We start from the raw sequence: 144,179 nt of genomic DNA on the forward strand, positions 1-144,179 counted from the left end.
GACTGTCCGATGGTCCGACGGGCTCCTTGAGCCAGTCTGACCTTTGGCAGTCGATCTCTCCGACCACCCATTATCCGCCCGCCATTGTAATGCGGTGGGGGACCTCCACGGTCTGATGGCGGTGGGACTGCCACCGACAGCCTGATGGTGGCAACCCCACCGACATCGTTATGAGGCCCCATGTGTCTGTATGGCCATTAGTTCTGCATGAGGGCCTAGGGCCCTAAACATTACACTAGTGTCTTTACTTGGAGGCCTCTTTAACACTCTGCTGTCTACTCCTTGCGTGTCATAGTGTGTAACAAAATGTTGCTCTCTGTGCTTCTCTTAGCTTGCACCCTGCACAAGGCCCCTTTGCCTTGCACTCCACTGTGGGCTGCGTCTGTCTTTTTTGCTGGTTCTGCTTCCATTTGCATACTGCATTGCTCCTCAGCCATCCTTTCCTGCCCCTCCTACTCCACCGTACACTGCCCCTCCACTATGCATTGGACTGATAGTGCAGATTTATTTGCATTTTACATAGTGAAAAGGTTCACTGAGCTTCACTTACATACAACATGGGCACAAGCTTCCTTAACCCCTTCGACGCTCATGACGAGCCCAGCTCGTCATGGAGTTTCCATTGGTTTCAATGGAAAGTCAATGGACCTACTCGCACACCCCTTAGCATCCAAGTGGTTAATACAAAGCACGGGTCCAGTATTTTGCCAGTATTTGATCCTGACTCTACTACATGCATGCCTTTCTCGATTGGGAGAGGATGTGGCATTACAACCAGAGCTGCCTACTTTGGAACTTGGTAACCAGCTTCCAGTCTCAGCATCGGCTAAAAATCCTGTAATTTTGGCCAAATCACTTAATATCCCCATGCACCAAAAACAATATGACCTTGTTTATTGTTACTGTCTCTGTGGGTTTACAAAAATCACTACACAAACAGTTGCAATAACAAAATTGTTCATACATTTAATTGTACAGTTAGGGCTCAAGATTTGTAATATGGAATGTGTCCAGTTCTCACCAAATGCTCAATAAACTAGTAACATTCATTGTTATGACTATTTTGCCTAGGTATCTATCCTTCTATTTCTATATTAACCCTCTGTAACTATCCTACCCATGCATCACATACCATATTTTCATTCATCTGATAACCAACACAGCCAACCATGTACTCATACAGGTATCTATCCACTCAAGCATTCATACAAAAATCTATCAGTCCACCAACCGATCCATCCTAACTACACCTCTGCTTCTTAAATGCTCACATTATCAGGACGGTTACCACATAATTCCACCACACACCACATATATCCGCTCCATAACACATAAGTAAAAAATCTTTACATTTATAACACCAATAATTCGAACTCTCGTTTTCTAAATAATCACTCCACCGCAAACAAAAAAACGTAAGTAACAAATGTTGTAATATACAACGCCAATAGCTCTAACTTTCACAAATGTGAGACCGATTGCATTGCAAATGCTTATGTTTGTTTTAAAGTTGACAGTGGCTCCCAGGACCACGGCCCACACCTTAGTAAACGTGTGTTTTTTAACAGTTACAAATGGAACGGAGTTACACGGGAGCTTTTTCCCTTTTGCAATGGGTTACCACTCAGACTCAGGAGTCTGTAACTTATTAATGTTTTGCAACTGGATTTATTTTGCAAAATATTGATACATTGCAAATCAAATCATTATTTTCATGGGATGCCTACATAATGCCCCTTCCAAATATCAAATCTGTGAGATGTCACAAATCCCATTTTAGAGTTTGTAAAAGTTTACTGATTCCTAAAATGAGACTAGTAAATTTAAAAACAAGCATTTACAATGCAATGGTTTTGCCTTTGTTAAAGTTAGAGCTATTGGCATTGCTCTTGACATTATTTTTATTTATGTTTTTTTTTAACATAAATAAATGGCATTGTCATTTACAATGCCACTAGCTTTATCTCTCGCAAATGACACACACAAACACACACAGAGCCCCCCCACACACACCCACACAGAGCCCCCACACACACAGCCACACAGAGCCCCCCACACACACAGCCACACAAAGCTCCCCACACAGAGCCCTCCACACACCCACACAGAGCCTTCCACACACACCCACACAGCACAAGCAGGCAACAGGGGCACGAAAACGGAGGCACAAGCAGGCAACAGGGGCACACGGAGGCACAAGCAGGCAATATGGGGCACACGGAGGCACAAGCAGGCAACAGGGTCACGAAAACAAGCACAAGCAGGCAAAAGGGTCACAAGCAGGAATTGTAATTTAGACGGGGCTGAAGTGGAGAACGGTCAGTAGGGAAGTAGTGCGGCTGGTGCAGTGGTACCAGGCTGAAAGGTGAGAGGGGCTGTCTGCACCCCAGTTTGGACAGTTTCCACTACCTAACAGGGATTGGTGGGAGGGGGGTGTACTTCTTGCTTTCTTTAGGGCTGTTACTTCGGGGACGCAGTGCACGCTCTTGCCTGCTGCCTGCTGCCGCCGGGACACGACAACAGGCAGGGAGAGGACAGGCTGGGAGAGGGCAGGGAGGGGACAGGCTGGGAGAGGGCAGGCTGGGAGAGGGCAGGGAGGGGACAGGCTGGGAGAGGGCAGGTTGGGAGAGGGCAGGCTGGAAGTGGACAAGCTGGGAGAGGACAGGCTGGGAAAGGTCATGGAGGGGACAGGCTGGAATAGGGCAGGCTGGAAGTGGACAGGCTGGAAGAGGACAGACTGGGAAAGGGCAGGGAGGGGACAGGCTGGGAGTGGGCAGGCCGGGAGAGGACAGGCCGCGAGAGGACAGGCTGGGAGTGGGCAGGCTGGGAGTGGGCAGGCTGGGAGTGGGCAGGCTGGGAGTGGGCAGGCTGGGAGTGGGCAGGCTGGGAGAGGACAGGCTGGGAGAGGGCAGGCTGGGAGAGGGCAGGGAGGGGACAGGTTGGGAGAGGGCAGGCTGGAAGTGGACAAGCTGGGAGAGGACAGGCTGGGAAAGGTCATGGAGGGGACAGGCTGGGAGAGGGCAGGCTGGAAGTGGACAGGCTGGAAGAGGACAGGCTGGGAAAGGGCAGGGAGGGGACAGGCTGGGAGAGGGCAGGCTGGGAGTGGGCAGGCTGGGAGAGGGCAGGCTGGGAGTGGGCAGGCTGGGAGTGGGCAGGCTGGGAGTGGACAGGCTGCGAGAGGACAGGCTGCAAGAGGGCAGGCTGCGAGAGGGCAGGCTGCGAGAGGGCAGGCTGCGAGAGGGCAGGCTGGGAGAGGGCAGGCTGGGAGAGGGCAGGCTGGGAGAGGGCAGGCTGGGAGAGGGCAGGCTGGGAGAGGGCAGGCTGGGAGAGGGCAGGCTGGGAGAGGGCAGGCTGGGAGAAGGCAGGCTGCGAGAGGGCAGGCTGGGAGAGGACAGGCTGGGAGAGGACAGGCTGGGAGAGGACAGGCTGGGAGAGGGCAGGCTGGGAGAGGACAGGCTGGGAGAGGGCAGGCTGGGAGAGGGCAGGCTGGGAGAGGGCAGGCTGGGTGACGACAGGCTGGGAAGCAGAGAGGGTCTTAACTGAGAAGTCTGCCAGTGCGGAGCTCTCCGGGGCGCAGAGCAGCAGCAGGGCCCAGCAGAGCAGGGCGGGGGGCGGTAGGGGCTCGCAGAGGTGTCTCCTGGGGCAGCCGACCAGGTCCACCATGGTTTGGCTCCGAGCCCCAAGCTCACATGGTGCCAGCCCTCCTCCGGGGCAGGCGCTTCACACCTTTGTGACACTTCACACCCCTTCACTGGCCTCTTTTTAACAGAAGGCGATGGTTGTCAAGCTACGCTCCTTGCTAATAAACTAGCGGGTCAAAAAGGGACATTTGCACCTAAAGTATCGGAGAAACCGATACTGGAAACGCACACAAGGGCTGAAGTAATGTGCTTAATTAATTTTATTCAACGCACTCCAATTTAACATATATGAGATATGATCACATTTACAGGAGCACATTATGCATTTTACGGACCTTCATTTGAAAACATGGACACATAAAACGTAGACACAACCATGCATACTAAGGCCGAGGGAGACAGCCTGGCATCTGATATATTGGGTATCACCAGTTCTTGTCCTTGTGTCTCGTCCATGCAACGAAAGTACTGACGTTCTCAGATGGGTGTGCGTTTACCTATGAGCAGGGCATATAGGATCTGAATGAGGGGCTCGTGTTTCAGCCCCCTAAAGGCAGTACTGGGGATCCGTTCCAGAATCCCCTCGTAGATGCGCCGTGCCACCTCCTGGTCCGAGGGCTGAAATTCCCGAATGTAAACCCGGTCCTTGGTCCTGGCATCCTCCTCTTCAGCGGCGACAAAGGACGAGGAGACCGGGGCAGCTGCTGGCATCAAGGGCCACATCTGGGAGGAGGACACGATCTGGGCATCTTTCTGTGTGCTCCCCGGTATGGAATTGTGATCTTCAGCCACTATTTTAGTCTCGCAAACCATTTTGGAAGACGAATACATCCTAAGTCATTCCGATCCTTATGACTCGTGGGGGGGGGGCTCGCGCGGGGTGAGGGGGGGGGGAGACTTGGGGGTGCGGGGGACGACAGGACTTGGGGGTGCGGGCGGGGGGTGGGGGGGGAGGGGGACTCGCGCGGGGGTTGAAAAGTAAATTTTTTTAAAATAAGAAAACTTACCTGACTGCCCGTTTCCGCGTCAGAGCAGAGGAAGCAGCTCTAGTGATGACGCGACTCTTTGCACCTGCCCTCCTCACCACATCTGTTGCCTACAGCCACCGGAAGCCCCTCTTTTTCGTCCACTTCTCACCACATCCAGTTTAGATTACAATTTACAAGTCAAGCGCCTCGAGGCCAGGCTTCCCTCCTCTGCTTGCTAACACCCTTCACAGTTTGCTACACTATTGGTTAAAGCTTTGCTGATGCATTGCACTCACGCAAGCAGGAAGGCGGGTGCCGGTCAATGCCGGACCAGATTCGGGGGCGTTCCCGGCTTTCGGCTGACGTCGCGTGACGTCGGCAAAAGCCAAAGAATCTCGGGAACGCCCCCGAATCTGGTCCGGCATTGACGGACAGGCCCCTCGTCCAATGGCTAGGCTCCATTTATGGAGCCAGCCAATGAATGACGAGGGCCGACCCAAAGCCACACTACAGTTCTCATCAGGTTTTCGCCTGCGCGAAAAAGATGCGCAGAGCGCATCTTTTCGCCAGGCAAAACCTAACAAGTAGGGGCTAGAACTAAGCATTTTAAGGTCGCAAACACCCCACATTCTTTGTTTGCTTTTTAGGTTTTGTAACCATATTTCACTGAAATCAGGATGCAGAGGCTATTGCAATTTGTTCAGCACTGTACAACCACACCGAAGGGATATCTGTGACTATTAGGGGAGTTGTTTCCCTGTGTAGAGTAATAGTTGAATGCAATCTGTGAAGCAACATAGGTGTTTTTCTCCTGCTTCTTTTGCTGAATTGTGATAATAACATCTAATTTGATCTTTGCACCGAAGTAGTAACGTGTGAATGTGTGCTTATTAGTACGGTTAATCTAAATAACATGTTATGTGTTAATGGGCCACATTTATTTTCAAAGCCATGGCATAAACATGGGTGTAACTATGTAAATGATTAACCAAGGGAGCAACTAAACTGGCACTGGCAGCAACTTGAGAGCAGCAATGCATCAGCAAAGCTTTAACCAATAGTGTAGCAAACTGTGAAGGGTGTTAGCAAGCAGAGGAGGGAAGCCTGGCCTCGAGGCGCTTGACTTGTAAATTGTAATCTAAACTGGATGTGGTGAGAAGTGGACGAAAAAGAGGGGCTTCCGGTGGCTGTAGGCAACAGATGTGGTGAGGAGGGCAGGTGCAAAGAGTCGCGTCATCACTAGAGCTGCTTCCTCTGCTCTGACGCGGAAACGGCCAGTCAGGTAAGTTTTCTTATTTTAAAAAAATTTACTTTTTAACCCCCGCGCGAGTCCCCCTCACCCCCCACCCCCCGCCCGCACCCCCAAGTCCCGTCGTCCCCCGCACCCCCAAGTCCCCCCCCCCCTCACCCCGCGCGAGCCCCCCCCCACGAGTCATAAGGATCGGAATGACTTAGGATGTATTCGTCTTCCAAAATGGTTTGCGAGACTAAAATAGTGGCTGAAGATCACAATTCCATACCGGGGAGCACACAGAAAGATGCCCAGATCGTGTCCTCCTCCCAGATGTGGCCCTTGATGCCAGCAGCTGCCCCGGTCTCCTCGTCCTTTGTCGCCGCTGAAGAGGAGGATGCCAGGACCAAGGACCGGGTTTACATTCGGGAATTTCAGCCCTCGGGCCAGGAGGTGGCACGGCGCATCTACGAGGGGATTCTGGAACGGATCCCCAGTACTGCCTTTAGGGGGCTGAAACACGAGCCCCTCATTCAGATCCTATATGCCCTGCTCATAGGTAAACGCACACCCATCTGAGAACGTCAGTACTTTCGTTGCATGGACGAGACACAAGGACAAGAACTGGTGATACCCAATATATCAGATGCCAGGCTGTCTCCCTCGGCCTTAGTATGCATGGTTGTGTCTACGTTTTATGTGTCCATGTTTTCAAATGAAGGTCCGTAAAATGCATAATGTGCTCCTGTAAATGTGATCATATCTCATATATGTTAAATTGGAGTGCGTTGAATAAAATTAATTAAGCACATTACTTCAGCCCTTGTGTGCGTTTCCAGTATCGGTTTCTCCGATACTTTAGGTGCAAATGTCCCTTTTTGACCCGCTAGTTTATTAGCAAGGAGCGTAGCTTGACAACCATCGCCTTCTGTTAAAAAGAGGCCAGTGAAGGGGTGTGAAGTGTCACAAAGGTGTGAAGCGCCTGCCCCGGAGGAGGGCTGGCACCATGTGAGCTTGGGGCTCGGAGCCAAACCATGGTGGACCTGGTCGGCTGCCCCAGGAGACACCTCTGCGAGCCCCTACCGCCCCCCGCCCTGCTCTGCTGGGCCCTGCTGCTGCTCTGCGCCCCGGAGAGCTCCGCACTGGCAGACTTCTCAGTTAAGACCCTCTCTGCTTCCCAGCCTGTCGTCACCCAGCCTGCCCTCTCCCAGCCTGCCCTCTCCCAGCCTGCCCTCTCCCAGCCTGTCCTCTCCCAGCCTGCCCTCTCCCAGCCTGTCCTCTCCCAGCCTGTCCTCTCCCAGCCTGTCCTCTCCCAGCCTGCCCTCTCGCAGCCTGCCTTCTCCCAGCCTGCCCTCTCCCAGCCTGCCCTCTCCCAGCCTGCCCTCTCCCAGCCTGCCCTCTCCCAGCCTGCCCTCTCTCAGCCTGCCCTCTCCCAGCCTGCCCTCTCGCAGCCTGCCCTCTCGCAGCCTGCCCTCTCGCAGCCTGCCCTCTTGCAGCCTGTCCTCTCGCAGCCTGTCCACTCCCAGCCTGCCCACTCCCAGCCTGCCCACTCCCAGCCTGCCCTCTCCCAGCCTGTTCACTTCCAGCCTGCCCTCTCCCAGCCTGTCCCCTCCATGACCTTTCCCAGCCTGTCCTCTCCCAGCTTGTCCACTTCCAGCCTGCCCTCTCCCAACCTGTCCCCTCCCTGCCCTCTCCCAGCCTGCCCTCTCCCAGCCTGTCCTCTCCCAGCCTGCCCACTCCCAGCCTGCCCACTCCCAGCCTGCCCACTCCCAGCCTGCCCACTCCCAGCCTGTCCTCTCGCGGCCTGTCCTCTCCCGGCCTGCCCACTCCCAGCCTGTCCCCTCCCTGCCCTTTCCCAGTCTGTCCTCTTCCAGCCTGTCCACTTCCAGCCTGCCCTATCCCAGCCTGTCCCCTCCATGACCTTTCCCAGCCTGTCCTCTCCCAGCTTGTCCACTTCCAGCCTGCCCTCTCCCAACCTGCCCTCTCCCAGCCTGTCCCCTCCCTGCCCTCTCCCAGCCTGCCCTCTCCCAGCCTGTCCCCTCCCTGCCCTCTCCCAGCCTGTCCTCTCCCTGCCTGTTGTCGTGTCCCGGCGGCAGCAGGCAGCAGGCAAGAGCGTGCACTGCGTCCCCGAAGTAACAGCCCTAAAGAAAGCAAGAAGTACACCCCCCTCCCACCAATCCCTGTTAGGTAGTGGAAACTGTCCAAACTGGGGTGCAGACAGCCCCTCTCACCTTTCAGCCTGGTACCACTGCACCAGCCGCACTACTTCCCTACTGACCGTTCTCCACTTCAGCCCCGTCTAAATTACAATTCCTGCTTGTGACCCTTTTGCCTGCTTGTGCTTGTTTTCGTGACCCTGTTGCCTGCTTGTGCCTCCGTGTGCCCCATATTGCCTGCTTGTGCCTCCGTGTGCCCCTGTTGCCTGCTTGTGCCTCCGTTTTCGTGCCCCTGTTGCCTGCTTGTGCTGTGTGGGTGTGTGTGGAAGGCTCTGTGTGGGTGTGTGGAGGGCTCTGTGTGGGGAGCTTTGTGTGGCTGTGTGTGTGGGGGGCTCTGTGTGGCTGTGTGTGTGGGGGGCTCTGTGTGGGTGTGTGTGGGGGGGCTCTGTGTGTGTTTGTGTGTGTCATTTGCGAGAGATAAAGCTAGTGGCATTGTAAATGACAATGCCATTTATTTATGTAAAAAAAAAACATAAATAAAAATAATGTCAAGAGCAATGCCAATAGCTCTAACTTTAACAAAGGCAAAACCATTGCATTGTAAATGCTTGTTTCTTGTGCGGGTGGATGGGGGATAAGTTGGTGGTCCTGTGCAGCTTTGGTGCTGAGAAGCAATTCTCCTTTAATTGCAATGTTTTCAGTGCTTTCGTAATTACTGTCAGCATGGGTTAATCTAGTCATTCCAGGTTAAAGGAGGTTTGTAGATTGACCTGCAGTTAAATATGCTTTGAATGTTCAGTTAGACATTCCCCCATATAGAAATACATGTCTCAACATAGAAATTTAGAAAGTCTGCAATATTTGTGATTTAATTCACAATAACATCTCATATCATGAGGATAAGGTCATTAAAACTCACAATAAAAAGGGGCCCAGATTCACAAGAACTTTACATCGGGTTTGAGTAACTTTTTTAACACAGACCTGTAACACACTCTACTGGTGGCATTGCGATCCAGCCTAAAGCAAGGCAGTGCACTGCACTACCTTAAGTTAGTCTGCGTCAAGTGGCGTTCTGATGCAAATCCCTATGTACAAAGAATCTTAGACAGGGATTTGTGCAGAAATCCTGCGTCTCTCTGAGGGAGGCATAATTAGGCGAAATGCTTTAATTTCTCCTCGTTTTTTTCCTCTTTGCATGTGTGCTGCATTCTACAGCACACATAAAAAAGAGGAAAATACCTTGAACCATAGGTTTTATAGAGGGAAGAACCCTTTTCTTCACAAACGATGCTCACCACAATGTAGAACTCATTGCACTACGATGCTACGGTTCTTGCATTGGCACATGGCAGCCAAAAGTGCACCACCACAGGAAGAGAGCAGAACTGTGGCACTTCTTAGTAGATACAGCGCAGTTCTGCGTTCTCGTTCAACACATCAAAGTGCCGCAACTTTACTTGCTGCACTGTGTTGCATGAACTCTTTGTCAGTCTGGCCCAGGAACTTGATGCTTGAGTGCTTTTGAACCCAGGAGAACATTTAGTGAACAGCCATCTTGGGTTGTATCGTTCAAGCGCCTCCTAGGCTCAGACATAATATATCAGGTTGTTTTACAGAACCACATAAACAGAGGCTAAGTCACAACATTCCCCCCGAGCAATGGAAGGCCCACTTTGAGGCAGTCTATAACCACGGTCATAGCTAGTCAACTTCACAAGACCCAAATCCCCTCCATTGATCTGAACCCATTACTTTTACCATGGATGAGGACAGATTGGGAATTGAAGGATTGTTCCAGAATAAAGCATGGTGACCCAATGGGATTCCCCCCTGACCTTTTCTGTTACAACAGAGAGATATGAGCACCACTCCTTGTCAGGGTTTTAAATGCGGCAGTAGCAACAGTTATGCCCACATCATGGTCTACTGCCACTATTGTGCCGATTTTTAAGAAGCGAGTTAGGAACAGCCCGCATTGTTACTGCCCCATATCTCTCATTGATGCCACAGTGAAAGCCTTTGGTCAGGTCCTACTCAACAAGCTGTCCGATTGGGCGGACTCCAACCAAATAATCTCGGAGGTGCAATATGGGTTTTGTGTTGGAAAATCTGCCACAGTCCAGTGCCTTAATCTCTACCTTTTAATCATGGATTACACAATAGCTAAATAAGGCTTCATGGATCTCACCTCAGCCTTAGACTGGGTGAACCGCAGTAAACTTTGGAAACTGCTCAGGGGCCAGCGATAACTAATGTTTTAATGACCCTACATTCTAATACTACTGCTGTAATTAGATATACCCAGGAAGGGAACATTACCTATCATTTTAAATATTCAAGTGGGGTCAGACAAGGATGTATATTAACTCCTTTTTTATTCACATTATATATTTATGGCCTGATTCATCTCTGACGGCCGTACAGGCCGACACCCCTAGGATAGGGATGAAACCGGTCTCTATCTTGCTGTATGCGGATGACGCAGTACTCCTTGCACGTACGCAGAGGGGCTTGCAGGTTTTACTTGACGGGTTTGTGTCTTTCATGAATGAGATGGATCTGTCACCGAACCTATCCAAATCATATATTATGGAAATCGGTAAGCAGGGCAGTAGACGCAACGCCTATAAAGTATGGACACACAGTTTAGCAAAAGACCCGGCCTTCTCTTACCTGGGTATTTTATTTGACGACAAACTCAATTTTAAACACTTACCGGAGGGGAAGCTTTTAGAAATAACCAGATCAATGGAAGCAATTGCAAACTATGCTCACAAACTGGGCACTTGGTCACCGGGGACAATTTTAAAGTTATATAATTATATTTTCTATTTCTAAAGCCATATATGGCAGCGAGGTGTGGGGGTATATGGCGGCCAATAAACTACAAACTGCAGAAAACAAATATTTTGGCTGCTACAATAGGTCTCCACAGGATACCCTTCACTTCGTCTTTCTCTGTAAATATTTTTCGCACCCCAGACAAGTGTTCCTTAAAGGGCTTTTAAAAGATCTGAGATTCAGGCAGGCCCGTGTTGGCCTATTGTTTTTACAGCTTTTACCCAATGCTTACACACTTTTCTGAGTCACTAATTTTTTAAGATCTGCTTTAACATCAAGAAACACCAGAGGTGATTGAAGGCCACAAGACTTGTTGCAAGTTTGCACATTGCTCTGCTGCTACAAATGTGATGAACTGTTGGTGATCATTGCCGACTGTCTGTGCCATTACTTCTTGTTTAGTAACCCCTGACCATGGCTTGCCAATTCTGTTATAATGCTATAAATGTTTTTAGGTAGTCTAGTAAAGTTAAGAACTCAGCCGCGATCAAAGACATAGTGGACACCTTGCAAATCTGCACATTTGGTCGTTATGTAATCAACAAATGAATTTGATGTTGTGTTTTATTTTTTAACCTGTCACTTATGACTGTATTTAATGTTGAATAAAGATTATTATTATAATATATCAGGTTGGTACCTTCATGTAAACTATACCTGACATGTAATTTCACTCCTTTGAGCCTTTAATAAGACTGTTTTCAAGAACTCTTGAAAGTGAGAAAGTTGGACAATGTTCACCTGCAGGAGTTTAAGGATGTTCCACAGGTGGAGTCGTGTGCCATGATTGTTTTTACCATCCTCCAATTCAGTGGGTTAATCTCCCGTCTGCAAGTAGCTATGTTTGAGCAAAGAGTTGCAGATTCGATTCTTGACAGGGTAAGCAAGTTAATGTATCTTTTTATAAGTCATAAAGCATTTTATTCAGCCCCTCATTCTAAACTTCACGGAATTAAATGTGGTAAAATTCCCCTCAGGTAAGTCCTCTACAAGAGCTTAGAGGTTTCACCTCGTGACAATTGTTTGTACTGCCTTATTCTGAGTTTCCAAAGTAAGATTGCGGGATCCTACGTGAAAATGCTGTTACTGCTCTGAATTATGCATATTTCCCCTTGTTTCGACCTAGAGGAACTTCGGAGTGCAGGTGGTGGCTGAAATGGGGTACCACCCGGTGAGGTACTGCTGCACAACCGACAGTGCCAAGCTCGGGTCAAAACGGCCTTTGCTCCGGATCCGGAAGTTTCTCGGTACTCACAATGAGGCCTAGGACGGGTAATGGTACACTTGTCATTTCTGCAGTCGGTGTGTAGCGTGCATTATTGTGGGCGATACATTTTGTTAGCATTACTTTTATTTTGTACCGTCAGACAAGGACAAGAAACTATTGCGATACAGTCTATAAAAAAATGAAATCTTACATCGAGTCTGCTGAAAAGTAAGGAAACAAAATCAAATACCAGATCAAACCTACACATCTGGAAAGAATTGCTTTTTGCATTTATTTCTTCTTCGAGGCTACATAAATCCCTTTTTTCCTCTTTCTTGAAGCCAAGGGGATTTTTTTCTTAATAGGACAAACATTCCTGTGTCTGATCTTCAAATGCTATAAAATCCGACGGGCACTTAAGCCGACAGGCTGAAATGTGGGATTGTTTAGGAGACACGTAGACACTGGAAATAATGCCGCCTGTCCATCTCCAGCAGGGAAAGGTGCTTGAAAGTCTGGGAAAGAAACACTATCGAATATCTTAATCTCTGGATTATTATTACAGCAATATTCCCCGTTTATAATGCTGGCGATGCGGAAGACCCTCTCATATGACCATTTCCGTTTTAGGGTTCCCTGGAAGGGTGACAGGCTCAGTTAAATAGCATCTAGGGTGGAGGCGGGATTAGGTTGGCAGATCAATAGTGTGACACCAGGGCCAGCAGAGGGATCATTCTATTTAGGGCAGATGGGTCAGTTTTAAGTTTAATTGCTCTTGAAATCAGATGTTTTAAGGGTCAAGGAGGCATTTCGCGCCAATGTGCATGAAAAAAGGATTACGTACCCATCTACAAGTTCGTGTAGCCATATCCCATGGTGAAATCTTCATGTAAAATAGAATTGTATTTAATGCTTGATATGTCAGTTTTGCACATGCGACATTTTTCTTATTTTCACCTGAATGTGTTTCCCCCGTTTATGGGTGGTTGGCACAAACCATCGGACCCCCCCAATTTGCACATGTGAAACGGCTGCTGCACAGGACACTTTACATAATGTTTTTATCTGCCCTAGATTTGCTAATTTACGCCATAAATACATACGTCCCCTCCTTCTGCTAATACATTGTATGCAATTAAGGCCTTCTCTATTATATTCTCACTTTTAAGCTCGTCATAGTGTCTGTTTTTATTTATCGTGGTATTCATTAGGGGCGTGTTACTCTTCTTCATGAAATGTGATGTACTGTTTTAGGTGATTTTATTGAATTGTTAACTTTTACGCAATTTTATGATTTACTGTGTTAAATCGAATTAAGTAATCCTCAATTAATTAATTATCCATCTATCTATCCATCTATCTATCTATCTATCTATCTATCTATCTATCTATCTATCTATCTATCTATCTATCTATCTATCTGTCTATCTATCCATCTATCTGTTTATTAATTTGAGACAGAAGTTTAGGGCAGGCAAGGGTCTCAATTACGTTTTATGTCTCATCTAGAGGCTACTTTTAGCTGTCTGTAGTCAAAGACTGATTTTCTACATTGGTACATACAGTGGAACCTTGGGTTAGCCCATTAATTTCCATTTCATTGTATTGTACTGCAGCATTTATAGAGCTTAATACACCTACATGGGGCGCTGAAGCACGTGCCTGCATGAGTAGCATGCTACGCCATGTAGAGTGTGTGGATGGAAGGATGTTGTTTGTTTTGATCCTGTGTGGGAAGTTTTTCCATGGTGTTTGTCATGACCACCGAGGTGTGGTTTCGTGTCATGGGAGGCATCGCTTAGCAGTAGGTGGGATGAAGAAGTGTAAGAGACACTCATGCATTTTATGCTTTTCAGTATGCTGTTAGCTTTAAACAGCTCTGCTTGTCCCTTTATGTGGATTTTCATATGATGTAGACTGCTGAGCTGGTTACTGCAATGAGCTGTTTATTCTGAGATTTTGTGTATTGTGGTCCTGAGCTGCCATGGCTGGGGGAAGGGAGAAGTGGAGACTGTTGTGATGGCCATTTTCATTATCACCTCATATCTGAGTGTCTATGTGAGATGCAAATAAGTGGTCAAATCGTATAGATATTTGGGACTTCCAGCAATTGGACTACATTAAAGTCTTTGAAAACTGTCCAGTAATGTGTAGCAGATCTCTTCAGCTATCTCTGTGGACAATGCAGAGTGTCTTGAACATTGCGAGTGATTGGAGGACTGGGGACAACCATTCTCGTGGGTGAAGGTTGGGGAATAAGTCTTGCGGCAGCATTTTGGATGAGTTGTACTTTGTCTACAAGGAATACGGGTGCCCCAAGGTATAGGCTATGGGTACAGTCAAGCTTGGAGATTACGAGCGTGAGGGTAGCTTGCAGTTTATGTTGGTATGCATGGTATAGAAAGATGAAACATTGTGTTTTCACTGTGTAGAATACACTCTTTGTGAAGTTAATAGCATGTGGTATCAAGGATAAGTCTAAATCCATGGTTACTCCTAGTTTTCTGACTTCTCTTAATGGTGTCGGAGGTGCTTCAGGTTCCTTAGTCCTTATTTTAGGCTTGTAGTTCTGCCGTTGTCCGATTGTCATAATCACTGTCTTTGTTGTCTTGAGCATTAGATGGTTATTCATCATCCATCTGTTCATGGCACAAAGGAAGTCAATGAATTTTGAATTGGAGAGGTCTTTGGCACTATCCATTTTTAAATGATTTGAGTGTCATCTACATAGTTGTAAAAGGCGAGGGTGCAAGATTTAATTCGATTGGTTGGTTTTCTAGTCAATTTTATTAATGTGCAACGTATTCAATTACTTCCTTTCTCTACGTGTGTTTGTCCCTCCAATGTAGTTTAGATTTTTTCCATCCTTTTGACAGAAGGATCTGTATCCTTCCACAGCTCCACATCAGGGAACTGCTTTTTTTCCCTTCCAGCATGCCATGGAAGGGCATGTATTTTCTTGCTTCCCCTGTGTGCTTTATGTCCCCTCACATCCATGCCCTCCCATGTTTTCCATGGGGCTTCCTCCTGAAGCTTTGTGTTGTTTCCTCTGCCACCCGTACCGCTTGGCATTTTTAGTTTTTGTCTTTTTTGTTAATTAAACAAACTCCACCAGATAATATGCTCTCTGCCTTGCAGTTTTTGCGGCATGTCAGAGTGACTTTCTTTTACTGCCCACCACCTGCTTCAAAGTTGTGCTTCCCGCTCATTTTCTTTCTCATTTTGTAGAGCCTAGATACTGCAATTTGCTGTCGGACTGCTCCCTAGCATCGCTACTTTGGCATACTTTAAATATTTTTTTAAGTTATTGCTCTAAGATGACCGTCCACCATTACTAAATTAAAACAAAACTTAATGGCAGCCATGTTATGATGTACATATACTCAGGTATAATGACACATGCTCACACATACACCATCAAGCTGGAGCTGCTGTAGTAACATGTATACTCGCGGGTGAGTGAAATCGCATGTCATCATCATCCATTAGTTTTTGTTGCCATAGCTGTTTCATATCAGAAAACAAATATATTTAACATTTAGGGGCCCATTATGATGTTGGGCAGACTTGCGTCCGCCTGACATTCTCTCGGAACTGGGACCGACCGACCTCCGGTCAGCTTCCCGACCTCCTGATTAGAATGCGACGAACACTGTTCGGTCACATTCTGACATTTTCATATGGGAGCATGTACTACGGCCGTAAACCGGCCATAGTACATGCTCCAATAGGGAAATAGGAGGCCGGTTTAGTTTCCCAGCGTTGAAATGCGGCGGTCGGAAAATAAAACAAGATGCGGCCCAGAAAGGCACTGATCACTGGTCGGAGCCTTTCCGGCCCACATCACAAATGGCACCTGAGTGTATGGAGAACGACATCGGACAGTAACAATGGCAAAGCCAGAAGGTTGGGTAAAACCACAGAAAGGCAATACATATTGGCTTTGCCAATGTTTGTTTCAGTTATTAGCACATGAGCAGTTGCTTCCCATGTAACAATGATTGACAAAAAGCAAATGATGAATTTGGGAGTACAAACCCTGCCATTAACCATATGCCTTCTTTTTTGCTCTGGGAAGGTGGCAGTATGAGAACTGTGTAGGAATCACAGCCACAGTGTCCTAAAACATGCATTCCCTCATCATATTCCCCTGTTTCTCTTCAGACCTGGCAAGAGCTACTTCATTCCATTGCCAACTGGATAGACGCTGGTCTACTCTCGTTATTTGGCATAGTTGGATGCAACACGACCCCTAGTCTATCATTGTGACCATTTGGCAACTGACCAGGGCATTTTTTACCCCATCTAAACAAATGCTGGCCTCAGTGCTGCCTATTAGATTTTTGCAGCCCTCCTGGTCCTTGGCATATTTGCTCCCACCAGATATAAACCAGTTCCTAATTTCGCTCCACTCTGGGACAACCTGGTTGTTTTTACTCGGGTCTCCCTCATACCTATGTGGGAATGGGTGTCCTTCTCTGTTTGATTCCGGTGACCCTCTCTATTTCAGGACCCTCCATTCCTTTGAGCACAGCTTTGCAATGCATTGCCTCAGATCGCCACTCTGAGTGCAACCCTCCTATTGTTTGTGCATCCTTTGTCAGAATTCACTGTGCCACTTTGTCTTCAGCTCCTCAGGCATTCCAATCCTTGGAACTGGTTTCTATTGGCTGGTTGTCCCTTCCTTTGGCCGAAAAGTTCCATCATGTTCCTTAGTAACTCTTTGTATTTATTAACTATGTACAGACTCTAAGTAACATAGAATTCTCTTTGGGGTAAGTCAATTTACATGGTCCTATTGATGACATGTTAAAATGACCTGGGGTTGTAATGCTGTTGACACCATACAGCCATAAAGGGATTTGTGAAAATTGAATGAGGTATACTATTCCAGAAACTATATGAACTTTACTATTAATAAGTGCCCTACGGATGTATGACGGTACAACGCGTACCGTTACAACGTGTACCTTTACGACGCAGGTTTAACAAAGCAAGTCGTTACAACGACTTGCGTTGGGAGGCGCTGGATAGTGAATAGTTTAATTTACTATTCCAACTCCAGTCCCCGTGGATAGTAGGGAAGGTGTTGGATAGTAATTAAACTATTCCCTATCCTAGAGCACTCTCCAGCGAAAGTCGTTGTAACGACTTTCGTTGTAAATCCTGCGTCGTAACGGTACCGCGTTGTAACGGTTCCGTTGTAAAGGATGTTTCCTGTGCCCTACATACCAAGATAGATTTATCTGTTGCAGTAACCTTGTTTGAACACATTTTCAGGCTGCTTATTTCACCGCTAATATGGTCTGTTGCACCCTAGGCACATACAAATGCATTTCATATATATGTTATGTTTGTCTATCTCCTTCAATATAAGTTGTATGAATGTTTTTTACAAGGAAGTGGCTATTTACCCATCCGCCGGCCAAATGCTACATAATCTCTGCTGTTTACCTAGGGACCAGCAAAATAGTACATAATGTCTGCTGTTTAGCCAGCTAGACTAAATGGTAGAGATGATGTACAATTTGACCAGCAGCCAGATAAATAGTATGAAGGAGGTTTTTATTTAGCCAGCTATGAAGAAAAAAGGTACTCTAGGCAATGGCAGGGTAGTGGCCATCTTATAATGGGGATTCAACATGTATGAAGCATTTGAAAGTAAGTGCATATACAGATGTACACTATTTTGTACAAAGGTAAGTGCGTGAATTAGGCTAAGCTATTCACAGATGAAAAAAAAGTACAATCAATTTAGAACAAAAACATTTATGTTATTTAAATATTCAAGTTAAGAAATGTAGGAATCAAACAGAAGCTTAAGGGTATTGCACACAAAACATTTGCACTGCAGTCTAGGAGTATTTGACAGTCTCAAGAATAATGAGTACGGTTTTAAAGCATATTATATAAATGTTTTCATTAGTCATGAGAATACAATGTTTTCTTTAATGTTCATGATCGTCCTTTTAATGATTTTTAAGAGGTGTGCTCTTTTTGGGCTTCATATTGAAGGTCTTGTGCTAGCTTTAGGATAGTTTTTAAGGGGGATTGTGCTTGTTTAGTATTTCAAACCTAGTAACATAGCACCAGTCAACAAGCAACAGCAAACAGGCAATGCAGACAGACAGGTGGTATCTGGGCCCTAGACAGCCCTGTGCATAGTTGCCAACTGTTGCGCTTTTGCAGGGAAATTCACGGCAAGTTGGAGACTGTCCCGGGTAATTTTGTTGCAAAACTGTTCCTCTTTATTACGCACAGGTACTCAAACAAGAACGTTCTATCTGCAGAAGCCCTGTGCTGCAAAATGTCCCGGGAATTTTTTTCCAAATGTTGGCAACTATGTTCTGTCAAGTACCACGCATCAGGCATTAGACTAACGCATTTCAGTGTGATCGTCTGCATCACTGCACTGAAATACAAAGTCATGAATTTGTATGGCCTGAGCTGTCAAGTTGGAACGTGTGCCATCAAATGATGGAGGGAGTCACTCTTGAAAATGGCCAATGGCTGTTGCCGAGAGAACAGCCAGGAGAGGACAGGCTCACTCCCTGAGCCACTGACTCACACAATGGCAGGCAGGTCCTTGGTGCAAGTGGGCTGCGTTGCAGACTTAAAGTTTGACAGCGGTGAACGCACTTGCCTGCCGCTGCTCGCACAGCGCATCTCTTGACTCAGTCAGACGGTGCTATATTCGGCACACAAATCTGTGCACCCATGGGTCCTGACCTGGACTGCCGCCACCGAAGTGTGGTGCCTCACTCGAAGACTGCTGCAGGGCAGTCAGGCAGCATGGAGCTGCGTAGCCAGGCACCAGTTCAGAATGCAGTCTGCTGGGACCCGGCTGGCTAGGAGTCATCAACTCGACTCCTGGAGGACCACAGCCAAGCCCGTATAGGGCCGAGAGTCATTGCTGCGGCCTGATCCTCCGTCAGACTAGCACTACGCGCTAACAGTAAGTGTCCACACTAGTACCTGCTTCCCTTCAATCCTCACTTCTGGGCTTGTGCAAATAACGTAGTGGCTGGTTTAGGTTACTGCCTCAGAGGTCTGGGCAACCCTCATAGTTCCACATTTCTTACACACTTGATCAGGTTACAAGGGCACTAGAGTTCCCTTTCATTCTTGGTGCTTTGCAGCAGTTTTAAGATCTTCTTACAGTTTCTCATTACTCAAATGCATCTATATTTATGTGTTTCCCTCATCTTCATTGCTTGATTTAGCTCACAAAAAAGCATGACTCATGGTTGTTCAATGTCACTCTTAATTCCACTGAAAGTATGAAAATGTCACACATAAACAAACCGAAACCTTGACAGCTATGCCCAGAGGGAGGGACAAGCTCAGTCGGCAATTGGTACTTTGATCCACTGTGCTTTGGGACACTTAAAGGAGGTCAATTGAGTGAGACAAAGTAATGGGGCATCTGTGGAAAGGGGAAGTGAAAGCAGGAGACAGGTAAGCAATGTATCTGGGTAATTCACTGGAGGAGTTCACTTTGCTGCCTGTGAAAAAACAGATTTTTTTTATACTATTCACCGAACAGAGTTTGTTTCAGGCATAGATACTTGTTGGCCCCACGCCATGAGTGGCCCCTTATGCCACACTGACATTGTACTAATAAACAACAAGTTTGCCTATACCACAATAGTCTTTTAAGCCCTCACTATTCTTGCTTATTGGTCAAACACGAATAATTTTTGTTTGCACCGGTATTTTATTTATGCCTTTTGGTTTAAAATGTTCTGTTTTCATTTACCACGTTTTATGTTTGTAAAGAAGGTAGAAATACATTTTCTGTACAAGATTTACAAACACATATACAAATATTTACAAAAATCATTTGGAATCCACATTTTGATTAAGACATATTAAACATACCACATCAAAAGTACAACATTTTACACCACAAGACAATACAAACATTTATACCCTTCTTAGATTACAACTGAATAGATCAATATCCATATGTAAAACCAAATATTTATAGTCCACAGGAGTAATAAACCAGAAAATAGCAAATTTTGTAAATAGCAGAAATTAATTCAAGCTATCTAAGAACAACAGTTTCGGTTCCTTATATTTCTTATGCTCCTTTGCTTTGCACACTGACATTGTAGTCACCAGCATAATACATCTTGGGAATGGTAGTTTTGATTTATTTTAACATGCTAAGCATTAAGTGGCCAAGGTCCTGTCCGTAATGCTCCCTCATTTCTATTCTTGGCAGTGTTCTCTCACCAAAAGAAACCATGGGCCGTATTACAGAAGGTGCCCCGGGGGTGCAATGGCCGTTTACGCCCCTTTGCGCGCCCACTGGGCACTTTGGTATTACTGTAATGCCTGTAGCGCAGGTGCACATAAAGGGCCAGCGCTATCTTTAGTGGGCGTTCCCTTATTTGCAAGGGGGTGTGCCCCAGCAAATTAGGGAATCCCTTTGCCTCAGCGCCCTCGCCGTATTACAGATACGGGCGCAGAGGCAAAGAAGCTCTCAAGAGGCACACTGACCCTGCGCCATCTAAAAGGTGTCGCACTGCCATTGTGTCCCCTGAGAGCAGCCCTCTGGAGGGGGCAAGGGGATCCTATTGTCCTCCTAGACACCCCCTTGCAGGCGGTTAAAGTCACTGACAGCACCCACCTGCAAGGAGTTCTTTAATCCCCCTTCAAAGTGCAGGCAGGTTGCTGCCTGCACTGTGAAACACGGAGAGGCTTTAAAGCAGCCACTCCGTAATTCACATGAATGTGCTGCCTCCAGGGCAGTGCGAGTTCGCGGTTACCCTGGGGTCAGCGCATTCTATGTAATAAGACACAATTTCCCTGTTTGCTTCCAGTGCACCTGTTTTAAGGTGCGCCGGTCCCAAACAGGGAAAGTGAGCCTTTTACATAATTGGGCGCCTGGAAGCCCAAAAAAAGTAAAATCTCTGTGACAGGCTTGGAGGCTGTACCTGGCTAATATCATTGTGGATGGGGCTGGGCAGAAGGAGTAGGATCAGTAGGAGGGGGATTATAATAAGTAGGAGAATATGGTCTAGGAGGAAGATGACCATGAGGGCTAGTATGACCAAAGCCACGAGGACCAGGATAAGTAGAACTAGTCCCAGGGATACCTAATCTTCGAGCACTAGGGTTCCAATGCCAGAGGGGATTAGGAACAAATGGACAATGAGGAGCAGGACAAGAAAAAACAGGACTAGCGGTACCGGGACCAGGGTGAGAAGGATGAGAAGAACTAGGAGGATGTGGAACAGGTGGATGTGGACCCAGTGAACAAGAGCCAGAAGGAACAGAAGGACCAAGGGTAGTAGGAACAGAAGATCCTGGACTATTAAGACGAGGAGGGCTAGGAGGGCCTGAGCCCACATACCAGGACCAGAGGGATGTGGGCGACCAAGGCCAGAGTAGCAGACCGAGGTAGAGAGATCAAAGAGGACCAGTACCATGCGACCAATGGAAAGAAGGACCAGAGCAGAAAAGCCAACACCACAGAGATCAGATTAAGGAGGACCAACGGGTCAGGAAAGAATTGGTCAGGACAACGACCAGAAAAGACCAGCACCTGGAGACCCTAGATTAGAATTATCTGGGGGATATAAAGGACCAAAATGTCTATGCACAGTTGGACCAGGATAAGGAAATTCATGAGGGCCAGACTCAGAGAGATCTTAAGCCATGGTGACAAGGACTACATGAACCTGTGTAATCTACACCATGGTGTATCAGTGCCAGAGGGATGTGGAAGACTAGACCCAGGAGGAGCATTACTAGGAACAACTGGGAACAAACCAAGGTGGAACAGACAAACCAGAAGAATAGAAGGACTAACAGGACTAGGATGGGGCAGGAGGCCAGTGGGACTAGGGAAACCAAGGAGTACCAGAACTAAGACTAGGACTAGATGGACCAAAAGGGCCAAGAGGATCATGACAGAGGGGACCAGGGTTTGGTTTACCAAAGTGTGCAGAGCAGTCATTACAGGTAGCAGGATCAGAGTGAGGAAGATCAGATGTAAGAAGGCCAACCAGAATCTGGGAAACCAACGGAACAGGAAATTGGTGGGCATGAGTACCTGGACCACAAGAGGACCCGACCAAGGAGAACATGTATCAAGAGGGCCACAACCAGTGGTTGCAGTACCAGTAGAACTAAAAGGACAAGGAACAGATCCAGGGGGACTAAGACAGCTCAAACCAGGAGGACAAAGACTAAGATGGTCAGAACACGAGAGACCATTTTGACCAGGACCTGCAGTACCATGGCTAGGAGGGTTAGGGTGAGGAGAATCATGACAAGGTGACCAGGGTCAAGAGGATCAGAAAGGAACAGAACCAGGTAGGCCAAGACTGGGAGAACCAAGAAGGGGCAGGATGATCAAATGGTAAGGTTTTTGATAACAAGTACAATAGGATGATAAGGACCAGGACAACCAGGTCTAAAGATACCAAGATTAGGATGGGTGGGGAACCAGGTCCATGAGAACTAGGCCCATGAGATACCAATCTATAAAGACCAGGACCCTGAGGATCAGGGCCAGTGGGTTCATAATATTGAGAGGGACATGGACTAAGAAAAACAGGAATAGCAGAACCATGGTCATGAGTGACAGGGAGGACTAGGGGGGTAGGCAACCGGGGCCAGAAGGGAAAGTTCTAAGAGGACCAGGGAACAAAAGACTGGGGGGGCCAGGAAGATCAGGGCAAGGAGGATTAGGACCAGGAGGACTAGGGTAAGGAGGCAAAGAAAAATCAGGACCAGGGACATCAGTACCAGGATGACCACACCCTGGAGGTCCAGACAACAGGGCTAGAAACAAGATGGCCAGGAAGATGAGGAACCAGGGGGCCAGGCCCAGGATGATAAGAGCAAGGAAGATCATGATCAGATGGTGTAGATCACTAGGGCAAAGAGAAGGAGGATCAGGACGACATCCTGTAAGACTAGGAAGATTAGGAACATGATTATCGCCAATAGGACAATGGGACCAGAATATGCAAGGGAAATGATGGGGCCAAAACCAAGGATACAAGAGGAAGCAGAACCTGGAGGACCAAGCCCAAAGCAAGAAGGATCAGCACTAAGAAGACAAGGAACAGGCCTAGGAGTTCCAGGGGGACCATGGCCATAGGACCAGGCCCAGAATACAACTTGGAGCAGAAAGACCAGAACATGGAGGTAGCAGGACCAGGGTGAGAAAGATCAGAAGGGCCACAACAACCAGAGCCAAGAAGACTAAGGGGAGTGGGCCAAGATGTCCAGGAGGAAAAATCAAGTCTAGTGGGAACAAAACCAGGAAGAGAACACAGACTGTGAAGACCATGAATAGGAAAAGCCAGTGCTAGGTAAGCCAGAATGAGAGTGAGGAAGTCTAGAAGAACAGGAACTGGAGAATCAGAAGGTGATGGCCAGGCAACAAGAGGCAGCAGGGCAAGAGCTAAGAGTATCACAACCAATTGAAAACTGAAAACCAAGTCACAGAGGTCCATAGCAGGACAAGAAGGACCAGAACAAGGAGGAAGAGGAGGACCAGGACAAGGAGGGCCGGATGACAGGAGTCAGGGTGGCTAAGAACAGGATAACTAGACCAAAGAGGATCAGGACTTAGTGAACAAGTTAGTGCAGAATCAGGATGACAAGGAACAGGAGGGCCTGGGCCAAGAGTATCATGCCAACTTGGAGGAGGACAAGGAGAACTAGTCAGGGTAAGAGTAGGTGGACTTGGGCCATTAAGACCAGGGGCCATATTGGGGAGGATTAAGCAGACTAGAAGAATCAGAAAATACAAGTCCAGGAACTGGGCTAAGAGGACCAAGACCTGAAGTACCAAGTGGAGCAGAAGGACGAAGTACTCAGGTATCCGCAAAAGGATGGTGAAGAACAGGGGGGTCAAGACCACCAGAGCCCCCAAGGACCAATGGAACCAAACCATGACCAAAATGAATATGCCCAGCCCAAGAGGACCTAATAAAAAAGGTTAGGACCCATGGACACAGTACCAAGTGGACCACGAAGACAGGGGCCAGGGCAAGGAGAATCAAGATGATCAAGACGAGGAAGACCAGGAGTGCTATATCTAGGAGACCGAGGACAACAGGGTTAAGTAGAGAAGGGCCCTGCGGACCAACAGGATCAGCGTGGGGAGCAGTAGTACCATGACCAGGAGGCATGGGAAGGACTAAATCAAGGAAAGGCCAGGAGCAGGACCAAGAAGACAAAGGTCAGAAGGACTAGAACTAGAAGCTAAAGATTCAGGAATCCAGTAACAAGGTGACCAGAACTAGCTGGGCAAGGGACATAATGAGGATCAGGAGGACAAAAAGAATCATGAAATGGAGGACTTAGGACAGGACCAAGTGAAGGATCAACACCAGAAGGCACAGACGGACCTAAAGAGAAGGAAGAAGACTGTAAGCAAGAGGACACCTATGGAATTCTATGCCAAATGTATTAGAATATTCCTTTTGTCAATGGTTCTTATTAAGGCTTCTTATGCTGTCAACTCCCAAGAAATGTCCACGTGTTTTTAGCCCACGTATAGAACTGGTAAGTATTTACTGAAAAGTCATCAGAGAATGCAAAGGGGATAAAAAGTCAGGACTGTAACACTCTGCCCCTTAATGATCGCAGACATTGTCTGATGCTGGCACAGTAGTTTGAGGGTGGATCTGAGGGTTGAGAGACTGAAACGTGGCAGAGAGGTCTAAAGGTGGATGGGTGAAAAGGAGTGTGGTCTGTGCAGAAGGCAGAAAGCGTTTGAGAAATTCAGATGGCTGAGGTCAGCAAAAATAGATAATGGCTAATGAAGGGGGTCAACGGGCTTAGGCAATCAGCAAAAGGGAGCTCAATATCATAAGAAGGCTCAGTTTGGCCAAAGAGGGGGTGAGGGAGGCTCCAGATAGATTATCCCAGTTAACATAAAGTGGGATTCTGAGTAACAAAGGGCTTGATTGCCAGCTGTGGTAGCCATGGGAGCCAAGGCCAGCAGTGACAGCTTCAGCACCAGACGACTGGTCTCTGAAACTCTAAGGGCCAGATGAAGGGTGGTGGAGATACATATATCATTACCATGTTAACCCTTGAGGAGCAGCATACCTTTTTGTATTGATTCTTGTGGGCCTGTATGCTGGACCTCTCCAAAAGCCCTATTTCCCTCCCTTTGTGTATCATATTATGCACGGGTAACCCCCGTGGGACTCTAAAACAGGTTACCAGAGATGCAAATTGCCTCCTCTGGCCCATATTTTATTTCAAGGTTACCAGTGACGCAAATGGCCTCTCCTGCAATGGCTTTCTTTTAATTCTTGCATTAGAACTATTTGTAATGCTTTTGATTCCATGTACATTGCTCTGGAGAAGAGATGTATACTCCCCATTCACCACGAACGCCATTAACTGATTGCCCTTTTATCCCTCGAGTTGAGCTTGAACCTTGGAACACTCTTTATTAAAACGTGGTACAGATGTAATGTGTTTTGCAGTGATCCGTGTAAGTTAAGGGGATGTATGAGATGAATTGCAGCACTTCTATGCACATTTTAAGATGGCCATCTTTTTGATACCCTGGGATAGTGACCCTTTTTATCCTAGACAGGTCGGCGTTCTAGATAACACCGTTCTAGACGCAAATGACGCATGTGACGTCACTTCCTGGATCTCGGTCCCGTACTCATTGGGGATAGTATATTTCCATGTGACAGACGTCTTCCGCCATCACCCAGTTCCAATGGGGATGGGTAGGTGGTAAGGACTTCGACACCACATTTTGGGTAAGTAGAGTGTTATTTAAGAGGGCCCACCGGTGATTTCTGATTCACTTGTGGCTATGTGCTAAATAAGACCCAGTGGTTAGTCCCCTACCTTGCTAGTGTCCGTTATTTAGTTAGACGGTGCTCCTGACTTCAGTTAGGCATAAATACTGACATTTGTTTCCATTATTCTGGGTCTGCATGTTCCTTTACCAGAATCTTGTTGCACTCACCCCCTAATTTACACCTGCAGGTGATCACGGAGGGATACCTATAACAGGGCTTAATGCACGTTGTCGCCCGCATCATGTTACATTACACTTTTACTGGGGGGGCCACATTATGTATTACTGCTACTTGAAGGGTTTGTCATGTATAAGTGATAAAGAATAAATGCACCCCTCCATTAACTGTACCACCTGGCATTAGTATTCCTAATGAAATCAGGGCTAATCTACCATTATGCTGGACATATATTCGCTAATTACTATGCCTCTTTCAGTTGGTTCTGTTATTTGGAATTTTGTCTGTGTGGTTTCCTCATCTATCCCACTTATATACATCTTCCAGGACACTGAGCCCGCTGCTGTCTTAGCCCGCTGGATACTGTAGAGGCGAGGCTATATAGAGTGAATAGGTGAGTCTATATTCTTCGAAGGAGCTTATGTTTTAATACGAGCCTTGTTCATAAATGTTATGGCTGGTGACTAGAACATGGATGTGGTTTTTAATAATAAATACTATGGTAAGGTGAATTATTCCCTTCCTTTGAAACACAGGGTTTCTTCTTTTTTGGTAACCATCAATATGAGAGAGATATTGAATGCAAGTATACACCGCAATTGATGTATATGCTGTAAACCTTTCTCTTTCAGAACACGTTTATGGGTATCTAATCTGCAGCATTACTATATTTGGTAGGTAGTTTTTTCACTTCTACCAAGGTGTGTAGGTAGTTTCACATTATTTTTGGTCCTGATGAATTGCCATAGACCCAGTAGGGCTGTCAAGGCAAGAAACATGTTGACCTATTGGAGTAGAGTGCTACCTTGTTCTGATCCATCACATCAGACAAATCCGCCTCTCTTTTTTCTTTTAATCAGGTAGTAACAAGAGCTAAATAAATTATACTGGTCACCTAACCTGTTTTAACTTTCACTTTGCACACACACCTACACATTCTAGGCCCCTCACTCACACCTCACGAAATGACAAAGAACAAAAGATCTCCGCCAAAGAGCCCCTCATTGGGTGCCCGTTGGGTATTGCAGCGCCAACCCAATGAGGAGCAGGCCCAATGATGAAGCATGACACCTAGCTGGCTGGGTGTGTGAGGGCCCTAGTTCCAAAGAAGGGAATTCCCCTCCCAGACCCACATTATTGGTTTAAGGTGTCGGGTATAACTGTCCTCCCGGTATGCATTCTTACATATATCTCTCTCTTTACTTACCATGTTAACCCTTGAGGAACAGCATACCTTTTTGTATTGATTCTTGTGGGCCTGTATGCTGGACCTCTCCAAAAGCTCTATTTCCCTCCCTTTGTTTATCATGGAGATACATATATGGCAGAAGTGTTTGGAAGGCCAACATGGAGGCAATGAGTTTCAAGATCGGTAGAATAGTCTATGTGACTCCAAGACCATTGAGTTAACATTCCATGTGCAAGTGGGTTGTAGTAAGACTCTGTGTGTGGTGGTTGTTAAAGTACATTAACCAGTGGGATGTGTTTTGCATGATGTGATGGAGAATATATAGAGCTTCCCTATACAGTGTATTGACTGCATCTCTGTGGCTGGAGGTGGGAGACCTAGACAATAAAGTGAAGGAGGATGGATAAAAGGCTACTCACAGAAATTCTGGGGCATATTTACAAGGAAGTGACAGAGTGAGGCGTTGGCTTCCTTGGCTTAAAGCAGCGCTCTGCCACTTCTGAAACGCAGGGGTGCACCATATTTACAAGGATACAGTGCAGTCTTGCGTTCCCCCCTGTGCTGGTGCTAATTTAGCCACCTAGCACCAATGTAGGCACCCTTGCACCGTAGTACAATGGTGCTTGTGTTGCAGGGGAAGATTGTTTATGTGCAGGAAGGTGTCCCTTTCTGCACATGAACAATCTGAAAATACATTTTGTAGCTTCCAAGTTTGCTGCTTAAAGCAGCACACATACAAGTTGCAAAACGTCATTTTTCGAATGATTGTTTATGTGCAGAAAGGGACACCTTCCTGCACATTAATAGTCAATGATATTTTGCTGTTTCTATGTGTGCTGCACACTGCACACATGGAAACAGCAAAAATGAGGAGAAATTAAACATTTCTCCTCACTGCACCAGGGTAAGACTAGGTTTTCCCTGGTCTTAATTTTGGCACTGCCCCATATTCACGCCACCCTTGTAAATATGGGGCAGCATCAAAATCATTGGGTGTTGTGGTGGAAAGCGCACCCCAACACCCATTGCCCTCCCCTTTCAAGTTAAGTATAGCGTGAAAGGGTGCCTTATTTACAAGGCAACATTAAGCCACATTAAGTGGCTTAACGCTGCCTTGTAAAGAAGGAGACGCCCCTATCACCACCACAACATCAGAAAAAGTTACTTTGTGGTGGCGATAGGGGCTTGTAAATATGCTCCTCTCTGAGGTCCTTGTTGGCAGAGGGCTACTTATTCATTTTACCTGAATAACGACATAGGGTAGATGTTAAGAGTGAGGAATAGATCATAGGTTTCTCATGTTAAAGGTGTGACAAAGTTTCCAAACAAGGAAGTGGCCTGACGCCAATGGAGTAGGTCGCCATCAGAGGAGCTCCGTGTGGAGCATTCCCATCCGGCATCATCCTGTCACTAATTTAACCCCCCTACCCTTACAGAGCTGTGGGTGCCAATGCTTTCATGTCCAAGACACATAGCAACTACAACGATGGTGCCTTTTGCAGCCCTAGTTGGGCAGAGGGAGATGGACGCTGGGACAGTGAGGTACAAGCACTGAGCAGTGCTTAATTTGAGCAGGTGCTTTCAGGTGCTCAGCACTGGCACTTCTTTCACAGGGCCGGGCCTACAATTTCTGACCCTGCAGGTGGTGGTCTCAATATTAATTGTTCAAATTCAAAATAAAAAGAATAACATACATTGCATGGTGACTGGCTGGTAAATGTTCATAGACAGGTCAGCATACGCCTGTCCAGGCAGGCATGATTGTGTATAACCACGTTAGTGATGATGTCATCACGCCGATCACAAATCCAAGAAGTCATCGACAAATAATAGCTTGCATTCTATTCCCAGAGTCTGCTGCACCCTGCCACTGCCTGAGCCTAAGCCTCCCATTGGATAATTGTAGCTGGGGGCTGGCTCATAGCGGAGTTGAGGCAAGGAAGCTGCAAGAGCGCATTTGGAACTTGGGAGTGAGGGCTCTTGAGGAAGAATAAACCAAAGTAAGCGTGGACTTTCCACTTACTGTGTAGCCAGAGAAGCATATCCTGCAGCCCTGCATTGCTGCTATACTCAACGTGCTCAATGCAGCTGTGGCCCAACACAACTTTTGTGTGCCACGGCGTCACCGGTAGAATCTGTGCGCTGCACTCCAGCATGGTAATTGCTGAGCGTGCGTGAGTCCAGTAGGCACCACAGCCATGCTTACTGGAATTGGCAGCATTACGGCTGGGAACAATGCCTGTGCTGTAGAAGGCAGGGTCATATCAAGCTGAGCAGTGGATGCCGATGCCGTCGCCATCCCTGGACCTACTAATTACAGGCAGCACTAGTAGTGACATCACATGCTGTGCTCGAGCAGCTACCTGTTTTGCAAATAACCCAGTTATACTGCACCAATTATTAAAAACAAAAAAAGCATTTTCATTTGGTGTACATTTTGTTTTTGCACTCGTGTAGGTAGGAAAGTAAAACACATGTCATCTTCCTCTTCATTAGGAAAGACAACAGGAAAACGCAGAGTTAAAAAAAGCAGGGACATGTACAGGCTGACAACAGGGGTCACAGGCAGCAGCAGTGTTCTAGATTAGAGAGAGAGCAGGAGTAAAGAGGAGAAAGAAACAACAGGAGAGGAGAGAGATAAGATGGAGCTAAGTAGAAGAAAAGGAGAGCAAATCAGATACAAAGAGAAAGCAGCCATGATGTGAAGAAGAGAGCATTAAGAAGAAAGCATTAAGAAGTGAGAAGACAGAATGAAAGGATGTAGAGGACAGGACAGAGGAAAAAAAGCAGACAAATGATAAAACGGAGACACAGCTAATCACTGCTAGAAGAGTGATAGTAAAGAGCCAAGATCGAGGGGAGAGAGCAGAGCATGGATAAAAGTGAAGAGGAAAAAGGGCAGGGGTAGAATGAATAGAGGGCAAATCAGAAATGCAGGGAATAAGGTAACACACCAGGTGTGACAAAGATGATAGAAAACAATTAGAGAGGTGAGAGGATAGACTCTTAGAGCAAAGACTTAGGGGACAGACAACAGATTAAGGTTAGAAGATAGAGACTGAGGCAGTGAGAGTGTTGAAAGTGGGGCTCACTGGGAGAAGAAGTGAGCTGTGGCCTCTTTGGCAAAATGTATAGCACCTGCACTTCTTTTTTTTTTTACAAATTAAGCACGGGCACTGAGACAAGCCTAACCAGCATGGCCGAGACACTGAAATGTAGATGCAGCTTTCTTGGGTGTCCCAGATTGCTGTCAGAATAGAGACGGGCTGCACCCGGAGCTGGAAGAGGACACCGGCTGAGTGGGTGGGATGCCTGGTGCCAGTGAGAAGGGAGATGTGAGACACGAGATATGCGCCGGGAGCTGCAATACCCTGCTTAGAGCAGATCATGCGGGGCGGCCCCCGATACTCAGGCTGCCCCAGCGTTGTTGAGCAGGGTCTGAATCGAGTTGAGAGCAGTGCTCCTGCACCAAACCTGTCTTTATTTGGCAGACTAAGACTTCAGCCGCCCATTACCACAAAGGCCTGCAGGGCAGGCTGTGGGGCTGGCTAATCAAAGACACTTGCAGGCAAGATATGCGGCTGAGCCCAGGGACCTTGAGAGAGGCCTTGAACCTTCTCAGCAGCAATGTGAGGGGCGAGAAGAGTCCTTGGGCTGCAATTGGCATGCATGACTGCACCTGCTACCGTGATCGCCCCTGACACCAAAAAAACTGCCTGGCTGACCCCGGCCTGCTCTGATGGGGGACTTGGTGCCTAGATTGCTGAAGAAGAACACTGGTGAGCTTGCGGGCTGGAGCCTCTGCTGTGTGGCTACTCCTTTCCTGATGATGGCCAGAGATAGATGACTCAAAGTTAGGAGGATCCCAGGGTCCTCGCACCTGGGTGAATCAATAGAAATGTATCATCTCTGCGTGCTCCTGCCCCCCTCTCACACACCCTGAGATGGAACGAGAGGTGCATACCATAGGAGCAGATCAAAGGGACCTATTCTAAAATAGAGGATGTGGGCTACTTGATGAGCCTCCATGGTAGGTGAGCCACTGCTGGCAGCATACCAGCTTACCACTATTATGGGGTACCACTGGAAAGATGTGGTGGCTGGCCATCAAGGGGAGCCAATGCCTGTTGAGGACCAACAGTCCAGGGGAGATCTGGAACACCAAACTGATACTGGTGTATTGGATCTCTCTGTCCTCTGTGATAACCAACGCAAACCGGCTGACAGAATGGCAAAAACTGAGCTAACGCTGAAGGATATCATCCCAGCAACTTGGGCTTGAAAGCACAGATCGCCTAGGATGGAAAACCTGCTGACTTGATGATGACAGAGAGAGACCTAGAAGCCAGGAGTATTACATAATATGCACGGACATGGTCGCGTGGTGAGTGGCACTGTCCGGATGCCCTTCTGCAGGGACTGCCTCCTCCCCGTGTCTTTTTGTAGCATACTGGTTGGTTTTTGTGTTTACATAATTTTGGATGGGGGGATATTGCCTTTCTGCCCTGGAGCTGAGGATTTGGGATTTATAGTTTAGGGACATTGTGGTTGTCTACAGATCACAATCATAACACAGATGTTGGGACATAGGTAACCACACTGACAGACAGATGCGCTCAGGTGGACGCGCTACATATAAAATAATATCCTGGAACATTTGCGACCTTAACAGTGTGACTAGGTATTACAAAGTCCAGGCTACCTAAAACTAAGGAGGGTACTTATAGCCCTATTACAAGACACTCACCTGAATAATCATGAAGGGACGTCACTGTATAGATGCTGGAGGGGACACACAGAATATACTGCACATTCCTCTTTTACTAGGAGGACACTCAGATGGGTGGAACCTGAGGTACCCTACCAAGTCATTAGTGAAAAAGTGGATGCAGAAGGGAGGTACATCATCCTAACTGACAGACTGCTCGGTGAGGATAGCTTGATTATATCTATGGTACCAACACTGACCAGAGTGCATTTCTTGGCACTCTATACAGCACTTTGGCCCCCCTCATGTCATAGGCAACTCTTATTGGAGGGGATTTTAACTGTGTAGCTAATACTGACCTGGACCACACCCACCCCTCACTCGGGGACTCCCCACCCACCCGCTTAGCCAGGAAATTCTCTGCATGGCAACGTCACTGGGGATCACATGCATGTGGAAACTTTCACACCCAAAAGACCAAGATTATTTATATTTGTCAGTCCTACTCAAATTACACGTACTGCTGGACACATTCCTATGCTCTCCGGATGCTCTAGGCTCTATCACGGACATGGAATATCTGGCGAGAGCTGTTCCCGACCATAAACATCTGCACCTGTCCCTATCTTGGGAAAGTTCATGAACTCGTATACTAAACTGGTGATTGCATCCAAAAAGCCTGGAAGACCCCATAGACCAGTAGACCATAGGGGAGGCGATCAGAAATTATTTTAATGACAATGATGGCTCGTCAGGCTTGGCACTTACTGAGTGGGAAACATTTAAGGTAGCTAATAGGGCTTAGTGTATCTAATGTCTGAGATCACAGCACATGAACAAAGACGTTGTATGCTGGAACAGGACAGACCTGGTCCGCTGGACTTGCAACAAGACATGTTAGAGGATAAGGAGAAAGTGCCGCAACTTGTAGAGCACCTCCATTGTTATGATTAAAGGGAATATAATATAAGTGCACACAAAGAGGTATCACTTCTAGCCTGCACGACTAACCCCTCCAAGAGAAGTGTTCAAATCCTAGAAATAGCCACAGGCTGGGGAGGCAGAGTCTACAAATAAGACAACATAAATCAGACCTTTGACAGAGATTATGCTACACTGTACACTAGCAACAAAGGGGATAGAGAAGTTAGAGAAGTCTGTATGCATCGCTTTCTAGATGACATATCCCTTCAGTGACTCTTGCCTTAGGAAGCAGTGGAGTTGGGAAGAGATGTCTCGGTGGAGGAGATCATGGCAGAATTGACGAGAATGGCTCAGTGAAAGGCCCCGGGAACAGATGGACTCTGGTACATTTGTATTCAAAGTATATGTTGAACTGCTTGCACCCTAACTGACCACCTTGTATTGTGAAGTGCAAGGCTCTCACACCCAGGTCCTGCCACCCTCGATGAGAGGGGCCCTAATCATTCCCTGCTTAATCCTGGGAAATCAGCCACAGATGTGACAGCGTACAGACCGTTATTGATATTGAATACTGATTATAAAATACTTAGTGGAATCCTAGCATAGAGACTCCTACCCTACATGCAGAGTCTTGTCCACCCTGATCAATCTGGGTTTATACTCAGAGGCAATACGGGACAAACATACAGAGACTGCTGTCTCTTTTGAGAGATGATCCAACCATTCTGAAGACAGACATGTTTATGTTTGTAGAGATTGAAAAGGGTTTTGATAGCCTGGAGTGAGACTATCTCTGTATCGTGATGGCCCAAATGGGACAGAGATTTATAGAATGGAAATGACTGTTTTATACATTGACCCCTGTCAAGGTTCGAACAAGCCAGGTGATATCAGAGCAGTCTATAGGAGGAAGAGGCACCAGACAGAGTTGCCTGTTGTCTCCATTACTGTCGCCATTGCGGTGAACTGCTGGTGTACAGAGCTTGCTTGGGCCTTCATTATTTCAAGGTGTGTAACCTTCTTTATTTCATTATATGCCAATGATATGTTGCTCTTCCTCTGCAACATGCAGAAGGATCCACGGAAAGTGATACAACTCCTTCATAAATTTGGGAATGCACCTTGGTAGAAAATGAACAACAGGGTGGCCTCATCCAAAACACCAGAAAAAAAATTAATGCAATGGGAACCCACATCAATAAAATATCTGGGAGTCAGCATATACCAAACAAACCCTGATAACCTGGAGGGGAACATAGGTACAACTACACAGCCTTCCGGACCTGTGGGGCCTTTTGGAAATCAATTCCAATATGGGTGGCCAGAAGAATAGCAATTGGCGGTGCTGCCCAGTCTCCTCTATTACTTTACTGTACACCCAGTGACTGTACCCCCCGGTGTTTTCCAAGACCTAGACATAATACCAATTGACCTAATGAGGGGAAGGGACAGACAATGGGTAGCCCTAACTAAACTGCTGCCCCCATCCACGAATGGTTGACTGAGTGCCCCTGACTTTGAGACCTACTATCTGGCAGCCCAGCTGCTTTGGTATATGCGATGCTCACTGAGGCAGCGGGACACAAATAGGTCCCCCACCCCCAACACACCAACTTCAACTTTACTATGGACCCTCCTGGTCAATCATAGATGGGCAAACATCGCAGGCCAGAATGACTTGAACATGGTTCGGCACTGCTGGCTCAAAGCACTGCAGAAGACCTGGACAAACACACCATACTTCCCAACACTACCACTTCAGACTTTGTTCTTACATACACAGGGGGTCGGATGTGGACAGTTACAGGACTGGCTGGACACAGGCATGGAAACCGCGGGCTCATTCTACCGAAATGGGGAGTTAGACTCCTTCATGGACCTGGGGAAGAAGTATGATATTCCTGATGTGTAGTTCTACTTTGGGAAAAGGAGCCTCTGACACACCAAGGCTGGCAGTTCCCCTGGGCCTCTGGAATCACTTACAGGCTTTCGTCAGGACTCTATGGAGCCTTCTGGTCAGACATGACTCTACCACTTACTCAACTGAAAGACAAGTGGGAAACAGACTTAGGGGCTCCCAAATCTGATAGGGACTGGACCAAAATGCTGGAGGTGGCCCCAAGAAGGTCCTGCAATGCCTGCTTCAAACTCAAACAATATCATGTCCTGCATCGAGCGTACCTCACCCCTCGATGACCTAACTCCTTCTTTACTCACACCTCAAATGAATGCTCTAGAAGCCATCTAGAAGGGGCAAGCATGCGACACATGATATGGATCTGCTTACACTTGACCTCCTATTGGACAGAGATACTACACTTTCTGTCAGATGTCACAGATCGATCTATCGACATCTCCTCTAAGATGTGTATACTTGGGATTTATCCTCGCCTCACCCAAAAACATTCTGATTTCTTGACCTGGCATTGATACTGGCCAAGTGGTGTTTTGCTATGCACTAGAAAGCCCCTGCTGGACCTCAGGTAAAAAGATGGAAAGCAGACCTTCTCAAATAGGCAGACTGGGAGGGGAGCACCCTACTTAGGGAGGCCCATAGGGATAGGGTAATAATGAACTTTGTTAGAGCCTTGCCGGCACTATGAAGCAATGAAAGAGGGAAATGATGATGATGAGGCTACCTCTTTGGGCTGAATGCCCCCATGCCCACCTGACCAGCGGGTAGGGGCTCCAGATCTGGCAACTTCCCAATACCAGATCCTCTGTAAAAAACCAGAGAGCGTTAATAGCGACATAGAGCACCCAGAACACAACAGTTGCATGATAGCAGATACGACAATCTATCCCATGCTCATTTTCTTACTGTCAGCTAGGTGGGAGAATAGGACACCACAAGGAACCGGGGAGGAGGGGAGGCATGTTGTTTTGTTAATTTACGTTAGCTGGATGTGCCTACTAAGAATGTGATCTCTGTACATGACTCACTACTGCTACTCAGACACTGGGGTACTTGGGGTGACTTTTAAGTACAGAAGAGTGCCTCGCTCACCCCTTGACCTCTGCTCTGTGTAGACAACTACATTTGAGAACAGCAGGTGGGTTCTCCTGGGCATGTTTCACCATGATTCATTGTACTTGCTTGAAAATTATGCGAAACTCAATAAAAACTGTTTAGGAAAAAAAAGTTTCTAAATAGGACTGCCTTTATTGTGTGTCTAATGACTGCTCATTAAAGCTGAAGACAGCCAAGTTCTGAAATCCCACGTTTAATTGTGTCCTTGTTTTGGATACTCCCGCTTGGAGCCAGCACTACTACTGTGAGATCCATCACCTAGCACAGAGGCTGTGTCTGAGCCACAGCCAGAAAATGAAATTTGTAAGAGAAACTGACAGTAAACAACCTGGGTAAAAAGTCCTAGGGTGTGAGGGGTCAATCTTTTTTTGTTTTTCAAAAACAAACTCCCGCTGGGCGAGTTTGTTTCTGAAAAACATACAACTTTTGAAAAGTTTGCTGGCCAGTTGGCCTTCATATCTGATGGAGTTGTCCACAGGGCCAGCAGTCAACTCTACATTGGGCCCTCAGCATTGCAGAATTAATGTCCTGCATCATCCTGATGGCCTCATGGCATTACCTCATCCCCCAAACTCTAAATTACTCCTATTACTCCAAATATTCTGGAGTAATTAAACTTTTGCCCAGGCCTACCTATAAGTTAGTGCTTGCATCTAAGCCAGTTTTAGCACTAAGGGCCTCGTTATACAAAATCTCAGGGTTTATGATCACAAAAGTGCTTATCATTATGTACAATACCTCCTTTATGAGTTTGAAAATTCGTTTGATTCATAAAATAATTGATTGTTTGAGAATTGCAAATAGGAGGGGTCATGGAAGGGATTTCCACCCTCTTCTTTCCAATTAGAAAATTCATTTATTATTAGTTTAAGACTGCAATTGCTGTTGCATACCAATGATGAGCTAATGATCCCCGATTTGGGGTGGTAACTAATTTTCAAATTGAAACGGGTGCCCTTAGGAGCCCATTCCCTTTGTGAATCATGTTGGCAACCTCAAGGGAAAGAGGTTTTCCAAAAAGCAGCACTGGTTCCTTTAAGGAACACAAGCTGTTTAAAGAAAAATAGATTTCCATTTTGTAAAGGAATTGAAATGGTGGTGTGCTGTCCCTTGTAGGCCACCATCCTTGTGGTTACAGCCAATCAAAGAGGATCACAAATTGGCACCCAACCAAGGAAGAGCAATTAGGCAGGTCATTCTGGAAACCCCTGGGGTTAAGTATTTTATGAACTTACCTAATAGTTCTTGGACCGTTTGTAAGGTACTATTCCATTTGCAAATAGCATGTGTGCAATTTGCAACCACATTTTGCGAATTAAATAATAATACATTAGGACCCTAACTTTCATAAGGAGATGGATGGCAAGTACATCCACTCCTTGCATCCAGGTCTACCTGGTGGTAAGTACCTGTTGAAAAATGTATAAGGCATACCATATAGTTATGGCATATTACAAAATGTAAGCTGTTTAGACATCAGCCGGTAGGCACTGTCTACTATTGAGCAAGCCACCAGGGAAATAATTACATTTATTTTCTATTTGCTAGGCCACTGGCCAAACAGTACATAATTTCTGCCTTTAAGCTAGCAGCCGGGTAAATATTTAATTTGTTTGCTATTTGCCAGGCTACTGGTGAAATAATACATAATATTCTCCATATAACCAGCAGCAAGGAAAACAATTATGTTTATTTGCTATTTGCATGTCTGCTGGCCGAAATTTAAATAATATCTGCTACTTTGCAAGCAGCTGGGTAAACGAGTGAAGTTTCTTTGCTATTTGCATGGTTGCTAGCCAAACAGTCCAGAATCCCTACTATTTGGCCAGTGGCAGAGAAAATAGTAACGCTTTCTGCAATGTGCACAGCGGGCTGCCAAACAAAGGAGAATCTCTATTATTTAGCCAGAAGCAATTCACTATTTACCTGGAGGCCAGCTAAGTAGCCAATACCAAATGTTTCACATAACGGGTGTTACTACCAAGTTCAGTTGAACAATCTGGGAAGATTGAAAGGCTGAATCAGCTTTTCTGGCCATTATATCAAAAATCAAAAAGTAAGGCATACTTGGAGGCATATTTGGAGTGAATGAACTACAGTATATACTAGCAGCAGCTAGTCTATAAGATTATTGATTGGTTTCAGTTATTGAATGCACTCCCCGCTTTTTGATTTTGTCTCTCATTTTCTGAAATTGATTATACAAGAATTTATAATGCTTTGTTTTTTCTAAAATTCTTTTTGGGATGGATGATGTTATGAATTTATTTTTTGTGTATATATGTATTGTTTCATCTATGTTTGTAAATGGTATTGAATATTAGTGTAAATATATGAATGTACAGTTGTTTTGTTCTCTGACATTAAGGTGTTGATAAAGAGTCTTCCTAAGAAAAAAAAAATGAATGGAATAAAATAAAAAACACCTGGTCAAATTTAAAAATGGTTGGTTTGACCTTGATAAATAACATTGAGTATAAAGAAGGGTGGTGTAGGCGCGTTCTGTGGTTGTAGTTTAAAAAAGGGTCCAGCCTACCCCATGCCCCAATGGGCCTAACTCCTTAGGGTTACAAAGCATTGTGTAAAAAGAGCAGAAATGTTCGATATTTACAAAGGTATGGAGCATCTCTGCTCTTTCCTTGCACAGGCTCACTTTGTGCCATCCAGTGCCAATGCAAGCATCCTTGCACCATGCTGCAAGGGTGCTTGCTTTATTGCACGATTGTTTTTGTGCAGGAAGGAATACCTTCCTGTATGAAAACATTCCTTTGATATGCAAGATGTGGACTGTGCACACCTGTTTTAACTCTTCATTCAAATATTAACTGCTCGGTTGATCAGTCTGCTATGCCTGACAGTGTGTACCAATGCGCACCATGAACAATGAAAAGGAGGGCCAGCAGCCAACCTGCCTACTGGACTCAGGCACGCACAACTTTTTATGATATACTAGCTTTCGAAATATTTACATAAAAAACTTAAATGATATACAAAAAAACTTTTTTTCAGATTATATTCAATTTATGAAACATACATTATCTTCCAAAGAAATATATGTTACTGAATCAGTATGTACTGTTACATATTACATGAAATTAACTATTCCTTTAGTATGGCAACATTTTTCAAATCACTGATGACTTAAGCCCAATGCATTTCGGGACTGATATGTCCCTCCTTCAGGGGCATCACTGCAAAACTCAAAAATTAGCAAAACATCATTATGCCATACACACAACTGTGCACCAATCATCACCCTTCCCCCTTGCGGAAAGTGTGATCTGGATAGAAAATGCTAAACTCCAATGATATATGATATCTGCATTCCATGTGAAAAAGGTGAAACCTACTTAATAATACAGAGGTTGATATTTAACCACAACACCCACATTTAAATATTAACATTATATACAACTGTATTTCAGGGAATGTCGTCGTGTTTTCAAATCCCTATAGTGTCTATCTGCTTATTGGCTGCCCTGGAATTCATGAGGGACAACAAGGAGTGTCACTCACAAAAAGCACTATTTATTGTATTTTACTACTTTTAAAAATAAATACAGACAATAAACAGATGGGGTTCTGTCTGTATTTCTCGGTAAAAATCAGAAAAATGGAAAACTGGAAGCCTTAATCAAAATACATTGGTGAATGCATGGAAACACCCATGCTCCACCCATGAAACGTCTACCTGGCACAAGTATCAGAAGCCAGCAGTATGTGATGCGCTGTATTATTTTGTGTTTACTAAACAACACCAAGCTACTCAAAATGGCTTTGCAAGACTTAGTAAATGACATAAAGAATTTTGTGTCAGGACTGCGCCACAAAAGTAACGCAACCCAGATGTCTAATCATAGTGAATTTGGGCCATGGAGTCCAACTTTGAGGTAAGAAAGCTGGTGCAATATGGAACAATCACTGAACTGAAGTGGATCAGGTGGCCTGTCCCTACAATGAAAAAGATCATATGCAGAGACTGTCCGGGACAGCTGAGATGGTAAGGATGCAGAAGGTGTCCAAAACTACAGAAGCATTACAGCGAACAAGCACTCAGGAAATTGTAGGGCACAGACTGTATAGGAGTGTAGGTGAAACAGAAACAAAAGGCCATGACAGAGAGATTGAGACATCTCCCAGATGGGGAACATCCTTTACAACGCGGATGTTACCCCGCAGTACAGTTACGACACGTCTTTTACAACGCAAGTCGTAACCACGACTTGCGCTGGAGGGCGCTCTAGGCTAAGGAATAGTAGATTTACTATTCCAACACCTTCCTTACTGTACGTAGGCTGGTGCTGGAATAGTAGATTTAACTATTCCTAAGTCCAGCAACCCTACAGCGCAAGTCGTGGTAACGACTTGCGTTGTAAAAGACGCGTTGTAAAGTACCGCGACGTAATACATCGCGTGGTAACAACGTACATCCCTCCCAGATGTACAGGATGATCAGAGGCTGGTGAGAACAGAGGCCTTCAGAGGAAGAGTGGAGATTCAAACACAAACAAAGAGTCCAAAGCTGCCAGATAGGTGCATCATGCCCCAGCATGTTAAGAACCATCCTTGCAGCAGTCCCCTAACACTTTCACAACATCCTTCCTCCCCCATTTGCTAAATTAAAGGAAAGTTCTGCTCTTTAGAAAGCAACCAGTTAAATATTGAAGTGTATTACAAAGATTCCAGTTTGTGTTTTCCTAATAGTGAATTTTTGCGATTCGCCATTAGGAAATCGCAAGCAGCTATGTGCTACAGTGTGTTCAACACTGTTTGCGTTTCCCAGTGGGTGGCAATTGACCTACCTCATTAATATTAATGAGGCAGGTCGCAATTTGTGACCCACTGGGAATCGCTAAAAACACAGGGATGGGGGCCTGCTGGGGACAGCAGACCACCATGTCTGTATTCGCTTTTAAAAAAAGCAACTTTTGGGGGGAAATGCAGCCTGTTTACCTAAAAGGAAAACGGGATCTGTTTCAACAAGCATTTGCAATGCAATAGGTCTCGCATTAATTAAGTTTGAGCTATTGGCATAGCTAAATATTGCAACACCAATTGCAACAAAAGTCTAATAATGGTAGGCCAACATTTTTTTGTATTCTTTTTTGTAGCAATGGTGGCATGCTTCGCTTTAGATGAATATGTTTAAAAGTAAAGTGCGCCAGACTACGATTGCTACAATAGTTAATTGTGGATGCGTTAACAATTGATGTGTGCACTGCCAGCTGGTGGTGTGTGTGCCTGGTGGAAGCGTGCACTGACGGCTGGTGGTGTGTGTGCCTGGTGAAAGCGTGCACTGAAGGCTGGTGGTGTGTGCCTGGTGAAAGCGTGCACTGACGGCTGGTGGTGTGTGTGCCTGGTGAAAGCGTGCACTGAAGGCTGGTGGTGTGTGCCTGGTGAAAGTGTGCACTGACGGCTGGTGGGGTCTGTGTGCCTGGTGAAAGCGTGCACGGACTGCTGGTGGTGTGTGTGTGCCTGGTGAAAGCATGCACTGACGGCTGGTGGTGTGTGTGTGTGCCTGGTGAAAGCATACACTGACGGCTGGTGGTGGGTGTGTGCCTGGTGAAAGCGTGCACTGACGGCTGGTGGTGTGCCTGGTGGTTGCGTGCACTAACGGCTGGTGGTGTTTGTGCCCGGTGAAAGCGTGCACTGACGACTGATGGTGTCTGTGCCTGGTGATAGTGTGCACTGAAGGTATGGTTGTGTGTGTGGTTGTGTGTGTGGTTGTGTGTGTGTGGTTGTGTGTGTGGTTGTGGTTTTGTGGTTGTGGTTTTGTGGTTGTGTGTGTGGTTATGGTTGTGTGTGTGGTTGTGGGTATACACCTTTTGCTGAATGCGTGGGTCATGTGCAACATGTAAGATTGCAGCTGCCACCACAACATACACGGATTCAAAGGCATCAAAAACTCGTGAAATGTGCCCAGTCAATGTATTGTTGAACATGCTGTTTTGCCAGTTACTCATTTGCTTGCAAATGCATGGTATGCAAAGGCACTCAAATGATCGTATGTCTTTTCAGCAACCATCCCAAGTGACAGCGGTCCATAAGCCTTCTCCTGCAGCCCGCCAGCTGTATGCACAGGGCTTGCCAGGGTGCAGAGATTGAGATTTCGAAGGTAGCCTTACGAAATGGGGGTATATATTGACAGATTCATTTGGATGTGTCTGCAATTAGGCAGTACTTGTGTCCTGTTTGGACTGTAACATATAACATATTTCCCTTTAATATGGATACAGTGTACTTTGCTATTTTATAAACATCTAAGCTGCTGTCGCTTAGTTTCAATACGCTGCACGAAAGAAGCCAACGCTCGTTCTGCTTGAGATCAGTTTGGTATGAAACAATCAAGGAATGCTTTATAAATGGGACAGGTTACAATGGGAGAGGAGCCACAGTCCCGAGCAAACTGTTTACAGAAAAAACAAGATGGAAAAAATAGCAATAATCGTGAAAAAGGAAAAAGACGGATTGCGCAAGTGAGAAAAGGACCTACGAGTAAAAAAAAGTTAGTGTAGACAAAAAACTGGCGAGAATAAGAAAACCGAGAGAGAGAGAAGTTAAAGAGGCCACAGTCCCGAGCAAACTGTTTACAAGAAAAAAACAGTAGGTCAACTGTAAGTATTCCTGTCATCTTTCAGGCAGACTGCTCAAATATATTACATTTCCAGAACAGCCTAATTTTTTTATATGCATATTTCAAGGTCTCGGTTGTATTCAATTAAAGTTTTTAAGAACCCTAGTGAAGCCTTGTTGTCAATCAAGGTGGATGGAGCCTGCAGACACTCATCAGTTGGGCTCTTAAACTAGTTCCACTGAGATTAAGGAGGATACTTCTAACGAGATTCGGGCGCTTTTATAAAGACTGCTGCACGCTGCAAAGCACTTCTCTGCACAATAGAGCTATTGCTTACATTGATGAGACTATATTCCAGGGGAGTGTTTATGCTTGCTGGCAATAAACTGAAAGCATTTCTAGCAGTGATGCTGCATTTCGTTGCGAAGAAACAAACGTGAGGCCCTATGGCCGAGTGATGAAGACATTAAACAATAAGTGAAGCACTGAAAAAAAAACACGAAACACTCTCTCCCACCGACGTTATCTGATCAAGGGCTGCTCAACATATTAATTATACAGCGACACTAGTGTCGACCAATACACAATAACCGACAGTTCGTGGCTTTTGTAGCCATGTCACTCTGGCCGCTAGAGTGTGCACGGAGGGCGCCGGCATCACAGCACCCAGAAGCGATTAGGTTTGCAGTATTTTAAGAATTAACCATTCAGTCACTCAGATGTAACCTGAACGGGTGGGTGGGTGTGAGACGCAGCTGTGGAAAGAGGCGGGTTTTATTACAGGTAAAGGCCAAGAACTGCGCTTCCGTGTGCCCCCGGCCTGGGGTCACTGGCTCTCTTTGTTCGTACATGTTCACTATGAAGGAATGCCGTCAACTCACGACTTCCACGCGCGTCGAAATGAAACTTTAGCGAGGGCAGGCCAAGGATACTCAAAAGCTACAGCTGGCTCGCCGCCCGGCTTCACCCACCGACACCTCCATAATCGGCACCAGACACTGTTGAAGGATTACACGCGGATCAACGCTCGCCAAAGAGCCTACAACATTCTGCAAGGCCTGCGATTTGGAAGCAAGCTTACCTGATATAATCGGGGGCCAAACTCTTCAATCAGCCGTGTTTGTTCAGTCAAATTGCTTTCACTGGATCTAGGCATTTTTTTTAAGCTGTGTAACTCGAGAACATCCAGATTCTGGAGTGTCGCATATTTCGCGTGATTTTACTTCAGTACATGTGTTTTCGCGAAGTTTCTTAATGTCTCATGTGCTGCGCTAAAATTCACTTTATCAGTTTAGGATCTGTATGAAAAGCTACTGTGCAGGCATTTCCTGCATCATGGCTGTGCCGGGCCGCCGCGCTGCCCGCGACGACCCGGAAGCGGTTGGGAAGCCGGCCAATGCCAGCGCAGCCCCAACCGGAAGTCCCGCCCCATCGCGCCGAGAGACAGAGAGAGCTGCCCGAGGAGCCACGAAGGCTCCGCATTGAGTCCCGGTCCCGAGATGGGGGACCGGGTGAAGAGCGGCCGGGCGCATGGGGAAGGCGGGGCTCTCATGTGGTGAGAGAGCCCCGCAAAGCGCTACCGCCACCCGGGAGAAGGAGCCGCCGCCGTGCACCGCAAGAACAGGTAAGTTGAGTGACAGGAGGGGTGAGTGGGGGTGAGTGGGGGTGGGGTGTACGCGTGTGTGTGTGTCTGTTTGAGTGTGTTTGTGCGTGCGTCTGTCTGTCTGTGTGCGCGTGTGTATGTTTAAGGGGGGTGCGTGTGTGTATATGCAGTGTGTGGATGCCTTTGTTTGTGCGCATGCGTCAGTGACGACGTGCGCGCTCACGAGGTCCAATCTCCGCCAGAAGAAATTCGTAACACTCTGCTGTCCACATTCCCCTTCATTCCCCAGAAAGCGGCAACATAAGTTGTCTCCCTAGACAGCAAAAGCTTTCGCTTTTGCTTTCGTCTAGGCGAGACCTAAAAAGAAAAATGAAAAGTTTTCTTTTCATTTTATAAGAGTAGTCAGTAGTCCATTGGCCTGCCTACCTATACAAAATGTTTTAGCATACATTCACAAAAGGGAAGGGGTCCCTTAGAGACCACTCCCGTTTGCAAATAGGTTACCACCAAATTGGATTTGGTGGTCAAAAGTGAATGTTTTGCAACCGCATTTCAGTCGAAAAACAATCATAACACCACTGCGAGTATATTTTTTAGTAGTCAAAACAGTTTTGACCCTGTACATCTTGAATTTTTATAATAATGACTTTAGTGGTATACCTAATGCTAAATTTCCACCACTATTTAAATCTATCTCAAAAACAGCAGATGACTTGGCATGTTCAGGGCATACGCTGTATCTCTGGCAGGAGATTTCAATATGCTGCTGTCTATTAACTCTGAGGACCCGCACTCAGGGTCTTGTCCCCCTGTTAGTACCGAACCATGGAGTGTGGCATTGATTTCATTTCTCATCCCAGTTGACATGGTAAATGCAGGGGACATAGCTGCTTTGTCCAGCTGTGAGGTTCCTACCTTTAGGGGGCACGGCACTCCATCAATGATACTATAGTTTTGTCACTCACAACTTAGAGGACTTACTTTCACATGGTATGGTCACTTTATCATGCTATAGTGACCATAATCCCATCAAAGTCACACTATCACTGCATCCTAAGGAAAAGTTTAGGCGGGATATTGGGGCTTGCAATATGCAACCTGCTACAGATCATTTGAGATTGGTCTGGATATTGCATGACCCTGCTCAGTTTCTAAAAGAGATCATTGGGGCTAATTTGGAGCTGTTGAATTTGTGTCTGACAGTAGAGTTTCAAGGTTTGCAGGTGGTGGAGGTCTTCACTGATCTCTGTTTGAAGATCAGGAAGGCTCTCCGGAAACCTGTAAGGCCTATATCTGACAGCCCAAGATGGGTCAACTCTGAATACTCAGCACCAAATAGGGCTCTCTGTTCAGCCTTGGCATCTAAACCTAGGAACTCTGCGTTAGTGGCTCTCCAGCATAAGCAATATAAAAAACTCACCACTAAACGATGTCAGGAGGTTGTTCTATCACAATGGGAAACGTTAGTTCAGGCTTCACAGCTGGGTAACAGCAAATCGTATTGGATCTCTGTAGCTGATTTAAAGTGTAATAAAAGGTCATCTAGCTCCATTTCCTGTCACATTGCTAGCAATATCTGGAAGGAGCATTCTGCAAAATACATGAAGTACCTCCATCCCCTGACTCCTTTACTATAGATTTCTGCCTCGTATCTTGTTTTCAGCTAACCTTGTCAGAGGTCGAGGATTCTATTAGCCAAAGTGTTGGTGGCAGAGCGCCGGGCCCTGATGGGGTCCCCATTGATATCATTAACAGTAATATCACCCTTTGGATCCCTTTGCTCACAAACGTTTTCAATAATCTCACCCATTCATCTTTGCCGGACACCTGTGGAACATCCATATTAGTCCCTTATTTTTAAAAAAGGAGATCGCTCACTTCCAGGTTGTTACCGGTGCACAGTCAAAATATCGACTACAAAATATCGACTGGACACAATATCGAATTTTAAATATCGAATGGACAAAATATCGACTGGACAGAATATAGACATCAAAAATATCGTTTTTAAGGTAAGTAATGTAATATCGAATGTTAAAAATATAGACATTTAAAATATCGAAGTATATAATATAGGTTAATAAAATTATCGAATTTTTGATAATATTGAATTTTTTTATAGTGATTTTTATGTTATTATGTGTGTTAAAAGTGTGTATTTATGTTATAAATAATTTGAATTAATGAAATTAATATTTTTTAATTTTTGCGTAATTTAATTCTGTAGCGGGTTGTGGGTTTATAGGGGAATAGGGTGGGAAGTCATTTAATTATAATTAATTAAATGTATTTATTGTTATTCATTTTTAATTATTTGTTAATTAATTTATATTTGGTAATTAATTAACTTTTAATTGGCAATTAATTTTAATTAATTGATTAATTGCTAATTATGTTAATTTTACAAATGTATTTTCTGTAGCGGGTTGTGGGTTTATAGGGGAATAGGGTGGAAAGTAATTTAATTATAATTAATTAAATATGTACATTTATTTATTGTTATTCATTTTTAATTATTTGTTAATTCATTTATATTTGGTAATTAATTAACTTTTTTTTTTTTTTTTTTGTTCAAAAACCTTTATTGGAGCAAGCATAGAAAAGTACAAGAATGGGCCTACAACCTCACGGGCTGGCCGCTAATAACAAGGCACAATGCATGAAATAGAAATGTACACCCGTGGTCAGGTACAGCTCGAGCACAAAGCATTACTCTACATATATCACAGAGCAACTCGAATTTTTTATTTTACAAAAGAAAAACAAACACTAAAAGGCGAATGCACGATAATTAAGGTCAGCCCAAAGAACGGAGGGGACGGTCCACGATCAGGAGAACACATCCAGAGCCCGGAGGCTCCAATCAAGTCGGGAGGGGGGGAGGGGAGCAGCGGGGAGAACCGGAAATATAGAAAAAAAAAAAAACCCGTAAGGGAAGGTTCCGGGAACGCACGTCTAGGGAGATAGGACAATCTCAGCAGTGCCCACAAAGGGAGGGGTGCAAATATCCCCACGATAATCATTCCACTGGCCCCAAACCTTCGTCCACGCCCTGGGTCTGCCCCTGGCCACATAAACCGTCTTCTCACGAAACATGGACCAGTCCATGTTGTCCTCCCACTTCGAGACATCAGGTGGCCTGGAAGCGCCCCAGAGTTGCGCAACATCCCGCTTCGCAATCATGTATCCCAGGGTAGCCCATCTGGTCTGGGCCACAGAGTAGTCAGTGGGCTCCCACACATTCAACAGACATCGTCGTGGCTTCGGCCGCAGGGCAACACCAGTCACAGCAGTCATCACCTCAAGCACAGCAGTCCAATAAGCCGCTACAACCGGGCACTCCCAAAGGATATGTAAAAAGGTCGCACTCAAACCACAACCACGCTTACATAGCCCATCCGAAGAAAAGCCCATCGTCACCAGACGCGGACCCGTGACATAAACTCGATGAAGAATCTTAAGTTGAACCAAACGGAGACGAGCAGGAATGGCCACCTCCTTGGGAGAAGAGAGTGCCGACTGCCAATCCTCGTCGTCCAGTTCCAACCCATCGCCAACCCAAGCCTCCCGAAGTCGGACCAATAAGTCCGCCCGAATATTGATCAATTTCTTGTAAATCAGAGAAATAGTACTATCGGGAAGATGCCCATCAAGGACGCGGTCCTCGAGGGGAGAAGATTCAGGCAGGGCCTCATCAGGAACCAAAACTGAGGCGAGGGCATGCCGGACCTGCAGGTAGCGAAAAAATTCCCTACCACTCAAACCATATTCCGCCTGGAGGGCCTGGAACGACTTCACACAACCGTTCGAGCACACATCACCCACCTTACAAATCCCAATCATATCCCAGCGGTCGAAACCCTTGGTAGACCAAAGTCCGCCCAAACGTTCCGAGGCATAAAGCGGCGTCGCCAACGTCAAGCGATCCTCCCACCCCAAACTCACATTCGCAGCTCGCCATACAGTTACTGCGATCCTGGATGGGCCCACAAGATGGCGCCCGGCCGATCGAGAATAAAGTGCTCTAGTAAAGTCCCCACCCGGGAGCTGGAATCTGTCCATCTCGAATGCAGGATTACGACCCGGGGAAAACATCACGTGATTAATGGCAGACAACTGGGAAGCCCAGCAATATCGCTTGATATCGGGGAGCGCCATGCCCCCGTCATACCAAGGGATGGTGAGCTTTGCGAGCGCGATACGCGGACGCCCATCCCATATCAATTGCCGTTGAAGACTCTCAATCTCTTGGAAATAGGTCTTAGGAATAGCGTCATAGGAGTTTTGGAGCGCGTAAAGGAATCGCGGCAAGGACATCATTTTAAACAGAGCCGCCCTGCCCAGAGGAGACAAAGGAAGCCTACGCCAACGGGCCACATCCAGGCGCAATCTAAGCAACGGTGGGAGGAGATTACGCTCAAAGCGGAGCGTCGGGTCCAATGTAATAAAAATCCCTAAATACTTGAAACCCGAGTGGACCACCAGAATAGGAAGTCTGCTCGGCAAGGGGGGCAAAACCCCCGAAAGAACATATACACAGGACTTGGTCCAGTTAATAACAAGGCCCGAATTGGCTCCAAAGGAAGCAAGAACGTCAAACAGAACAGACAGAGATTTACGCGGGGAGGTAAGATATAAAAGGATATCCTCCGCGTAAAGCGAAACGCGGTCCTCAAAGTCCGGAGACCAGTGGATCCCCTTGAGGGAAGGTTCCCACCGAAGCCAAGCAGCCAATGGTTCCATGGTGAGCGCAAACAGTAACGGAGACAAGGGGCATCCCTGACGGGTACCCCTACCAAGGGTGAAAGGAGCCGAGACCCTACCATTCACCACTACTTGCGCCAGAGGTTCCGCGTACAGTAACTGGACCCAACCAATAAACTCAGGCCCAAAACCAAATTTCTCAAGAGCCGCCCAAAGATAAGGCCACTCCACCGTGTCGAAGGCCATGGAAGCATCCAACGATGCCAAAATGGCCGGCTCTGTCAGAAGCCCCGCCCCCGCGACCGCGCCGTGAAGACGACGCAGGTTCAGAGCCGTGTTGCGATGCGGGATAAATCCAGATTGATCCGGATGGACCAAGTCACTAATGACCGTCAAGAGACGGGATGCCAGGAGTTTCGCCAATACCTTGGGTTCAACATTTAGCAGGGATATGGGCCTATAGGAGGAACAAAGATCACGTGGTTTACCCTCCTTGGGGATGACAACTATTGTGGCCAGTCTCTGATCATAAGGGAGAATACCCCGTTCCCGGGACTCCAGAAACATGGCGCGAAGATATGGAGCCACCCTATCGGGACGCAACTTGTACAATTCGATTGGCAACCCGTTCGGGCCCAATGCTTTGCCCGAACGGAGGGAACGGATGGCAGTAGCTATCTCATCAACCGTAAAGGGGGAGTCCAACGCCACACGGTCTAAATCGGAAACAATGGGCAGGGCTATATCACGCAACAAAAGGCGAGAGTCAACCACATCCCTCACAGACACAGGGGTATACACCACACGGAAGTAATCGGCAAACCGGTCAACTATTCCAATCGGGTCCGTTACACTCACACCACTCGCAGATTGAATCACGGGTACCACACGATTAGCTCTCTCCTTCTTATCCAGCCATGCCAGCAACTTACCCGCTTTGTCACCCACATCATACAAACGACCCTGTTGCTCCCGAAACATCACTTTGGCGGCATCTGTGACCATGGACTTATAAGCAAATTGTTTCAGACCCAGGGCATGGAGCTTCTCAGGTGTGACACCAGATTCCAAACCCTCCTCCAATGCAGAAATCTCCCCCTCAAGATCAACCACCTCTCTATTTCTCGCTCTCTTAGCCTCAACAATAAGGGAGAGGGCCTGCCCACGAATCACGGTCTTAAAGGCCTCCCATAGGGACACAGCAGAGGAAACCGACCCCTCGTTATCCAGAAAATACGAGTCCAAGGACTTAAGCAAAAGGGTGCGGGTCTCGGGGGAGGTGAGGTACCACGGATTAATGGGGGCCACCCGGCCCACTGCCTCCACCCCAACCTCAAAACGAAGCCAGAGCGGAGAGTGGTCAGAGATACCCCTGGGCAGGTGCACAATCTCACGCACCGCTGGGGACTGAGCCGCAGGCATCAGGAAATAATCCAGCCGAGACAGACTCCCATGGGCCCCAGAGTGAAAGGTGTACTGAAGCTGCGTAGGATGCAAAAGCCTCCAGCAATCCACCAGGCCAAAGGTATCCAAAAATCCACCCAACCACTGCTGAGCCGCAGGGGTATCTCTAGGGGGGTGGCGATCGTGGAGACCGGAGACTACCGAATTAAAATCACCAGCCAGAAAGAGAGTACTATCAGGGAGGTCCAACAAGACACGGCCCAAATCTGAAAAGGTAGAAGTCTGCAAGCCGGGGGGCACATAAACAGTTAATAAGGAGAGGGCACGGCCTTCATATCGACCCACAAGAACAGCATACCGCCCCCGGTCATCCTGAATAACATCATCAATAGCCAGGGGGAGGGAAGCCCGGACAAGGATACCCACACCCCTGGAACCCGAGGTAAACCCCGAATGCGCTACGAGGCGATAGCCCCACCTATTCATTGCATGACAAACATTGCCTATCAAATGAGTCTCCTGCAGGAAAACAATGTCAGGAGATAAACGTCGTATACATTTCAACACCACACTTCGTTTGATACGATCTCCCAGACCATTAACGTTCCACGAGACAAATCTCAACCCGCTACCCCCCATCTCACCCGAAAAAGCCCAAACCCCCCACCAATGAGCATGACCATAAAAAGCAGTGCAGATACAGAATAAAGACGCCTTGAACACAGAACACATAAACAACGAACTTCCCAACCACCCACCCCCCAGGTAACAAGAAAACACCCCCCACCCTGCACCCCTGCAAAAAGCTAAAAAGCCACCCCAACCTGCAGTGTGCCTGTCGCCCAAGAACCCCTATTCTACACAAAGACCCCGGAGGAGGAAAGGCTCTGTCCCACCCGCCCCCCGATCAAACCAATGACGAGAAAAAGATCATACATCAAAACACATGTGAGGTAGAGGAACATAGGCTTACATCCCTGGAGAAGTTATACAAAACAAGGCATCAGTCAAAGACGAAATGTTCAGCTCTCTACGCCACCTTCAGCACCGCCCGGGTGGGCTTCGGACTCAGTCTCAGGAGGTCGATGAGGCAGGGAGTCCAGCCAGTCATTCACAGCATCTCGCCGATCAAAGAAGAAAGTTCGATCATTATACTCCACCCGCAGCCTGGTCGGAAAGAGCATTGCGTAACGCATCCCCATGTCCCTAAGACGCTTCTTGGCACCACGAAATCCCATACGCTGCTTCTGGACCTGTTGGGAAAAGTCCGGATAAAAGTTCACCGTGGCATTCTCAAAGGCCACCGGGCCCTTCACCCGCGAGGCCTGCAGGATAGCGTCCCGATCTCTATAGTGGAAAAGCTTTGCAACAATAGGTCTCGGCGGGGCGCCTGGCTTGCCCTGGCCCCCCGGAACACGATGTGCGCGCTCCACTGCGAAAAATTTACTAAGGCAAGACGGAGAAAGGTGGTTCTGGATGAGGTCTTCAACCAGGAGATCAACCGAGTGGGGTTCTGGATTCTCCGGCACACCAACCACGCGAACATTACAGCGACGTGCCCTGTTCTCAAAATCCTCCAAGCGCCGGGTCATGAAATCGTTCACCCTACGGAGATTGCCAATCTCCGTCTGAATATCAGAGACGTCCGTCGTGAGGCTGGATGATTTAATATCCAACGACTTCACCTTTTCGTTCGTCTTGGAAAGATCGGCTCGAATCAAATTCACCTCAATTGCCACAGTGTCAAGTTTGTGGGCCAAGGTTTCGTACTGTTGGCCTATGGATTCCCTCATGCCAGAAATGGCGCCCATGATGTCCTGCAAGGAGGGCTCCGTCGACGCATCCACTACTTGGTCGGACGCAATGGGACCGGGCAGGGCAGCTCCGGGGGACCCTTTAGAGTGGGTATAACGATCCATAACATTAGATTGAACCGGACCCCCGCGCAGAGGTGTCTTCGTCTTGCGCGTCTCTCGGTCCCCTCTGCCCGCCATTTTGAAGATGCGTCACGAGTAAAGTCACCAGGGTCGACGGACCGGGCACCAGAAATGGAGGCCCCGGGACCAAAGGACTACAAGAGGGGTATCACCAGGATAGAGGCAGCCCACTCCAGGAACAGTGCAGCCAAGGGCCAGACAACCTACTCGTGTCCCGGCAGCAGCTCTGGCCCGACCCTCTCACCAGTGTCCCAGTCTGAGGCAGAAACGAAACCGAAACTTAAGAAGGGGACCAACAAGACCAATCCCCCTGCCGTTGTTGTTCAACTCCAAGACGGCCACCGAACCTCACCCAGTCCCGGGCGCACTTCGAGGGCGGAGCCCAAAAGTTCAATTGAACATAATTCAGGCCCCCGATGTCCAAATCAGTTTCTGAAAGGTCCAGGTAGATCAGCCCAACGTCCTCTATATGAATCCTCGCAAAAAATCAGGATTAAAGCAGGATATTAAGCCGGGAGCGGCGGGGGTCCGGGGAGCGCTGTGCTCACGCGGCCATCTCGGATGCCCGCCAAGCTCCTCCAATTAATTAACTTTTAATTGGCAATTAATTTTAATTAATTGATTAATTGCTAATTATGTTAATTTTACTAATTTATTTTCTGTAGCGGGTTGTGGGTTTATAGGGGAATTGGGTGACAAGTAATTTATTTATAATTAATTAAATATGCTAACATATTTATTGGTATTGTTTTAGAATTAATTGTTAATTATTTTTTATGGGTAATTAATTAAATTAGATTTGCTAATTAATTTTATTTAATTGATTAATTGCTAATTATGTTAATTTAATAATTTATTTTCTGTATTCGGTTGTGGGTTTATAGGGGAATAGGATGGATAGTAATTTATTTATAATTAATTAAATAAAAAAATTATTTAATTGTATTTAATTTGAATTTATTGTAAATTAATTTTTAAATGTTAAATTATTAATTGTTAATTTGTAATTAATTTGTATTCATAGTTAAATAATTGTAATAATTAAATTTAATTTGTAATTTTAATTGATTAATTAATATATTATATTAAATTCGTAATTACTTTTAATTAATTTTTGATAGATATTAAGTTATATTTAATGAAATAATATATGAAGTATTTAATTTCCCTACTGTTGCACTCTCTGGAGTGGGAATAGTAATTTTTACCTCTACGCTATCCAACGCTTTCCCTACTGTTGCACTCACTGGAGTGGGAATAGTAATTTTTACCCTTACGCTATCCAACGCTTTCCTCACTGTTGCACCCACTGGAGTGGGAATAGTCATTTTTACTGCTATGCTATCCAACGCTTTCCCTACTGTTGCACTCTTTGGAGTTTGAATAGTAATTTTTACCACTACGCTATCCAACGCTTTCCCTACTGTTGCACCTACTGGAGTGGGAATAGTAATTTTTACCCCTACGCTATCCAACGCTTTCCCAACTGTTGCAGCCACTGGAGTGGGAATAGTAATTTTTACCTCTACGCTATCCAACGCTTTCCCTACTGTTTCACTCTTTGGAGTGGGAATAGTAATTTTAACCCCTACGCTATCCAACGCTTTCCCTACTGTTGCACCCACTGGAGTGGGAATAGTAATTTTTACCTCTACGCTATCCAACGCTTTCCCTACTGTTGCACTCTTTGGAGTGGGAATAGTAATTTAAACCCCTACGCTATCCAACGCTTTCCCTACTGTTGCACTATTTGGAGTGGGAATAGTAAGTTTAACCCCTACGTTATCCAATGCTTTCCCTACTGTTGCACTATTTGGAGTGGGAATAGTAATTTTTACCCCTACTCTATCCAACGTTTTCCCTACTGTTGCACCCACTGGAGTGGGAATAGTAATTTCTACCCCTACGCTATTCAACGTTTTCCCTACTGTTGCACCCACTGGAGTGGGAATAGTAATTTTTACCTCTACACTATCCAACGCTTTCTCTACTGTTGCACTCTTTGGAGTGGGAAGAGTAATTTAAACCCTTACGCTATCCAACGCTTTCCCTACTGTTGCACTCTTTGGAGTGGGAATAGTAATTTGTACCCCTACGCTATCCAACGCTTTCCCTACTGTTGCACCCACTGGAGTGGGAATAGTATGTTTTACCCCTGCGTTATCCAACGCTTTCCCTACTGTTGCACCCACTGGAGTGGGAATAGTAATTTTTACCCCTACGCTATCCAACGCTTTCCCTACTGTTGCACTCACTGGAGTGGGAATAGTAATTTTAACCCCTACGCTATCCAACGCTTTCCCTACTGTTGCACCCACTGGAGTGGGAATAGTAATTTTTACCCCTAAGCTATCCAACGCTTTCCTCACTGTTGCACCCACTGGAGTGGGAATAGTAATTTTTACCCCTACGCTATCCAACGCTTTCCCTACAGTTGCACTCTGTGGAGTGGGAATAGTATTTTTTACACTTATGCTATCGTACGGTAATAGTTTTGGATATTATTTAATTATATTATGTTAATATATATATATATGTTTTAACAAATATGATTGTAAAAAAATTTTTTATAACTTTCATTAATTATTTAATTTTTATAAGTTAATTTAAGTATTTTTAAGTATATTTTAGTCATTCATTTTTAATTTTAATTTAATTTAACACTGTTTTTAATAAAGTCGATATTTTTTAAAACTATATTTTTGTAAACGATATTTTGTACTTGATATTTTTGTACTTACCTGTTTGTAGATACAAACTCGATATTTTGTCTGTAGATATTTTTTCCTCGATATTTTTGCTAGTCGATATTCTGTCAGTCGATATTATTTCAGTGATCCATTGTTACCGGCCAATTTCAATCATTGACACGACTGCTAAAATACTCGACAGAATTATCTATAATAGGATTATGGTTTGGGTGCGTGAGGAGTCTGCACTACATTACGAAGTAGGAACTATCGAACAGTGCCTCAATTTAAATTTGATCTTAGGGAAATACACTGTGGTGAAACAATCATCCCACTATTTAGCATTTATGGATCTTTTGTCAGCATTTGATTGTGTGAACTGGTCTAAATCGTGGAATTTGCTTTTTGCACGATGCATGGACACAGCCTTAGTTCATTTCCTTGCCTATCCGCACATGGATATGAGTGCCAGGGTCCGTATTAGTACACGGGGGAGGTGTCAGGCATTCATCATGGAGTGAGGCAGGGATGTGTGCTGGCCCTTCATTTATTCATTCTTTGTATTAATGATTTACATTCTCATTTCAATGGGGTCACCGCAGACGTACCTTTTATAAAAGGTAATCCGCTCCCTACACTTCTCTATATGGATGATGCAGTACTCATGGCATGCACCCCCAAGGCACTGTGTCAGATAGTGCATGCCTCTTTAATGTTATGTCCTAACTTGATTTCCAGACTAATTTCACCAAATCTCATATTAGCTCCTGTGGCCCTAAGTGCAGATCCCTTTCGAACATGAGAATTTGTACCCATTGCTTGAGCAGTATTAACAATTTTCATTCCTTAGGCATTATTTATTATTATCAAGGATCATGGTCTTCTAATATAGTGCACCACACTACTACATTTTCGATGGCCAATGGGTCATTAAGCAGCCCCCACAACCTAGGGGGGCTGTCTTCCTTGTCCCCATGCACAAATATATAGATCGCAATGTTTGTCTATCCCTATATATGGGGCTGAGTAGTGTTTTAGATATGGTACTTTGAAATCCTTGCTTTGCTCCCCCTGGGATATCTACATAGTCTTGAAACCAAGCCCTGCCCTTGTGATGATGTATCTGGACAATCAATGCTTTAGTTAATGTTTTTTTGTAAATCTTGTGCAAGGTATACCAGACTCTTTTTAACTCAATAAAAAAAAAAATACATTGTGGTAATGTTGGCCAATGCTGACCGCTTTTAGATTCTTATTGCTGCTAACAAATGAGAAAGCTGTTTTGCATGTTGGGTTCTTTTTAAAAATAAATTCTGTCCCAGCACGCAGGTTCATATTATTTTAAACTTAACGCTGTTATTGTTGTTTTTAATCATGCTGGCTTTTTTTTTGGTATATCTATTTGTGCTGCTATGAAGTGTACACTTTTATGTGTTTGTTTTATGCAATACTTTCATGGATGGTTGAATACCTCCAAATAAAGTTTTATTGAATTGAATTGAACCACTGAGAGTCACTTTTTGGAAGGAACAAACTTAACATGCCCCTTCCTAATACAGAATCGCTAACCTATTTTGCGATTCAGTAACAAGTTCCCAAATCGCAAAATAGGGTTTGGTACATAAAACATTTCTTTTTACCGGTTGCAAATGGCCCTAATGTACATGTGGCCCAATATGCTTTTTTTCGGGTACCAAATGGCCCAATTCTGCGAATTGGGCCATATGGCCAAATCTCTGCTATTTATTCAGAGGCCAGGTAAATAGTGATGTTTCTTAGCTGCTTGGATGGTCGCTGGTGAAAAGGAATTAACCCCCAGATGCATCAAGAATCCATTTTGCGATTCCTTATTAGCGAAAAATAAGGATTCGCTAATAAGGAATAGCAAAATGCTATGCATGAAGAAATCGCTAAAAAAATTGCGATTTCTTAATATTCCTTAATTGCGACTCGTAAATTGCGAGTCGCAATTAAGGAATACCTCCCCATTCATTCCTATGGGCCTCGAGGCCCATAGGAATAAATGGGAAGACATTCTCAATTTGCGATTAGCAATTAGCGAATCGCAAATTGAGAATGCAATTTCAAGGGTGCAGGGGTGTCCAAAGGACACCCTGTTGCACCCCTGAAATTAATGTGTGCACATATGTTGCACACACACATGCTCTACGGGCATGTGTGTGCGCAACATGAAACTTTGAAAAATGCACAAAAGTGAATTTTTCAAAGTTTTTGCAAATTACCATGAAGTTCAACTTCATGGTAATTTGCTCCCCCTATTAGCGAAATCGCTAATTTTTTTACTTTGTTGCATTGCATTTAAGGAATCTCAATTTGGGATTCCTTAAATGCAATCGCAATTGAAGGAATCTCAATTTAGAGATTCCTTAAATTGCGATTTTTGCATTTTGGATGATGCATCCCAAATGCAAAAATACCGGTCGCAAAGGGGCAGATTCTGAGAATCTGCCCCTTTGCAACCAGATTTTCCTTTTGATAGAGCGCGCGAGGTCACCCAGCCAATGATTTCGCCGTTTCCGGCTTCAGGGCCCATATACTTTCAATTCACACTATTCATTGACCAGGCGACTTCACGGGCTGCTACCAATTGTGTGTGTTCCCTGTTGTTATTACTCAGTGTACCCGACTTACCATCCACCGACACGGGTACCTATGACTTCAATGGATCAGGGGCCTAGCTGTAAAAGGAAAGGCAGCAAATGCAATTTCAAAATGACATTCAATACTGTTGTGAATGACCACGGACAACTGGAAGTTTTAAAATGTTTATCTAAAGTTCGTTTTCTGAAAGCATGAGATTTACAAGAATAAGGCAATCGATAATCAAGATAATGAAAAGTACATAACTATAGAGAAATAAAGTCAGGGTAATCATTAAAATGCAATTATAAGATGCAAAGGAAATATGCTATGCATTCAAGGCAGGAATTCTTTAGAAAATCTAAGTAAGGTCGTTCTAGACCATATCAGAAAATGACAAACTGCAATGCAAAATATGATTTCTAAAAGATAGGGTAACATGAGAACATATCAAGAAAATTATGCAAATGACTTTACGTTTCAATAGTTTGCGGCAAAAGCATGGAAAAATCAACATGTGCAAGATGTCTTTTATTAAAGCCAAAAGACTGAAATATAGAAAGGTGCAAGTTTAAGGAACTTAGAGCAGTATTTACCTAGACTGGTGTGGAAACCAAACCCTGGCCACGGGTCAGTTAAGGACAGGAAACCCTCAAGGAAGGATACCCCTCAAAGGACAGCAGGTGCAGAATGGACACCCCGGACAGGACAGGATACCCTCAGATTAGGAATCAGGACAGGACCTCAGGACAGGACAGCAAACCCTCAGGACAGGACCGCTCAGGACCAGACCACACCCGCAGTTTGGAAGCAACGCCTGCGTTCCACCCTCTCTGCAGCTATCGATCAAGACCCCGATTGGGTCAGCGAACTCCCAGCAAAGTGCTTCGCCAGCACTTTAAGGTTCAGTAAAACCTTAGTCTATGGTCAATTTCGGACAGAGTGCTCCGCAGCGCTCTGTATCTTCAGTCACCTATTGAGTACGATGAGTCAGTGACAGGTCCGCTAAACCAGACAAGTCGGACAATTCCCTAGGTGAACCCAGGGTAGTTATACTCTTTGGGTCAGTGTACCACCCCCAAATGTTGCAAAGTGTCAGAATCCCTCAATTTGGATTGGTCCTAAGGTAGGATTTGGGTAACACACCAATCAGAATACGCGATTTATATGCCTACTTTACATATTTGGGTACCGCCTAGCAAGATTGGGGTTCCCATGAGAAACTGTGCAGAAATACGAGTGACAATTAACATTGTAACACATGAGGAGCAACATTCTCCGTTCTCGTAGCGCAGAGGTGGCTTTCCCAGGCACATCTTGACTGTGGCTGCCAGTTGGCTGAGTTCCACTGTCCAAAGTTGCCTCCTTTCAGTATTCTCTGGGCATGCGCAGAAGAGACCGTCAATATGGCTCCCAATCAGTTTGGACCCCCATTCCCCGCGGTACATGAAAAGTAAGCGAGAACAAATTAATACACAGAAATAACGTTATGAAATCACATCGCAGGGTTGTACTTTCAACTTATCATCATAAAATATACTTATGCAGTCTAAATGTTAGCTACACATAACATACACAAGAGCAGTGGCACGAGCAGTACCACATGATGGGCACAGCTATGTATTACGCATGCGCATAAATTTCCCTCCACTTCTGCAGACGCGTCAGGACACGTGAGTGTGGCTGACGCATGCGCAGTAACTAAATACAAGCGGCGGCCATTTTACAGACACGGATTAAAGTAGTTAGGAATACACATAGGCAAGCTTCTTAACCCTTATCCAAACTTAATATAACGTTAGTAAGACGTACACTTATTACCTTGTTACACATAAACGAGGTTCATGACTTCGGCAAGGTCGCAAAATATGCGAAGCTTTGCTTCATCAATCCCCTCTTTGATGATATTTACTATCATCACAAAATAAATGGAACCAGATGCCAACTTTTCTTTCACACTTTATACAGTTCTATTTCTTCTAGCAATCGCTCCAACTTTTCTCGTTCATTTTTGGTAGGGTGAGAATTCTTCACCTTTTTATAGATCTGATTATTCATCTATTCTAATTCGAGCTCATCCACACTCCGTTTCACTCCTCTTGTATTTACTTCTCTCGCATTCACCTCATACTTCTTTGTGTGCTTGCGGCATTTGCAACAGACAAATATGAAAAATAGGATGAGACCTATAATTCCAATTGGCATCAGTACTTTGAGCAATAAGCCTTTACTTATACTAGCGAACCAATGACCTACATTTGAGAGACCATCTACCAGTCTCTTCCAGGCACTATCAACCTCGAGTGGTCTGAGTTCCTTTACCAAATTAGTAATGTTTCTTACATATCTTTTGAGCTGCACACTTTTGTCCGGAATATAAGTGCAACAATGTTGCGCCTTCAACATCCGGCAGAATCCGCCCTCTTTTGCTAATAAGGTGTCAAGAGCAAGTCTGTTCTGCAAAACCATTGATCTGATCGCAACCATTTCAGTATTGACCAGCAGAAATCCATGAGCTGTCTCAGTCGACAACACATCCACTATAGTGGACAATTTGCAAATTCTGTGAGTGTTCAGAACCACTCCCACTCCAGGTATCAGTGCACTGAAAATACTACCCATAATTTCACCTATGCTTTCTCTTTTACTACGCACTAAGCCATTAGTATTTTCACTGCTTCCAGCAACTCCATTCACATGGTATATTTTCGGGAAGACAATGCCAAAATAGCAGCTTCCATACCAGTGATCCGGCAATTTGAAATAAGCCTTGTCCCCACAAATATAATAAATTCCAGGAAACACAGGCTCTGACCCATTTTTGAAACCCCAACCTCCAATTACCTTGTAATTATGTTCGCATTCACTGGAACCAATGAAAATGTTGTTATAATAGCTAGTCTTCTCGCGGTGAAGACATAGCTTGCCTTTCTTTTCAAAATCCAGCAACAGAGCAGGACCCGCCCCACCAGTTGAGGTGCCTTCCATGTTCTCTGCCCACTTTGGCTTTTTCTGACTTTCGTCATTAGCCTTCTTTTGTATTTTAATTCTCCTTTTCTCTGCCATGTTTAGGAACATCTTTTCCTGCTCATGCAAAGAACAAGTCAAGTTATCTCTGTGTGCGTCCGCTATGTCAATGTTACCTATAGTCAGGAAATAATCTCCCATGTATCGTATTGCGTCACTTTTGGTATGTACAGGATTCAAGTTCCCACGTATAGGGAGCTCAGAAAAGATCACGTCATTATTAGAGTAATAGTACTGTAACGGTCCTCTTTTGTAAAATAAACTAGCTAAAATGCTACAGGAAATTCCGTATGTCAGTGGCAAGTGATGGTATGTCACGCCTTCAGCTACAGAAGTAGGTAGCTTCATGCAGACATAGCAATCTTCAATTTCCATAGTCTCTACATAGTGTATTAACAAGTTTGCGAAAACATTTAAGCGTGTCCTGTTTTTGATTCTATGATAGTGTAGTTCTTCCTCATCTGATGCTTCTAAGTTCTGTTTTGTTTGTCTCAGTGCTCTCTCATGTCTAACTACACTCTGTGTTGTCAGCTCTTCACTGTCAGTATTTACAATTTCAGTAGGGACAATATTAGTATCTTTGCTTACAGCAAAGGGAATGAAAATTGTTAGTCCTATCCAGAGTAATATCAGGACAACTATACTACAGACACATACCTTGCAGCATGTTTTGCAACAGCTGCGACTGGGTCTACCATTCACGTTTGAATCAGACATTTTGGCTTCAGAAGAAGTTTGTCAACCCCTCTTTGTGTCTCTACACAAGTATCTTACTTTGTGCAAATTCACGGTGGCTCTTCTTCCTCTTCGTCAGAGTACTCAGGGACGGGCTCTCCGTCGCTTACGTCAGTGATATCGAGATCTTCAAGTTCTTCTAACACAAGTGTCCATTCAGGTGACTTGTACTTTTTGTTTTGTCTCCTTATCCGATCACTCCTTCTTTTGGAAGAGTCTTCTGGTTGTTCTGCTATACGAGCACTTCTCCTTTCTTCTGCACGTTTTTCCTCTACTGTTTTTATTCTCAATCTCAATTTCTTTATGTATTTAGGCTCAAGATACTTTCTTTTCTTTAGTCTTTTGGTTGGTACTTGGACTTCGTTTTCTTCTCTTGCCCTCTTATTTTCATTAGCTTGTGGCAATTCTGTTTCAGTTTCTTCTTCTTCTATCTGACTAATTCCAGGGCTAGCATCTGTTTCTTCTGCCTGGGTACTAATCTGGCCTTGTTCAGGTATACTGTGTGTTTGCTCTTCAAGTGTCTCTGATTCTGTTTCCTGAACACGTTCTTCTAATTCTATCTGATCCTGTTCAAGCACTTCGATCTCTGGACTTTCTTCTGCTCGAACTATTACACTATGTCTAGTCTGTCCCTTCCCGATATCAGGTGTCAGTGGAGGAGTATCAATCACTGGTTCTGTATTCCTCTCTTGTTCAGGATCCTTCACTTGTTCAGTATCGGGCACTTGTTCAGTCTTATTCACTTGTTCTGTATCAATCACGTGCTCTGTCCCTGTCTGACCTTCTCCTTCCTCAGTTTTGATGTGAATCTCAACAGTCTGAGGTTCTTCGCCTATGCCTTGCTTTTCCTGACTAGTCCACTCTCTACCTTCCCAAAGTCTTTCATTTGTTCGAATAGGGTCTTCAGTGAGGTCAATCAATGGAATCCACTCTTCTGGCCATATGCTTGGCAGCTCGTCTTCAGCTACTTCTGGCTCAGCTTCTTGGACCCCTTCAGCAGGCTGGGCTCCTGGTAGTTCGTTGTCAACTATTCTTGGGCCAACGTCTGCTGATTCTACAGCTTGACTGGTACTGGGCTGTACGTCGTCAGCTACTTCTGGTCTGGCTCCTGCAGAGTCCTCTGCTGGACGTCCTTCTGCTTCAGGCACTTCGTCTGGTGGTACCTTCTGGGTGTGGCTGGCGTGTACCCAGCGTGGAACTCCTGCACACTTTACTGCTGTGGTAGTTACCAGAATCACCTAACGTTTTTCTCCCCACCTTGGCTCCAGGCAGCTCTTCCGAGTATGCTTCTTTATCTTCACCCAGTCCCCCGGGACCAGTTTGTGGAGAGGAGTCGTTGGATTGAAGATGGCGTCTTCTCCGATCTGGCGAGAGATAGAACGCACTTGGTCACCCAATCTCTTGCAGTATTCAAGCACCAAATCATCAGTAATACTCAACAGTTTGCTTCCAGGCACCCATGCTTGTCTCATCACTCTTCCCATAATGATTTCATGGGGACTTAGGCCTGTTTTGCGATCAGGGATACTTCTGAGTCCCATCAGGACCAAGGGCAGGGCCTTCACCCAGGTCAATTTAGTTGCATCACACAGTTTTGCTAGTCTGTTCTTGATAGTTCCATTTATTTGTTCCACTACTCCAGAAGCCTCTGGACGGTAGGCACAGTGAAGCTTTTGGGAAATTCCAAAGGCCTTACAGAGTTCGTCGATCACTTCATTATGAAAATGTGAGCCTTGGTCTGATTCAATAGTGACTGGAACCCCGAACCTAGGTATCAGTTCTTTTAATAAACACTTAGCTACTGTTTTTGCGTCATTTTGGGGAGTAGGGAAAGCTTCCACCCACTTGGAAAATAAACAGACCATGACAAGGACATATCTTTTCCCTTCACAACGGGGCATGGTGATGAAATCAACCTGTATTCTTACAAAGGGACCCCCAGACCTCCCAATTTTCCCCAGTTCCACCACAGTCCTCTTCCCTGGGTTCATCTTTTGACATGTCAGGCACCTCTGGCAGAGGGACTCTGCTACTTTCCTGAACTTTTTACTGTACCAAGTCTGTTGGAACACTAGAATCATGGCGTCCCTACCAATGTGTGATCCTTCATGTATCAACCTTGCCATTGTGCTAAGTAGGTGTCTAGGTAGCACAGGCATACCAGTTGGACCTATAATGACACCATCCACACGTCTCGGTCGACACCCATCGTCCTTCCACTTCTCTCTCTCTTGCCAAGGTGCCGCCTGCTGCCACTCTTTCACTTTATCCCATGTAGGCACTTCTTCAAACACTTGAAGTTGGCAGCTGGTTCCTGGCCCCCCTCGTTTTGGATTTACGATATACCGATCTCTTGCGCACCATAGGGCCACACGATCAGCATAATCGTTTCCCAGTGATACCTTGTCCATGCTCTTCTTATGAGCAGCACATTTTACCACTGCCAGTTCCTTTGGTAACTGGATTGCCTCTAAAAGGTCTTGGACAACTTTTCCATTTCGAATAGGGGTACCTGATGAAGTCAGGAATTCCCTCTGTAGCCACAACTGGCCAAAGTCATGCACAACCCCATAACAGTACTGACTGTCAGTATACACTGTTATGCGTATGTTCTTCCCAATTTGGCAAGCTTTTATCATAGCAATCAATTCGGCTACTTGTGCAGACTTGATGTGATATAGATAACCTGCTTCCTCAATTTTCTCTAGGGACACTACTGCATAGGCAGCACTCAAGCCTCCTTGTTCATGCCTTAGACATGAACCATCTACAAATAGTTCTTTATCATGCTCAGGCAATGGCGTTTCCTTTATGTCTGGGCGTGGCTTGGTATTGAACTCAGTTAGATCAATACAATCATGTTCATCATCCACCCCCCCTTCCATATCCTTTGGGTCGGGGAGTAAGGTGGCTGGGTTCAAAATACTGCACCTAACAATGTTTACATTTGCAGCACCCACAAGAATCCTCTCATATTTAGTCAGCCGACTAGGGGTGAGATACTGAGTTTTTGTTCTGGTCAACAAAATTACCACTCGATGCGGAACATACACAGTTACCGGATGTCCCATGACAATTGACTCACTCTGCTCTAAACTGGCACAGGTAGCAGCTACTGCTTTCAGACAACCTGGTAATCCAACAGCCACTGGATCTAAGGTGGCAGAGAAATATGCCACAGGCCTTCTCGTTGTGCCATGTTCTTGAGTTAGGACTGACAATGCGCAATTATCGCGAGTGTCACAGAATAGGGCAAATTCTTTGGAATAGTCTGGCATCCCCAATGCAGGAGCAGTACACAGACAATTTCGTAGTCTGGTGAAGGCTGTTAAGCTTTCATCATCCCACTCTACAATCTCGGGTGTTCCTCTCTTAGTCATTTTTATCAAGGGCCTGGCTAGGACTGCAAATCCCAGAATCCACTGCCTGCAGTATCCTATCACGCCCAGGAACATTCTGATCTCTTTCTGAGTACGGGGTAACTGCATCTTTTGAATTATCCTCACTCTCTCCGATGTCACTTTTCTGACACCTTTTTCTATCTGGTGCCCCAGATATTTCACAGATTTTGCACAAAACTGTAACTTGTCAGGGGACACTTTATGTCCCTTTTCACACAGGTGATTCAGTAGGGCAATGGTGTCAATCACACAATCCTTATGACTTTTAGACGCCACCAAGAGGTCGTCTATATATTGCACTAAGACAGAGTTCCCAGGTAGGACTAAAGTTTCCAAACATTTTTTCAAGATCTGATTAAAGATAGAGGGGCTCTCTGTATACCCTTGAGGGACCCGGTTCCAGCAATACACGTGACCTTCGAAGGCAAATGAGAAAAGAAATTTGCTATCTGGATGCAAGGGAATGGAAAAGAATGCATGACACAGGTCTATCACAGTGAACCATTCAGCATCCCAGGGAATCTGATACAGAATCACTGCTGGATTCGGGACAATAGGGCAACAGGGAACTACTATTTTGTTGACTTTTCGTAGATCCTGTACTACTCTGTACTTGCCACTAGGCTTCTTAATGCCCATAATCGGAGAGTTACATGGGCTACTCATCACCTCCTGTATGATATTTCCTTCTAACAATTTCTTTATTTCCACAGCAACACCAGCTTTCACTTCTGCATTCATCCTGTAGGGTTTAGTATTGGGGTATACTGCATTGTCCTTTATTGCTATCTGTATGGGGTCCACATTTTTCATTAACCCTACATCTTTCCCGGTAAAGTCCCACACCTCTGGCTTTACTGCTTCTTGGAGTTCTTTGGGCAAATCCTGCATGGTCATTCGTTTAATTTCCGAGTCAGGTCTGACTAACATTAATTTATAAATGCCGTCTTCATCTGGGGTCTGAATTTCCACACCCTTTGGTGTGCAAAAGATGGTACAGTTAATTTTGCACAGCAAATCACGTCCCAGTAAGTTTACCGGACTGGTGTCACAAACGACAAATCTATGCATTTCCCTAAAATTTCCAATTGAGATCTCCATGGGCTTGGTAACAGGAGTACTAATCAATTGATTAGATACACCCACTACTTGGATGGCTTCTCCCGAGAGGGGTAGGTTTGGAACGTCCACTGTTCTCACAGTAGAACGGGTAGCGCCAGTGTCCAACAGAAAGGTGACATCGTTTCCGTCAACCTTTCCTTCAATGTATGGTCCGGACTGGTCTACCGGCAAGGAGGCGCCAAGTACGCACTCCTCATCCTCCCCTCTCAGGCCCCGTCAGTACTGGTCATCACAAAGGAAGGTATAATTTAGAAGATACTGCGAAGTTGCTGCATTTCTGTTCTCATTGCTTTCCCAGACTTCTATCTCATCTCCCTCTGCCTGTTTTCCCCTGTATACTTGCTTTGGTGCTCGGGGCACCTGAACTGTTTTTACCTGTGGTTGAGTCTTTCTTGGTCTCTCTTTCTGCGTCTGTGGAGTTAAATCAGGAGTTTTGGGGTTATCTTCGGGCAAGTAAGGACACTCGTTGCGCCAGTGTCCAATTTCGCCGCACTGATGGCAGGGAAATTTCTTCATAGCCTCCTCCCTGCTCATTTTGGGCCGGGGCTTGCCTCCTCCCCCTCCCCCAGGGCCTTCGTTCTTTGTATTTTTGACCATGTTACTCAACTGCTTTTCCTGCTGTTCTGCGAGCTTCACCTGAGCCCACATCACTTTTTCCTTGAGAGCCTTTTTCTTTTCTGCCATCTCGTCCTCGCAGTACTTTGCGTACCGCAGGACCTCGTCTACCTTTTTGGAGTGCCAACAGATTTTGTTATCTTTTATCCACTGACAAATTTCTGGTCTTAAACCGTTTACAAACCTGTAAATGAAGTGCGTCATGTCCTTCATCTCGATGTTATCTATACCACTGTATGTTTTAAACACCTGCAACAGCCTTTCATAATAGGAGTGCACTGTCTCCTCTCTTTCCTGCGTTGTTCTATCTATCCTGGTCCAATCAGTTTCCTTAGCTGGCACCTTTAGTTTCAAGTGCTGAATTACTTGTTCATACTTTCTCATGACTTCCTTCGAAGGTTCCCCTGTTTCTTTATCTCTGGTATACTCCTCACTAGGCCAGGCTATGGCTATTTTACACTCGGTCCATAGATCGACTGGGACCACAATGTCGAAAAACCCATCCAGGTCTTTCCACAGGCATTTCTGCACCTTTATGAACCTTTCTACTTGCCGGTACCATTCAACTGGCTTCTCGCGCAGTTTCGGGAAATCGTTAGTAAAGGACACAATATCCTGTCTGGACCATGGAACGTGCACATACCTCCCACCCGGTACTTCCCGCATGGGGCATAATGTTTCGGGTTTGTCTACTTCTCTCAGAGGGAACTCAGGGGTAGCTTGTCTCAATCGGGCCTCATCTTTCTTACGTGCCCACCTCGTTTTCCACCTTTCCACGTCTCCCCATTTTTGCAAAACTGCAAGCAACTCTTTAATCTGCAACTTCCTCCCTGACACATTCAAGTTCTCTAAATCCTTATCTGAGAACTCAGCTCGGTATGGTTTCTGCAAGGGCTTCGATCTCGATATATCTATCCCCATACTAGCTGCAGTGTCGGTCAGTTTTTCGTGGAGCACCCTAGTACTCCGGGTAAGGCTTTTACACATAAACAGCAATTCTTCTTCAGAATAGGTATTCAATCTGTCCAATCCCACATTTCCTGCCATTAATTCCTCTATTTCTACTCTCAGCTTGTAGAGGTCTAAAGGTTTCGTTTGCGGAGCCTGTTTTTCTAAATCACGACTCCAATTTTCAATCTCTTCTGGCGTTACTAAGGAAACACTCCTAGTCCCTGTTGCTGATTCTAATTTAATTTCTTTCGTATCAAAAGGATTATGCCTCTTCTGCACTCCCTTTCCGGTCTGTTTGTTTGGTAGATCCAAGAACACCACTTCAGACTCGCACTCACTGGACTGATCGTCTATCAGTAGGGGTTCTTGCCTCGGCGGGGCCATTATCGGGTTCATAACCGGAGTGTTCAGACCTCCTTGACTATTCCCGTACTACGGAACCACTGGTCCGATTGTTACCGGAATAGTCAAAGCTTCAGGACTGGTATTTAACTGGGAGATCTTCTGAATTATTTCTGTCCTCTGTCTAGCTAGGGCCTCTTGCTCCCTTTCATCTAATACTCTTCCTAAGGTTCGGTCAGTTATCATCTGTGGGGTCAGTTGAGGCGTAAAACTCGGGGCAGTAGGATGCGTCTCACTTGGACCCCCACCATAATTTGGTTTCGGGAACAAAGTTCCTGTGCCAAATGACCTACGCTCTTCCCCATATGGAGGCTGCAAAAAGGGCACCCCTGAACTTACTGGCTTTTCTTCATTTTCATACAGAGGTCTGGGGAAAAACGTTCTTTCACGGGAATATTTTTCCTCTGAGCTCTCGGGCATTCTAGGATATATATTTCGTACCTCCGGGGGCTCGGGCTTCTCAAAATAGGGCAATACCTGGCCCCCTCCCCCCCTACATAGGGATCTGTCCTCCTCCTTAATAGATGGACGCTGGAGATTCTCTCCTGCACTGGAAGGTCGGGCTCCTTCATTATAAGGGGGCGGACTTCTCGTAAAGATGTCATCTAACAATTCATCGTCTGACTCCCCAAGGGCCCCCCAATGCTTACTCTTTTCTGTCCTTTTCTCTCCCCCAGAAGGGTTACCTGCTGGCATCATGGGAAACAGACCCTCAACAATCATGCTCTGCCTCCACTGTTTCATCCTCTTATCCCTAGTCTCCTGTTTCAGCCTTGGGTACCACTTGGTCAGTCCTTTGTCCATTCGGGGTTTCTCTCTTTCGAAAGCCTCAATCTCCCATTCCTCTAATGCCTCATACTGCGTTAGTCTCGGTCTGGGATGTAATTCATTCATGCGGGTTCTCAAATTGAATAAAATCCTACCATTGAAAGTACCGTCTAACGGAAAAGCCAATACTCCGTCATCTTCTGTGTACCTTACCCAATTCTCCAACCACACACAGGTATTGTACCCTCGGTCAAACATCATGAATGAGGCAGGAGTATTCGGTGGCGGGATAGTAACGCCCTCTCTAGATTTAATCGGTTTGTCCGTTTTGAAAAAATTCTTTACCCTACTTACAAGGGACATCTTTCTCTTAGCTCCGTACATAATATCGTATCTATTGGCTTTCCACTGATCCCTTTCAAACCCTTGGTTTCTTGGATCGGGTCTAGTCTCTGGACAATACGAGTGCCACATACAATTTCTACGCTTAACTCTGTTTACAAAATCACTTCCAATCAGAACGCGTCTTGCAATTCCGTGCGACCAATGAGGTGCACGCGTTCAAATAATTTCGGCCAATGGGTGCGCGGCCCCTTCGTGAGACTGTCCTCACTCCTCGGCGCTTCACCCCTCCTTTACAATTCCAGCCCCGCTACCCGCCCGCTGCTTCTACCAATCCCAGCGCGGCACGGAGTGACGTCAGAGGCGCTTCGCGACTGACTCCCTCCCTTCACAAGGTAACGGAAACTTTCTTTCCTTTTAAAGTGCTCAGTGCTTGGTTATTTAACAACGAATACACATTCGCCACAGTGCTCAAGTGTCTAGACAGAAAGATTTCTTTTACTGCAAGTAAACTACTTCCATTTACTTTTCACGCGCTGCGGGTAGATCTCTTCCGCCTACCCTTCACTCTAGCATCGGTGAACCTGTTATTCCCCTAAACTCATCCACTTCTCCGGGATATATCCGAGTTTAAGGTTTCCCAGCGGACCCCTTTGCTTTCACACAAGCTCCGATGAACCTGCTACTCTTCCGATGTGACCCTTACTAGGTTACGCCACTATGGGAATTTTGCCAATGAACCTCGTTACTAACATTTATTCACACATGTATTCAGAAAAACCCTAGTTAGTGCTTCCCGGTTATCCTAACCTGCACCTAACTTTCCTTAAGCCTGTGACCTCAGGACAATGGATTCTATTCACCACTTGCCCTTTCAATTCCCCGGGGAGTTCGGACAACAAGAAACTAAACGGTTGACAAACGCATGGATTAATACATATAACAATATAAGAACAAGAATAATAATGAAAAAACAGTTCATTGATTTCAGCAGCGTATTCACAAGAGAGTGATCAGTCCCCTCGGAACAGCCGCTCTTATAGCAGCATTAATGTACTAGCAGCTTCCGACTCAACTAGTCTAACTAGTTCTACCTAACCTTTAGCTAGTCCCTAACCATCCTCTGATCTACCAGAAAACTGATAGAGCGCGCGAGGTCACCCAGCCAATGATTTCGCCGTTTCCGGCTTCAGGGCCCATATACTTTCAATTCACACTATTCATTGACCAGGCGACTTCACGGGCTGCTACCAATTGTGTGTGTTCCCTGTTGTTATTACTCAGTGTACCCGACTTACCATCCACCGACACGGGTACCTATGACTTCAATGGATCAGGGGCCTAGCTGTAAAAGGAAAGGCAGCAAATGCAATTTCAAAATGACATTCAATACTGTTGTGAATGACCACGGACAACTGGAAGTTTTAAAATGTTTATCTAAAGTTCGTTTTCTGAAAGCATGAGATTTACAAGAATAAGGCAATCGATAATCAAGATAATGAAAAGTACATAACTATAGAGAAATAAAGTCAGGGTAATCATTAAAATGCAATTATAAGATGCAAAGGAAATATGCTATGCATTCAAGGCAGGAATTCTTTAGAAAATCTAAGTAAGGTCGTTCTAGACCATATCAGAAAATGACAAACTGCAATGCAAAATATGATTTCTAAAAGATAGGGTAACATGAGAACATATCAAGAAAATTATGCAAATGACTTTACGTTTCAATAGTTTGCGGCAAAAGCATGGAAAAATCAACATGTGCAAGATGTCTTTTATTAAAGCCAAAAGACTGAAATATAGAAAGGTGCAAGTTTAAGGAACTTAGAGCAGTATTTACCTAGACTGGTGTGGAAACCAAACCCTGGCCACGGGTCAGTTAAGGACAGGAAACCCTCAAGGAAGGATACCCCTCAAAGGACAGCAGGTGCAGAATGGACACCCCGGACAGGACAGGATACCCTCAGATTAGGAATCAGGACAGGACCTCAGGACAGGACAGCAAACCCTCAGGACAGGACCGCTCAGGACAGGACCACACCCGCAGTTTGGAAGCAACGCCTGCGTTCCATCCTCTCTGCAGCTATCGATCAAGACCCCGATTGGGTCAGCGAACTCCCAGCAAAGTGCTTCGCCAGCACTTTAAGGTTCAGTAAAACCTTAGTCTATGGTCAATTTCGGACAGAGTGCTCCGCAGCGCTCTGTATCTTCAGTCACCTATTGAGTACGATGAGTCAGTGACAGGTCAGCTAAACCAGACAAGTCGGACAATTCCCTAGGTGAACCCAGGGTAGTTATACTCTTTGGGTCAGTGTACCACCCCCAAATGTTGCAAAGTGTCAGAATCCCTCAATTTGGATTGGTCCTAAGGTAGGATTTGGGTAACACACCAATCAGAATACGCGATTTATATGCCTACTTTACATATTTGGGTACCGCCTAGCAAGATTGGGGTTCCCATGAGAAACTGTGCAGAAATACGAGTGACAATTAACATTGTAACACATGAGGAGCAACATTCTCCGTTCTCGTAGCGCAGAGGTGGCTTTCCCAGGCACATCTTGACTGTGGCTGCCAGTTGGCTGAGTTCCACTGTCCAAAGTTGCCACCTTTCAGTATTCTCTGGGCATGCGCAGAAGAGACCGTCAATATGGCTCCCAATCAGTTTGGACCCCCATTCCCCGCGGTACATGAAAAGTAAGCGAGAACAAATTAATACACAGAAATAACGTTATGAAATCACATCGCAGGGTTGTACTTTCAACTTATCATCATAAAATATACTTATGCAGTCTAAATGTTAGCTACACATAACATACACAAGAGCAGTGGCACGAGCAGTACCACATGATGGGCACAGCTATGTATTACGCATGCGCATAAATTTCCCTCCACTTCTGCAGACGCGTCAGGACACGTGAGTGTGGCTGACGCATGCGCAGTAACTAAATACAAGCGGCGGCCATTTTACAGACACGGATTAAAGTAGTTAGGAATACACATAGGCAAGCTTCTTAACCCTTATCCAAACTTAATATAACGTTAGTAAGACGTACACTTATTACCTTGTTACACATAAACGAGGTTCATGACTTCGGCAAGGTCGCAAAATATGCGAAGCTTTGCTTCATCACTTTCATGCATCTGGACCTAAATCTCTATTATTTTAGTTGACAGCCAGATAAATAGTTAAATCTCTTCGTTATCTGCATGACCCCATGCGAAAGAGTGCATGATGACTGCTATCTAACCAGCAGCCCAAATAGTACATGATCTCTGCTCTCTAGTCAGCACCTGCGTAAATAATGAATCTTCTTTGCCGTTTGAACGGTCACCATCCAAATATTCTCAAGGCCGCTTGCGAAATAGTATATAATCTCTGCTAGCTAGTTGGTGGCCGGGTGAATAGTAAAGTTTCCATTGCTGCTTGCACTGCTGCCATCCAGATAGTACATAACCGCTGATATCCTCTGCTATTATTGGGCGGTTGGATAAATAATGACATTTTCTACCTATTTACTCAGACAAATAGTGCATAATGTCTGCTGATTAGCCAGCAGCCTTTTAAATAGCAGCGGAAATGTATTATTCACCTGGTGGCCGGGTAAATAGATGCTACCTTATTCCAATCAAAGTGTAGGTACATGGTCATATTTTTTATATGCAAGTTTTTCATTTGTGGCTGGCATTATATATTAACAATGTAATCTGACTAATCTACATCCACCGTACTTAATAAACCTTGATGGACATTGTTGTTTCTAATAATGGGCAGGAATAATTACATTAACATTTTTCGATCAGAACCACCTATGGTTGAGCGTGTTCTCTTGTGGTCTGCACTTCCTACTGGTCCTAACTGAAAGTTAAATTTTTCGACTCCCTAATTACCCATGGGTTTAAATGGTCTCCATATTACCAAGGACTCCCCTTGACATGTAAATAAATAAAAAAGGAAGTTTTTTGCAATTTTACCCCGCCTTCCATTTTTCAACTTTTTTGTGTATTTTTGCTGATAAATTTTTAAATATAAATAACTTTATTTGGGGCTTCAGAGCAAATAATGTATTGAAAATATGTTTATTGCATTTTGAACCTCCACTCCATTGCTAACCACGTTTCTAGTATCTGTAAAGCATGCATAGATTATGCTTTTTGGGTTTCGCCTGCCGAAGGCTGCGCTCTGCGCAGCTTTTCAGCGCAGGTGAAATCCTATGTTGACAATAAGCACTTCGGGAACGTCCCCCGGCTCTCATTGGCTAGCTCCATAAATGGAGGCTAGCCATTGAGTGCCGGATCTGTCCGTCAAGGCCGGACCAGATTCGGGGGCGTTCCCGAGATTTTTTCCCAGGGCGGAGTTACGTTTTTTCCCGTTCCCTCCCCTTTCACTGCAAGTCTGTCCATTCCCGCCCCCTCCGTGTGCCTTTCCGCCCCCCCTCGCTGTCCTGTGCACGTTTCCGTCCGTGTCCTCTCCCGCCCCCTCCCGCCGTCCGTGTCCTCTCCCACCCCCTCCCGCCGTCCGTGTCCTCTCCCGCCCCCTCCCGCCGTCCGTGTCCTCTTCCGCCCCCTGTGTCCTCGTAGGTGCTTGTTAAAGCATTGCTCTGTCTGTTTTAATAAGACATGATTCGGCTAAGCAGCCAGTACTTCAACGTATGCAAACAATCGTGAAGACCCCATGAGCTGAGTCTCTCTTTGTTTCCCTCTGCATACGAAACTGTAATGATCAACGGCTAAACTATACAATATATCCCGCCAACCCAAGAGCAGATGCTTGCGGGACGCCTACGTTATTGCAGTTCCATATAATGTGAGGAAACGTTACGTGATCATTTAACCAATAAAGCCATGTGTTTCTTCAACCAATAGGAAATTGGTTCACATCAACCAATAGAAACACGTTTCCTTTGTTGTGATTGTAGAGAAAGTCGGTTGAAGTTTTGGCATAGCTCTGCAGCATACAAATTCCAGACCGTGTGCAAGTGAGACCACGTTTTTACTTCAACCTATAGGAAAGAGCTTCCTTTACCCAATAGGATGGCAGTGGGCGTGGCTTGGACAGCTGACTTGGTCTTCCATGCAGCCAGTGAGGGACTGGTGGCGCGGCATGCTCTGCTCTCAGGGCTCCCTGGAAGGTGCTTCTGACTTCGGATTTTCACTCCTTGGACCGGCAGCGCCGCTTTGCTTCCCCGTTTTTTTTTCACGGTTTCAGAGGATTGACAAACCAGAAACAAAGTGCGAGGCTTTCTCCAGTGCCGCGGACAGAGAGCCCGGGCAGTGCAAGCTTGGTGAGTTGCCTGGTCTGGACAGAGTTGGCAGGATATGTTCTGCCGTTTAAAAAGGTGGGAAGCCGAGTTAGTGCTGGGCGCCGGGCACAGATAAATGGTATTGTGAATCTGCGTCAGGGCTCTTTGTTTCACTTTTAAGAGAGTTTCGGGGACAAGGGCACACATGCTAGTGTTCAGCTTAGTGAGAATGGTATGTATCCCTGCAGCACGGACAGGCTCAGATAAGCATGCACCTGCAGCCCAGTGCCCTTTCCCTTACTCGTGCTTATGCCACATTTGGTAGCGGGATCTATTATGTTTCCTATTGATGCATTTACTGGCTCTCTGACTGTTGCATCCGTCACTGCTCCCCGTCTGCTGCAGCCCTATCTCTACCCCCCCCCCCCCACCTCGGCTGCCCTTTGCTTGTCCTGCAGCAGCCTCATGACCCTGTAGCTTAAGCTCCACTGTGGCTCCAGACCCATTGCATGTCGCTATTCTGGGCCATTTTCCCGTCGCTGTCCCATCACTTGTGCCTGTCGTTGTCCAGCAGGCTGCCACCTTCATCCGTGCCCCTAGTGCTGAATAGAGTTTGCTTCCTGCATGTAGCACCACAGGCCTGTTGTTGACCCAGCCCCCTTGTCTTCTGCATTGGATGCTCCAATCAGCCACCCTACTTTCTGAATCTGCATGCCAAGTGCCTGCCCCCTCCTGCTGCCCAGTACCACCCAGCTTTTTACCTCCCTTGGACCCGTTTCTTACAGCTCCAGCCAAGTCCCCCTGCTCGAAGCTGCACCTGGCTGCTGTAGGCCCCTTGCGTGCACCATGTCCCAATCAGCTAAAGCCCATTGCTTGTGTCTGCTGCAGCCGCTTTACTTTACCTGTGAAATTGAGGGACGGACTCTTCATCCGCTTTGTTTTTAAAGTTGACTTTCTTTTGATAGTACATGTTAATTCTTTACTAATGTATGCTGTAGGTTGGCCATTTTTTGTAGCTTGTATGCATTGGCTGGTTGGTGTGCAGTGGTTGCTGGTTCAGACTGTGAAGTGTGCACATTTCCTAGTATCAACAGATTGGCTGTCAGACTTGTTGAGGTAGTGCTGTACTCTTTCAGCAAACCTACACTGGCCCAACCCCAATTATAGCCCCATGTACCTTGAATCTTGGAGTCTTCCAGTGCAACAAGTTTGGAAGTCTATACATTTGAAGCATTATGTGGGCCATTTTCAGTTCGCAGTAGGAATCGGGCATAGCATACACATTCCTAGCAGTTTTGCTTTTCTTTTTATAGCAAGGCAAGGGCCTAGAGGTACCAGCTTGCAAAGACCTGTTGCCTAAAAAACTAGCGATGGGTGAAGACGTCACACATGAGGTTTTAAACACTTGACAGGTAGAGAGCAGATGTGTGCATAGAACTATAAATGGTATTCTGCTGTCAGGCTCCAACTCTGCATATTAGCTCACCGGGCTTAATGTTTCAAAAAGCACCCTGGATTTCTGCGTGTTAGTTGAAATTGCTAGAGTAACATACCTGTAAGGTGAACGATTTGCCGTGTTGTGTGGTAATTTGGGGGCTAGTTACTCACACTTACTAAAGATAAACAGCGCCAAGGGCAGGGTGTCCCTTATGAAGCACATAGGATGAAACATGTTGAGTCTGAGATGTTTTGGGGAAATCTGGAAGAAGCTAATGAACCCATTGGGGTTGACCAGCAGGATCGAGGAACAGTGCTGTCATCTATATGTCGCCTTGACTTGGAATGCATGGAGGCGATAGTTATGCAGAGTCATAGACGACAGCGTTTCTAAAAGCTTCTTTATCCTTCAAGTATGAAACAAGCAGGCCCACATACAATCATCACAGTAAAGCGACCAGTTCTAAAGCATTTCTTCTCCAACACTGACACGAACATTTTGTGACCTCATATAAATACTGTAACGACATTCTATACGTCAACATATTAATCAACACACGTTGGACAATACAACGCATAAATAAACAATTTGTCATTTACAATGCCAATAGCTCTAACTTTGTCAAAGGCGAAACCGTTGCATTGTAAATGCTTGTTATTAAGATTGCACCCTTGTACCTTGTATTGCACTGATTGGTCTACTGAACTACATGTAGTCGGAACTTTGTTTTGCAGAAAAGTATCAAGAAAAACATCTGGTTTCAGCTTATTTGGTACTTGGAGTCCAATGCCTTACTAGGTGATAAACAGTCACACATGCACCGTATCTGCCCTTCTTGATGTTAGAAAACTACAACTCTGAACATATGCTCATCAAGTTTCAATCTCACTGTTGGGGCTACTCAGTCTTCTTGAACTATATAAAAAAGTTATGGATGTAATGCTTGAATTAATCCCAGCCACTGGTAATTCCTCGGGCCGCATGTAATGCTTGAATTAAACCCAGCCACTGATAATTCCTAGGGCCTCATCCCAGTCGATCATTATTTTGCACTTCATGCCAACAGTGGTGGATGGCACGGATCGGGGGTGGTGAGGCGGGGTGTGGTGTCTAAGAGTGTGTAAACAAAGAAAAAAAATACGTCCTCACTGCATCTCTTCTCCATAGTCCCTCCATTGTCTCTCCCGTCGGAAACAGATCGGCACGCACCCAGGCTCCCCTAAGCCAATCACAACACTGCAATTCAGCATTGTGATTTGTCTGAGCACTGTGGTTCGGCACTCAGATGGGCAGTGCAAGCCTGGGCATGCTCTCTGCCTAGGATGTGATGCAGCTTGGGTAGAGAACATGCAAAGTGCACATGACTTTTTGGCCAGCCCCAGACAGTCATGCGCACTTAGTGTGCCACCACTCCTCCCCCTGCCCGCCCGCAAAGCTGCCCCAGCAGGAAAAATAAAATGATAATAACCTCAAGTTATTATCATTTTGTTTTGCCATTATTTCACTGTTGCTTAGCTCAGGAGCCGCCACTGCATGCCACCTCAGTTTGGAACCAGCCACATGCAAATCAGTCTTGAGCCTACTCCAATGGGAACAGTCCAGCCCGAACTGCCAGGCCAAATCCTAACTGATTCAGAATACAAGCAACTTAGGCCCAGCTCATCAGCCAGGTATAGCTTATTCCAGTGACGCAATATGCACTGGACCTAATTCTGGGCATACCTGTCACATTCCATTCATTACTTTTTTGTATATTTCTATGTGTCACCCTAAGTGAGACATGGCAACAGAGCTTATGTTGAAATTATTGCATGAGGCTGTACAATGCTGGATACATTCTAAGATCAGTTGTATATTTTGTCGGTATTTATGAGTTTATCCAAGAAGACGAAGACTCTTGACTTTGCCTTAAACAGTTAAAAAAGAAGCACAGGTTCCATGGTGGGTCCCTGATGCCCTTCCAAGAAATACAGGACCAATATGGATTATATTGCACACAATTCTACCGTTATCTTCAGTTGTGCCATGCACTGCTGGCTTACCTCTGGGGAACTGAGCAGATTTCTGAATATCTAATGATTAACGCACCAGATGTTTTCCTCCCCTCCGTTGTAGGTGGGAGTGCTGGAGGGGTACGTTGGATGATGTGGATAGGCGGGAGGCATGCCTGGCCCAAGGGAACTGGCGATTTCCTCGTGCCTATGGATGGTACAGATTAATTAACTCCATGTGACATACCTATCCCCTCAGCGACTACAGCAGATGGGCCATATGAACCAAGCCGCATGTCCATGCTGCTCCAACCTTGCTGCTGACTTCTATCATATGGTCTGGTCATGTCCAGCGTTGGTGCCCTTTTGGAGTGGGGTGTGCCGCGTGATTTTGCAGGTACTGTGTCATCAGGTTGAGTTGGGCCCTCAGGAGGCACTCCTGGGTCTCCTGGGTAAATTGGTAAATCTTGCTCTGAAAGGATCTTCATGGCGGGTGTCCTTGGTTTCTAAGCATGGTATTGCTCGCAACTGGAAATGTCCTAAGCCAACCTCACCAGTGGTATGGCAGAAAGGTGTCGACTGGGGTGAACACCAGGAACAGCCCATTTATGAAGCTCAGGATGTTCCCGGAAACAGAGAAAATATGGGGCGGATGATCTACCTATTATAGATTGCCTCTGTTAACTGTAAAACGGTGATACATGATTATGATTGTTTGCTTCTCTGGTTATAAGGACCAGGTTATCTATTTGTACCTCTCAGTGGATGATGCTGTGTATTGTTAAGCCCAATAAGATTTGGTTATTAAAAAATAGAATCGTAGGTTAAGCAACTGACAATGAATGATAGATCTGGGTACTATCTAAGCTACTCCCCAGCATGGAGGAGCTATGGGAATAGTGTAACAAGAGCAATACTTGTTCTGGTTAACAGTTGTGTCTGCCCTGACTTTCATTGATGGCAGTGACCTGGCATTCTCCCTAATGGGTTGGACACCGCTATTCCTGGTGTCTCTGAATTAGCAGAAAGACCAGACATAAGGGTGCTCAACAGCTGGATGGCTTAGTCCAGCTATCTGTGGAAAGATTCTTAAGGCTGTCCTTGTCAAACAGCTTGCTTTCATGAGGTGCAGAAGAGTGCCACAGATTGAAAGGAGTTACAAAAAATGGGAGTGTTGAGGTAGCCCTACCTGAGGGTGTAAAGGACCAGAAAGAGTGTCCATGAATCATTACTGCATGCTATACTTGACTGCAGGGGTTGACAGTCTCACAATTTGCCTTGCTACATTAGGGGAATTGTAAAAGCAGATTTCTGGGTATGGCACTCAGCTATCCTGTGCCGGGAAACAGCCTTTATGAGGTTTTTACCACATTGTACCTTTACCACGCATTTTTTACCACGCATGTTTTTACCACATTAATGCTTTTGAAACGCATGCTTTTACCACCCATTTACGGTCAGTTGGGGGTTGTGGGGGGCTCCCACCAAAATACATTAATTGTATATATAGAAATATATATATATAACAAGTGGTAATGGCAAGCTTTGTAAAAGCATATGCGTTCTAAAAAAAGCAGGGTAAAAAAATGTGTTGTAAAGGCATGCAAAGTATTTCCGTGTGTTGTTCCATCATACATCCTCCTGTGCATGTGTTTGTTATGGAGAAGCATGATGCAGGATCTTCTGATGCTGAAATGAGAATGAGGGCAGTTTTAAATATGTTACCGCTCCACAAAACACCTTGCTTTGGGACTTGGAAGACTGACAGCTCCTATTCAGGGCAGTAGTAGCCACACCCACAAACAGAGGGCTGCCTCCCCAGGGGTCTTCGTGGTGCACCAGATTTGGCATTGTGTTTTACTCCAGTGAAAATACAAGCCTGAACAACCCGAATAATTTGTAAAGTTGTGTCCTTCAGAAGAAGAGCAGCAGCTGAGTTGTGATTAGATTTTCCCCTGACTTGAGGAAAAGATCTCCGCCTCAGCTGAGTCTGCAGTCAGCATTATGTACAACGCCAGACTATTCAGCTATGGAGCTAAAAAGGCCAGCATGGCTGCTGATCAGAATCAATGACAGAGAACCTAGACCCACAAGTGAACTTCAGCTACAACTCTGTATTGGGAGATTCCACTGTTGTGGTTCCAATGGCGGATTTTCAGTTCTCCACCTACTTGAGGTTTAAAGAGAATGATGAGTCCAAAAAGGTTGAGTGACAGAATATCGAAACCATAAATATTGTGCTACCAAAATATCGTGGTAAAAATGTAAATCGCAAAAATATAATTTTACATATAGTGGTAAGTAAAAAAATGTCGAAAAAATATCGTTATACACTAATATCGAAAAACTATATTCGAAAATATTGAGAAGCTCCGGTGGCGGTTGGTCGTGGGCACATCAGCCCCTGGGGAAAGGCTCCGACGGTGACCCGGGGGAGAGGCTGCGCTGGGTCCCGTGGTCTGGAAGTGGGCAGACGGCAGAGGCGGAGGCCGGGGCCTGGGCTGGCGGGCACGGCGGCCTGCCGCGAGTACCTGCATCGGGGCGGCCCTGGTTCTCCCTCGGCACCCCCGCGATCCCACCGGGGGGGCAGTGGTGCGTCCGTCCTACAGTTGGCCACCCAGGTGATGGACGGAGTCCTGTTGGCATCATGGAGATCAAAAACAGGGTTTCCTCAGCTGTGAACTCCTATGGCATTATTAACTCTGGAGGCGCCTGAGGGTCACTCGAGCCTGGAACTGTGACCCTGTGGAGTGTGCTGGGGAGGCAACGTGGTTCTGCAGCGGCGTGGTACATGCCGGGACGTAAAGGCTCCATCCATGCTGGGGACGTTGGGAGTACAGTGAGTGGTGAGGCCTGGAGCGCCTAGGCGGAGCCGGGGCATGGATTTTGGTGCTCCCCGGTGACTGTGGGGATCAGGCGGCCCCGAGAACGGCTGTGCCCGGTGAGTGTTGGGTGCAGCGGATGTGGAGATAGGGGACCCGGGGCATCTTTGGGGGGCCCCTGGGGATTTTGTGGCATGGCCCCGGTGTGGAGCAGCCAGGAGCTGTCCCGGGGCCCTCTTGTGCGCCCAAGGTGTGTCAGGAGATGAAGGAAGCGTCTGAGATATAGGACGGTTGGCGGCCTTGTCGGAGGGACGGAAGACACCCTTCCCTGACCCTGGTGGCTCTCCGCGGTTCGGCGGCGGAATCGTGCCACGCGGGGGGTGTCCACGCATTTGCTGGATGGGCCTGGTGATGACCGCCGCCGTGACATTTGGAGGCTGAGAGGCAGGGCCCAGCGACTTTGGCGGTCTTTGGGCCTGCGGTTTCCCTGGTTGGCTGGTGCCCGCTGGACTGTGAGACTTTGGGACGGTGACCTGGGGGCCTGGTGGTGGTCGTGAGAGGGCACTGCTGGTGGTGTGGGCCCAGAAGGCACCTGGGAGTGGAGAAGTTGGACGTCGCAGGTGAGGAGCGGAGCCGGGAGGTGGGGCTCGTGCGGCGTCCCACGGCCCCGTCTAGGTATTGGTGACATCTGGACGGCGTGTCGGACGCAAGAAGGGCGCCTGGCTGGGACATTTGCAGGGCTGACAGTCGTTGGGTGGATTGCGGGCCCTTGATCGAGGGTGCCTTCCAGGAAGGACCGGTCAGCGTTGGATGCGGGAGCGCAGTGACTGGTGCATCGAGTTGTGTCAAGGCGGGGTTGGACACTGGTGGATATGATGCGGGACAAGGGCAATAGTGGTGCAACGAAACATGGGCCTATCGATAAGTTTACTGGTCCTGGTGGTGGGGCTGGAGCGGTGGGAGGACAGCAGGAGCCTGGTCCAGACAACGCGGCATTGATGGCAGCGATAACCCAGTCCTGTGACATGCTACACGCCAAGATTGGTTCGGTGGGCTCCGATGTAATACTGCTGCGCCAGGATTTGAGGAACGCCGTGTCCCGCATTACGGAGGCAGAGACCCGGATCTCCGGGGTGGAAGACGACGTGGCGGCCCTGAAGCGCCAGGTGGCCAGCATGGCTAGCACTCAGAAAGGTCTGGTGTCGCGCGCCGAGGATGCCGAAAGACGGGCTCAGGGAGGAACAATCTTCATTTGGGTTTCCGGAGGGCAGGGAGAAGGGCAACATGGAGAACTTCCTAACTACGTGGCTTGAGAGCTGGCTCCCCCCTGACGCTAAATCCCGGTGCTTCGTGATTGAGCGGGCCCACAGAGCACTTATTCAGAAACCTCTGGATTGGCGTCCGTCCGCGGCCGCGGTCCGTGATTGCAAAACTGCTGAACTATCACGACCGCGATGCCTGAAGCAGGCTAGACTTAAGGAACCCCTGCTGTTTGAGAACCGGGGCATCATGATCTTCCCGGACTAGACACGCCGTTTGCAGCAACAGCGCCAGCCATTTATGGCCGCCAAGGCCCGTCTCAGGGACCTCCATCTCCCATATGCTTTGCAGTTCTAGGCCCGCCTGCGGGTGGTTTTCCAGTCACGCACCCACTTCTTTGATGCACCGGAGGAGGTCTTTTAATGGACGGATGAGACAGTAAAGGTGCGGGCGCACACACCCCCGGGGCTGGACTCAGACTCCTCGGTGGGCGAGACACAGTCGAAATCCTCCAGGGGGTCGCACCGGCAGGGTAACTGGCGGTCCCGCTCCAGGCGACGCTCTGTATCTGGTGAGGCCTCTGTCCATGGGGCCCCGGCTACTGGACAACAAGCAGCGGATACTTGACTCATGTTGCCTACTGTTGTGTGATGTCTGATTGTTCCTTATGAGGGGCCGATTGCTATATTTGCAGTTGCGGAAGGGAGGGCTGATAGGGGCTGATTACCCCTTAGTTTGGTGCTTCTGGGGGGTGGACCTGGGTATTATGGGTTGTAGGGTGGGGATCCATTGGCATGGGGGACTCTGGGCCCCACGTTGGGGGTCAAGGGCCAACGGTGCCGCAACAGGTACATCAACGGTTTTGAGGTATGGGGTGGGGTGGGTGCTGGGTCAGTTTTTTGGGGGGGTTTGTTCTGGTTAGGTAGGAGTCGCACTACCACAAAGGGTTTTGTATACCTGTTCTGTGCCCGCTCGCAGGGCCTGGTGTCCGTGCGACTACTCTGGATGTTCCCTGATGGTGACGCGTATGGATAAGGTCGCGGGGTCCCATGGCACTCTTCGGATCATCAGCTGGATTGTGCGGGGACTGTTAGATAAGATCAAGAGGGGAGCAGTACTGCGCCAGGCGAAGGGGCTGATATACTTATGCTGCAAGAAACTCATCTACTGGGTACCAAGGCATTGTGCTTGCAGCGCTATGGGTTTCAGCAGGTCTACCATGCGGGGTTTGTGAGGGGTTCCCGGGGTGTGGCCATACTAGTGCATCGCAGAATTCCCTATATCCATTCCAAACAGTGGGCTGACACACAGGGGCGATATTTGTTCATTAGGGGCATAGTTGGGGAGGACCCTCTGCTGCTGGGCCGCGTCTATGGTCCGCCCCCTCTACAGTGGTCACTGGTCAAGAAACTATTTGCGATTTGGGCAAACCTTCCTGACGCGTTGTCTGCTTCTCACCGGAGGGACGAACTTGGAGCAGTTATACATTGGCGGCGGTCCGGCCGCCGAAAATGCACCACCCCTTTACCATAGGGGGCCACCGAATCTGTCCCTGTACAGTTTCGCTTTGTGGGGCACCAGCACAGGATAAAGAGGCGCCCACCTTCCTTCTGAGGCTGATTCACAGGCTTTTAAACTTTCCAGCAGAATAATTGCACTGAATAATGGAACGTACTTCCAGCCGGGACTACAACTCCCATAACACGGTGCGCAGAACTCATACAGAGCAACCGATCAGGTGGTGCGCAATCACGTGTATTTAGGAGTGGTTAAGAACTGGACGGTGCATGTCTGTTTATCACCACCAGCCTTTGAGAAAGAAGTTTGTATCTTCGAAACGCGTCAGGCATAAGTGGTGTGATGGCTGCTCAAGGGATCAGCGGGCTGTTTTACATCTGTACCTAATTAAAGGCTTTTGAGCATCGCTTTGAGCACAGTGTTGGCGTTCGAGTGCTTCTCACCGGAGGGACGAACTTGGAGCAGTTATATATCTATATATATATATATATATATATATATATATATATATATATATATATATATATATATATATATATATATATATATATATATTAGTCGTTTGCTCCTGTCTTGCTTCAAAACCTTCAATAAAGTTCGTTATAAAAAAAATGTGTCTCACCCTATCCCCCTGAAAACACAGCACACACCTACTATATAACAGAAAAAAAGGGTATTTATTAAATAATTTTCATATTTAATAATAAATTACTGATTTTAATTAAAGTTATTTGTTAACTAAAATGTAATATTTACCTTATTAATGTCACACCCAATACCCCTACAAACCCAACAACCCACACATAAAACATAACTTAAACAAATAATGTTTATACAATTTACATCATTAATTATCAATTAAATAATTAATTATTTCATAATTAAACAATTATTCCTTAATTAACTACCCACCCTATACTGCTACAACCCCAACAACCTGCACCTAAAAAATAACTTAAAATAATAATTACAAAATGTACATAATTCATTATCAATTATAGTAGTTAATAACAAATTTCCCTCCCCTCCCGAAAGCCAATCACAACACTCCAGTGGAGCACTGTGATTGTTCGGGACGCAGTCCAGCCAGGGGCTGTAGGGGATGGCATGTTCTCCATGTAGGCTGCAATGCAGCCTGCATGGAGAAGTGCAGAATGTGCGTAACTTGTCTGGGTGGCCCAAGAGGGCCGACCAAACAGTCTTTGCACACACAGGAGTGGGCAAACCACTCCTGACCAGCCTGGGCAGCTCCGCCCACCCGCCCACCCACCCACAATGCTCAAAGAAACATCAAATGGTAAGAACCAAAAGTTATTACCATTTTATGTTTTGGCTTTCTCGCAATGCAAGAAAGTAGTGGGGCGACGCTCCTCCAACCTAGTGGAGAAGCCGCCCCTGCTGCTACAATGCAATAAATTACTATAAAAAGTAAATTAAAATAATAAATAGCTTAAACTTACAAACTATATTAAAAACATGAAGAACAATTATTCATGTGAGATATAACATATACAATTACAATATTATTTAAAATGCATAAATATAACCAAAAACGATATTTTTTACAACTATATGATTGTAAACGATATTAAAAACAACAATATTCTTGAAAACGATATTACTTACCTTTAAAAACTATATTTGTGTTGAGGATATTCCTGCATCACGACATTTCTGTGACACGATATTAAAAACTCAATATTAGTGTCACTCGATATTTAGGACTCAATATTTTGTCCGAATACCCCCAAAAAACACCCAGAGTATGTTGAATATGAGACTCTTTTGTGTTATTCTGGCATGCATGACCCACCACCTACTTCCTAGGTTACCTGAGTCTGTCATTTTTTGATCTCCTGGGACTTCTAAACTCTCATGTCAAAACAGGGTGGGGTATTTACCATTACCCCAGGGTGAGGTATTTACCACCGCTGGCAAATACCTCTTAGTCCGATATTTTTAAAGGAAAAGGGTACGCAACATGTGGAAATTATTGTGAAAACTCTGAATTCTTCATGTTTTGTCTTTTTTCGGGTCTTTTTTTCCCCTAATAAACTTTGACAGGTTTTACCTGCCGGAACTTATCAGTGAAAACCTGTGAGTGTGTGATAATTATCACACAACTCATAATTTCAATCCGTTTGTGCCTTCCAGTGTGCAATCCTAGTTAGGTTCAACCCAGGGGAATGTGGTGTCAATCTGACCCTAAACTAGAATCACCTGCATAACCGTCTGATAAACCATATGTCATGCAGTAGCGCTAGATCTGTGGGTCCCACGTCACAGCAAGGTCTTAAAGACACGTGGTACAAATTGAGTTATGGGGCACTAAAGTTGATAAACACCCTTGGGCATTAACCACAAGTTGCTAACACTTTGAACTTTTCACTGCAACTCAATGAAAAATCAGATAGTTTTATATCACAAGACTTTATTGCATTGTGAATTATTGAGTGCCTCATTTATGTGTTTTTGCCTTATGGCAACGCAGCAGTCCTTCCTGCTACACTGCTCTATGGCAAAAGAAAAGGGCTGGTGGCGTACGTTTTTGGCGCTACCTTAGATTTACGATTTCTCGTACATCTGGGGCAGTGTCAAAAGTTTTTTTGACACGAATAATGCTATTTTCAGCAATAATAATGGGGCATTAAGGATAAATGAGAAAGTAAGAACATGTACCTAAGAGTTGAAATAGGATAAAGAGGCAACAAGCTTGAGAGGATATATAATACTAGAACACCAGGGGCAGAAACATATATAGAGAACGGTGTTATACTAATACAGAAAATGGATGGGGTGCGAACGAATCAAGAAACTGTTCAAAATGAAGTGCCTCATAACGTGATAAGATGGGATGACCGTTATTATTGGCTAGTATGGATATAAGGATGAGCGGGAAAACAAAAAGGGGGGGTTGCTGTACTGTTCCTATGGAGAGCTAGGGAAGATTTAACTGGCGTGACCAAAGGTGTTAGAGTAACACCCTGGGGCATCCATTTTGTTGGATGTAGTTGCCTCACACACCCAGAAGGGTGTCATGCTTCATCATAGGCGGTTGCTCCTCGTCGGGGAGGCGGTGCAATCCCCGACGGGCTCACCTCAATGAGGGGCTCTTTGGCGGAGATCTTTTTATCCAACAGCCTTATGGTGAGGTGGGGGTGTGTGGGCAGGACAAGGTGTAGTTGCGTGAGGGATATTAAAATGTAGCAAGGGGTACCGGAATTCACTTTATTCTGGGGGTCCCCTGGCTGCAGTTAAAAAAGTGGGGTTAACTCGCTAGGTGTCAACAGGTTAGGTCGGGTGACCCTAGATGAGACTAAGAGTGAAGATGGTCGACATGTTTCTCGCAGTGGGTATAGTCACCCGCGATTCATCAGGACCTTAACAAAGTGAAGGGAAACATGCTAGTGTCATGTGTATGGTTTAAGTTACCTCTGTGGGTTCTCCTACGCCTATACACAGAGAAAAGGGAAAACAATGGTTAAATACAACTCTGCATTAAAAACAAGTCACGTCAATGCCAAGGCGTGTAAACAAGGTGGCATGCTGTTGGTGCTGTGGAACACTGAACACGACCACTGCATGCCTTGTAAATTGCGTGTGCAGTGTGCAAGGTGGGGAGCACACACAACGACTGAATCAGTGAGGAGGGTTGTGGTAGGGTGCTGGCTAAAAACAGTGGTTTTAAAAGTAGTTAAGAAGGGTTAAAAATGCAGCAGCTTAGATGAGATGCACTGCTCCTATAGTATAACGTGAGCAGGTTTAGTGAGACAGGCACCGTTTGTAACATACTGTGGCTAGATGTAAAACACACACACACTGTGACCTAATCAGCTCTAGGTGGATAGAGCCCATGTGCCCCACTTACCTAATGGTCAAGGACTATGTGCCACATGAGGGGTCGGCGGGACAAAACATCAGGGATGAGCCTAGGGGTTCAGCTGGAGGTAGAGCATGAAAAAGCGCCTCTGGGTTACTATTAAAACTGGTAATAGTACACTTCAATGAAGTATAAGGCAGAGAGGCTAAAACCTACCCACTACCGCCCTCCGCTTATTTGACTCACCTCTGATCTCCTGTGTCCGCGTAGTCAGACCTACCCTTCTCCGCCGAGCTCGAGTAGATGTGTGAGCTCGGCGGCCGGGGTTATTTAAACCACACTGACAGATCGGCGTGTGACAACGTGTCTCCGCCCCCTCCGTCAGTTCACGTGGTTTCGGGAGGTTTTGTGGCGGCCATCTTAAGGCGGTGAGCTCGTGTGCTCAGCGCTAATAGATTGCCATTATTATCATTATTGCCTATGTTTGCCACGGAGCGAGGGATCCCAGGGGACTGGAAACGTCTCGTGTTGTAAATGAGTTGCCCCTGCCGACCTCCTGTGTTAAAAAAGAGAGGGGGGTACGAAAATCGCCCGGTCTGGTGTGTGAAAAAACCACGGCGGCCATGTTGTGATGGGCACAGGAGCCGTCCTGAGCATACAGTGTCAGGAATGAGCATTAGGAAGTGGCGGTGTATTATAACATGGTATGTCTGTGTACAAAAAGCCATGTATGGCATGTGGGTCAAGGTATGTAGTGTGTGGTACCAGCAAGGAATAATAAAGGAAAATGATGTTTATACTTTTGAAGTGGGCCACTGTCAGGGGTGCAACCAGTGTATAGGATGGTAAGGTGCCCACGGTGCAGTATAGGGAACTGGACAGCTTAAAGTGAGTGCCAGGGAATGTCTTCGTTGAGCCCCTGTTTGTCTGAAGACAATCGATGGATCCATCTCTGTTCCTTCCGGAAGAGAGCATTACTCGGGCAGTTGGGGCTGGCTTCTAGTACCACCCATTTCATAGAATCTTCATCATGATTTTGTTCTACAAAATGTTTACACATCTTTGTATGGGTCTTCTTGCAGCGAAAGTTGCTGCGGTGTTCAATGATTCTGGTTTTGACGGGACGGGTTGTCATCCCGATGTATTGTAGGTCACACGGGCACCTAAGCATGTATATACAGTGCGATGTATTGCAATTAGTGTGATGTCTGATCTCCCATTTGAACGTCTCAGAGAGCTGGATGGTCTTAAGTGTCAAGGTGTACCTGCAGACACCACACATACCACAAGGATAATGGCCCGTAACGGGGGGTAGATGCCACAGGGTTTGTTGGGTTTCTTTTCTGACACACTTAGGTCTTGTGCTGATAAGGATATCCTTCAGATTTTGTGATCTCTTGAAGGCGAACCTTGGTTCTTCTAGGGACATGTCCCCTGTGTTGAGGATATCCCAGTGACGTCTAATAGTATTTCTGATTTTGGTGGATAAAGGGGTGTATGTTGTCACACAGGTGATTGGTTGATTCTCAACCGGGACTCTTTCCTGCCTCTCTAAAAGGGCTTCTCTGTTGTTATTCCTGGCGCGTTTCCTAGCTTTTAGGACATCGCTTCTTGGGTAACCCCTGTCAAGTAGGTTCCTCGAGAGGATTGTGGACTCCTTTTTGTAATCAGACACCTTGCTACAGTTACGTCTTATCCGTAAGAATTGGCCGAAGGGCAGATTAGTACGTAGGGCCCTCGGATGGTGACTCTTGAAGTGTAAAAGACTGTTGCGGTCAGTGGGTTTGCGGTACATGGTCGTGCTTATGGACCCTTCTTCAAGTCTTATTGTTAAATCAAGGAAGGCTATCTCCTTAGGTGAGGAGGCCATGGTGAAATGTAAGTGAGGGTTTAATGAGTTAACCCATTCTAGGAAGGCTTCATGTGACGTAGGTGGGCCTTTCCACAAAATCAGAATGTCATCAATGAAGCGCTTCCACATTTTGATGTTATCCCTGAAAGGATTGGACTCATGGTGTATATGTAGTCCCTCAAATTTGGCCATATACAGACAAGCCACCGAAGGGGCAAAAGTACTGCCCATAGATGTCCCTTGGGTCTGGTGGTAGTACTTGCCTCTGTATTCGAAGTAATTTTCAGTCAGAGCTAGGGTGGCGCATTCCATAATGAAAGTCTGTGGAGTGTTTGAGTCCCAAGTTTCCAAGCCCAGTCTTTCCTCAATCACCTCTAGAGTGGCCCTCTGAGGAATGTTCGTGTAGAGGGCCTCTACATCTAGGGTAATCAAGAAATCAATTTCTCCTATATTCTGGATGTTGTCCAAAATACGTAGTACGTCTGTGGTGTCTTGAATGTAAGAGGGAATGCTTTTTACAAGGGGTTGGAGGAAGTGGTCGCAAAATTAAGAGAGAGGCTCCAAGACAGAGTCTATCCCTGAGACAATCGGTCTCCCTGGTACCGGTCTGGTTGCTTTATGGATCTTGGGCAAGATATAGAAATATGGTACCCTTGGCTCCTTTTTGACGAGGAAGTCTGCCTCTTTTCTAGTGATCCATTGGTCGCACTCTGCGCTTGTAACCAAGCTTGTTATCGTGGTTTGTAGGCGCATGGTTGGGTCATTAGCAATAGGCGTGTAGTATCTATGGTCGCTCAGTTGTCTGGTACATTCCAACTCATAGTCTTTAGTATTCATTAACACTGTGGCGCCCCCTTTGTCTGCCTGTTTGATAGTAATAAGCGGGTCATCCGCCAAAGATTTCAGTATGGCCATCTCATTCCCAGAGATGTTGCAGTGTGGTGTTTTTCGGTTCAATTTAGAAATGTCTTTGAGCACAGCTTGTTCAAAAGTGAGTACTTCATTTGGGACCATTCCGTTGTGAGGTGTGAAGGTTGATGGATTATGTAATCCAGAGTCATCCACAGGTTCACAGGGTTTCCCTTCAAAGAAGGTTTTCAACCTTATTTTCCTGAAAAGAGATTTGAGTTCCCTAGTCTGTGAGCGAACATGTAACTCCTTCAGTGACAATAGGCTTGTATGAGTTAAAACGAATATGTATAGAAAATCTGCATGAAATGAAAATGGCTCTTTATTACATAATATTGATAGAATTATGTTTACCCGTAGGAACAATCCGGTCAGTGGCAACCAACCAGTGCCCAGCAATTAGGAGAGACTGATCATCTAGTCTTGATAAAGATGGCAGTATATCTGGAATACCCATCGAAGCGTGTCGACGTTACTTCTGCGCAATCAAGAGAACAAATCTTTCCTGTAGACTAAATTAAAACGGGCCCAGGGTTAGATTCTGTGATTGTTAAGTTCTCAGATGCGCAACATGTAATGACTAATTAGCACGTCTTTGTATGTCTCTACCTTTTTGTGATTTTTAAAAAATATCTGTATTGATGAATAATGTACTGTAAACAAAGTGTTTTTTTTAACCATTTATATGTGTACAATTGTGTTGATGAGATTGTGAAAATTCTTTTAACGTGGGCACATTTTGTGCTGTTAATTTTTAAGGTGAATATCTATGAACAAGACTTTATGGTCTTTTTTACTAAAAAAGAATAACACTTTTTGAAATATATAAATTGTGTATAGGTATACTACGGTGTGAGGGTATAGTGGTTATATGTGATTTCTCCTATGAGCAAGGGGTGTATGAAATTACAGTTTATCCACCAAGGGATAGTTGTTTCCTGCAGTGTCAAAAGGCCATGGATGTTGCGGAGAATGCCCCCAGCAACACCCATTGCACGCCCCTTTAAGGCAGTGCGTTAAAGGGGACAATATTTACAACACAGCATTAAGCCAAAAAAGGTGGCTTAGAGTTGCCTCGCAAATATGGAGCAGGCTCCTGTGCCACGGAACGTGACAAAAAGTGATGTTCCGACGGGGCAAGGCCTGAGTTTTCTGTAAATGTGTAATACAATTTGGCTCTGCTGTGATTTTCTGCTCTAGCTGCCTAGTTCTAAAAGTGTATTCTCCCACAAAATGGACATTTCATATCCTATCTCTATTGACACTCTCATAGCAGCCGCGGTCAGTAGGGGAGTACCTGCCGGGGCGGTGATGTGGGGAGGGGGAGGGGCAGGGTGGGGGTTAGTAATTCATGGCTAATGGAGGTTTGCAGGTAAGTAAACATTTATATAAATCAAACGAATTTCGTTGCGCGCACTGCATCCCCAAATGCAATGCAGTGCGCGCAACGAAATTCGTTTGATTTATTTAAATGTTTACTTACCTGCAAACCTCCATTATCCATACATTACTAACCCCCACCCTGCCCCTCCCCACGTCACCGCCCTGCAGGTCATCCCACTACCGACCGCGGCAGTCTCATAGGTCCCTGTCCGTCAGTGCGGCTTGGCAGTCCTCTGACCATAAAAGGCACATTCTGGTATCTCAGTGATGCCCAAACTGTGGAATCTTGGTCTTTCACCTGAGACACGGATTTCCTCAGGGTCAACTTCTTATCCAGCAGCGATTCTACCATACGAGGGGTCTAATTTGGGTTTGCGGCAAAACACTGCTGCTCCTGACCCTACCCCTTCCGGGGTCAACACCTTGTCCTTCGCAACTGACTCACCCTCACCTTCGCCTCCACACCAGCTCTCCCCTTCCAATGAAGGTATCACAGGTGTTTTAGCACTGACTGAAAGTGGAATATTCCACACAACAGCACGTGCACAACACCTGTCATACAGGTAAATGAATTGTGGTAAACAATGAGGAGATGCAGCTACCGATCAGTACAGATTTCAAGGCCACAGTGGAGGTTCCCATGTAAAAGAATAATGTACCACTACATAATCTATTTTCCTTTGCCACAATCAGTTGCTATCAGGTTACTAATGGCCTGTTTGCCTGCATACCTTTGGTTGTTAATTACTTTTTCTCATAATAGTGTATAAAGACTTTTCAATATTTTTATTGTAAGGTTGCCCTGCTCAAACGGGAGGGGAACGGTGTGCTTGTGTTGCATCTATTAATCTTTTGCTGAGTAGAATTCCATTGCAGAGAGGCCTGCAAACACCATGTTTGAATGGAGGCAGATGGTATGTCCATGGAATTTTGTCATGCCTTCTTTAATATCTCCTTAAGTCCAGAAGGCCATGTCTACCTGGATGAAGTCCCTTTGCAAAGATTTGGAAGTTTCAATGGCTTCTGTGTAGGCATGCTCAGTCCAGACCCCTGCTATAGGTAACAGTAGCACGTTCAGTTTCCCTCGAGAATCGAACAATTTTGGGATTATATCTACTCCAGGGCTGGTTTTCCGAGAAAATTACATGGACCAGGGTAAAAAAGAGTCTAAAGAAAGCTTAGGTTTTTGGATACTGACCTTTGTTGACCATTAGAGTAGAATTGGTTCAATACATTGTGTCTGTGGTCCTGGTCCATGCTCCTTCTAGTGTCATAGACTGACAGAAGGATAAGTGGCTTATAAGCATGGCCATTAGAATTATGCAGCAGGGAAGAACCAAATTATGTGGCAATAAAAGGCAAATTATGCGGCATAAAGCAGCACATTTTGTGATAGTGTTACTTCATCATTTTTATACCTGGTAACAGCGTTTAAGAAAAGCGTTCAACTTAAATAATACCAATCTAACACCCCAATACAACAATTAGCAACTAAAAGATGACCAGTCAAACCTTGCAAAAAGCTTTCCGGTGCGTAGGAACCCTGTCGCCATATTTTTGGTAAATTTTGAACCGATCGAGCGAGAAACAAGATTATTTTTTTATTAACATCTGCAGATTATGCGGCAGATGATGGATTATGTGGAAAATGTGGGAAAACCACAATTAAGCGAAAATGTGGGTAGCCACAGAATCACATAATTTTAGTGGCCATGCTATCAGAAACAAAACTTTACAGTTATTAACCCTGTGACTTGACGTGAAATGCATGTAAGAAGATGGATTGCTTTGAAATATGATACTAACTTTAAATTTGGAAAAACCTGAAAAGCGTTTGATTGAAAGACTGAAACGTTTCTCAATAGTGATAACACCTGAAGATGACAGTATATAATGGGCTTCAAAATTCGTCCTGAACTTTCAATCCTTCAACTTCCAAGTCTAAGATGCCCTCCAAAGTATCCAGTATAGATCTATGGGAAATTCTATCTCGCACCCTCATTTCCTTCTGTCACCAGGCGACTAGAGAGTGTCTCTTGACATTCTCTTCCAATGCATTATTTCTAGGGTCACTTCATAACAGGTCCCTTGATCTCTAAAAATCCTTTGTTTATCTAAAGGGCTATCATAGGTAGCTACGGTTCCTTAAAATGTGCAGCTAGCTCTGAAATCTGGTAGTCAATGTTTAGATAATCAAGCCATTGTCAGTTCACAGAGCATCGTACACATACCAATATGCTGCACTCATGCTCGTATAAAGCATGATGGTGATGTCTTCAATTAATTCACAATTCAGTTATATCTGGATTTCATCTCTTTGGATTTCAATTATTTCAGTGTTCCAATGCTTACTTGTTGAGTCAATGCACATGTCAGGATCAAATACAGGACTTCGAAAATAATTGAAATATGAGAAACCTGAATTGAAAAATGAGTGAATTTTGAGTAAACCTACAATAATGCATTGCAAGAGGACGGGTGCAACATGTGTGATTGCTAACCAACCACACTTGTGGGTTTTGAGAGTCTGTGTTTGCGATAAAATCTCACAATTGTGCGAAAGTAAATTATGCACACCCCTGTTTCTAATCCTGTGCTGCTGAAATGTATGGGGAACATCCATTACGACGCGGTGTTTACACCGCGCTACCATTACAACGCAGGTATGACAAAGCAAGTCGTTACAACGACTTGCGCTGGATGGCGCTAGAGACTAAGGAATAGTAGATTTACTATTCCAACACCTTCCCTACTGTTGCGTAGGCTGGAGTTGGAATAGTAAATCGTACTATTCCTAAGTCCAGCACCTACAGTGCAAGTTGTTGTAACGACTTGCGTTATCATACCTGCGTTGTAATGGTAACGCGGTGTAAACACAGCGTCGTATTGACATACATCCAAATGTACTAAGCTGTTGGATGTTACACTGGTCCAGCATTCTTTCCTTACTCAGACAACCAAACTCTTCCCTTGGAAGTGCTATCAGTCAAGCTTATGATGCTGTGGTGTCCTGTTGCTTTAAAAACAGTTGTGGCTGCCTTTGTTTTGGACGTTCCATCCAGAAGGTGTTGCTCAATGGGCTGTTTTTCTTTTGTCAGGAGAAAAAAAATATAAATTATTAATAAAATTAATATATTTAATATAAATATAAGTTAGTATGGTCAAGTTTTACTTTCCTGATCATTGGAAACTCTGGGTGGAATTCCACAACGCACAATTCAAAGTGTGTCCAGGCCTGTAATTATGAGGTCCACAAGCCCGGAGACTTCGGACCCGGAGGCACCGGGCCCTGCCATTTGCTGCAGGGACAGAGACTGTTTGCAGGAGTGCAGCCCAGCTCCCTCCTCACCCCTGCAGCAGCACCAGGGAAGCAGATAATGCTCCCCCAGACCAGTCTCACATGCCCTGACCTCTGCCAACCACACCAGCCCTCCCACGGACACTTTCCACCTGCTCAGAGCATGCAGAAAACATCAACAGTTTTTCCCTCAGAATTGAGGAAAACCACATAGAGAAGGACCTGGTAACACCGAATCCGTGTGACCATTCCCCATTTCGGGAAAAAAATAAAAATTGCTGAGTTTTGAAGCCTGGATACCAGCAGGAGCCAGAAATGCTGGCCCTCCGGCATCCCCACACCAAAACGCGGCAATCTTTTAATCAGTGTATGAGTTGAGAACCATGGGCTTGTGGATCCCTCCTCAAGTTATCTGTGAGTTCAACATGACTCATAAACCAGTGCCCTCACTCTTCTAGTTGTTTTGTTCACTGGCTGAATATCAGGCAGGCATGGGTGGCTCTTTTGTTATTTGGGAAATATTATGTGAAACAGGTGCTGTGGCTCCACATCCATTTTGGGCTAGGGCAAAACTGGAATATATATCCCTGGAAGAGATTACCCTTCCAATGATTTGTTGTAACACTTCCAACCATAGGTTTATTTCTACTCTGTTTCAGACTTTCAGTCTTTCTTTTCTGAAAGCTCCAGTAATAACTGTGCAAGGACTAATTGAGGTGGATTTCGATTTAAGTCGATGGGATGCTATTTCCATATTGTTGACTGTTTAGTTTCTTTTGTTCTTGTTGCCTCTCACGATAGTCCTGCCAGTCAAGAAAACAGAACTTGCTGGTTGCCGCCAGGGTTTTTTTGCTAAATGTAGTGGGTCCCTGTTGGTTAGGTTTTTATTTTTGTTGGGTAATACTCTATTACCTACTATGAAGATTAGATTGTTGGTTTGTACATGACTGTTGGTGAAATAAAGGCATACATACTCAAAGATCATTATAAAATGTCTATCTGTACATAGTCTAAAAATGGGAGTAGTTATTTTTGTATGTCTCCAGCAGCGTTTCCTTATGGTTGGCAAATCAGCAAATAACAGACATATGTTCTGCACTGCAGCTGGTACCTCTGCAGTGTGACTATACAGCGTAGGATCAGTGAGCGTTAACTGTCTGCCAGAAAGGCACAGCATCAATTTCTTCGTTTTCGTTTTCAAATTCTGTTAATTTGGGATTGTAGGACAACATCTTTGAGAACAATGGGTATGATTTAATGTCCAGAAGGAAGCAGTAGTGTCATTAATAAACAGAAAGTGAGCAAAAGAGAATGACTTGACCCAAGTCTTGCGAAAGCTTTAACTGGCTTAGAACAAAACCAGGTTTTATTTTTGTATTTCACTGCTACTGAATAAAGGAAAAGTTCAGAGAGAATCACAATCGCATCTGTGTTTTTAATAAAATCAGGAATTTCCTGAAACTCTCCAGTTATGCACATCAACGTCCTCTTGAGCCTCTTGATATGTGCTTTCTACGATGCAAATTTTCTGCTCTCTTTATGGCAAAAATATAATATTTCTGAAAAAGCCACGCTTGGAACCACTAGACAGAAAATAACCTCGGCCCTCCTATTCAATTTTACGTTGATTCATAAAGTTATTTGAGTTAATCAATTCAAAATACCAGCAGGACATCAAATCATTCTTGCTTTATTGATTTAATATGAATGATTGTCAAAATATTGAGTTACAAAGTTAAAACACAGTGGCAATGTGAACAGGATAAAGCAGCTTGATGTGACAATCCTCCTTTCAAGTGTTGAGCCGGCAGCCGACACGTGTTTCATTTCATAGAAACTTTTTCAAGGCTGAAAATAATGCCATAAGAAAAATGATTTACAATGTTCATATCCATAGAATCTCAAGCTATCAAAGGAAACAGGAAAATAAAAAAAATTAAATTAGGAGAAAGAAAACATGGAGATCAAAGGATCTGATATGCCCCTAGAGACCGAAAGAAAAAAGTCTCTAGGGGCATATCACAACCCAAGACTATGTAACTACAAAAACTGTGTAAGTCTCCTTTCCTTTTACTTCCGTTTTTTTTTCTTGTTTGATCTAAGGTCGCTTTTAACAGCAGAAAGGTCATTTCTAATAGACTGTCTCCAGCCTGTTGACAGTCAATAACAAGCTGGGCCTGTTTGGAAAATAATGTAGCAAAAAAAGCACTGAGCTCTTAGAAATTTTAAATACAACTTACACTAGGAGACTTGATAAATCTTCTCTTGACGTATGGATGTCTTGGATAAAAATTGATCTTAAGCAATTGATCGAAACACAATACAATAGTTTAGCATACCAACTTTGAAATGCAAAGGTTAATGGAAATAGAGTCATTAAACTTCAGAAATAATGTGACACCATCTATGTTCTAATCCCACAGAACTTATCACGAGGGAATTTATACCAATTAAGACGTGATGCAGTCTTGTGTTATATACAAGTAGAGACAAAACATACCTCGGTATTTTTATGATATTTTAATTTACCAACATATATGAAAGTTTTATATCCTTGACTATTGATCCAGAATTTCTTAGACTTCTTCTTTTCTTTGAATAATTTAATAAGGACAGACAAATCCCCACGACAAAACCTGGACACGTTCATTTTACTGTTTGGTCATCTTTGCAAATAATGATTGAAGGTATCCATTTTCACAAGACCCACATAATTATTGGTGGGTTCTACTGAATGACTCTTCATTAAATAAAATAATCTCGTCTTGGGATAGGAGCACTTACATGCTTTACATTCTTTGCACTACGGGTCGCTTTTGGTCTATCTGCACTTTCTTCTGGTCTTAAATATATTCATAAGCTATATCAACATGGCTGATCCTTTGATCTCCATGTTTTCTTTCTCCTAATTTAAAAAATTTTGTTTTTCCTGTTTCCTTTGATAGCTTGAGAGTCTATGGATATGAACATTGTAAATAATTTTTCTTATGGCATTATTTGCAACCTTGAAAAAGTTTCTATGAAACAAAACACATGTCGGCTGCCGGTTCAACGCTTGAAAGGAGGATTGTCACATCAAGCTGCTTAATCCTGTTCACATTGCCACTGTGTTTTAACTTTGTAACTCAATTTTTTGACAATTATTCATATTAAATCAATATGGCAAGAACAATTTGATGTCCTGCTGGTATTTTGAATCGATTAACTCAAATAACTTTATGAATCAACGTAAAATTAAATAGGAGTGCAGAGGTTATTTTCTGTCCTATGTTTTCACTGGGTCAGATTGGGCTTCGGTGTTTTTGCACCTTAGGCAGTGGGGTGCGGTTCTCTTAACCTCGAGGGGCACCAGTACTTGTTTGGTTATATTGAATGCACAAGGAGAATCGATGTGCTACCAATTATTCCACCACTGCCATTTGTAAATATTGTCATGTTTGGAACCACTAACTTGCTTAAAAAATTCAAATAATTCAGCAATTACTACTCCAGTCGTTGCTTCTCCATAGTCAACTCCGTCTTTTGCCACCAAACCTTGTGAAATTAAACTCTACAAGTTTTCAATTGTGTCTTGTGGCACCTGGGATATTATCTCTTCTGAATCTAGCTCTATTAGCAATCTGCTCTTCACAAAAAATGGGCGGCCGTTAGGCGCCTATTCCATTCTAATCCAACCGTTCCAAGGTTCACTTCAACTCAATTTCACACTCCCTACACCAAAACCCTTCTTTTTAGATCCCCTCTATAACCTTGGAAAATCTACTGTTTCCAATACATAACATATGCTTAGAGTAGACTTTGGGTCAGCACTTGATAATGATTGGATTGGTTAATCCAGATCCCGTTTTTTCCGCTATGTTCTTGTGTTCCATTCAAAAACTGCCTGAGTATGAAAAGGGCTTGCAACCCTGATGTGGTTTACAAAATACATTACAGATTGTCTTCTTAAAGGACCACTCAACAATGAAGAACATTACATGTAGTATGTTGCTCACCTGACATGATTTTGCTATCCTGCTTATCTACCAACCATGCCCACATACGGCTTTTCTCACATATGCTCTCCCGGATTTTATTTCAGACATCAGAATGGACCACCCATATATGTGAAACTTGGTGACGTCAGAGCTTGGTTGGACAAGCCTAAATTACACCACACTGCATTGCTCATCTTTAACCTTTAAACTCTTGACCTCCACCAACTAGTCAGTGGAATTATACTCTCTGCTGGCCATACTCTCTAAACAATGAAACCACGACAGAGACTTAACTCGTTCACAGCAAACAAATTTGCAACCTTGAGTTATAATCACATAATTAATTTGACCTCAAACTCAATCAATTTGATGAATGCTCTCTCAGAGATTTTAAAGAAAGTGGTTCCTCCCAAGTCTCACGAAATGTGCATTGTTGGAAGGAAGGCTGGCTGAAAGTGAATGTACAATTACAGAAAATTATATAACTACAGTCCTCAAAAGGCGTGGAGAAAAATACTCAACATCAACATAAAAAATCAAGTACAGTGACAGTTTAGAAAGTTTAAAGCAACCGTCAAGAAAGACTTGAATTCTCGCTAACCCTCAGCCCATTTGGGATGAATCACGTCCAATGTCAAAAAGAGGGGGGGGTGGACCAGGAGCTAGTTAATGGTCCAGTGCCCGTGCTCCAAACTAACCATGAAGTCAACAAAGGGTGGACACTGTTCCAAAGTGAGTGGTGCCAGAAGTCAAGCGCTCAGTATAGGGAAACTAGAAAAGAAAAGAGTGCTAGGTCAGGGACTCAGTGGAGGGGGAGATAAATCTTGTCTCTTGTACCCCTCACACACCCCGAAGGATGTCATGCTTCATCATTGGGCAGTTGCTCCTCGTCGGGCCGGTGGTGCAATGCCCTAAGGGTCCCCCGAAGGGTCACTTTGGCGAAGATCTTCTGAGAACTGCCTTGGGTGCTACCTCATTACATCAGTTTATACAAATTTAAATCATCAAAATACATCAAAGATTTCGAAAATCGACTCTAGGAGATTCTTTAGGCAGCATTAGAGCCCTCCAATAAGGAGAAGCAAAAAATTACACAATGTATAATTCAAACGTGTGCAACTTTGATTCAATAATATAAATATGCAATTTTATCCAGCGACCAATCATATAAATGGATCATCAAGCAGCAACATCGGCAAATTATTAAGCAACATGCATCAAATGGCAACAACAGCATAGCAACGATCGTAGAGTTCCCTCCTATACTGGATTGATAAAAGATTAAGGGCCAGATGTGGGAAGGCTTTTACCGGTCGGTAACGGCCGAAATCGGTCGTTACCGACCGGTAATAGACTTTTTCTAGGTAGGAGGCACATTTACCGATTCGGTAAATAATGAATCGGTATTTACCGATTCGGTATTTACCGAATCATCATTTACCAATTCGGTTTAATAGAAATGTAGGAAGCACTTCAAAGAGTGCTTCTGGACTTTAAGGATTCGTTATTTACCACCAACTATTAGTTGGTGGTAAATAACGAATTCTTATGTAAATGCAAATATGTGCATTTACACCTGTGCCTTGTGACAGACATACATGCCCTTGGGGCATGTATGTGTGCCACATGTGCACACAAGCACTAATCAGGGGTGCAACAGGGTGTCAAAGTATCACCCTGCCACCCTTGACTTTTTCCCAATTCTACCGAATCGGTAATTACCGATTCGGTAAATACCGAATCTTAACGATTCGGTATTTTTTAACGAAAAATTATCTACATAGCATTTACCGATTTGAAAATACCGAATCGGTAAAATTCGGTATTTTTGAATTGGTAAATGTCAATTACCTACATCTAGCCCATAATCTTAATAGGAATAAGTGCAATTCGGAAAATTATCATATCATAGCAGCACCATATACTTATACCACCAATTAAAGAGACAAAAAGGCTTGAAGCTTTAAAATCAGTATAGTAGGAAAACCAATTAAATGCAAAGCCAACCATACTCCGACAAAAGTTACAATATATTCAAAGACTCCATAACAAAAGTTAAAAAGTTTTATGCATACTGTTTCATTTTTTGGACAAAACAGAAATTCTCGAGCAGACGAAACATTTGTAATGCCATTCTTAATAAACATTTGTCGAAGCCACTTAAAACTAAATGAGGTCAAAGCCGGACATACAAACAAAATATGATCAAGGTTCTGAATACCCTGATTACAGAAGTTTCAGTTTTTCCACCTTTACTATTAAGATCCCAATTTACAGTTAAATAATTCAGTGGTTAGAGATTCATGCGGGGGAGAGTGACCCACCAGCGGATACCGTGGCTTAAATTCCAGGACAGGTATTGCTGGAAAACTCTCGGGAAAGAATCCCTAACTACTGTTTCTACTCTGGCCCTTCCTCTGCATATAATAACGTCCCTCTGATGGCTAATTACACTGCTTGGGATCTTTAAAAAGGATTTCAATTATGTGGGGGGAAAGGGCAATCTCATTAAAAAGATGGCCTCCATTCCAATCTTAGATTCCTTTGACACACAAGAGGAGGGTTTCCATCCTGGATGAGGCTGCAAATCTGCTCTAATTGCAATGGGGACTAACCGCAAGAGCAGGATTGGCTCTAACAGCGTTGAATCCTTTTCCTTCTCGACCTGCCATCAGTTTTCAATACTGTTACACTCAATACGCTACTGCTCCAAAGGCTGAAATTGATTTTATGTTTACTACTCATGTCTGCATTCCTGGTACAATGTTTCCTGGTACAAACATACCAGCTTACAACAGAAGGCAGAAGAGCTTGAGCTTTCACAGAAAACAAAGGTCATCTTCACTGTGTCTGACTGTCAAACAGAAGTGTGTCACATACCTTTGGAGCCAGTGGGCAATAAGTGAGTCCAACTATTCTCCGCATCTTGTGGAGAAAGGCCAGTATTGGAAGAGCTAAGGCTTTTTTTCGCATGACAATAGGGTTTAAAGAGCTTCAAAAAATAAAGGTAGCCATCCATTTAGATGGGCACGAGGCTCAGTCCTTGAAAATATTTTATTTCTTGACTGGTAACCGATGTTGAGAGATGGGAAGAATTGCTAGGCATTTTGCTCAGGCCTAAAATAAGTCTGGCAGCAAAACATTTTATAATCCAGAATATGTGAACCAGATGAAGTGGCATGCGCAGTAGCAAAGAACTGCAGTTGTCCAGTCTGGACATGCTAGACTGTACTATGGTTTTCCTGAAGGAAGGAGAGAGCAGCTGAAGAATATTTTTGAAACCTTTAAGAAATAGCAAACATTAGGAGGTAAGCATATTAATGTGTTCCTCAAAACAGAGGCTGACATTGAGGATCACTCCAACTTTTCAGGCACTCTTAGAAGTAGCAGGTTGAAGGCTAAGTTCGAAAGACACCACGCATCCAACCAAGCAATCCCTGCCCTGCATAAGACTAAGATTTCAGTGTCTCTAGAGTGTAAGCGTAATGCATTGGGATGTATGTCATTACAACGCATGCTTTTACAACGCATGCCATTACGACGCAGGTTTTACAACGCAAGTCGTTACAATGACTTGCGTTGGGGGCGCTGGATAGTGAATAGTTTAATTTACTATTTCAACTCCAGTCCCCGTGGATAGTAGGGAAGGTGTTGGATAGTAATTAAACTATTCCCAATCCTAGAGGGCCCTCCAGCGCAGTTCGTAGTAATGACTTGCGTTGTAAAAGTTGCGTCCTAATGGTAGTGCGTTGTAAAAGTTGCGTTGTAAAGGATGTTTCCCAATGCATTGGTATCCATCCTTGTTGCTTTTTACCTATAGCAATCCTTAAAACACTGTTGATAGACCTCATCCAAGATCGAGCTGTTCTCATCAAATAGGGATACCACATCACCTCAGATCCATGTGCAGGTATAAAGCAGAAATCAAAAGCTCACGCTTCTCAATAAATGATGAGATTAGTGAATTTACAAAACACAGTCACTTTGGATGGAGAGTAGAGTGATGAGTGAAATTTCAGACAGAGTGATTACTTGGAAATGGGCGCAAATCTCATTGAAAGTTGTTCAGCTGAAAGAAAAATGCAATTTTGCTGCCTGGGTATTTTCTATTCTTCATCTTCTGTGGATGATTCGAAGGTGTAATTACTGTTTTACCGTCCTTGAAAAACAGGACAATTGACTAAAACTAAGGTCCTGGGAAGATGGCATCATTTATAATTACCAGAATGGGAAGTAATGGAATTAAAAATTCAAAGGACCTCCTTTGTTTAGTAGGAGGATGAGAGAATCCATAATTAACGCTATGAGGCTCTAGCACTCTTGGCAGCCTTCTAGCAGGTTTCTGCTCTACGGTATATGAACCTATGAGGTTGGGAGTGTTGGCCAGAAGGTAAAGACACCTTAGGCCTTTAAACTTGAGAGAGAACTAGCCGCTGTAGGATTTGATCAGTGTACCTGCAATTGTTTAAGGGGAGCGACATTATCAACAGCCCTAGTTAGTCTGGATGTAAAATTATTTGAGCTTCTTTTTGATCTGCTTTGTAAATAGGGAATGGTAGATTTGGACAGATCATTAGGATTAGAATCAAACTCTTGCACTTTTCGCCAGCATCATTGTGGGTTGGAACCAAGATGCTGGAAGGCCGTCTTTACTGCCCTCTGCGAAGATTCACAAGTGCATTATGCAAACTGCCCACTCCTCCTTGTCTCCATACACCCCTGTTTTAGGATACGATGGTGTACACCTTCGAACGTGGGAATATCTTCCCACCACATGGCCGCGGTCAGGGCACAAGTCCTAAAAAAAGAAGTGGGGGGACTCTCCAAGTTAGGCGTGGTCACAGGAAGTGACATCACGACAGGAAGTGACATCACAACAGGAAGTGACATCACAACAGGAAGTGACATCATGACAGGAAGTGACATCACGACAGGCAGTGACATCACGACAGGTGTGAGCAGGACAAATGCAAGGCAGGGAGATCTGTTGAATAGGATGGCTCCCATCTCTCCCTCCGCCTGCACCATCTCTCCCTCTGCCTGCACCATCTCTCCCTCTGCCTGCACAATCTCTCCCTCTGCCTGCACCATCTCCCCCTCCCACTCCGCCTGCACCAGCTCTCCCTCTGCATGCACCAGCTCTCCCTCTGCCTGCACCAGCTCTCCCTCTGCCTGCACCAGCTCTCCCTCTGCCTGCACCATTTCCACTCTACCTGCACCATTTCCACTCTGCCTGCACCATCTCTCCCTCTGGCTGCACCATCTCTCCCTCTGACTGCACCATCTCTCCCTCTGCCTGCACCATCTCCCCTCTGCCTGCAACATCTGCCCTCTGCCTGCTCCGTCTCCCCTCCGCCTGCACCATCTCATCCCCTGCCTGCACCATCTCTCCCTCTGCCTGCACCATCTCTCCCTCTGGCTGCACCATCTCTCCCTCTGTCTGCACCATCTCTCCCTCTGCCTGCACCATCTCCCCTCTGCCTGCAACATCTGCCCTCTGCCTGCTCCATCTCCCCTCCGCCTGCACCATCTCATCCCCTGCCTGCACCATCTCTCCCTCTGTCTGCACCATCTCTCCCTCTGTCCACACCATCTCCCCTCTGCCTGCACCATCTCCCCTCTGCCTGCACCATCTCCCCTCTGCCTGCAACATCTGCCCTCTGCCTGTTCCTTCTCCCCTCTGCCTGTTCCGTCTCACCCCCTGCCTGCACCATCTCATCCCATGCCTGCACCATCTCTCCCTCTGCCTGCACCATCTCTCCCTCTGCCTGCACCATTGGCACTCTGCCTGCACCATTTCCACTCTGCCTGCACCATCTCTCCCTCTGTCTGCACCATCTCTCCCTCTGCCTGCACCATCTCCCCTCTGCCTGCACCATCTCCCCTCTGCCTGCACCATCTCCCCTCTGCCTGCAACATCTGCCCCTCTGCCTACTCCATCTCACCCCCTGCCTGCACCATCTCATCCCCTGCCTGCACCATCTCATCCCCTTGCACCATCTCTCCCTCTGGCTGCACCGTCTCCCTCTCAGCCTGCATCATCTCCTTCTCTGCTTGCACCATCCACCCCCTCCGCCTGCACCTCCCTCCCCTGCCTGCTGCTCTTTTAACCCTTTCCTCGTCGCCTTCTCCCCCCCCATGGTTTCTCCCACAGTTTTTTGCTCTTCTCAAAGTGACTGAAATAAACTCATGAAATGCGCTTTGAATTTGTGCACGCAAATTTGCGCCTACCCCGCTCCTACCCCGCTTCGATGTGCTGAGTATCGGAGCCTTTTTTTAATACTTTTGTATGATTCAACTGAACATCCATTGTCTAGGGCAGGCGTGGCAAACAGGGTGAGGCCTTTTTTCGTTCCTCCTGCCATCCTGCACACTCTGTGACCTACCTGCGTTTGGCCCATCATAGCGCTGTCCAAAGAAATCAAATGGTCTTTTCAGTGCTTCTCATATTAACATCTGCAGTAATGCAGGACAAGCCTCGCAACATATATACACGGATGATTCAAAAGGTTCCAAAAATTAACGGCAAATGTGACTTTTTACGAAACTCTGAAAGTTCTTACCATTAGAGATTGGGCCAATCTTGACTTTGTGTTCACTGAATGTGGTGTTCCCCAAACGCCCACATGCACTCGGAACATGAACACGACCAAGATCGCATCTCCGAGCAAAAAGAATAGCGAGCAGAAGGTCAAGGGCGGAGCTCATTTTATACTCAAGCCCCTTCTGGCATCCGTCCATTTCCCTGCACTATAAACAGCATGGGACAATACGGACGGTGTTACATGAACAGTAAATAAATAGCGAGGAGTTCATTTTGGTGTCAGCCCTCTGCTGGTGACACCCGGTGCGGCCCGCACCTCCCGCACCCCCCTTGTGACGCCACTGATCACAACCATCCCCAGAAGAGCTCTCTTGTCCAATGATCTAACCATTCATCCTTCCATCAAACCCCTGATATCCACCATTCCAAATGTACATTGTCATCTATTAATTCTTTTATCCATCATGCAGTCTTTCACCATTCATTCTGTCCTTCCAACTGTGTGCCCATCCATATCCAAACCTTTTCAACTATTTGAAAACCTATCCATCGTCTATCTTTCCATCCATCCTTTCAGTCATCCATCCCTTCATCCATCCATTCACTCACTCATCCATCCAACCGTGTACCATTTCACCCAAGCATCCTTTCACTCATCCATCCACTCTTCCACCCACCCATCCATTCACTCACTCATCCATCCAACCGTGTACCATTTCACCCAAGCATCCTTTCACTCATCCATCCACTCTTCCACCCACCCATCCATTCACTCATCCATCCAACCATTTACCCTTTCACCCATCCAGCCTGTAAGACAATAAGAAATGTACATTTGTCAGGTGTCATACCTGATATGTATTGTTAGACAAATTAATTATCATAATGTTATCGATCTAGTGAAGATGGAAGGCTGATACAGCAGCATGAGATTAGGGTACCCAACACTTTTACACTTGTTCACTGAAAAACGATTGCATCATATTATGGTGAATATTGTGTTGAATATACCGAAGTGCACAAACATGTTTAAAAAAGCAGTCACAAAAGAAACATTTCCGGGGTGTCTGTGGATTCTTGTACAGTGGAGTGGTGCATGCTTCCTCACCTTTCCAGTAATTAAGCGGGTGGTTCTTGCCTTTTATGCACAGCCAGTTGCGGGGTGTTCGCCTCTGATTTGAGCAAGCAGGCTGGAGAGAAGGGACTAACATACCTCTTGGGAACTCGACTCACCGATTAACAGCCCTGCAAGAGCCTTCACTGCTCAGATTTTTTTTTTATTTTAGACAAAAATGTGTGAAAAAACAGTCTTAAAATAATCGAACTTTTATTTGAAACACATTACACCCTCCGTTCATTTTCAAATGTTGCACATCGTGTCAGCTTTCAACATATGCCAGAAGAAGAGAGAGAGAGACTCCTGACCCTGTGGCAAGCAGCATACTTCTGGTGAGATTTTTGGGAATGCCCTTGACCAGCTGTTAATGTTGCCGGCGGCGCTACCCGCAGGAAGCGGCTCACCACATGCTGTAGCACCCCAAACTGGCCCATTGACATTCTGTATGTGGCAATCAGCCCCATACAAAGTGACAATGGGCGGGGTGGGGCTGCTCTTGCGCTTCTAGCAGCCTGTGATTGCAGGAATGGGGGCGGGCAGGTGGAGAGAGGGCGCTCTGTGCCAATGTTTTGAAGCATGTGCGATGCAACAGAAGGTGGCATTTCTTTCAAGCTCCCCCACATCCTGCTCGGCGCCGCGGCACCCCTGGCTTCTCATCACGGCGCACCGGGGTGCCGCGGCGCACACTTTGGGAACCACAGCATTAGGGGATGATGGGCTAATAAAGCTGGCAGTGAGGTGCAATATTGGGAGAGTCTGTTTTCGTACATATCCGGCTGAGGCGGGCAGGCAGCAGGCGAGGCCGGGGACGAAGGAAAGTCTGGATCGGGACGGCGTTTTGATTGAGCAGGGTGGACGGCGTCCACCCTGGAAAACCCTGGAAAATAAGTGGGGGGATGCCGTCCACCCGCGTGGTACCCCGACTCGTGCCCTGGCCGCGGTTCAGCATCTCCCTTATGAAGTCCACTCACCGTCCTCAACAGGTCCCTCTTGGAATAAGTGTCCAAGTCAAGGCCCAATGAGAGGCTCGTGTGTGTACATTCTCATTCAGGGAACAACAGGACAGGCTGATAGAGAAACTCTGGGACAGGGAAACAAAGGGCATAGGGACATAGGTCTTCAGGATCAAAATGGAATAAGGTTTCTATAGGACAAGACAGGGCTCGAGTTGGGGTACCACGCGGGTGGACTGCGTCCCCCCACTTATTTCACCAGGAGCTCGATTACTGGAGCAAATGGAGCCACACATTCAGTCTTTGGCCTCTCTGGGGCGAGATTAGAGCTCATTTAGAACGCTGCTCACGCGGTGGCTTCTCTTGCAATAGCATCTAAGGGGTGAGTGAGGGGAGGCAATGAGTCTAATGGTGCAAGCCACCTTTCGCGACGTCACTTCCTGTTGTGACGTCAGCGTCCCCCCACTTCTTTTTTTAGGACTTGTGCCCTGGGACAAGAGGACTCTAGAAGTGGAGACCACTGGCAGACAAAGAAGGGAGACTATGGCACAGCAGGATAGAAACACTGGGATATGAGAAGACACTGACAATATATAGCAGGTATTTTCACAAAATGGCTGGTCGCTCACACGGCTCAATAAAGAAGCAGAAACACAACCATGCGATCTCGTGAATGGGCAAACTACGGTCACCCATGTGGAGAACCCACTGGGGCACCCAGTGTCAGGCATCTCGCTGCGTTGAGTTGCCTGACGTTTTGTAAATCTGGCCCTATGTTTAAGGCACAATATTTCAGCCCTAGGTTTTTTTGGTTAGGATAGTTTGGAGCAGGTAGGCTTTTAATGCCAGCTGGCATAGCTGGCCCTTGCTCGGGTTCGGTGGATGTTGCACGACCTTCACCCAAGGCTAACTGAAAACTCAGACACGACTGACCATTCCACTGACGCTGGGTGATGGGTGCAGGCTCCTCCGTCCCGGCAGACCTCCGTCCCGGCAGACCAAGAAACCGCAGACATTAGCCTGCACTTCCGACCCCCAGCAGCACCAGCAAGCCACGAAGATGGCGAACGAGGTGTTAAACTAAAACTGGGTGACATAACGTAACATTTAATCATGCTCACAGACAGGATCTGAAAATATTACATTAACTGATTTTAAACAGAAGACGACACCGGTAGTAATGGGCCCTAACTTGCCCGTTTCTTCGCAAGACAGAAGTGATAATTACATTTTTCAATAAAGAGAAGTTCCTTTGTGAACAGCGCTGGGCAGGAAGTCCTAAAGCTCCGTTTGATTGGCTCATGCTGAGGGACATCAGAGGGTCCGGTGTGCGAAGTCGCGATTCCCTTCCTGGGCTTGTGGGGAAGGTATTCTCGGACAGGCCACAAAATGAGGGGCTTTAAGTATAATTTTTTAGACTTCCAAAACACAGCTTGCAGGAGAGCTAAGCCCTTCCTCTAATCCCTGGAGAAGGGTCCTCGTGTTACCCACAGCACTGTATTCACGACCTAAATTGATCCAAAAACCATTCAGCAGAGACGCTGGGTGCGTGCCTCAGTCATTTATGAATAGCGCTGGGTGACCCCAGCCGGAGGTCACCCATGGGTGAAATCATGGGAATTTAGATCAAATTGAATCTTCAAGTGAGTACCCCGGGCATAATTGGGGCAGACTGTACCGAGGGTGTGAGGGCAGCAAGGTTAGCCCTTCCGTGAGGCTGCGCCCATTGAGTGAACCGCCTACCACTGAATGAGATTCCACTGAAGCGTGTGAGGGCCTTGATGTGAGGAATGGGTGAGACCGCCTTTCAGAAAGTGGGAACAACTTTTAATGAGCGAGGCCCTGCAGCAGTGAAGCGAGACAGTGCCCCCAGATGGAGCGGGGCAGCCGGCTTCAGTCAACCCACAGGGCTTTTAATGAGTGGCCCGCTGGCAGTGGGTGAGCGCGCTGACGTAGGAGGCGTGCGGCGGCTTTCAGTAAACTCACTGGCCTTCTAATGCGCCCTCACGGGTGGGGGCATGAATGCACTGATTGAAAAGAGAAGAGCGACATCTGAGGGGCTTTTAATGAGTGAGAGGGCACTGGAGTGAATGAGGGCATTGTGGCGGGAAAAAGGCCGCACGCTCCTGTGATGGGATGCTGGCAGTGCCCCAAAGTGGGCTGGAATGTGGCTGCATTTTCTGTCGACTCTCAACCCTTTTCTGCCATCTAATGAAGAGGGATCACATTCTCTCATTGTCAGTCTTGGTGGTTGACATCTTTGCTGTTCGTGCACACAGCACAGCATCAAAGCCACCTGGCTGACTCAATAGAACCCAGAGCACAGCAACTATATATGAGAACCATTCAGATTTTAGGACAGATTACAGATCCATTCATCTGACCAACATTGCACCAGAGCTATTTACCTGGCTAAGTTTGACATCTAGAAAGCAAACTGCATAGGCTTGGCATGAGCAACCACCGCCCCATCTCCATGAAACACAGAACAGTCATTGAGCGCACCTATCCCCACACAAAACTCACTACAAACATCTGTAGCAGGACGGAACTCATTTTACATTCACATTAACCAACACAACCTATTTCTAAACTACACATTTTATAAATATGTATTAACCATTCACAACCGAAAACAACAAACACCTTCCACCAGCCAATGGGATTCAAGAACCATACAAAGAGCGTTTGTAAAGTACCTCAAAGATGACGCTGCAACTTCTACTGCCTTATAGATAACGCTGTCACGTGTACTACCTCAAAGATCACACTGCCACGTGTACTAGTTCAAAGATCACACTGCCACTTGTACTACTTTTTAAAGAGGACACTGCCACTTGTACTACTTCAAAGATGACACTGTCGCATGTACTACTTCAAAGATGACACTGCCACGTGTACTGCTTCCAAGAAGGCACTGCCACATGTAGCACCTCAAAGATGACGCTGTCACTTGTGTTACCTCAAAGATGACACTGCTGCTTGTACTACCTCAAAGATGACACTTCAGCATGTACTACTTCAAGGATGGCACTGCCATGTGTACTACCTAAAGCATGACGCTGCCACGTGTACTACCTCAAAGGTGACGCTGCCACTTGTACTACCTCAAAGATGACGCTGTCACTTGTACTACCTCAAAGATAATGCTGTCACATGTACTACTTCAAAGATGACACTGCAGAGTGTACTGCTTCCAAAATGACACTGCCACGTGTAGCACCTCAAAGATGACGCTGCTGAGTGTACTACCTCAAAGGTGACACTGCTGAGTGTACTACCTCAAAGATGACACTGTCACGTGTACTACTTCCAAGATGACACTGCCGCATGTACTATTTCAAAGATGACACTGCCATGTGTACTACCTCAAAGATGACTCTGCCACTTGTACTACCTCAAAGATGATGCTGCCACATGTACTACCTCAAAGATGACTCAGCCACGTGTACTACCTCAAAGATGACACTGCCTCATGTACTAGTACAAAGATGACACTGCTGAGTGTACTGCTTCCAAAATGACACTGCCACGTGTAGCACCTCAAAGATGACACTGCCACTTGTGCTACCGCAGAGATGACACTGCCACATAATCTACCTCAAAGATGACACTGCCATGTGTACTACTTCAAAGATAATGCTGCCATTTGTACTACCACAAAGATGACACTGACACTTGTACTACCTCAAAGATGACGCTGCTGAGTGTACTACCTCAAAGGTGACACTGCTGAGTGTACTACCTCAAAGATGACACTGTCACGTGTACTACCTCCAAGATGACACTGCTGCATGTACTATTTCAAAGATGACACTGCCACTTATACTACTTCCAAGATGACACTGCCGCATGTACTATTTCAAAGATGACACTGCCATGTTTACTACTTCAAAGATGACACTGCCACTTGTACTACCACAAAGATGACACTGTTGAGTGTACTACCTCAAAGATGACACTGTCACATGTACTACTTCCAAGATGACACTGTCCCGTGTAGCACCTCACAGATGACACTGCAATGTGTACTACTTCTAAGATGACACTGCCACATGAACTACTTCAAAGATGACACTGTCATGTGTACTTCCTCAAAGATGAGTCTGCCACTTGTACTACCTCAAAGATGACGCTGCCACGTGTACTACCTCAAAGATGACGCTGCCATATGTTCTACCTCAAAGATGCCACCGACACATGTACTACCTCAAAGATGACACTGCCACTTGTACTACTGCATAGATGACGCTGCCACGTGTACTACCTCAAAGTTGACACTGCCACATGTGCTGCTTCAAAGATGATGCTGCCACATGTACTACCCCATAGATGACGCTGTCACATGTTCTACCTCAAAGATGCCACCGACACATGTACTACCTCAAAGATGACACTGCCACTTGTACTACCGCAAAGATGACGCTACCACTTGTACTGCCTCAAAGATGACACAGCCACGTGCACTACCTCAAAGATGACTTTGCCACTTGTACTACCTCAATGATGACACTGCCACTTGTACTATTCAGGAACTCGCTCCTCTCGAGCGTTAGCACTGGTTGATATTACCACTATTAAGCCCTCATTACGACTTGGCTGATACTTTTCGCCTTGTGTCATAACTATTGTTACAATACACATCAGAATTATGAGTTTTGTGGTTTTTATGGCACATAGTACAGGTTGCAATAAAAACGGAATCCAAGGACACATTTTGGCAGATCAAATCTGCTGATATTTAAATATCAAGTAAAAAAAGTCCAAAAAATACCAGGACAAGAAGACTTTGGGGCTATAACCACAAAAATCCACATTTTATTCCCCATTCAATGGGGAAACCTCATAATAGACATCATTTATCACACCTGATAAAACCCATACCTCACAGTAACATTATTTATCAGTTGTGATAAATATTGCACCTAATATTAGCCAAATAGTAATGAAGGCCTAAAACAGCTGTACATAGCTCTACCTTTACATCTACAAAATTCATGGTCAAGCCTTAAAGACTACCTGCCTTATCCACAAACTCCATCATACTCCCCACTCTGAAATGGAACTGTACATTTTTAAATGCAACACTAGCCACCTCACCAGTGTCACTGTGGCGCTTATCCAAGGAAGTAACACTGAAGCACACAAAAACTGATGGATGAAAGCTTGGATTAATCTCATCCACTAACACATACGCAGGCCCACATTCCAGTCCATCGTCCCATGCTCACTGACCCAGTGGAACCAAGATATACCTGACTGATGAGCCCTAAGCAGGACAAAACCAATCTTGGGCTGCTTGTGTTCTGGTTCTGGGAGGACCTGGCCACGCAGTTCAGGCTGGACTGTTCCCATTGGTGCAAAATCAAGACTGATTTGCATATCCCTGGGTCCAAACTGAGGTAACATGGTGGGTGAAGAACAATGAATTGGGATGCATCTCTGAGCAATTGCCAATGGCTGAGAATAATTCAAGCATTCCATCCATCATTTTGTGTTTGATATCCTAGGTAGTAAATCATCCTTGTTGAAATCCTAAGTGTTGTATTCAATGAGAATAGACACACAGATAATGCAGCAGGTGCAGCTAACATTGAATCCCTTATATTACCCTCTGAAATGCAAAGCCCTTGTAGTAAGACCTGCATAAACTATTGACAACTATTCAATTTCCACTAGCCTGGTCTTAAAAAAAAATATAAATCAAAAGCTCCTGTCTTATAGCGATCCAGATTGTTAATGGAATGAAATCCTCAAATTCAATTACCACCACTATCAGGAACATCCATTGACTTTACAGGAAGTACCTGAGTCACAGTAAAGGCTTTCTACTAATTTGAAAAATGCATTCAAGGAGGCGCCTGTGAATGTCACAGGAGATAAATAAAGCACCATGGCTCTCTGTCCTACTTCATGTCAAGAAAATTTCCCTTTAGGTAAATCAATTTAACGAACATCAACTTCTCAGTAACGTAGAAGAATAACAAACATTTTAGATAAAAACACAATTACAACCATTGGAGACTAGGAAACTAAAAGCAATGCATAAGGTTTAAAAACATGAGATAACAGTGATTTCAAAATAAGCACAGTTTATTCATACATAAAAATATTGATAAAAATACATAAAAACACAATAAATTTGGGAACACAGAGAATATTGCAAAGGGATGAATCTAACCACAAATACTCCTACTCAAATTCATACACCTAACAACAGGAAATATACAAAAAGTCTTAAATCAAAGGTTAATAGTATTATTCCCTCCAATTCAACGCGTTTCGACGGACATTTAGCCTATCGCCGTCTTCATCAGGAAATATAGTCTGTATTCCCAAGCAATCTTATATCTTAGGTACGTCACCCTCGTGAGGCGAACAGTTGCTGTTTGCACGGACGTTATGCCCTCTCTCCGTAGGGCTGCAGAGAGCTATAACTCCGCAAATTTAAAATCCGAGTTTCAAAGACCCTTTCAAGTTTGAAGCAGATATTAATTCGGCGAAAAATCTATCTAATGTATTAAAATCCAGAGTAGTCGCGGTACATTTTTTGGATATCAGCTAGTTTGTCATAGTTGTATGGGCTCCCGGCCGGTTTTATCGTTAACAGCGCGTAAATCGCGTCACTGAATACCGACGTTTCCTTGCTCTTGTAGGGTAATGAGAATTCCTCTACGAGCCTCGTGTTTACTGGAGCCACTAACAAACCGCGAGTCCCTCCGCTCGAATCCGGCTGCACAAAATGAATTTCGTTGCGCGCACTGCATCGAAATTTGGTGATGCAGTGCACGCAACGAAATTCATTTTATTTATTTATATGTTTACTTACCTGTTAAACTCCGTAATCCATACATTACTACCCCCCACCCTGCCCCTCCCCCACCCCACGTCACTGCCCTGCAGGAACTCCTACTACCGACCGCGGCTGAGTCTGAATGTGCATGGCTTTAAACTTTTTATTAACTACTTATTTTTGTGTTATATGTACTAATAATTATAATTAGGGATTCACAGGTGTACTGTGGCTCAGGTTTGACAAGAACCAGAAACTGTAGTTACCACATGACATTATAAAAGGCGGGACAGTTAGGGCCCGATTTGGATGTCTGGAGGAGAACCTCCGGCCAGCAGTCTGAGGTTCTCCGCCCAACATTCTGAGGTGCCCCCCTAAACATCCCTGCATTGTGCGGCAGGCACCGCATGGTGCCTGCCACACAGTGCAGGAAAGTTTGTAAACCTCCATTCCTCAATGGAAGCTTGTGCTGCGGGCCTTTTCGCCCGCCGCACAAGCTTCCATTGGGAAATGGAAGTTTGTGACCGCCAAATGGGCGGTTGCATCGTAATAGAGCGGTCGGAACTGCCGACCTAAGAGGCCTATTAGGATGGCGAACGGACCTGCATCCGTCTGCCACCCACGAGGTGGAGGGACCGTCCGCAGGGGCAGCGGTGGTCCCTCCGTTGCAACTAGGATGTGACCGCCACCCTGGCGGTCACATCCCGTATCTTTAACCTTGCGGCGGGTGCTGCTTGAAGCAGCACCCGCCGCAAGGTTAAAAATGCATGATTTGCATTTACATGCACAACGCGGCAGGCACCGCGGGTGCCTGCCGCTTTGTGTATGCAAATGCAGGGGGGTACCATAGGTACCCCCCATGTGCACCCCCCCCCCTCCTTCACCCTAGGGGCCCGCAAGGGGCCCCAGAAGCAAAGTTCCACATGATTTTCCACGGCGGAAAAGCTGCCGCGGAAAAGCATGTTTCACCACACATCCTAATTTGGCTGACGGTGTCTTGCAGACACCGCCACCAAATAGCGCTCATCATCCCGCGGATCAGCGGCAGACGGACCTGCCATCCGCCGCTGTTCCCAACGCCATCCCACCGCCATCCTAATCTGGCGGTGGGTGTTTTCTGTCAGCACGGCGGTGAATCCGCATCCTCCGGGCCGGCGGTGGCTTCCACCGGCCCAGAGGTTGGGCGGTTTGACCGCGCGACATCGTAATCGGGCCCTAAGTATTCTCTACTGATCTGTGTACTAGGTTTTTAGCCAAAGATGGGAATGTAGGCCTCTCTGACCGTCCTGGATAACTTGGTCAAAAAGTCTAGACCTAGCTCATGGAGTTGGTATACATAAACAATGTACCTGCTTTGTCTTTGTTTTCGTTTGTTTAGTTTACATGAGCGACATGACACTTCTATTAGAAATGTTGTATAGGCGGACAATATTGGTGCATAACAACATAGTCAGATCGGGTGGACAGCACAAAAAAAATAGGAAGATTCAGGTCTACTCAAGATGTCAACTTGCGATGGATCGGTAGTAAGGCAAAAAAATAAAAATGAAGGCCCTTATTATGAGTGGCCTTTAGCTCCAATGTGACCGATAAAAGCACCTGAAAATCTTGGGTGAAAGTTAGGTAAAAATAAGGCATTATCTGGAGAATCTGACCCGCAATTACTGTTTTTCCTGTTAATTCTACACTTTTTAGTGGACCCTCATGGTTGTACGTTCCCTACCTCTGGAGTTACCGTTCCCACTGTATCAGTAACTCTGGTGGTGGGGAAAATTCAGCTTACCTCAGGGGACATTTGTAATGGGGGCCCTAGACAAGTTACATTTTCGTGTTGCACAATAGACCGGTTTACAATTCGATACAATGTTGTTTTTCTTTCCAATCACGAGATGGGAGTTTGGGGTATTAATAAAACTCAATGAGTGATGAGCATGCTCAGATATCAGAAGGCAAACAGTTACAGTGATAGAGACCTAGATGTCAGAGAGACTGGAATCTGCATGCTGCCCATGGTGGCTTAAGTGTGATCTGAAGTCTTTATTGGCCAACCGTAATTTCTGATGATGGAATAGTATAATTTACTATTCCAACTCCAGTTTGTGCCACAGTAAGGAAGGTGTTGGATTAAAATCCAACACCTTCGGCCCCTGCATCAAGTAGTTGTAACGTCTTGCATAGTAATGGCAGGCGATGTAACAACGCAGTCGTGAAATGACCGCATTGTAATGGCATGCAATGTGTAAACATTGTTGTAAACTATGTTTAACATTATGTTTATTTTATGTTATGTTATGTTATGTTGTGTTGTGTTGTGTTATGTTATGTTAATTTGCATGGGACAAGCCAGGGCCGGAGCTAGGTGAAGTGCCAGGTCTTCAGTTTCTTGCAGAATTCAAGAACTGTGGAGGTGGTTTTGCTGGGCAGTGGAATAGGGTCGTTCCAGGCTTTAAGAGCAAGGTCAGAGAAAGCACGACTGCAGGATCTGGTTCTGCACATGCAGAGGGTGGAAGGTGTTCAAGTAGTCCAGCTGAGTGGTGGTGTCTGATAGATTTGAGGAAGTTTATGTGGTTGTTGAAGTACGTGGGATGAATATTGTGAATGGCTTTGTATGTGTGCATGAGGAGTTTGAAAAGTGCTCGATTATTGATTGGAAGCCAGTGGAGCTCTTTGAGGTGTGGGGCGATGTGAGTACGGGGTGGGTTAAGGGTGTGCCTGGCTGCTGATTTTTATATGGTCTGTAGTCTTCTGCTCAGTTGAGTGTTGATTCCAGCATAGAGGGCGTTGCGGTAGTCTAGCTTGCTGGTGATAAAAGCTTGGATGACATTTCTGCAAGTGTTTGTGGGGAACCATTTGAAGATCTTCTTGAGCATCCTGAGTGTGTGGAAGCAGGAAACAGCTGGGTTCACTTGGCTGGTCATAGTGAGTTGGTTGTTGATTATTATTCTTAGGTTTGCAGGCTGCCAGGAGTGTTAAGAGTAGACATTCAGCAAGCTACCAGGTGGAGTCCCAGAGCAAGATGTCTTTTTCGAAGATTACTACTTCTGTTGTGTCTGTGTTGTGCTTGAGGCACTTAGTTTTCATCCATCTGGTAACTTTGGTCATACAGGCAGAAAAATGGGCATCTTGTTGGACAGGGATAGTATGAGCATGGAATCGTCAGTGTAAGATATGATGTTGAGGGTTTCTTTTGGAGAAGGAGTAGTGTGGCATGTTTCCAGACTTCTAGGTAGGTGGCTGTGATGATTCAGTCATTCAGGATCCGGGTGAGGTCTACGCTGATGGGGTCCAGTCCTTTGAAGATGGTGTGGTGAGGGCATGGTTCAGAAGGTGCTCTGGAGTGTATGGACTGCATGGTCATTGCGGATTTCTGAGTGTTGATGGTGGACCAGGCTGTCAGAGTGGTATTGGTTGAGATGGGCAGAAGGGCTACAAGGGTTGAAGGGTCCAGTTGGGGCTCGAAGTTGTCATTGATGCTGGTGACCTTGTTCATAAGGAATAAGGACAGTTGGGTGCAGTATTCCTCAGAGGGGGTTATGCTGGCGGTGTTTTCTGCTGGAGAAGTCTTTCACAATGGCAAAGACTTCCATGGCAATGTTAATGCTGCTTTTGGTGCGGTCGGTGAGTATGAGGGTTTGGTGGCTCTGGTTTGATGAAGGTAGTATTTGAGGGCTAATTTGTAGGTGGTCTTGCCTTTGTTGTCCTTACTTTGTCTCCATCTGCATTAGTTACTTGCAGTGGTGTTTGGTGAGCCTGAGCTCTTCCGTGTACCAGTTTTCTTGCAGTCTGGTTCTTGTGCCTTTGCTGGCATTGAAAGAAGTGATGTTGTCTACGGAAGCATTAATCCAGGCGTTGATGTTAGATATGGATTGGGGGAAGTTGCTGTTGTGTCGAGGCCAGTGGTGTAGATTTTTGGAGTACCAGGATATTTCTGAGATGAAGATATGGTGAAGGTGTTTCTGCGGTGGTGTGGGATGGGTATGTTGAATTTGCCGAAGATTGTGGCTCAATCATGTAATAGGTGTAGTCTTGTCTACTGTTATGCTGGCGAAGTTGGTAAAGATAAGGTCCAGTAAATCTCTCTATTAGTTTGGTGAGTTTGAGGTACGTGAGGAAGATGGTCGTATTGGGATCAGTGAGATCCTCCAGGTGGTTGTTTGAGGTCACCTAGGAGAATGAAGGCACTGGAGTCAAGGATCAAGGGGGGATGAAGCCAGTGATGGTGCTGCCAAAGTTGGAGCATGTTTTGTGAGAACGGTAGATGAGTGTGCCTTTCAGGGTGTTGTTGGTGGTGATGAGGAATTTTAAGGACAGGTGTGTTCCATATTGCTGATGGCGCTTTCTGACGTGGTGAAGCATTGAATGGATTCATTGAAGATGATGGCAAATCCGCCTCCGGTTCGGTTTATATACTTTCCTGTCTTGTGATCTTGTATCTGGGTGGAATTTCTGTGGCGAAGAAAGAGATAACAAGGGAGTCAGCCAGGTTTCGGTCAGGAAGAGCAGGTCCTGTGAGTAGTCATATAGCAGACCCCAAATTTAGGTACTGTGTTTAGTGAAGGAGCAAGTGTTGAGGAGTATGCAGGGCATGTAGGGGTGTGGTGTATTGTGGGTCAGGTGTGTGTGTTGAGTGTGTGAGGTGCATGGGAGAAAGTGAGTTGGGTGTGGGAGGGTGCCTGAGAAATGGCAGATGGCACAGTAGAGCACACCTTCAATGTTGGGTGATGGGTGGAGCAGCAGTACTGGGTAATGCAACCAGAGTTCAGTTGTGGAGGCTCAAGCTGGAGTAGCACCGGGTAGGGGGGGGGTTGAGTGAGACAAGGACCAAGGGTCCTGGCACTGCGTATGAGTGAAGAGCCAGAAAACTGGTGTCCCTCCCACTTCTTGAGAGACGCTCAACTTTGAGTCAAAAAGGAGTTGTGAACATATACAATAGGACTTTAAGTTAGGGTTTGGAAGGAAAGTTGAGAAACAAATTCAGGAGTGACAAACAATTTTGATGGAAGCCTATTAACATGTTGTTGGAATAGTCCAATTTACTAACTACTAGTAAATAAATTAGTGCCTTACGTCTAAAATGTGAGACATAGGGATATTTTGGATGTTTTTGAGCGAAGAAAGGGAAGTCCAGATATCAGGGGGAAGTACCTAGGACTATATCGAAGGATTGGTCCAGAAAAAGAGGGCAAGATGAAAACCTTGGTTGCAGAAGAATTCAATATAATAAAACTGAGAACCATCCAATCTTGAATAACAGTGTGGCTGAAAAAGATGCATGATTTTAGGTAGAGGAAGCTGGTTGGAGAGGTGAACAACATTTGTGTGCCATTGCCGTAAAGATGGTGGCAAGAGCTGAGAGAGGAAATGATGTCACCAGGTGAGATGATTTTGAGTCAGAATATGAGCAGCCTCGTGGACTAACCCTTGAGGAATTCCACTGAAAGATAGGTTCAATGTGAACTCTTGGAGCCATAACCACCGAGAAATAGTGGTCTGATAGATAAAAGAAGAACCATTGTCAAGGGGAGCCATTGATGTGGAAATTAATGTGAGGTGATCTACAGTGTGAAAAGCTGCAGACAGACCTGGACGAATTAGGGTTCATTTGAATGATGGGCTTGGAGGCCTGAATGGAAGGGGTGGGGGAGATTGTTAAATGATAGATATGCAGCACGCCTGTTGAACACCAGGCATCCCAGCCTCTCGTAGGTGGAAGGAAGTTGAGATGCTGGTGCTAGATGTTAATAAAGAGTGATGCAACAACAGATCATATCTCACACAATACACATGAATATCTAGCAAAGATTATTATATATCCATTAAAACAGAGAAAAAAATAATTATTGTTTCTGACCTTGGCCAGGTCTCTGGTTATAAACATTAAAGGGATATTGAAGTACCTTTCAGATTAGAGTCTTGGACTGTGGCAATACCGCCTGGGCATTTGGTGCATACCTGGACAAACGCTGGTCTTCCTGCTGTTGGTCTCCCCGGCCGCCGCCCTCACCATCACACGGCTGATGCGGGGGAGACTACAGCCCCCAGGAGGCTCGGCGGTGACACGCCCACCGGCATTCGCGCCCGGAGGTGCTGAAAAGGGAGAGGATCCTGCGGTCGAGCGGGGGACTGTGGCAATACCGCCTGGGCATTTGGTGCATACCTGGACAATCGCTGGTCTTCCTGCTGTTGGTCTCCCCGGCCGCCGCTCTCACCATCACGCGGCCGCTGCGGGGGAGACTACAGCCCCCAGGAGGCTCAGCCGTGACACTCCCACCGGCACTCGCGCCCGGAGGCGCTGAAAAGGGAGAGGATCCTCCCGCCTATCGGGACGCACGCGGGCGAAGCCCGGACAAAGGGCGGGCTGTCTGTGGCCATCCGGGGCAGGAGGAGGCAGGGCAGGGCCAGCCCTCTAACATCTCATTATGGGTAAGCGCAAGAAAGCTATTAACGCTGATTAGGGGGGGAGCAAAGCCAAGGTGCCAAGACACTAAAAATCGATTATGTCGTATCTTTCATCTGCAGTGGGGGCCCTCACAAAGGAGATCGCAAACGCTGAACAGGAGTTGGGCCTGATATCCCCTCCCCTCCCCAATATCCCCAACCTTCAGGACAACCAGGATTCTGCCGATGCCTCCCATATTCCTTTAGAGCCAGTGGTGATTATCTCAAACCCCACTCCCCTAGTCATATCCGGCGCTGGCCCGCCCCTTGACAATATTTCTACGCTTCCCCCTCCACAGAGCGCCCAGCGGACCAATCCACCATCGAAGCGGAAACGGGGGAAATCCAAAAACGCGCCAGTCGCGCCCACTGCCCCAACCAACCTTTTGGGAGATCAGATGGAGGCCCTCTTCGTTGCTCGGATTGAGCCCCTGCTTCTGGGTATTGGAAAAGATATTGTGGACACTTTGAACACTTGCCTGGAAGGCCTTTTAAAGAAATGTTCACTTATTGACAGACTTGTTAACGATTATATTTCGCTCCCAGAAACCCATAACGCTGGAACTGTAAGGCATGGAAAAAGAATCAGAGTGGTGGTCAGAACAAGGAAACTAGTACCGTCTCATAGCGGGGTGGTGCAAGCTAACGACAGGTTGCGGGACCCCATTACACCCTTCATTGGCCCGGAGTTAACCCCCCAAACTCCAGCGTCCCTGTCGGCTATGCAGAGCAACCTGATATAGCTAGTAATAAGAGGGTAAGGGCCAGCCAGGCCAAATTAGACCTACCCCTGGAAGCTGCCCCCCTAGTTGCAATCTTTACTGGGGTCCCCCCACTTAAAGAGGGAGAGTTTGAATCCGTCCCAGACCTCATGGCAAGGGCCCGTTCCTGGTGTGCTGACCTTTGCAGTGGGGTTAATATTTCCAACAGGATTATTTTTTCCAGGAGGGTGGGTTGGATTGGGAAGCAACCGAAGTCTGTCCAGGGGGATTGTGTTATAATTAATTTTGATAGGGCCAATTTGCCCGATAGACTGTTCTGGTATGGTTCAGATATATCACCGAGAGACCAACTGAGACCGGTTCCCCTGGGTTACTTTTATCCCCCCCCCAGTAAAGAATAATAGTGAACAGCGACCACCAGCAAGGGGGTGGGGGCTGAGTTCAGCATTGGGAGGGGTAAGCTCAGGTGGGCACATACGTTTTCACATCCCAAGGACAGACATTGTAGCCATGGCACCTCATTCCCACCTAGTACACAGTGCTGCTGTGGGTCGTGGGCCGGTCTTGAGTAACCGTTTCGCCCCTCTGTCAGGTCTAGAGGAAACTGACTGACTAGCAGCTATGACGCTTCCTCCCATGGATGGGGCCACCGTTCCTGACGGGGTTGCAGCTTGAAAAGTCCTTAGCTGGAACGTGGCTGGTATCAGAGCCAAAAGGGCAGATGAAGCTTGGGTTGGCTTTGTTACCAGTCACAACATCATTGCATTCCAGGAATCATGGGACATCTCGCCCTGCTTTTGGCTGGACGACTTCATTAGCTTTGCTGTTCCGACCGTCCCTAGCATTGCTGGTAGAGCCAAGGGGGGCCTTATTTTCCTCTTTTCATTGAAACTTAAGGGGGCTTTAAAAATGGTCAATACCTCTTCGCCTAATCTTTTAATAGTGGAAAGGGAGGTTTCTCCTACCCGGAAAATTATCTTTATTAATTTTTATAATTCCTGGAATAGGGATTATGGTAAGGATCACATTGCACCCTGGAATCCTTTTTATTTTCAGCCAGTCAAGATAAATACACCAATGTCGAGTTCATCCTATTGGGCGATGTTAATATCCACCCTTGCAGTAACATGTGTAGTACAGGCGATCACGTGGGTCCTCCTGGCATGGAGGCCCCTCACTTTGAGTACACTAAATTCTGGGGAGCCACTGGAAGAGCTGCTAGCAAATTTTAATTTATTCGAACCAACTACCACTGAGGGGGGACGAGAACAATTACCTATAAGGGCTCAGAGCCTGGCTCCATCATAGACTATATATTTGTGTCCCCAGGTATCTTACACGGGGTTGTTTCCTATGGAACAATTGTTTCTCCATTCAGTGAACATAACCCTGTGTTACTCAAGGCGAATTGGGGGGATCTCATGGGGCCTACGTTTTGTCCCGCCAAGTCAAGGCCAGCACTTTGCCCTGTGGACCAGAGGAGAAGGCTAAAGTGGGCAAACGTGGTTCCGGAAAACTTCTATGCAGATCTCGTTCCAAAAATAGAGGGTTATATGGTGACTTGTCAGGACTCCAGAGCTGTTAATTATGAAATAATGGGGGCCTTTGAATCCATATGTATACAAATCTCGAAAGACCTAACGGCTATATTAGGGCAGGGAGCTAACAACCACCGTCAATGGTTTGATTCGAAGTGCTCAAAAGCACATAGAGCACTAATGCTAGCCTTAAAACATAAACCAAGAGATAAGGTGGTCATCACATCTCTAAGGAAGGAGTATAAGCTAGCAATCAAACGACGGAAAGACGATATAAAGACAGCGGCTTGGGAAAAACTACTCTCAGCGGACGTCCTGCGTGACAGTAGCCAATTTTGGGCTACTGTTAACGAGCCTCTTTTCTCAGATTTGGATAACAATGTGATGGACTGCGTCATCCCTGACGGCAAATGGCTGAGCCACTTTAGAGCAGTGCATGGAGACTCGGCCTCCGAAGCTTCTGGATGTCCACCAATAGCTCTTGAGGCCGCCCCAATATTCTTCGATGAAGCAGAGGTGGAGACAGCTATTTTAGAGACAACTAAGTATAAAGCCCCGGGGCCAGATGGGGTCCCGGCAGACTTTTATAAACACTCCCCGAAACTTTGGGCCAGAATATTATCTAATGTATTTAACGCGGCCAATGGCAACTCATTGCCTACCACTTGGGCCACCTCAATCATAGTGCCAATCTTCAAAAAAGGTCAGCAAGATGACCCAGGGTGTTATAGACCCATATCCCTTTTAGATTCTGCAATTAAAATACTCAGCAGAGTCCTTCTGGTTAAGTTGAGGGATAGCATTGAGAGCTGTGGGGGTGTATCAAACATCCAGTATGGGTTCAGAGAGAAGAGAGGCACTCTGGAGCAGTGCTCCAATCTGCATTTGTTGATATCAAAGTACACGGTAGCCAAGGAGGGGTCATTATTTTTGGCCTTTATGGACCTCTCCTCGGCTTTCGACCTGGTGAATAGGGCCAAATTGTGGGCAATCCTTCTGGAGCTCGGGATAGATGGGGCATTGGTTAAATTCATGGCGTCCCTTCATCATGAGCTGTTTGCCAAAATTAGGGTCACTAACGAGGGAAGGTGTACAACCCGTTTTAAATAGATGCGAGGAGTGCACCAGGGCTGTATCTTGGCCCCCCTCCTTTTTACCATCTATATTAATGGCCTGGGTCGATACCTGGAGGAGGTGGATGGGGACGTCCCGCGTATAGGAGATGCAAAGATCCCAGCTCTCCTATACGCGGATGACGCCGTCCTCATAGCCCGCACTGGTAATGGTCTCCAGCGCTTACTGGACGCATTTGGGGCATTTATGGATAGGCTGGACCTAAAAGTAAATGCTAGTAAATCACACACTATGGTGGTCGGATTACATAGCAATAGGGGTAAATCAAAAATCTTTAAATGCAAGGGTGAAGTGGTTTCTAGAGTGGCCGTGTTCCCATACTTGGGGGTGCTCTTCGATGAGAGGGGGTCGTGGGGCCCTCAGGTAAGGGTAAAGAGCCTATCTGTGGCTAGATCAACTGCGGCACTTATGGGGTTCACAAAAAGGTTGGGGGCTAGGCCGATGGAGGCCCTGTTAAAAGTCTATAATTCTAAATGTATTTCAATCGCGATGTATGGCTCAGCCTTATGGGGCTATGTACATCTCGAACCAATCCAGAGGGCGGAAAACAGGTTCCTGCATTCCTTGCTGTCCGTTCCCCAGTCCACCCCGACTTTTTTGATCCATGCGGAGGTGGGCTTGGACTATGACAGCGATAGGCTTAATTTGGCACCGTTAATTTTCTGGCTAAAGACTTGGCTTAATAAGGAACTAACCCTTAACCACCGATTTTAGCTGACGTCATGTCCCTAGATAACTCTAAAAAAGTGCCCTGGCTGGCTTATTTGAGAAAGACTTTTGAACAGCTCGGACGCCCGGAACTCTTCCTATCACCATCTTGTATTAGGAAGGAGGACGTGGACCTGATTAAAAAGCAATTTAAGGAGGGGGGCGACTAGCACGCGAGGAAAGAGAATTGTTGAAACCCACAGTTAGATCACACTATATGTTATTAAGTTCCACCTCATTTGAGCCATACCTTGGGATTGTCACAAGGCCACTTCACAGGTTTTTATTGATTAAGTTTAGATTTAATCTGATTCACTTTTATTTGGGCAGCTATCCAACTTGGGTCAAACCAGACACAGCCACACCTTGCATTTGTGATAAATTCTCAACTCAAGACACAATGCACTTTGTTATGTTTTGCGGGCTTTTTTTGGACATAAGAAAGAAGTATTTGCTGCCTATTCTAAGGGAGGCGGGCTTCACTCAAGTGAGGCCGGCATTAGTCTATCTTCAGTCATTGAGCAGCACCCGCATCATATTTTCTGTGGCTAATTTCTTAGTGGTGGCATCTAGAATTAAATCACATAAAGCGTAATTGATTGTAACATAGTGAGTTTTTAATTACATTATTTATGTAATTCATTTCTTCTGATCCATTGTATTGCACATGTTGAAAATGTTTTATATCTTTTTATATGTGTATTAATGTTTTATGCCTTTTATGATTTTTAACAAATCGAATAAAGTGTATTTGACTGACTGACTGATAGATATGCAGCACGCCTGTTGAACACCAGGCATCCCAGCCTTTCGTAGGTGGAAGGAAGTTGAGATGCTGGTGCTAGATGTTAATAAAGAGTGATGCAACAACAGATCATATCTCACACAATACACATGAATATCTAGCAAAGATTATTATATAATCCATTAAAACAGAGAAAAAAAATATTGTTTCTGGCCTTGTCCAGGTCTCTGGTTATAAACATTAAAGGGATATTGAAGTACCTTTCAGATTAAAGTCTTGTACTGACATTTCCAAGTCACGGTTAAAGAATTTTAAATGATTCATGCTACAGGCTGACCTGGCTTTCTCCAGGGTAGTGTTAGGGACTCGCTCCCTCAATGTTAAGATTATTTTAGTCTCATCCATAAGGAGAATTCCATAAAGATAAATGGGCCTGGGTTTGTCAGTAATCCCTCTAGCTCATGGAACCGCTGTCTTCAACATCAATAAAGAGGTTTCTAATCCATTCTTAGCACGTTTACATTTTCTCAGATGGACTTCAGGTTGGAGTAAATGAGCTATGGATCCAGGGAAGAGGTGTTAACCATTTGCATGAACAATATCTGGCACAGCATCTCAGGAGGGGCCTCTAGCGTGACTTAAGGGCATACTTCCAGCACCCAAGGCTGGTAGAGTGAGGGCATTTGCTCAGGCTGAGTAATCCTGAGGTTAGGGTGGGCAATAGAATGACAACAGATGGTACCCAGATTGAGAAAAAGAATCCTTGGTGGCCGAGGGGACCACGCTCTGTAGTTAGAGTTACCTTTCCAGGAAGCCAGCTGTAGAAAAGTGCCTCTTTTATATAATGACAATTCCACCTTTTTGGCTTGATGCTGCTGGGTTTTCAACTCTGTAGTACCCTGGGTCCTGGTGTACAGGCTCCAGTGCATGTGCTCTGACCCTCAAAGCATGTGTACAAGTGGCTGATACCTTACACGCATACTTAACCTACTTATAAGTCCCTAGCATATAGTACAGTAGGTACGCAGGGCTGGTGAGGTAAATGTCACTAGTGGATTGCAGCACAATATTGTACCACCACTACAGTGACAGCGTTGAAAACATGACTCTAGTCTTGCCACTGCAGGCTAGTCAGTCAAATTCAAAACTACCCTCTCGACATGGAAAAATACACACTCTTCCCAAGTCAAAACCTTCCTTTTGAACATTATTAAGTCACTCCTAGAAAAGGCCTTATAGGCCACAGGGCAGGGTGACAGATATTAAAAAGAAGGGTCTGTTCCTCTCGTGTTCAACATATCTTGACAGTGAAAACGAGAACTGCTGTTTTCACTGCATAAGGTTGGTGGCCCAATTGGCTAACATGGATTTACACTAGCCACCACGTGTAGTGCTGCCTTCATTTGGGACCACAAAGGATAGTACTCCTAGTTATCCAATTAATTATTACATTAAACCAGATGAGATGCACTGCTGAGATCAGATGTATGGTAACTTTTAATAGGTGACTTCAAAAAGTCATCACTTTGTTGCCTAGACATCTGGTGGCCCTCGCTGACTAATTACAGCAATTGTCAGCCAAAACAACAGGCTGCCTTCCTGCTAGTGAAGAGTGAAGCGCTCACAGGAACAAGAACAAAGAGAATTGCCAGTGGGAGGTGGTGTGACCTCTTCCAGCAAGATGGCTACTGGTCAGTCTTAAAAAGATATGGTTCATCTTCAAAGAGGCTACCACTGAGTGAAGTAAATGCTATCACACCGTAGCCTGCCTAATTCTTTGTGTAGGCAGAAGGGCTGGCATCTCTTCCAGAGGGGGAAAACCAGTTGTAGACCTGGTTTTACAGGAGGAGTGGCTCGGTACACACGACAGGTGTGCTCAGAGCTCAACACAGGGGAAGAAGACTTGAGCCATCTTGGATTCAGATAAAGGGTACTCTAGGATAACTTCTGTCCCAAACCCCCAAGAAGGGATGCAAAGTGGAAAGGGTTGCCCATTTGTTGTTAGTCCTCCTCTGCCACAAACACGAAAATGGCATAAAAATGGCACCCCTGGAACCCAGTCTTCATATCACTACTGGACTGGAAAGAACACATAGAGATTGCCCTGCTGATCCCTGTATCTAGCAAAGAGAGGCTGCACCAAAAGCTGGACTGCATATGCTGCATCTAAGAGTCCTTGAAAAAGGACTGTACACACGTGGAAAGAACTCCACTTGTGCCCAAGAAGAAGAAGTTGCTCCAAGGGCTAGCTCCCTGTTTAGCATCAGGACAACCTGCACCCCTGAGGCCCAGATGTCCAAGAACGCCTGCCCATCCCTGGACATCGAAATGCAGCCTGGAAGATCGAGCCTTGGCCGTTATGAGGTGCTCCAAGGTTGTTGGACCTGTGTCAGAAGTCAGAGTAGACTCTGAACCCCAGACAAGAAAGATTTGCCAACTTACAAGGAACCAATAAGACCGATGTAACCAGAGACCAGTTGACCAGTTGCGTCTAGACCGGTGCTGGACTTTACTGGCGCATCGTGGAAGACCGAGCACTGAGGCAAGATATGACCCCTGATGTTTGTGAATCCCAGAGGGGCCACAGAAAGACTCACCTCTCTTCACAGAATCCTCAGCATCTCCAGCATCTTCAGCACATTGTATCCATAGGCAACAGCATCAGGACAACTTCTTCGCTGGACTGCAGTAAAATACCAGAATACAGGAAAGGCCCTAATATGTTGGACCGACAGCTAACTGCCTTTTTGGCCTGAATGGTCTGGTCACTGTGACTAGCTCCCAACCCCTTGAGACCCATCCAAGAGAGTTATAGGTGCCATTTTAGCCTGTTGGCTCAAACCTACTAAGCTGCTTGCAATGCTTTATTGCATTCAAAAGATTTACCTACAGTGATTTCTCTTAAATTTGAGAAATCACATTCCCGGTTTCCCTAGATAGATTTGTGTTGTTTTGGTGTCTATATAAAAATAAATTTAAACTCTATTTTTACAAATGTGTGTTGGATTCATATTTCTTCTTATTGTTCCTTTGCCTGTCTGCTCTGTGCCACACCTACCCCCGACTGGAATAAAGGTTTTATTAAATAACCTTACTGGACCTGAGAGAGATTCAGACATTATTATATAGTGAGGTCTCTCAAGCACACCACATAATAATCCATTTCCTACATTGGTTTCAACGGTTAGATTCAGAACCTTTGTTTAGCAGTTCCACACAGCTAGTAAGCTTAGAAATTAAAAATCCTCCAAATTGTCATAAGGGAAAGGTTTGTTTTGGGATTTTTAATTGGATCATTTTGTAATTGGGTTACTTTCTAATTATTTCAAGCTACTATTGATTCCAATGTTTGCATCTTTTAAAGTAAGGGAACCATGAAGTTGTACATAGACAACCTGTACTCCCTCAGATAAGTGATAAGTGAGCTGAGAGCTCTGTGAATGGACAGAGCAATAAATCTAGGCCACTCCACTAAGAAAGGAGATTTTGAAAAGGCCTTATGCCCAGGAATAGGCTGTCAGAGCCCAAAACCTCCTAGAATGGCCCTCCGACAAAGAGAACTGGTAGCAGAATTGGCACTCATATCCCGGAGGAAAAATAGCTAGCTTTGGCTGAAAAGCAGCTGTTTTTAGTGGAAAGAAAGGTTTGTGACCCATACCTTGGGAGAATTTTCAAAAGTAAGCGCTCCAGTAACGATCCCATTGACCAATTTTTATTTTATATTGTATTTATTTATGATTTTTGAATAGCCCCGGAATCACCCCCGTAGGGGGAACTCTGCGCTGCAGACATACAGAGGAAGCTGACACAATGCGAGTCTAAAACAGAACTGTTTAAAGAAGCCTTCTAAATTGACGATGGTCCGGACATTGCCTCAGCGGGATAGGGAGCTGATTCCAATACAGGGGAGCAAGGTACGAAAAAGCTTTCCCACCCATCCTCGCCTTTTATATCTGAGGAACTACAAGAAAGGATTTGGTTCCAGAACGGAGATCCCTAGTAGGGGTATAGCGCTTACATTTCGTGGCAAGGTAGACAGGGCCTCTCCCATATACAGCTTTATGGACGGTGCAACAAATTTTGAACTTAATGCGTTTGCGCACTGGAAGCAAGTGAAGCTGTTGGAGGAGTGGAAGAAAGGCAGTTCTATAAGGGACATTTAGAACAAAATGAGCCATGGCGTTCTGGACTACCTGCAACCGATCCAGCGAAGATTCATTAGCCGAGACCAGCAGGGCATTGCTGTAATCCAGTCTGCTTTGTACTAATGTCTGGATAAGAGTTTTCCGTGTGGAGTCAGGAAGACGAGGGAAGACTCGTCTCAACAGACTAAGCACATGGAAACAGGAACCGACTGTGTAGGTTACATGATCCTTCATGGTCAGTGCTTGATCAAGACGAACGCCCAGATTTTTTACAGCTACCTTAGGCACAGGGGCACCAAGATCCCCTGGCCACCAATCCAGTGTCCACAACAAAGTTTGCCTTTCCGAAAAGCATGTTCTCGGTCTTCCCTACGTTAAATTGGAGGAAATTACTTCTCATCCAATTGGAGATTGCAATCATGCCAGAGGAGAAGGTCGACTGGGCAGATAAAGTAGATTTGTTGAATGAGAAGACCAGCTGAGTATCATCAGCGTATGAAATTGGCGTAAACCCGGAGGATCTCAATAGATATTAATCAAGGTGGGGCTCAAGCATGAGCCCTGAGGTACTCCCTTGTTCAGCTCCATAGTTATAGATGGATAAGGCCCAAGGTTAACCGTCTGCGAGTGATTGGAAAGAAAGCTTGTCATCCACCGCAGGGTTAATCCACCAATTCCGGATTCCTCCAGTCTCCTGAGCAAAATCTGGTGGTCGACTGTGGTCGGCCAGCTGAGAGGTCTAACAGCATGAGAAGAGTAGATTGGCCACTGTCTAAGGCCAGCCTGATGTTATCCGTGACAGCCAGCAGGGTTGTCTCCTTGCAGTGTTTGGGCCTAAAGCCTGATTGCAACGAATCGAGGCTACCGGAGAATTCAACATAGTCAGACAGATATTTATTGATGTACTTTTCCAAAGGTTTGCTCAGGAGAGGTAGTAGGGAAATAGGTTATAGATTAGAGAGATCTTCCATGGAGGCATTATTAATCTTACGAATAGGTATGATTTGTGCCGCTTTCCATTCCATAGGAAGATGTCTTCCCTCAGGGAAAGATTAAGAAAAGTACAAATGGGTGCAGAGAGTTGTTTGGCAAGGGAAGAGGAGATTTTGGCTGGTATGATGTTGAGAGGAGAGCCTGACTTCACAGTGCATAGTAAGATTTCCACATCCTCACAAAACAGAGGAGGGAAGCTCACCAGCGACTGAGTCTTCAAACAAATAGGAGGATTATGATTCATGGCGGCCAGCTGCGGACTACCTGCCGAGATAATCTTGTTATAAATGAGTTCAATTTTCTGTATGAAGTGACCTGCTGTTGCATCACAGAGTGCTTGAGACAGGGCCTCTTCAAAATCACAAGCTTTAGGGTTGGTAAAAGATTTAAGAATTTGAAATAAAGCTTTGGGAGGTGTCCCTGCCTGATTTAACTGTTGAGCAATAAAAAAATTCTGTGCCGATTTAATGTTTTTGTGCTACTGGGAGAGAGAGCTCTTATATCTCTCTTTATCATTCCCCGTATGGGTTCGACACCGTCTCTCCAGGTTTTTGCATTGATGTTTTTCATTACGATGCTCAGGTGTGAACCAGGCCGTCTGGGGTTGCTTGGCCTTACTGGGTAATACTTTCAGGGGGGCAAGCTGATCAATGGCAAATCTGGCCGAAGTATTGAAACGAGCTAGACCCTCCTCGATATTCTTGGGTTCTGTGTCCCAAGACGATGGAAAAACAGCTGAGAAAGAGTGAGGAGTGATTTTATGCCATTGTTTGTAGAGACATGTAGGGCCTAGACAAGGTGCCGCTTGCGCTCTGGAACCCCGAAATTGAAAGTCAATAAGAGCGTGGTCGGACCAACTAAGCGGCCGGGGGGTTCTGCATTAAATAAGGGACGAATTGGTGAAAATCATGTCCAAAGTGTGACCTGCTTCATTGATTTTAACTAAATCTAAAAAGGCAAGATCAGCCAAAAGAGAGGCCACCTCAGAATTATTCGAACACTCACTATGTACATTAAAATCTCCCAGCAGAAAAAGTTTTTAGTGGAGATAACATAAGGTGCTATCAGTTCCATAAGCTGAAGCGAAAAGTCAGCAAGGGGGCCTGGATGCTGGTAGACTAAAGCGCCCTTCCAACTATATTCTGGGAGTAAGTCTATCTGGAAAACTAAGATTTCAATCTTATCGTTGTGTTAAAAACAATAAACTTAAGGTGTACATAAGCGGCGTTCATTTACGTTCACCACAGCATATTGTTAAAGGTAAAATGACGGTCGTGAACATTGCCTGCGCCATCTTGCTTAGTGGGTATTTCTATGTGCACGTAAGCTGCAGCCATTTTACACAACACAGCCCTCTTGTACTCTGTTGGTCACCTTTGTTTCACCCTGCCCTTACTAACATCCCTCTGACCAACCTGGTATGTGAGCTGGGGGCTATAAACTCTATTGCCATGACGAACATCAACACCACTTGCTGCCAGAAACTCGTTTTTCCTCTCATCTCTGTTTACAGGCAAAACCATGGACACTCTTACACAAACAGGTTCCAAACACCAAACAGACTCTTGCAAACATGGTTTATTGCACTGCACACAGCAAGACTTGTTTTTGCCAACAATGGGACCTGTTTTAATCAACAAAACGGACTCTTAGATCTGGCCGGTCTCACATGTTTTAGACCCTGAAGAAAGGTCCAGCTGCGAGATAACATTGTCTGTTTTGACCTGGGTAGGGGGATAATTACTGGTGGGTTTGTGTGGGAACCTGCCCGGGGCTGGCACTCAAGCTTGTGTAACCATGCTAATAAAACATGCATTGTGTCGAACCTGTATAAAAGGAAGAGCCAAAAGAGATGCAGTTAGAACACCTCCCTGAGACATCTTGGTGTCTGCCTTTGACGTGGTCTCCTCTCGAGAGTAATAAACCTTTTTCTTGCCTTCCAGTATCCAGCGACTGCCTCATTATTTTGATAGCAAATCAAAAGTGAATTAAAGGTGACCCTGCTCCGGGCAGCATTGGGGGTCTTAGGAGACTCGCTGCTTTTCACAAATTGGCGTCCCAAACGTGAGGTCCATCAGTGACATGTGGGTCCGGTGAGAGAGGTCCTAACAACGGAGTGAACATCTAAACGATTGGAGTTAACCTGCCCTGAAAAGACCCTTGTCTGGCTGCCGATCAACTGAACTTCACCGGTTCCGAACGGACCTCTCTCGAGTGACCTGCGGTCCTGACTGGGACCTTAGAGGAGTGCCGCATTGATAGTGGAGGGAGAGGACAAACAGGCGCTGGAAGGGGAAGATGAAGAACTGTCCATACGGCCCGGGTAAGGTCGTGAAAAAGCGACAAATTGATTGATTAAATAGTTTGATTGTATACTAGTATTCCTTTTTGAGTTATTTGAGACATTCCCTGCTTCCAAACAACAGAGAATAGGAATATTCTCTCTATTTGCAGACAGCGAAGGACAGGTAGTGCAGGCTTTTTGTCTACATTTGTTTGAGATATTCATTTTGACCGGTAAATACGTCATGCCTGTTTTCTCTAGATTGTTTTGTAGTTGTTTTAGACCGGACCGTTTGTTAGAGGTCAGTCAGCAGGCTCTGCCGGAAGGCACCCCTAACAAAGACATGTACGTTAAACATGAATTAGCCTCGTGAATATTGATTGATTGATTGTTTGAACAGAAGTTACTATTTGCAAATAGTAAAGGGCAGGTAATGCAGACTTCTTGTCTGAATTTAGGATTAATTGAGAGATTTATTTTAATCGATATCCATCATGCCTGTCTTTTCTAAAGTTGTTGAAAAATGGTTGTTTAAGCTCGAATTGTTTGTTAGATATAAAGTACGGTATTTGTCCCATAATGTATGTCTCATTGTGGAACAAATACACAAAGAAGAAACTCGATTTTCAGTGGCCAGTAGAATGAGTAATTCAATTCTAAAAAATCAAAAAGATGCAGTACGCAGAAACAACGCTAAAAGAATAGTCAAGATATGTTTTATTTATTTGCACTTCTACAACATAAGAACTTTGTAAGATCCTGGCGTTTAGATATGTCAATGAAGAGGATAGTAAATTCAGCCTCTTTTACTTTGCAGCTGCCTTGAAGGAGCAAAAGCACACATTTTTCTCATTGAACATTTTGGTACTACTATTGTATAGTTTCAAAGGGAGTACTTTAGCCAGATATTGGTTGACTGTGAGCCCCAGGTGCATTCTGGTTCTTGGGGTCCTAAACATCGTTTTTCAAATGCTCCTGAGCATTACCAGGGGTATGCTATCCAGTCTAACATTAGACAGAAGTGAGATGTAAATCTATTAAATGAAAGGAGAGAAAAACATCTTCCCTAAACATATTGCTTGCGTGGCCAAAGCCAGGGCTCGGAGAAACATCACAAGAAAACTCATTTTAAGTGTTCGCATTTGATGTCCATGCACAAGTTACATGACAAGTTGCATGACCTGAATGAGCATTTAAGGAAAGTCTTGACCTGTTTTAACCACCCACAACCTCCTAGGAAAAAGGTCATCCGTTTAGATTGTAATATGGAAAAGCTTTTCTAGGCACCGCATCTTAGGAGTGAGGCGCAAACACATATTACTGGTTTTAGTAAGGCACAGCTTCTTTTATGTCATATAGAGTGGTGCACCCTGCACAAGAACCTTAAGGCAAGTCCTAGTCAGTGGTTGTGGAGTCCATGGGTAGGTCTGCCAGCCCTGGCAGTTACAAATCTGTGGTTTCCAGGCACAGCTGTGCCCCCACGTTTTTTTTTAACTGGAGCTGCACTGTTTCCCCCATCCGCCCGCAAACTTATCTCCATGCAAACAATTAAACAAGTTTGTTAGTGGTCTTGCCACTGTAACCAAGATGTACACCCTTAGAAACAAGGATGCACCCAATGAAACTTGCCACCTCCAATAGTTTCCCTATTCTGTGAATGGGGACAGCCCCAGACCACTGTAGATTGTTTTTTTATTGAAAGCATTACTCCATCATCCCCCTACCTTATACTGAATACCTCTGGCATCTGACTTTTTCCTACACGCGGTCTGTAATGCTGCACTTGAATGATCCATGTAGTGAACGTTCCGCCATTAGTAAACCTTGCCGCACTAAATCTTTCTGGGCTTCAATACCAAGGTGCCAAGGACTGCATCTCAGAGATGAGTCTGATTCATGCTGGGTTAAAAAATCTTCATCATCACGCGTATTGATGTGCTTTAGATACTGCCCCCACCTTTTCTTTAGGTTATAGCGGTGTTTCAACTGAAGGTTGGAAAGACTTAGCACACTGTCTTTTATGCGAAAATAGGCTAGTGTTATGAAATTGTGCATTGTGTGTAGGGACTATCTCTGAGTGCGTGAAATGTTTGTATAGTATGTATGTGAACGTGTCATGTGCATATGGGTCAATATGAGAACGCCTTTGTATGGCTGGGTTGCTAACCAGGTGGCCAATGGAATGTGAAAACAGGCCCAAACCTGGTGCCCACATGCGAAAGACAAATAGCATTTTTATTAAAATGTGACACATTCCTTCCTAAAAATGTGTCTCCTGGAAGCTAGTGAATGGGAGGGCAGTTTACGCCAGGAGCCTGAAGGTTTATTGCAGTACAAAGAGCCCGGCTCCAGCAGGTATCACAAGTGTGCGACCTTTCACTTTTCCTAGGAACACTTTCTATCCTATTTAGACCAAAGTAACGCACACTAGTGAGAATGATCAATTTGATTTATGCACTGACCAAATGGAGGAGTGAAGGGTCCCAGGGTCGGGGTTCATCCTATCTCCCTCCACCCAGAAGTTAGAGACATTGTCATGTTTCAGATTTACCTCTTCTTCTTCCATCCACATAGAAACATAGGTGCTGTACCATTGCACATCTGTCTGGCCTTCCTACTTTACACCTACACCTCAACTCGGACTATCGTTGCTAGATGTTGGGGGACACCACTGTGAGTATTAGTATGACTGTGCTTGTGTCCAGCCATTAAAAAGAGTAAGTATTTTAAAAGAAGGTCACCTTCTTAGGTCATCTACTGTCAAAAAGGGGGGAAGGAAGGAGCCTGGTCCCTGGGTAAATTAAATGAACTATGAGCTGCGCAACGTGCATGAAAAAGACCTTTTGTGCAACTAACACTGAGTTTTTCTTCGGTTTCTGTGCTTGGTACATGTATTGTCGCGTCCTGTTCTGTATTGTGTGTATACAAAGACTGTGTGTTTTATGTTTTCCTTTGGCTTATGTGCTAATTATGCAAATTGTCCTGTACTATTCTATGTGGTAAGTGCACTGGATAGCTTGTTGTCGTGCACTCTCTCTCTCTCTCTCTCTCTCTCCCTCTCTCTCTTTGAGCCTACCTACGCTGTCCAGGAATTACCATGCTGGGACCAATTCCATAAGACAACTGGGTGGACTCACTCTTAGCTATTCACATCATAGAATGCTGTGAATACGCTTTTGAATAAATGAAGACACTGTACCTCACAAGTACACGTCTAATTGGCTTTAAAACAACAGCGTTTGAACAAATTGACAGGAACAAAATACCATATTATGCCATGTTACTGCCCCTCCTTTCTGTAAAATGATGGAATTTCAATTGGCTGAAAATGAAAGGACGGGTAGACGACTGATGTCCCCTAATCTGACCCTTAAAAGGGAGCTATATGTCTGTGGCTTTTTTTAAATGCCTTAGTGGCACCACCATCATCGTTCATGTTACCACAAACATTGCATATAAGTTATAGGGACATCGCAAGCCCTTCATTAACTAGTGAAGTAGCTAGGTTGTAAAGGATTATGTAAAAATAAGAATAATGTTTACAGAAAAAGAGTTGAACTAAACTGAAAGGAATGTTGTAGTAAGCCCTGGTGAGTGGGTACTGAGGTCAAGATGTTTAGTTAAAAGTTATTGACAGGATGGGACAGTGCTCAGCCTGTGTACTTTATGGTGCACAATACTAGGAGGGGTACCTGTATGCCCATGATAATAGCGCATCACACTTTTTATTGTGGTTAGCAGATCTTGAAGAAAATATAGCCCTGCAGGAATTTGTTTGTAACAACAGGTTTTTGCTGGAGAAGTCAGTTTAAACTTGACAGGCTATATAATTAATAATTTTAGATTTCTTGCCACAACCATAAACGTAAAAGGAATGGACACAAGAGATAATACGTATGCTGGAAATTCCTAGAGGTGTTTGCAGACCTGCACAACAGTGAAGGTTCATGAGTGAATAATATACACAGATGTAAAGATTCAGAGTATTCATATTATCTTCCTTTTAAGTAAATGATACATATTTCCCCAGCTGCTTGGGATAGGGAGAGAAAACTAAATTGTGTAACGTCTTCTACTGCCAGTTCTCTAAAAATTTGCTTTATACTCACTACTAGATTTAGGACGCCCTCCAGTCATTGGAAGAGAGAGGTTGGCCGCGATGCACAGCCTGGCTGCTTGTCATGAAACGCCTATGACCACGACCAAGGTGGAGCCGCAGAGCAAAGATATGCTGGACAAGGCACTATCACCGACAAGAAGAATGAAAGAGAGAAGGGCTGTCCAGAAGCCCCCAGCCTGTTGGTCTACTTGTGCCTGAAGTCCCAGCCCATTGGGCCTAATTGGTGGGCTCACTTGTGTGGAGTCTCTGCCCCCTTGGTCCATCTCCAGTCTGACCCCACTCCACCCTCTCTTCCTTTGGCTCCCCCAACCCCCTTTTTTACATGGGGTTTTAATCCACTTGATGAAGGAACAGTGCACGAAGATAGAATAGGGTTAGTAGGGATAGACTTCACGGATCAAGAATAAGGTGCGGGTACCCTGTCTAAGGTACCAGCGATAGATTAGTTAGTGAACAGGGCAAAGGGACTGTGAACCCAGAGAAAGAACGACCTCGATGTGGAATCTGGATCCGAGCTGGACGCATAGCTCCACCGCCGGTGCTCAGCAGCGCCAACGCTAGATGAACAATGGGAGCCTACCAGTGATGGCTCACTGTGAAGGACACCGGAAAGAAGAGCTTTGACAAAGATCATTCCCTGTCCATCAATTATATTAGGTTACATTTCTCTCCCAATCACCTTGTATTCATTATGCCCCAAATGGACAAGAAAAAGGTTTCCCTTTGAAATTCCACATCAATTGCATCCATAGTGTCATTGTATTAATAATAGCATAGGAATATCATACCATATGGAAGAAAGAGTAAACTGTGTATCACAAGGATTATACAACACCAGTTACAATCATGAATATACTTATTAGTTTGGCTCCTCACATAGTCCAGTTCTCAATAATGCACTTAATGGTCCTTATCCTACAAAACAATTAGTATGATAAACTTGTTTTTGTGTTAGAATGAATTTACTGCATCATCTAGGAATTATGCTCCTCTCCAAGTTTAAACGTGTGGTACAACAAATACCCTTATGTATACACTGTCTCCCAGTTTGTTACATTCACTGCATAGGTTATTGACAATACTGTTTGTACTGATAGCGATCTTCTTCTCCTGCTGTCTGTGCATCTGTCAGTACAACCTGTATGCCACCAAAGACTACAATGAACAGCCCAACTACATGTTTAGCTATGGGGCAGGAAGTAAAGGAACATATGGCGATAAATATTGACAAAGAAAAATGGACTCGATAATGATACCATCCTCTCCTCTACCACCCTGATTCCCCTTCAAATAATTATCATTGTTGGTTACCCACCCTCTGCTTCATGTATAATAATGTTAGCTTGCACACCTCCACAACAGATGAACCTGAACAAAAATGACCTACCTAATATTAAAAAGCGGGGACTGTTAAAATTGATAAACTTTAGGTGTACATAAGCGGCGTTCATTTATGTTCACCACAGCATATTGTTAAAGGTAAAATGACGGTTGTGAACATTGCCTGCGCCATCTTGCTTAGTGGGTATTTCTATGTGCACGTAAGCTGCAACCATTGTACACTTCACAGCCATTTTGTACTCTGTTGGTCACCTTTGTTTCACCCTGCCCTTACTAACATCCCTCCGACCAACCTGGTATGTGAGCTGGGGGCTACAAACTCTATTGCCATAACGAACATCAACACCACTTGCTGCCACAAACTCGTTTTTCCTCTCATCTCTGTTTACAGGCAAACCCATGGACAGTCTTACACAAACAGGTTCCAAATACCAAACAGACTCTTGCAAACATGGTTTATTGCACTGCACACAGCAAGACTTGTTTTTGCCAAAAATGGAACCTGTTTTAATCAACAGAACGGACTCTTAGATCTGGCCGGTCTCACATGTTTTAGACCCTGAAGAAAGGTCCAGCTGCGAGATAACATTGTCTGTTTTGACCTGGGTAGGGGGATAATTACTGTTGGGTTTGTGTGAGAACCTGCCCGGGGCGGGCACTCAAGCTTGTGTAACCATGTTAATAAAACAGATGCATTGTGTCAAACCTGTATAAAAGGAAGAGCCAAAAGATATACAGTTAGAACACCTCCCTGAGACATTCCGGTGTCTACAGTTGACGTGGTCTTCTCTCGAGAGTAATAAACCTTTTTCTTGCCTTCCAGTATCCAGCGCCTGCCTCATTATTTTGATAGCAAAGCCAAAGTGAATTAAAGGTGACCCTGCGCAGGGCAGCATTGGGGGTCTTAGGAAACTCGCTGCTTTTCACAGTTGCACCGTTGCTTAAGTATGGTAACTTTGATACTGTCTTTATGGACTATGGCTATCCCTCCACCTACTTTAGGCTGTCTATCTAATCTTTGAATCCGATTTGCCTCTGGGAGTGCCATTGTGATATAAGGGGTGGAGCTAGGTTTAAGCCATGTTTCTCTCAGAAATCCTAGGTCCCGGTGGTCTGAGGTAAGCAGGTCCCATACCTGTTTGGTAGGGATCTAACATTACCTAGGAAGTCTTTCCAGTCATAGCTGGGGTTAATTAATGGGTGCTCTGTGCCCTGCCTTGTGCGTTTGGGAAAAGGGGTAGCCTCAATAGGGGATCTAGGGAGCAATCTAAAGGAGAGGCACAGGAGTTGGTGTGCTCTTGGTCAATTCCTATACTCTGATAACGTCAAAACTTACTTGAAAAAGGGCCCGCCAAAGAACTGAGAGTCTCCACTAGATCACAAGAGTGAGAATGGCACCAAGATTGTAACTCCCCCGTAGCTCAATAATTCCTTACTTGAATAAATCAGCATAGAACCTGGGTCTTGATCTAGCAAGAGACAGGCATGGTTCCTGGCTCCTGGCGACGGAAAGGCACGGAAGGGGGCAGATGGGCTAGCCTTTGGCGCACTGCCGGCGTGCCCGCTGTGCGTTCCCCCCTGCATCCGGTTTTTATGGAAGAGGCTGGCGGACTAGACCGCCAACCTCCCAGTCAGCCAGAAGTTGCCTGGTTCTCCCTCCAAGCCAATGGGATAATACCGCGAAGGACAGGGGAGAGGCAGAAAATGAGGTAATTGGTAAATGAGGAGTCAGCAAATGCATACGCAGCAGTTAAAACACAATTAAAAACATGTCAGTGCAGCAATGAAACTGGCATTCAAAATAAACCAATGTGGCGGCCGAGTATCAGCTTGCTTGTGCGCGTCCGCAGAGGTAAAGCAATTTCTCAGGCTTCGGCAATTAGTAGACTTTATAAGCATTGCAGGAAAAGACACTTTGCGCATGTTTTATCAGTTTATAAAACCAAAATTCCCCCAGCGCTGAGTTATGCCTGCGAAACAGTAGATTAACAGCAGTGAGATGATTGAGAAAGTAGAGGGGCATATTTGGTGCCAAATCTGCAATCTGAATCGCGCAGCACCCGTAGCCGCGATTTGTCTTGCACGCAGGCTACTCTCCACTTACGTGTTCTCTTTGGCTGTGTGCTTAAGATGGAGCAATGCACTATTGAACAGTGTTGAGAACCCTTTACGGGTAGCAATGCATGAGGACATTATTTATATCCTGAAGGGAAAAAGTGTTCTCTTTAGGAATTACCAGAAAGCCACAAATTTGTTTGACTTTGAGAATAGCTGTATAGGCGTGCTTCCCAAACAAGTTTTGAAAACTAGAATTAAAAAAACTATTCATGATGTATCTCGCAAAAGAGATGCGGCACTGTGCACAGTGCATTCCAACAATGACATTATAGTGGGGAGTAGTATTTATAAAAAGGGACAACCCTAAGTTATATGGAATCTCCCTCATGGAGTGCGCAGAACAATCTTGTTGCTTCGGCTGAATTTACTTCCCTTAAAGAGTTTAACAGTAGCTTGGGTGGGTCTTCCTAGGCAGGAAAGACTCTGTTACTTATGTGGTACCTGTGTGCAGGACTTAAATCATGTCTGTAGAAAAATACAAACTGGGGGGGCACTACCAACCAGAATATAAGATCCTTAATTATTGCCCGGCGATGTCGCCTCTTGAACCCACAAAGAAGTTAAACTATTGAAGAGGCAGGCGCTGGAGACTGGAAGGCAGGAAACAAGGTTTTTATTCGCTCCGGAGGAGAACACAACGAAAACGGACAGAAGGTATCGTTCTGAGGTGCTCTAACTGCATCCCGGAGGCCTGGCCTCTTATACACAAGTTTATCTCTTTATTACATGTAACACATTCTCGTTGATACTTTGATGTACGGAAAGACATCCTCAGAATCCCCCCTTCCCAGCCCGTTCCCATGTAAGGCTACAGTGGAAGTCCCCGCCCCGTTCACAACAGGTGATGATCATTGCGCAGCTGGGTATTCCGCCGATTCACGGAGTGTGCGGGTTTCGATCGGATCTCGTGGGATGGGGGGGGGGCTTTGATCATCTCGGGGGTCCTTTGAGGAGGGAAGCTTCCTATTGTATGGGGAGGGGCAAGAGATTGGTATCGGCAGAGCTAGGTGTCGGCCTGGGAACGGGGAAGACAAACGGGCACACGGGGAAAAGGGGTTTGCATCAAAAGGGCCGGAGGTCGTGACGGGGAAGCAGGGAGATGTCGCGCTGGGAACAGGATGAGGGCCTGGGGCAGAGCAGCGCCGAAGAGGGGTTTATGACTCAAGGCAGGTGCAAGCAGGGGGGGGTTGCCAGCGAAGTTAGGAGAGAGAGAGAGAGACGCGCTGGCTCTCGGCGAGAGCAGGGAAGCCATGGTGTCCAAAATGGCGGCTGTTTTACGCGCACAAAAGGTTTAAGGAGAGCAAGAGGGCGCCGATAATGTTGACGGTTTTCAGCCTAACTTTTAACAGTCCTCCCTTTTCAACATATCTAGCCAACTTGCTTACTCAATGTCAATTTTCATCAAATTCCTAACTTCGGTATCATATAATGCCCTCATATGTTCGCTTCCAATGTCCACAGTTTTGGGAAAAATACAACTCGCACATAAAGAACACATAGGTGGCAAACATTGAATTCCTAAGCATAGGCCACATATTACAACTACGGGAATCAGGATAATGGTGAGCAGTCTCCAGCCCCAGCTTTTGACGGTGTCCCAGAACCAACCACCAAGCGACCATTCTTCTTGCTCTTGGTGAACTTCCGAAGAGAGTCTGTGAAGATGTTCGATGGCTTTGTACACTGAGGGTGAGTTGTCCGGTATGTATGTACAACAGCTGGCCCCAATAATGCGGCATGCTCCTCCACGGTCCGCCAGAACCACATCTAGAACGAGGCGGTTCTGAAGAGCCACCAAACGGACCGCTTGGAGCTCGGCAGTGTTGTTGGCGAAGATGCCCGCTGTGATGTTCATGGTTGTCTCGACTGCCTGAGTCAAATGTCGGATGGCACGGCTGTTTGCCATCGGGCCCCAGAGGGGGACGAGTCCTTTCATAGCATCGAGGAACTGTGCCCCTGTTGAGTCGGCTTGCTCAACGTCTTTGGCTCGTTTTTGTCTGTGGTGATTCGCTGGGGCCACATAAGTTGGAGGAAGGACGAAGGAGATGTAGCAAGTGCCCCCCCAGCCTTTGGGGAGCCAGGTGTAGGCCTTCGTGCCACAGATGAAATACATGTTTGGGGATGACACAAAGGAAGGTGGATCCGTGGAGTCCAAAGTTCTGGTAAAGCGGCAAGCGCTGTGACCCACCAGCTGTGTCCCAAGTCCTTCTACACACATGTGGCCTGTGACGTTGATGACCGTCAGGGCCACAGTCAGAGTGGCAGCCGTTCGTTTCCGCAGATAGGAGAAGGTGGGTCTGGTTGGATTGTTGAACACCTGCATTTCGATTCGTTCTTTGGCCGGAATGTCCATTTGGATTGAGTCGCTGGGGGTCAGCGGGCAGAAGTGTGTCTTTGTCTTGTTTCGCCCGGCCCCATGAGAAGAATGTGCTGCAGCTCTGCTGGAGGTGGCATTTCCCGTATAGCTCTCTTGCAGGAGGATCAGCCAGGCAAGGCAGGAGCCGTGGACGGAGAAGGGTGAAGGGATGAATGGTATTGAATGTCCAGTGGCATGGGGTAGCAACCCACAGATCCAGCAGTTGGTGGCGTTGGTGGCAAGATTGTGCTGGTGAAGTAGCTGCACGAAAGAGTTGTTCCAAAACTCCTTTCGCCTCTCTCTTAGTTGAGGAGAGAGCGAAATTAGATAATGTTCCTTCATGGTGGTAGGCTGAGCAGTGGTTAGGAATGTTTCGTGAGCAGGTGCGTGTTCTTCCATAATCCAGAGCGTAGTCATGAGGAGAAAACAGAGGAGGATTACGATGAAGAGTGCAATTGTCTTTGAGCTATGGAGTCTGTCTGTTCTCGGATTTCTGTAGTGGGTATTTCCTGTTGTCTCAGTCGGCTTCTTGTTTGGCGCTTCCATCATCTTCTTATCTGGCGCTTCCATCATCTTCGTCTTCAAGGTGCTCGGTAGTGGGCAGGACCACAGACTCAGTTTTAGCTTCTCTCCAGGTAACCCTTGGTAGTTTGGGTCACCGTTCTGAGATTCTTTAACCTAGTCCGTGGCCTACTTAGCCGAAGCTCCCTCCTTTCGACGCAGGAAATACCCTTCTCGAGATGGCACAGTGGGGTCAGGATGTTTTGAAAGTTCAAGTGTCTCTGTATCAGGGTAGCAGTTCAACGATGGTCGGTCCCGGTTCAGGAGCTCTTCTTGGGTGTTGACGGTGTCTGTCGTGGCCAGGGCTGGAGAGACCTTTTTGCAGTGATGAGCGTGCAGCCAGTGTTTCTTCCCCTCCACTCGAAGTGCGGTCCGAGTGGTGATCAGCACTTGCCAGGGGCCCGTCCACCGGGGTTCCAAACTCTTTGATCGCTGAAAGTTTCGGATCAGCACGAAGTCCCCCGGCTGGATGGCGTGACCCGGACCCCTGGAAGCATCGGGGATGGCCTGCCGCACCTGCTGATGAAGGACAGACAAAGTTTCAGTCAATTTGTACAGATAATCAGACATTAGGACATCCGGAACGTCATGAATGGACGTTGGTTTCGGGGCAGACCAGACGCTCATGGGTCGACCGAAGACAACTTCATAAGGGGTCAAGTGATGTCGGGTGGGGGTAGAGCGCATCGATAGCAATGCCAATGGGAGGGCGTCTGGCCATTTCAGGCCCGTCGTAGCCACTATTTTGGCCAGTTTAAGCTTTAGTGTGGCGTTGTGTCGTTCGACAAGCCCAGCAGATTGAGGGTGGAAGACTGCGTGGAATTTCTGTTTGATACCCAGCCCATTTAGGATGAGCTGGATAACGTTGGCTACGAAGTGGGGGCCATTATCACTCCATAAAACACGACAGAGGCCATAACGGGGGAAAAACTCTTTTAACAGGACCTTTGCAGTGGCCATAGCGGTGTTGTCACGGGTTGGATATGCTTCCACCCATTTGCTAAATGCGCACACCACGACAAGTACATATTTCAGGCCTTGGCATCTGTCTAGCTGGATGTAGTCCATCTGCAGGACTTCAAATGGGTGGTTTGGGACCCCAAATCCCCCCCGGGGTACTACAGTTCCCTTCCCGGGGTTGTGTTGCAGGCATATTAAGCATTGTTGGACCAGGCGTTTGGCGGAATCTGGGATCTTGTCATTGTGCCAAACCCTGGAGACAAGTTCGATCATGGGGGCTGATCCTATGTGGGCTGGGGAGTGTGCCATGGTTAATATGGGAATCAAGTATGAATCAG

The 144,179-nt window shown here is 45.7% G+C and overlaps 1 long non-coding RNA gene across 1 annotated transcript; it reads left to right on the plus strand.

Annotated features, from left to right (window-relative positions):
- The first annotated feature begins 25,674 nt into the window (after positions 1–25,674).
- LOC144799489 (uncharacterized) lies at positions 25,675–90,295 on the plus strand. The gene is made up of 3 exons (XR_013603822.1): positions 25,675–25,807; positions 26,357–26,423; positions 89,974–90,295. It is a non-coding gene; the product is annotated as an uncharacterized LOC144799489 (long non-coding RNA).
- Positions 90,296–144,179: the final 53,884 nt, after the last annotated feature.

Source organism: Lissotriton helveticus, chromosome 12, assembly GCF_964261635.1.
Source record: "Lissotriton helveticus chromosome 12, aLisHel1.1, whole genome shotgun sequence".
Classification (NCBI taxonomy): domain Eukaryota; kingdom Metazoa; phylum Chordata; class Amphibia; order Caudata; family Salamandridae; genus Lissotriton; species Lissotriton helveticus.